At 36.7% G+C, this 144,179-nt stretch overlaps 2 protein-coding genes and 1 non-coding gene across 10 annotated transcripts in view; all 3 read right to left on the bottom strand.

The window, feature by feature from the left end:
• The window catches only part of LOC142338681 (synaptic vesicular amine transporter-like), a 69,542-nt gene extending 32,538 nt beyond the window's left edge, over positions 1 to 37,004 (bottom strand). For 2 of the 8 annotated variants that reach the window (XM_075388571.1, XM_075388577.1), the window contains exons 1-3: positions 36,490 to 36,998; positions 4,283 to 4,958; positions 292 to 517 (exon numbers count right to left, since the gene is read on the bottom strand). In XM_075388571.1, the coding sequence (XP_075244686.1) occupies positions 292 to 517; positions 4,283 to 4,784 (728 nt within the window). In that variant the 5' untranslated portion in view covers positions 4,785 to 4,958; positions 36,490 to 36,998. Of the gene's footprint in view, positions 1 to 291; positions 518 to 694; positions 894 to 4,282; positions 4,959 to 8,014; positions 8,181 to 23,202; positions 23,932 to 36,115; positions 36,445 to 36,489 lie in introns of those variants that run through there. The other 6 variants (XM_075388600.1, XM_075388548.1, XM_075388584.1 and 3 more) reach the window with 6 other exon arrangements.
• An 18,731-nt stretch (positions 37,005 to 55,735) lies between these two features.
• Positions 55,736 to 117,885, bottom strand: LOC142338673 (uncharacterized). Its single transcript, XM_075388541.1, has 17 exons — positions 117,782 to 117,885; positions 112,937 to 113,006; positions 112,769 to 112,864; positions 112,403 to 112,420; positions 111,531 to 111,707; positions 94,462 to 94,646; positions 93,803 to 93,963; positions 91,346 to 91,449; positions 90,888 to 90,987; positions 90,477 to 90,630; positions 89,088 to 89,151; positions 88,199 to 88,352; positions 75,751 to 75,898; positions 75,335 to 75,556; positions 56,903 to 57,174; positions 56,367 to 56,500; positions 55,736 to 56,055 (listed from the first exon to the last, which is right to left on the bottom strand). The coding sequence occupies exons 1-17, from the start codon at positions 117,797 to 117,799 to the stop codon at positions 55,859 to 55,861; spliced, it is 2,274 nt and encodes a 757-aa protein (XP_075244656.1). The 5' UTR covers positions 117,800 to 117,885; the 3' UTR covers positions 55,736 to 55,858.
• On the bottom strand, positions 87,808 to 87,879 carry Trnac-gca (transfer RNA cysteine (anticodon GCA)). Its single transcript has one exon. It is a non-coding gene; the product is annotated as a tRNA-Cys (tRNA).
• Positions 117,886 to 144,179: the final 26,294 nt, after the last annotated feature.

Genomic DNA, 144,179 nt, shown 5'->3' with positions numbered 1-144,179 from the left:
ATGTAATATGAGCAGAATACTACTGTAACTTAATCTCTGAGAGGAAGTTAAGTTCTTTCGACAAACTTGAGGTATATCAGAAAATTCTCTGCAATCTTTTGAGATCTGATCAAATTATAACACCTTATGTAACCTTTTATAGGGTAAAACCTGATTAGACAAAAATAATTGGTGCAAGATATGACAATCCTATAAGAAGATCCACGCCTTTACATACTTTTGCCAATAATTTTATCCAAAATTTGTCAGAGCTTATTCAATACTTTGGGAGTCAATGGGAAATGAACGAACTGTGGATATTCGTAAGCATTTGTGTCGTTGTCACTGCTGAACTCTGCTAATATTTCGGATGGTGGTGGCATGGTGCGACCCGAAGACCCCTGATCACTCTGCTGTCTGCTATTGGTGTTGTCTGATGACGTCATGGAAGAAGCGTAGGAGGAGGAGGAGGAGGACGAGGACACCGTGTCCCCATTGGGATGCTCCAATTTGTACAGGTAATCAGGGATAATTGGCACTGAAACAATGCAACACGAAATAATGGGTTTTATTTACTCAACAGTTTAAATTTCAGCCACGTGAAACGAAGCTTGCATTTTGATAAGAAACTTGTCTTAGCGAGATGGTCTGCTAAGAAGGTCTGCTAATTACTGAAAGAAAATTTGATAAGCGTAAAAATTAAAGTAAAACTTACAAGTCTGGAAAGTATTTTTAAATACCAATATTACAATGGCCCCCGTACTGAAATTTTCTATTTGGTTAGAAAGGACTAAATGATTAGCAGATGGCCAGAACAGATGTACATCTGAGAAATGTAATTTTCTACTTTCTACTATACGACTATATATTAATCTAAGCAAACAACCAAACAGGCTCATGCAAATCAGTCTCAAAACTGAACGGCGTAGTCACAGTTGACTCTTACTAGAATGTTACAAAAGAAAAACATCCTACCGCCTCCAGTCCATTCAGTGCTTTTTCCCCAGCCCATTTTTCATTCAGAGACAAAAGAAATTCTTCATGTAATTAAAACAAAATCCGGGAGCTGTTTCTCTTTCCTAGTGCACAACTGTTCAATATGTTCACTATATTTTTAAAATGTTTTTTTTTAAATTTTTGTACTTAAGCGACTTATGTTTTTCCAAACATTCAAATTTATCTGGCAGTTGCGAACTTTATACAACATTGGCATTCTTTGTCAATATCGACCGTTTAATTCTTTTGCAAAGATACATAAAATGGCACCATTGAAAAGCAGCTCATGAAAAACTGAATCGATAGTTGAAATGAAATTTTAAAACTCATTAAAATTTTAAATAATGAGGCTTAAAGAACTCAATATTTTCAAATTTCATTCTTTTTCGCTTAGCCTACGCTTATTTGCGTATATAACCCCGCGACACAGCGACTGAGAGATACTCCATTAACAAGCAGATTCAAAAGAAAGATCTAGATTGGCAGTTAGGCTCAACAATAAAAGTGTTTGAGTCAAAGAATTTAAAAAAAAATTTTTTCCACATAATTTTTTATTTCAGATAGAGCGTTTGTAATCCAGCAAAAAGTTGTTCGTGGTTACAATAGGTTCTGATTACATCCAAATTGAACAGAGATCCGGTATATCTACGTCAGTTATGGCAACGCCTCTAAGTAACTGTTTTAACTGAAAAAAAAAACCTATTTTTTTGAAAAATTCAACTAACTTTTATTCTATACGAGCACGCAGTTTATACTTCTCCCAATTGAAATCAAAAATTTAGATTAAAAGTATTCGTCTAAAAATGGCAAAATTGAAAACAATTGTTTTGACTTTGAATATTTTTTCAAAATGATGTTTTAAGTATTGGCTTTAATTAACGTTCTTTCTTTGTGCAGGCTCATTATTCATCAAATTTATCAATTTCCAGTGAGGCGTTTGTCAAAGATTTTAAAAAATTAAGTTGACAGCTAGGCTCTCTATGACTTTAGCACCATTTCTGTTCGTAACGTGTTTTTGTAAAATTCTGAGTTTTGCCCGCGGTTGTTGCTTTATTCAAGTTTTATATCTGTGCTTTTGCTATCTTGTGCTTGGGTTAAAAATGAAGGTTCTGTGGCGGTCATGATTGATATTGAGAGAAATCCTTTTAAGCGTTTCCGTTGATACCTAAAGATCTATTTCGGCTTTGTTTATATTTGTTTTCATAAATTGTTAATCAAGTTTCCAATTTTAATATTAGATGTGGTTCTTTTTCTTGTTTTTTACAAAGTATCTTTTAAAAAAACCATATTTCACATTGCAACATAATTGATAAATCTAGAGGTTATCATTTTTTATTTGATGCATTCTGTCACATCAAAACTATTAGACTAAGGTTATATTAGACTTAGCCTGAAAATGACAGACCTCATTTGATGTGACAATTTGACTAGGCATGATTAAAGATCTTAATAGTAGAATTTTGCGTTTCTTATTTTAAGGTATTTTTACGAGAAGTTGTTTTCAGAATAACTAGCGACTATTTAGTTTTTTGCCATTTTGTGCTGCTTCTTCCCGATCTTCCATTGAATATCAGCAGTGATGGGCCCCATTATGCCCTTTGTTTCTAATGATAAAATCTTTTTTGCGCGACTTTGTTGGTGCCTGTTTTAATGAATTTGAGACCACTAATTTTCAAAGACAAAATCAGATTCTACTTTTGTCTTTTATTCGTTTTCCCCAATTTTAAGTTCATTGATATCCTTCAGAATCTCTGCTTTCCTATGTCAAACGTCCTTTCAACTATTGTAATCGCACTTTCTAGTTTTGACGCAACAACGTCATCTAAAGGGTGAGCAAATAAGGAAAAAAAACTTTTTCGCTTTGTTCATTTTGGATTATATACTGATATACGTTTCCTGAAGTTGGCCATCAAGAGCAACTCCAATCATATGATAAAACGCTAGGTCCTGTTACAACTCTTTTCTATGGAATATTATTCCGAATTTGTCATCCTATGTTTTTTACCTTGTCGGAAAAAACTACTTTTCATTTTTTTCAACTATTATGCCTAAAATCTTCTCTAAGTAATTTTCAGTCAACAGTCAACCTACTCAGTTTGAATTCATAGAGCACTTACTCAGCAAAACAACCTGAAACGGACGAAGTCAAGAATGAAAAAATAAGTCAAAGATCAAACGGGATATGCCCATAGAGCCAAATTTTGAATCTTTGATACATAAACTTTCGGATCTTTTCGTTTTATGCCTCCCAGTACGTTATGCCCCCTAATTATAGAGGACGTACCATTACATAGTAAATTTTTATGTAAAAATATGGAAAGTGCGTCAGGGGGCGCAATTAATATGCACCCACGAAGCGGGGGGCACACACGGAAAAGATCCAATTTTTGTTTTATTTAGTTTAGTATCTTCGTCTAAATACCAATTGGTATTCGTAGTAGTTTTTTATCTTTTCATATGTAAATAGCAGTAAAGCAACTAACAACACATTCTTTGGGATTATTGTATAAGAAAATTATTAATTTAGTATCATTCATTTTTTCTTACTTCATTAATCAATAGCGGCTATTTTTTTTTTAAAAAAAAAGAGAGCAATTTTTGTCGATTTGAACTCATTTTTTCAAAATCGCTTTTTAAGTGGAAATAAAAAGGCATTTTTTTAAAATTAGTTTTTGTCGGATGTTGAGTTTTGAAGGAGAAATTAGCTGAGAGAAACCTCTCTAAAATTGATAGACTGGTTGTTGCTGTTTTGATCGTTTAAAAACTTTTTCAGATTTTTTAGAATTCAAACTTACGAATCCATTCATTTTGGATGCTCGAGCAAAGCTAGCAAAAAAAAACATTTTTCCAATGGTTGTCGTGACCGTATATGATTTAAACTTTTGTCAAATCTACTATCATTTATCAAATTAATACTCATACTTACCCCTCATCTCGGAAAACAGCTATTTGGTAGGTTGGAATACTTCCTGTGCAAAGCAGAGAGGTTTTCCATCTTGCATTACTATCAAAAAAATTTTTGCATTGAGAAATTTGACACATTTGGAATCGGGCATCATGGCAATGTATATTTAAGTTTTGGGTCATAATTTTCTGACACGTAAATACTTAACCTCATAATACTGAAAACAAAACCAAGTTCAAAAGATATCTACAAAGGAGAGAAAACAGTTCCCGGTTTCTACAAGTTCAACTCTTTTTAAACAGGGCATGCACTGGGGGAGGGGGGCAGGGATAGCGGCGAGGTGAGTCGTAAATCGTGATTCGGACAATGTTTACGAGAATGAAGCACGTATGAGGCACTCACCAATACTTGTCAGTAGCATATTGTCCAAAAGGAGCGCAATAAAGACAATAAATATGAGAAGCTTCCGCGAGTTTCGCATCTTTTCTAGTACTGGGGCCATTTTTGATGGCAACTCGTAGCTGTTTGCAGATGAAAAATATACACCAGGTGTTGTCTGATGTTGATACGAGAAGGCTTCCGATTTCTTCTCACCACCCGGTTCGTAATTGTTATTGAAAAGCAGTTCTTTAGGCGAATTCAAAGAGTCGGCAATGCTCGCGTTGGGATAAGATGTCGTGTATGAATTTGGGTGCAAGTTTGCCGAGTGGGAGCGACTTGGGTTCGAGGAGTTACTGGTTGTGAGAGGGTTGGACGATGATAATGATGACGAGATTGTGGATCGAATTGGCTGGTGTTCGACGCGTATAATTCCCGATTCGGGTGCAGTTGGCGAATGCCGAGACAGATACGAGGTCGATGCCGACTCACCTTGCCTCCCCGGACCCGCCCCCGATTGATACATGTTGAAAGTTGCTGTAGTGGCAGCAGAGGGAATGTTGTTTGGTTTGTTCACGTGCAGCAGAGGTGGAGTGACAACAATGACAACAACAACTACAAGGAGAGAGCACTGATTGGGGGCACTGCGGGTGTTGAGCCCAGAAGGGAGGAGGAGGGTGTGAGACTAGATTAGTTAGCACTAAACAGAAACAAAAAGTAACAGTAACAAACTAGTTAGAATAATTGCTACATTTCTATTTCACCGCTGCAAGCACGTTTATAATGCTCTATTCGTTCATTTCAGGCCAAACCAGCGCCCAAATATCGCTTGATTATCTCCGGCGCAATTTCAACTCAAATTTTAAACAAGTTTTTAAACTTGGCTTTCTGCGAGAAACTGAAAAACTCAGATTCTTCAAATCTGCTTTTGTAATTTAATGACTGCTATAATACATTCTTTGATGACAAGACCGATCAAAAACGGCCAATTTTGCGTGAAATGATTGGTTGGATTTGTCTTTTGAGGAAATTATCGTTTTTTTAAACTGTTTTTGATCATCTTTTTAGGTTCCAAAAACACGCTCAAGTTAATTTTTTTATGCCGTAGTAAATCTAAGTTTTGAACAAAAAATGGATCGAGGTCGAAACATCTCTAAATAAAACTAAATGAGGTTTTATTTAGAGAAATACAGAGGAAAAAAATTGCCTCTTAATCAATCTAGGACAAGCAAATCACACTGAGGCCCATAACTCCTATTGTCCTCAAACTGCAAATGTAAAACGAGAATACATTTCTATCAAAACTGAGAATATATCCGAATTTAATTACTCGAATGAATTTATATTCATTCCAATTGATATAACAACAAGTGGCCAGGATTTTCTTTATATAATACAAGCGAGCAAAATTGCAAATTTCCCTATATCAGAGGCCAAAATGATAAATCATTATCGCAATCCCATTCAAAAGGTTTTCGTCCATGTAAAACTATTGCAAAACGGAATACGCATCGTATATTCACACGCCTCTTAAATGTGCCAATACAACCCTCGTAACGTATCATTATGTCATAAAAATGCCGTCTAAGAAGGATCCTCGTTTAGGTTCACAAGAGTGCCAAAACAATGAGCCCTGCGAAAAGTGGTTGAAACAGTTTCATTTATGCGTTTGGCAAATGGTTAGTCAAAAATTCAAAACGGTTGAAATTTTGCGGAAAAAATGTCTCCAAAACTGTCAGTTTTTTGAAAAAATCTCAAGCGAGACATTTAAGCACAATGAGAAAGCATTGGACGGCTCCTAAATAAAAACAGTCTCCCTCAAATTTTAATCAACACGTAAAAATTCAAATCTAGGGTATCAAAAACATCACAGCGATAAACTCAGTGCAAGATAGGCTTACTTATGCCTATGGGTTTTTCTCTTGAAGTTGATACAGGGCAAAAAATCAGGTGCAACCAATAAAATTGATAGTTTTCATGTCTTACACAAATTAGCAAACTTTGTTGAGGAAAGCGCGGTGGAGGTTTTTCTATAAAACATTAAAAAAGCTGAAGCGCTTTGATACAACAGACTGACCAAGATCACAAATTCAAAAAAATTAAAGGAAGCTAAAGAGACAAAGGTTGGGCACAATAAGAAATGACCACACTCATCAGATTCATCGAAGTTAAATTGGAGTGCCTAATAATAAAAATCGCTGGGAAAAAAAGAAGCATTTGAATCAGCAGTGAACTTCACTAAACGGCAATTAACTTAAAAGTTTTCGCAATTAACTATTGTATACCAGTTAGGAAGAGATTATTGAGAAAATTTTAAAGAAAACAGAATAAACTCAGTAGTTTTACTTGTTTCTGAAAAGTTTTTTTAACCCTGGTAATGTCACGTTGTACATAAAAATTACCGTCAAAAACGTTTATAACACTCACTATTTTTTCCACACTCTCAAATAATCAGCAATAAGAAAAGTGGCCAAAAAAGCCATTTGCTATGTTTTGAATGGGTAATACCGTCAAGAATTCATAACCTTAGACATTTTTCTCCTAAAATTATAAATTTTGTCCCTAATATAAAATTGTATGTTGTTTTTTAAGAGAAAATTATAATTACTGCACTCAAAGACCAGGGAATAGCATTAAAAAGTACCCAAAAAATGCTGAAAATTTTGACTCTGCAGACAAATCAAATCTCAAATCTGGAGCTATATGGCGTGGTAAATATCACGAGAATGTGTTCAATGAAAGAAAAACTTCATTATAGTATTTTTAAAGCACGTTTTGAAGAAAGCAAACGAAACAAAAAGGCAGGCAAAATTATTAAATTTGATTTTTTGTCTCTCGAAGATTAGCAAGCTTGTGCGTTGAATGTCTTCTATAAAAAAAGTTCTTAGAGTAACATCAAACAGTTTAAACAAATTCAGGTTTTTTGTTGCATGTTTTGTAATGATGCAAAATCCAAAAAATCAAAAATCATTAAGCAACTCTATAAAGCTGATGAGGCAAATGTTAGGCAGAATAACAATTGCCCAGATTCGTCAAAGCCATTGAGCTTAAAATGGAGATCCTGTTAGTTGAAATAACTTGGAAAAAGAAGCATTCCTATACATAGTTTGGGGAGAAACGCATCTCAATAAAGAGTTCAAATGAGATCAAATAGTTTTTAAAAATTTTTAAAAGCGGCAAAAGAATTTTTGTGCAAGCAAATTGAGAGTTTTCTTTCTAAATAATAGACCAGATTATATGAGCTTGCTGCCCAAGCTGCAATTGTGGCAAAAATTCATACAAACGTTTGGACCCAATAAAATATAGCCCAATATATATCGAGACGTACAGTTTATTGACCACAAAAATTAGGGCATTTTAAAACTCGCAAAGTGTGTGTTTTCGTAAAGGTTACATGAACTTACCCAAGTCACATCGAATTTCGGGCTTTACGTTGCAATGTTCCTCGTGGATATCGGTAAACGCCAGAAGTTCTCGATGACTATATGTATATTATATAATGTATATCATATTTTAAATTTGGATATAGTAGAAAATATTTGTTAGCTCCTGTGATTTTTTTGGCGAAACAAATTCATCGTACAAATTCATCGTACTTTATTTTGAGTGAGCTTCTCAATCTGGGTTACGCGCTTTGAACATCAAATGAACGTTTCTAAAATCTCTTTAAAACCTCCATAACTATGCATGCAAGCAGTCGTAGTAATCGCGTGCACCTAGTTGTAGAAAAGAAAGGGGGCGTTGAGTGGTACCCACCGATACATGTCAAAAGCATGTTGTCAAGGAGGAGAGCTATTAACACCATAAACACTAGGATGCGTTTGTTGCCCCTGAGACCTTCGAGGGAGGCCAAGAAGGCCACGCACTGGGGCAGGTTACCCCTTGGGGCTGAATAGGAGGCCCTGCTCTCGATACTCAAGGCCTGAAAACGATATAGATACTATCAACTTTTTTATTGTTTCTCAAAATGTGTTGCACGCTGTCATTCCGAACCCCATTTTTGTAATTTGATCTTATTTCGGACACAGCATGATTATGTACGAAAAGGTCACAAAAGGGCATGGTTTCTTTTTTGCGATTATGACCTCCCGGTTTTGTAAGTGAACTCCGCTCGTCATGTTCAGTAAAAGTACTGCAAGAATTAAACTCAATGCGTGCATGAACGAGTACCGAATTTGTACAATTTATTTTTTGTTGTATTTTGGTGGAATTTCGGACCAAGTAGACCGAAATATGCGTATCGTAATTTGGTTGATTGCACTCCAGAGTAGAAAACTTCAATCGCTTACATCATTTTTTCTATAGGTCCCATCAACATGTGTATGTCTTGTAGCTGATCTTCAGGACTTCGTTGACTTCTTCGCACCCCTCCGAATAAATGATTTTTTAACCAGAGTCTAACGCTTAGAATTCGCTCTTAAATACGCGCGCAATCAGCATTTTAGCAGAGCTACTATAAACTCAGTAAAACTGAAGTTCGGACAATTTTGATTCAAATTTTCGACATATAGCAACGTATAGTAAAGCAACAACGTATTATTGTAACGTACAAGCATTAGCGATGATCATAGCAACAAGTGAAAGCTTAGACGGCAAGGTTTTTTCGATGCTCTTTTACTGGTTTTTTGTCTGATGTTATTGACGTCAAATCAGTTCGTATTCAATCAGCAATTGTCTAGAAAACCTAAAAATATTAAGCCGAAAACCAGCTTAATCGATACATATCATGGTTATATTTACTTAAAATTAGGTTAAATGAACTTTTTCGGAACTTTCTATGTATATTAGAACGTTTTACACGCATTTAAATTCAAATCTAAATACTCAATTCTGATTGGTTAATATTCCTTCATTTACTACGTAACATCCTCCGGCCCGGAAGAAGATGTTGGGAAAACTGGTACAAGTTTTACAAGCAGACGGACGAGTGAACCGGTCGACGTACGTAAAACGGCAGAGCGCGCGACGCTATCGGAGCCGTAACGGAGTTCCACAATCCGAGCGGTTGGGTAGTAACCCCTAGGGTTGGTTTCCTCAACTATCCAAACCAAGTCACCGGTCTTAATGTGTTGCTCGGCAGGCGTCTGCCACTTAGAGCGTCGGTTCAGCGTCGGTACGTACTCTCTGATCCAACGGGACCAGATCGCATTAGCGTACGACTGCGCACGGGCGTAGCGTTTACGATGGTCAAGCTCATTATTGCCGACAACAGACGGAATACCGAAAGAGTATTCTCCTAAAAGAAAGTGGTTGGGCGTTAAAGCGTTCAAATCGCAGGGATCGGCGCTTACGGGTGTTAAAGGACGCGAATTGAGAGCATTCTCCACGAGACAAAAGGTAGTATGCAGCACCTCATCCGTGAGGCGACGCGTGCCAAGAATAGTATACAACACGCGCTTGAAGCTGCGTACCAACCTCTCCCAGATTCCACCTTGATGTGGTGCGCTGGGTGGATTGAACCTCCACTTTATACCTTTGTGAGCGAGCTCAGCTGCAATGTTGACAACGTTCCACTTTTCAATACTTTCTCGGAGTTCTTTCTCCGCTCCAATAAAGTTAGTGCCATTGTCCGACCAAATCATGGCAGGTGTACCCCTGCGTGACACAAACCGCTCAACTCCCATAACACAAGAACTGGTGTCCATGGATGTAACTATCTCGACATGGACAGCGCGAGTAGTGAGACAGGTGAAGAGGAAGCCCCACCTTTTCTCGGTAGTACGGCGGACAGTAACACAGAATGGCCCAAAGTAGTCAACGCCAGTGTTCGTGAAGGGGGGAGACTGGTAAGCAAGTCTCTCCTTAGGTAAGTCAGACATGATTGGTTGCATAGTTACAGCTTGGAATTCTCGGCATCTCAGGCAGTGTGCTTTGATGGAACGCAAGGATGATCTTAGTTTCAGTACTGTGTAGTGTTCCTGCACAATTGATCTTAGGTATTCAACGCCCTCATGATAATGCTTTACGTGCGTGTGTTCAAGGAACAGTTTTACAAATGGATGACGTGCATCTAAGATGATTGGGTACTTTACGTTAAACCCAACTTCAATTAACCGCTTGATGCGGCCCGAGGAACGGATTAGCCCATTTGGACTAATAAACGGTGAATGTGGAGCAATTCGGCTACTCCGTTTAACGAATTTAATGTCAAGAAGATCTTTTCTTTCGGCTTCAAAAGACTCTCCTTGCACCAAGTACTGTAGATGACGCTCGGCTTCGTCAAGCTCAGTAGGGTCGGTAATGCTACCATCGGGGTTACGGTAGCCGGCATGTTTCGGCAAAAGCCGGAGAACGTATGCGGCAATGCGCAAGTACTTTTGATAAGAACTAAACTTATCAAATGGAAATAACGACGGAACGGGGGTTGTCTGTTTTTTAACAGATGTAGCGAGAGAAAAATTGTCTTCTATGATGACTGCTTGGTTGACGCCAAGTTTGATGTTATTAATGACGTGTTTGTTCGGTACGGAAGGGAAACTTGAGTTAATTAAAAAATGTGGACCATTGACCCAACTGCTTAGTTGCAAAACCTCAGCGGACATTCCACGCGTGCCAGCGTCAGCTGGATTATCCTTAGTTGCGACGTGGTTCCATTGGTCTACGCTGGTAAACTCCAAAATTTCACAAACGCGGTTTGCAACAAAGATTGGTTGCTTTTCATTAGAGTTTATCCACTGAAGAACGGTCGTGCTGTCTGTCCACATGAATACTTGGTTAACAGTTACAGTAAGTGCCTGAATAATTTCGTTCTTCAGCCGAGCGGCAAGTAGAGCTGCTTGCAATTCCAGTTTAGGGACAGTCATTACTTTCATTGGCGCCACGCGCGCTTTCCCCAAAACAAACGCAAGCTCTGTTTTTATCTTGCCCGTAGGGGTTGTTACTCGGGCTCGAAGAAATGCGACGGCGCTAAAAATATCCTGGGAACTGTCACCGAACGTAGGCAACTCTGTATTATCAAAGGGTCCACTAAAGTAACTTCGAGGAATTTTGATGTTTTCAAGCTTTGGTAAGTCCGCACTCCAGACCAAAAATCTTTGAACCATGTCCTGTGGGAGCTCGTCATCCCATTGCTGTCCTGTGACACGCCAGATGTCTTTTAAGAGCAATCGCGCACCGACGGTAAACGGTGCGACAAGACCAATGGGGTCAAAGACTTTCGAGACAAGACTTAGGACCAAGCGTTGCGTGAGGGACTTGGTGATAGCGCAGCTTGTACCCCTACTCACAACTAAAGTGTCATTAGTGTGATCCCACTTTAACCCTAGCACATGCGATGAATCCTCCTGACATGAAACAATAACCTTGGGCTCAGTAGATTGAGGCGAACCATCAATTCGATCAGCCAGATTTTGCACATTGCTTACAAACTTTGTAAGCTTGAACCCACCGAGATGGAGAAGATGTACCAATTCCTTCGATCTATTGATGGCTTTCTCAGGATACTCCACTGAGTCAAGATAATCGTCCATGTAGAAGTTTTCAAGGACGGCTTTTGCAGCTTCGGGGTAAAGCTTGGCATTGTCTCTCGCAGTGCGTTGTAATGCATAGTTGGCGCATGTGGGCGAGTCTTTAGCCCCGAATATATGGCGCGTATATTGATACACTAGAACGTTAGTTGTGGGGTCCTCCCGCCACAGAAAGCGAAGGGATGGTTGATCTGATGGTAACACGCCAACCTGTAGAAACATTCCCTCGATGTCGGCGGAGACGGCATATGGATGTTGTCGGAAGCGAAGAAGTACGTAAATAAGATTTTGGAGCAGATCAGGGCCAGTGAGCAAAGATTTATTCAGTGAGGCGCCATGAAATTTTGCTGCTCCATTGAGCACCCTACGCACCTTACCTGGTTTGTTCGGGTTTATAACCGGATGGTGGGGTAGGTACCACTCTTTATCAGACCGGCTCTCAACCTTGTGAGCATCCGGAACCTCAATTACATACCCCTTATTTAGGTCTTCCTTGATGGTACTAGTATACTTCTCTCTGAGGTCTTCATCCTTGGCCAAACGTTTTTCGAGCGATTTTAGTTGCACAAGGGAGGAGAAGTAAATATTTGGGAGCTGAATGTTGTCTGCTGCCCACAGCATTCCGACATCGTATCTCAGGCCATTGTGTATGGTGGTACTCTCAAGGATCTCGTGAGCCCTTGCGTCTGCTGCAGATCTGGAGTCGACCTGCTTGTTTGCTCCGAATGATTAAATGTCGTACCATGACTTTACTTGACTTGCTAACTCATTGTCATGTTCGATATTCACTTTAAAGCACGTTGAGGTTGAACAAGAACTTGATGGTAACGGACCGCTTAAGACCCAACCTATGGGTAAGCGTACGGCAACGGGTGAACGCTTCTCATCGGCAGAGAAGTATTCTAACGGGCGGATGGCATGATAGACATCTTGGCCGAGTATCATCTCAATGTCTTTATAGGAATATGTCACGGGATCAAGGACTGCTAAGTGTGGGTAAGTCTCTTGCAGGGCCTTTACATTAATTATATCTGAGCCGACGTTCAGACTCTCCTTAACGAAAAGGTTGACAGTGAATGGTTCGAAATCTTGTTGTTCTCTTGGTTTCACAGTGACTTCAACAACCCTAGTATCAACTACTTCTTCGGTATTAATACCCTTGACAGTTAGCTTTAGTGCTTTACCGTGCAAACCGAGTCTATCTGCGAGACTACCGGCCACCCAAGAGTTACTGCAGGCGGTATCACACAAAACTAAAGCCTTGGTATCTAAACCGGACGAATTGACCAACTGCAATTCAGTCACCTGAAGGAGCCCCTTAACATCAGTAACAGATGACATTGTTGTGGTCTTATTAGGCTGGAGTTGACTAGAAGTTGCTTTACTTTGACCTGTGTTGCCAGAAGACTGTATAGTATTGGGATTTGTTGACTGTTTCGTTGGGAAAACCCTATCTGCTCCATGCAATAGTGAGTTATGCGAACTATTACACCCTTCTGCTCGGCACTTTTTTGGTTGAGGACACTGGCGGAATGTGTGCTTATCACGTAAGCACGAAAAGCAAAGTTTATCATCGGCCACCAACTTAGCTCTCTGGGTTAGAGTCTTTTCCTTGAAAACTCGACACTCCCATAGCCGGTGGTTACCTTTGCATACAATGCACCGAGAGTAAGTGTATGTGGAAGAAAATGGCATTTGCTTCTTTGTTTCCCTTTGTTGTGAGTTTGATGCAAACACTTTTGAGGCTGTTTTGGTCTTTGTTACTGAAGTGATGTTCTCTTCAGGTTTGGCCTTGGTTGCGCTTTGTTTCATAAGATCATGGGCCTCAGCCTTTTCTTTAAGGCAATCGTTAAAATCAAGGAGGGTAGGCTTAACCCAGTGCTTCTTAACCGTAAAGAGTGACCATGACTCTTTCATGTTTGGTGGTAACTTCTGTACCGCTTGATTAAGTAGGGAAGCGCTCTTCAAATTAGCATCATATGATAGTGACTTGAAAACCCCAACGAGGCTGGATATGGCTGCAGAACAGTTAATAATGTTATCACTATTGTGCATTTTAAGAGGCGGAAAGTTGCTTAGTTTATCCAAGTGTGCACTTACGACTGCCTGTGGCTGGCCAAATTTACGTTCCAAAGTCCTTAGTGCATCCTTGTACATTAAACCACAGTAAGCAAACTCGGCGATTGCAATCTTTGCTTTACCGGTGACGAGGGTTTTGAGGTATGTCAATTTAACGTCATCAGTTAGCGATTGCGAGTCAATCGCGCTTTTGAATTGACCATACCACTCGTGCCATTGTAATGGATCGCCATTATACTGAGCAAGTTTCCATTCTGGCAAGGGTTCATTTTTCTTGCTGGTTATTGCATCAGCTAATTCCCTAATCAATGACGCATTGTCCGGTATCGGAGGGGCAGGTGCAGACACCTGCGGACCACTCCAACTCAACGGAGTGGGCCCAACATAATGGTATGTTGGCTGAAAGACCGGAGTGGCCAGACCAGGTACAATATTACTTGTAGTTGCAATCGGGTTTTCCTGATGTGTGCCGGATGGTGATTGCATATCAATCAAAATGGGCGAATTCGAATTTATTTGGTGTGGAAAATTCGTAACTGATGGTGCGATGTGTGCCTGTACATTTGGAGCAACATTATTTACGGTGGTAGCGTCTTGGTTGACTAATGACGGATTGTGCTGTGGAAAACGCCAATGAATCATATTTGGCACAAAACTTTGGCCGAGAGGGATATTGGGCATATTTGGGACAGTAGCAGCAACGGAACGTACAGCTTTGTGTACTGGGTTATTATTATTCTGAAAAGTGTTGTTGACAAGAGGAGGATTAATCAAAGGGGCGCGTGGGATGGGAGCAGTGAGGTTAGGTGCGAAGACTGGGTTCGGAATGGGAAGGACGTTAGGATGAGTGGGTTCGGAGTTGTGCTGTTGAATGTTCGGACTTGGTGGGGCGCTTGGGTGCAGGGGAACGTTTATTGCGGGGGCTGGATGATTTGTTGTCGGAAAAGGAGGAAGAGTGGCGTTTGGCGCTCGGGGGACAAAATTAATTTGTTGTCGGGAGCATATTTGCTGGGCCGAATTATTCTTGGGCAGACTTGATGTTTCAGGTCCCCTGGATTGTGGAATTAGAAGTTGTGCGTTTGGAAATAACTCTGTTGCATTATTCTGATTTTCTTGCGGTGCGAACGGCTGTGGTGGAATGGGCTGTTGAATGGGTGGTGAAGAAGCCCCTGGGGCGTGTACAGAAGGCGGCTGACTATCCGCGGTTCCTTGATTAGTTATGCTTGGATGCGCCATGCCTTGCTGTCCTGTTTGATCCATTTGCGCTCTTAGGTGCGCCTGGTACAACGCCTGTGTGTTAGCAGCAGCCAAAAAATTTTCAGGTGGAGTATCATAGGGGTCGAGTTGCTGCAAGGTCTCATTGCCTAAAATGTAATTGCCTCGACATTTTTTTGGAATAGAATGCCTTGAAATTTCAGTGTTCTGATCTTCCACTGTTTTGCCGTTGTTGTGAATAGGACATTCTGGAGGGTCAATTGTAACCTCTGGTTCACTAGTTTTCTCCTCATTGTGAAAACTTAAAGCAAGTGAGGTGTTGATCCAGTCTCGGACAGCCTTTTCACTTCTCATTGAGCTCCTAGCACTTGCAGTTGTTTCAGATTGGCTACCTTTAGAAACGGCGGCCAGCAATTCAAATTCTTGCAGAGTTGCCTCTGCCAACCGTTCCCTGTTGTTTTCCTCCAGTTCATCTAATTCCATTTGCTTTTTCTGTTTAGCAAGGCGAATGGCTGCCTCATTCTGTTTTTCAATTTCTTCACGCTTCATCTTAGCAATTACATAATCATGTTTACGCTGACTGGATGTTTTTGACGATGTCATAATTGAGGGAAGTCTAGAACGAATGGAAGCCCTTGGTTCCTGGAACTCACTCACTTTATCATCAGCAGAGTTGATGTAGTTTCGTGCTGAAGCTAGGATCTTGTCGTTCTTAGTTGTCATTGCCTCCAAGTAAGACTCTAATGAAGGAACAAGTGCACTTGGATCCTCCGTTTTTCCAGCAAATGCAATCAGGTCCTCATTTTTGTCTACAACAGTCATAAATGCTTCGTTGCACTTTGTTACTAGGCGTTCAACTTTCACTCGCCTACTCTGAATATTTATACAATGAAGGATATCTTCATGTATAGCAAGCAAATCAGCTTCACGTTTTGACCTGGCAGCGTTCAACTTTCTGACTTTTTGATCAAGACTATTAGACATCACGATGTTTTTATTTCCAAAGACCAGCAAACCTACCACTGCACACGGTTAATTATTATATGCACACTCCAAATAAATCGAACCCACGCAAACCAAACCAAACGAAAAAGACACCAAACACAGCACACTGTAGACAGTCTGTAAAACAAACCGCCCTGAGAGCAACGAAGGTCGTCGAGCACACTGTGCCCGACGAATCAGAAGTGGAGCGCTGAACGCTATGCGCTCAACGCGGAGGGAGGCAAAGGACACACGGGAAGTCGAGCAGGCAACGCGCGACGAAACGGAGACGTTACGGACGGGAAGTCGAGCGAGCAACGCGCGACGCGACGGAAACGAGACAGACGAGAAGTCGAGCGAGCAGTGCGCGACGGAACGGAAACGGGACGTGCGGGAAAGCGGGTGGAAAACGCGCTACGCAACGAAACGGGACGTTGGGAGAGAACGGGCGGGAAATGAGGTTGGATAGAACTATGTTAGCAGACCACAGCAAAAACTCAAGCAAACAACCTAGCCGTAACTCCAGAACAAACTTAAGTCACACCCCAGGAAGAAGGAGAGAAACTACTGCAAGACAATCAAACATAGTTCATAATGGGTTTATAACGACAAAATTAACGACAAACTAATTTATGGCAATGCAGTAGTACACTAAAAGGATGCAAAGGTCAAGAAATTTACTAGCCGTAACTCCAGAATAAACTTAAGTCACATCCCAGCAATACCCAAACCAAAACAACCGATCAACATACTAACGGTATTAATCAAACTACAGCAAAATTGAATAAACTACAATAGTGTGTTTGTAGACTAAGATAGTTGGAAAAGTCAAGAAACACTCCAGCCGTAACTCGAGAATAAACTTAAGTCGCACCCTAGAAGGCAACAAGACCAAACCAACTAGCAATCATACAGTTACACACAAACATACAGCAGCAAAATCAATATACTACTGCAGGAAGGCTAGTAATTTAGTAAAGTTGAAAAGTCAAAGGACAATCTAGCCGTAACTCGAGAATAATCTTAAGTCACACCCTAGAAAGCTATAAGACCTAAACAACAAACCAGCATACTAGCATACTCAACATACTACAGCAAAACAACAACATACTTCATCACATATGACATACTACATCGAAAATCGGAAAAGTAGCGAAGAAAACGAAAAGCGAAGTTTTGGGAGAGCGACGTTATTGAGAAAAAAACGGAACACGGAGAATTGGAAAGTTAAATGGCGAAAAGGACGCGGACGAAACGGCACATAAACGAGCGACGAGAAAAATTTATAGGGTTTCGATTTTCTCTGTTTCAATTTTTTTTGTTGTTGGCCGGAGGTTGTGAAAATTTTCACAACTTTTTAAGTTTATTGAGTTTCACTCAATTTACGAACATTCTTTTTCGAAAAATTGATTTTTTTCTGACTACTTTGTAAAAGTTTTATGCTTTTGTCCAATTTTTCTGCATTTTTGGTCAATTTTTTGCAATTTCTTGAATAAGGAACTGTAATCCACTAAACTAGATATTTCTATGCTCAGAAAAACGGTTTATCAATATTCGGTAATAATTTTCTATGTTTTCTGAATTGGATCAAAATTGACCAAAAATTTGCAAAATCGAACAATTTAGCGTATTAATCTATCAATTTTCTCTATATCAGAAGTTATATTTTGCTATACGAACCGACTGTATCCATTTTTTTCGAATTTCTGATAAATCTACCAAAAATTTTCGAAATCGGTGTTTTTTCGTCTCAAGAGTTAGATTTGCGGGGGGCCCTTACCTTTTTTTTACAAAGAATAGTTAAATTTTATCACCCGCAATATCCAAAAGTAGTTCAGGGGTGGGTTTCTTGCCGTCTAAATTTAGTGATAGAATTATGAATTTAATGCGAAATATAAAAGTACTTTTTTCCGTCTTACAGTTTTTTGAAACCTTCTTCCTGCAGCCGGGTAACGCACATCTCCATCTGATTATGTTTATAATAATGTGAAGTCGAAGTCGCTGTTCTCTATCGCTCCAATTATCTCACTCATCTCCAATGTTAGCGCCTGTATTCTATGGAAGGAGGCTAAGAGTGAGATGGGAAGGTATCCTTTAGGATCCATCTTGCGCCTGAGGAAAAGTCACGCTGCAAGTTCTCCACGCCGTAGAGGGGATCTAACAGGGGAGCTCCCACGCCTTCGCCCATGTAAGTACCACCGGTCTCACCAAGCGCTGCTTCGTCGTCGAAGTCACTGTAGAAGCCCCGCTTTTGTCCCTCAATGACATTTGGGGCCCCTGCAGATGTTCTTAGCGCTTCTTCTTTTGTTCTTTTTAGCCTTGCTACTGATGGGTTGAGGTCCGTTGGATGTAGCTGTTGCTGTTGATGCACTTTTTGCAGTTGCGAGAGCATTAGTAGATGCTCGCGGAAGATCTATCGGCACCTTTGTTAGCGGAGGTAGTCGATGGTTCTGCACTCATATCCGATATCTTCTTAATAAATTTATCATAACAATTAGGGGCTAAAAGCCGGTCTCAGCACCAATTATAAATGGTTCGATAACGGAGCGACACCAATATAAACTCAGTAAAACTGAAGTTCGGACAATTTTATTCAAATTTTCGACATATAGCAACGTATAGTAAAGCAACAACGTATTATTGTAACGTACAAGCATTAGCGATGATCATAGCAACAAGTGAAAGCTTAGACGGCAAGGTTTTTTCGATGCTCTTTTACTGGTTTTTTGTCTGATGTTATTGACGTCAAATCAGTTCGTATTCAATCGGCAATTGTCTAGAAAACCTAAAAATATTAAGCCAAAAACCAGCTTAATCGATACATATTATGGTTATAATTACTTAAAATTAGGTTAAATGAACTTTTTCGGAACTTTCTATGTATATTAGAACGTTTTACACGCATTTAAATTCAAAGCTAAATACTCAATTCTGATTGGTTAAAATTCTTTCATTTACTACGTAACAGCTACAAATGGTGGCTGCAGAAATTCATTGCGCTAGACTGATAAAAAACAATAGCGAGTCGCGTGCTGGATTGATAACTTTTGCTTGCTGTCCACTATCAAAAGAATGCGTTGTGCCGCCACGCCTTCTCTTAAAATAGATCAAAGAAAAACTAAAATCTAAAAAGCTTTACAATTTTTAGCTAAAACATATGTTTTAAATTTTAATCACTGATTCGCATTAGGATATATAAAGAAAGAAACAAAAAAATTTATCACTATATTCAATATGAGAGGAATTCACTTTTTCTTTTAATCCAAGTTTTTATGCACTATTTTTGTTTCAAATTGCATAACTGAGTTCTTTCTGTCAACCAGAGTTTATGTGTTTGAAGATTTGTTTAGACATATTTTAATAGCTTGTGCAGTTTTTGCTCTAAATATTAAACCATTTCAAATTTTTTATCTGCTATGATAAAGTTTGTGCTATGATTATCTTAGGTGTTAGTAAAACATTTCTCAACATTAGCATGTAAAGGTTGTTCCAGCTTTCAACATTTCTCATATATTAGATTCGTATAAGACGAATATCTGACATCCTAAATGGACATGTTAAACTGGCAAAAAAGGGGAAGACGTCATTTTTTCAGATGTCATATCAGATCAAAATCTATAAATTGATATTTTTGTTAGGATTGTTTTCGTTAGGACTGCTTGAATGCTATATCTGACTGAGACTGAGACTAAAACACTATCAGAAAAACGGTAACAGAATTAATTTAAAACTCAAAGGCCAGCCTTATTGACAAGCCCTAAAATTTCTTTTCACTCCTAGTCAATCAATCCTCTCTGTTTCAACATAACGTTTTTTCACCCTATATCATTTCAACCTGAAAATTTTTTTACATCCGAAATCCTTTCCCCAAATACTACAGTTCTTTTATTTCGAGTTAAATTTCTTACCTAAATCATAAATTTGTGTTCTGAATATAAAATACAACAATTATAAAAGGAGCAAAAATTTAGCTGAAGTGATAGAAGGGCGAAAATGAAGTTAATTTATAGGAATAACATTAATAAGACTTAAAAGAGGAACACTACAGAGAAAAGTTTATTCAAGAATTTTTTAACAAAAACTAAAAAGTTTAGAAAAGTTTTTCTAAAGTTTTGAAAAAAAACAATTTTTAGAGCCTAATTTCTTTTTTGACTTTTTCCTGTCTTCAAGTTTGAAGAACTATATATTATTGGTGAGGTCACACGCAAACAAAATAATTAGACATGAAAATCCACTTCGTTTCAAGTAGTTTTAAAGGAGAAGTCTTAAATTTGCAGAAAGATTCCAAATACAGCTGCTGCATGCATTCAAACCCAAATAAAAGGAAAAGAACAATTCAGTAAAACTAAAACGTAAACAGAGAAAAAAGAAGATATGGGAAGCAATACTAACTCATGGTCAATGGCCTTGTTTGGACAAAAATTTTCATTTTAGTTACAACAGAGAAAAATTTTCTTTTCAAATTTTTTCTCAGATTCAAGCAATACAAATTCTATTTGTTTTCATCCAAAATTGAAAAAACAAAGAATAGTAACTTAAAAAGTAAATGGAGGATTAGAGGACATAAAAACTACATACCTTTTGATCATCAGCGTTTTTGAGTATTTGTTTCTTCCTTAAGTCAAAAATCTTGAGCCGAAAATCAAGCACAACTGATTATTAATAATTGTGACACCAAACTTCATTCCAATCAGTTTCGGAAAATTGCGAAAAAGACCAATAGTGTTTGTTAACTATGATCTGAAACTTTGGTTGAAGAGCAATAGAAGTTGGCTTTGAATTATAATGACATGCGTGTGATTGCTCGTTACTTTTTCTAACCACTTATTCTTTGAAAATTGAGAGTCATCAAAAAAGAAAAAAGCAAAACATTTTTATGCTTTTTGGTTTTGATGCAAGATAGCTGCTTCGAATTTTTTTCCTGCAGTCCATAACTGGTTTCGTATTTTTAATGAAAACTTTATAATAGAGTTATTTCCCTATGACTTTCCGTAAGGTTGAGACATGCGTGGAAACGTTTCGTTCAGAAAAAATATCTACCAAAATTGTCTTCACATGTGTTAAATCCAAGCTTAATGAGCTTCATAAACTTTTTGCAACAATGATCATGTCATGTGGAATAAGGAAACTTGTTTTTCAATTAAAAAATTTTTCGAATATAAATTGAAAAAAGCATTTTTGAGCTGAGTATGCAGAGTCTGAAAAGGAGTTTGAAAAGCCGACTGAACTTTGAGAGAAAATATTTCTTTGAGAAACAAAACTAAAAGAATCTGTTCTGATTAAATATTTGGGATTTTCATGAGACTTTGAACAGCGCCGTTTTCTCATAGATATGAAATTTTTAGTTCCTGGCATTTATTCCTGCCAAAAATCCTTTTTAGTCACAAAATGTCTGGATTTCTGAATCAACCTAAAAAACTAAGAATTTTGCAAAGAAGCACTGAAATGAGTTGGCCAATTGAAAAATTGTTCAGATTTTAGTGGTATGAAGGGGCTGAAAAGGTAACAAAGTAAAAAAAAATCAGCAAAAACCAGAAATTTGCCTTTTAATATTTTCCGGGGATCAATTCAATTTTAATTTTAAGATGCCTCTCTGTCTCTTGCATAGATAGCGATCAACCTCATTCGACGCAATAAACGGCTAGGTTCACTTGGATATCGTATCCCCTATTTCTCAGCCTATAAAAGAAGCTTTTTGAATGAGGTAAATTCTTAACTCATAAACCTAAGAAATGCGCAAATTATATCCATCATATTCTGAGCAACACTCTTTTGAAACTTTTCTGTCTGAGCAAATTTTTTATATCAATTTCACTGCTCAAAATTTGACGTGATACTTAATAATCAACCAATATGTTTTATTCGATATGGACTCTACTTTAAACCTATTTTAATAAAAACGTACAATTTTTTAAAGCAAATTAACTGTATTTAATGTAAGTAATTTAACCATCTTTACTTTAAAAAGCACATTGGAAACTAAAAATACGAGAATTTAGTTTTTGTTGAGAACACTGAACCTCAAAGTATCTTCGAGAAATCATTTATATGGACCACTTAGTTGTTAAAGATGTCAAAAATTACCCTCCGCGGCCGAACTGAGTTGTGGAATAAGTTCTAGAGGTCAATAACAACGGTGTCCTAATGTCTTTAATCAACTCTCGCTGCGATAAATACAGTCGCACTGCATTCCGATGACGAAGAAATGACTTGTTAGCGCCCCCGATGAATACTACAAAAATCTGAAGCAGTGACAAAATTCTGTTTTGCGACCAGACTATCTTGTTCCTGCCAATTTTTTCAAGCCAATGTTGCTGTTTGAAGTAGTGCGAAAAGGGTGGCGAAAAGATAAGATAGTCTAGTCCTCTGCAGGTTAGTGTTCAACTGCTGCAATTGCAACAAGAGTGTGTGTTAATGAATAATGCCACACGGTTGTTATCGCCTTTTCCGTTTCTAAACAACACGGCTTTGCCTTGGAATTTGATAAATTCTCGATGGCGATAACAACTGTGCGGTAACATTCATTGAACAACTCATGTTGCGATCACAGCAGTTGTATGAGTTAGGCCACACTGCACCTGACTAGAATACCTTTTTCCGCCATTCTATGCTTGCCACTCTTCATGTAGCGACAGTGGTGAAAAAGGGTGGCGGGAAAATAAAGTCTATTCTCAAAGCAGAGTTTTGTCTCTGTTCTAAACTTTTTTTTGTATTCATTGTGTGCTAACCAGTTATTTCATCTCTGAGTTATGCAACGAGAATTTTATTACAGAAATTGAAACGGTCTCTTAAACGATACATTTAGTTTCTCAAAGGTTTGCGAATTATGTCATTTTTTTAAATCTCTCAACTAAAGATATAGATGGGCCAAAATTGAGGTTCCGAATATTTCATCCACCCGAATTAACTTCCTTGATGAATTTCCTAAATCTGCCGGAAGCAAAAAATTTCATCATTAGAGTTTTGACTGATAAGCAATAAGAGAATGCTTTGAAAAAAAACTGTTGGCATGATGATTGACAAAAAATGTCACCTTCAATCCTTGCATCGTAACAACCTGAATTAGCTTCTGCTCTTTTATTTTGAAGGCAAAATTGTCAGCTAAAAGACGAATCGCTATCCATAGGAAAATGAATGACTCATTTGTTTGGTTTGAAACCTTTCGTAAATAATACGGCTGAAAAGCAGAAAGGCACTTACTTTTACTAGCTTGGGTCCAGACATTTCTATAAGGAAAAATATGCCAACAACAGATGATGAGGTGCAGCTATTTCGACACAGTAAACCAAAAATTAAGGATAACATCAACCAGCTCCTTTAAGATCAGGAATTTAACATAAATATGAGTCTGGGAAAATTTATATCAATATCTGTTACACGTAATTTGATAATTTACCCTGTTGAATTAAATTTGATAAATTTTCAGGAGAAAAAGTGGGCTAGAATTGTGGTGATGAGAACAAAAAGAAAGAGCGAGGAGAGAGAAGAGAAAGGGAAGCGAGGGAAGGGAAATAATGTGGAAGATGTGATCAGAAGATGAAGAGTAATTTGAAATGGTGGTTGAAAGCTATTAAATATTTATGAATTGAGATAAGGCCCTATTAGCATGATTAAAAACAACTTCACACACTCTCACCAACTATTACTAACTACAGCCAGTAGAGTTGTTGCTATAACCTACTCTTTACTACTATTACGGGGTGGGGGGGGTCTGGTGTGAACAAACGAGCAGGGACCAGGGAAGTGTGAACAAACAAGCAATCAGTGGATCGGTTTATGAGCGGATGGACAAAAAAACAAGCTACCTGTAATGGTTTTTCAATAACTCATATCAATTTATGAAAAGTTTTGTTTTAATTATGTGAAATTCGGAAGCGCTAAAGATATTCGTCCCATACAAACTTTATTAATCAAGCTAAGATGGTACCATATTCTTTGGAGCAAAGCGAAGTATTATAAGAGTTTGTACCATGACCGACCATATATCCTCTAAAACCAAGTAAGCGCTGATGCCAATTGTGCTCATGAAGTTGATGTACATGTCTTATCGGTCACTTTTTTACTCTCTTGAACGGCTACAAAGAAACAAAGAATAAAGTCAAGAAAGCGACCGACAGCAATTAAAGGTGTTGACAATGAGCTTTTTAGTCCAGGCCTGTAAGTTGGGCCAGAAAAATTGTAAATTCTGAATTTGAATCACTTAGTGGAGTAAAACCATAACTCTTCTCAAAAAGTTTGTCCGACAATTTTATCAGAACAGTCTTGTTCATTTATTTTTAAAGGCTTGGAATGGTATATAAATACTGGAGAGATCTATTGAGTAGAGATGACCTATACTGTTTTAAGTATTAACAAAAAGTTAAAGTAAATTTTGTTCTTGTCAGTTTGTTCCCAGTCAAAAACAAAACACATCCTAACGAGTGGAAACAAATCGGAACCATTAATGAGTTTTACCATACGGTTGTTATCGCCATCGAGAACTTTTCAAACGGCGAGTCGAAGCCGATTTGCTGAATAACTTTGAAAAACATTAACAATCGTGTGGTAATGATTTTCATCAACTCCAGTCGCAAATATAGCCGTGGCTATTCTCTTGCACTGGCGCGAAAAGTGGCGGCAAACCATCGTTTAATCCCAAAGCAGAGTTTCGCAACGCCATTGTTTCATATTTTTATTATAATCATCCAGCACTAACACGTTAGGCCATCGGTAGCTTCTACAAGTTTTGCTATCGCAACGAGCATTTTTCGAGTTATGTTCTAATGGGTAATGGGACTTCAGAATTGAATGGATTTCTTGTTCTCATTCTTTTTTTCCTAAAAAATGAGAAACAAAATTGTAGCTATGCATAATTTTCTTGATCCCAAAGAGCAAAGATCGCAAAACTAATACAAACATCCTTGGGCACAAATAACCTGATTAACAGTTTTGTTTCCGAAAAAATATATCTAAAAGCATTCGTTAGCCTTAGCCTTGTGTTGCCGAATTAGCCTTGTTTCTAAATTTAGCTAAAGAGCGCTCTCAATTTTTTCATCGTCAATCAGCTGGGATTGCACCAAGGCGACTTGTCAACTCAGTAACTCTTATCTGGTCACGTCATTAATTTTCTCATCAGTTGTATCAAGTAATTAGAATATTCTCTGGCGAGAAAAATAAACTACTTGTCCGCTCTCGTTGCGATAACTTTTAAAAAGGATCAATAATCGAAGTCTTTATAAAAAAAACTAATAAAAATCAAGACTTAATTTCTTGAGATCAGCAATGTATCGGTACAAAGCAAGCAAAATCCTTTTTCGGTACAGGAAATCCAAATTTTTGTATTTCACAACGTATAAGATTCAACGTATAAGACTCAACACCTATAAGACTGATAAGACTGATAAGACTCAACGTAAGAGAAAAACGTATGTAAGATTTACTGCATCAGACAACTAGCAAGGTTGTCAGCCAAACGTAATTGATGCTCTTTTCAAGGTCGGAATAGGTCAAAAATGCTTTTAATTTGACCTCTGGATTACATCTATATCAAAAAAAAAGAGATTTGGTCCCACCGGGATTCGAACCGCAACCTCTAGATTAAGGGCCCTAGGTCCTAACCATTAGGCTATTTCCCAGTTGGAACAATCTGTGCGAACGCACAAGTAATATGCTCTTTCATTTACGCTTACACGCAATTGCGTCAGCAACATCTTCAGGCCCCAAAACTGATGATTCGAAAACTGGTATCAAATTAACAATAGGGCGAATCAATGAGCCGGATTTTGTTTGAACTTGAGCGGACCGTGCGATGCCGTCGTTACCATAACGTAGACTCAAAATGCGGGCCAGTGGATAATAGCCTCTTGGGCTGTCGCTATCGATAATCCAAACTAGGTCACCGGTTTTCAAGATTTCATCGGAAGGAGTCTTCCATTTACAACGACGATTCAATGGGGGGAGATATTCTTTTAACCATCTTTTCCAAATGGCATTAGCGTACGCTTGCGCTCTGGCGTATCGCTTTCGGTGATTGAAGTCATCGACAGGGGTGAGTGAAGGAAGGCAAGTACTGCGATTCCCCAAAAGAAAGTGGTTTGGCGTTAATGCATCTAAATCGTTGGCATCGGAACTTACGGAAGTCAACGGGCGGTTGTTTAGTGACTGTTCCACCAGACAGAAAGTAGTTAGGAGTATTTCGTCCGTAAGCCGACGATTGCCAAGGATTGCGTAAAGTGTTCGCTTGAAACTCCGCACTAGCCTTTCCCAAACACCTCCGTGGTGCGGTGCAGCAGGTGGATTAAACTTCCACTCGGCTCCCTTTTGTGCCAGCTCCGAAGCAATTTTCTGTTTGTCCAAGTTTAGAAAACATAGCAACAGTTCTTTCTCTGTACCAACAAAGTTAGTGCCGTTGTCGGAACAAATGACCAACGGCATTCCACGACGAGCAATGAAGCGTTCAATACCCATAACACACGAATTTGTATCCATCGAATGTGCAATCTCAACATGAACGGCTCTGGTCGTGAGACAGGTGAGCAGGAAACCCCACCTTTTCTCAGAGGAGCGACGGATCGTGACGTGAAACGGACCAAAGTAGTCAAGACCGACATTCGTAAAGGGCGGACACTGGAAGGCAAGACGTTCGGACGGAAGATCAGCCATAATAGGTTGAACAGGCTTAGTGCTTCGTTTTCTGCAAAGGACACAATTAAAACGAATCGAACGGAGGATAGAACGAAGCTTCAGAACAGCATACTGCTGTTGGACAAGTGCGCGAAGGTAATCGTTACCTTCATGATGATTTTTGAGGTGCATATGGCGTAAGAAAACGTACACCAGTGGATGTCGACCGTCAAGGATTATGGGGTGCTTCAAATTGAACTCAAGTTCAGTGAAGCGCTTAATTCGGCCACTAGAACGGAGCAGGCCACCAGGCCCGACAAACGGCGAATAAGCAGCAATAGGGCTTCTTTTACTGATTTTCTTTGAACTGTGGAGTTGCATAAGCTCAATGGGGAAAGACTCTGCTTGTGTAAGAAGCTGCAGTTTCTTTTCTGCTGCGGTAATTTCCTCGGGTTCTACTATTTTTCTATCTACAGATCGGTAGGTGGCGTGCCGTGGAAGAATACGTAGGACATACGCAACGATTCGAAGAAGTTTTGGATACGAACTGTATTTGCGCAGATGAATGCTGAAATCAGAATTTAAAGAGTTGGACTGTAGGGCTGAGCAGTTGTCCAAAAGGTTGGGATCAGCTGCTTGACGCTTCAATTTGATGTTTGACACCACTTCGGTGCCCGGGCGAAATGGAAAGTCAGATGTACGAAGAAAATCAGGACCACGTAACCAAGCGCTGTTCTGCAACGCCTCCGAGGACAATCCCCTCGTGCCGGCATCGGCCGGGTTGTTCTGCGTTGCCACGTGATGCCATTGATCGACCGTTGTTCCCTCTAGAATTTCGGAGACACGATTCGCGACAAATATGGGCTGTTTCTCTAGGGAATTCAACCACTGAAGGACTGTGGTACTATCTGTCCACATGAACGTGCGTTGAATCTGAATGGTGAGCGCCTCGCAAATTTCTAATCTGAGGCGGGATGCCAGCAAAGCCGCTTGGAGTTCGAGTTTAGGAACGGTGAGCACTTTCATCGGAGCTACTCGTGCCTTTCCAATAACGAAGGCTAGTTCTGTTCTTTTTCCGTTGTCTGAGGAATTCACGAGAGCACGCAAAAACGCAACTGCGCTGAACACCTCCTGTGAACTGTCACCAAAGACATGTAATTCCAAGTGCTCGAACGAACCGCAGAACTAGCTTCTAGGTATTTTCATTAGCCCAAGTTTTGGTAATTCTGCGCTCCAGGACTCGAAGCGCTCAATCATTTCCTTTAGGAGTACATCATCCCAGCTCTGACCGTGAAGTCGCCAAACATCTTTGAGGAGGAGCCGCGCTTTCACAGTAAAAGGGGAAACAAGACCAATTGGGTCAAATATTTTTGATACAAGACCCAATACCAGCCTTTGTGTAACAGCTTTCGAGGCATCACATATTGTTCCGCGGCTTACAACTAGTGTGTCATTTACATGATCCCACTTCAAACCTAGAACGTGGGATGATGACTCCTCTTTGGATGCGCCTATTTCTTTTGGAGCCTGTTCAACTGATTTGTCCTCCAGCTCTTCGAGGAGGCCAGGGACATTGCTGATGAACTTAGTCAGCTTGAAACCTCCCCTGTTCAGTAATTCGATCAAATCGCGCGATATTCTTTGTACTATGATGGGTGGCTCCATTGAGTCAAGGTAATCATCCATATAAAATTTCTGGCTAATGGCTTGCGCCGCCTCGGGAAAATCTGAATTATTATCTCTCGCGGTACGCAGTAACGCATAATTAGCGCAAGTTGGTGAATCTTTTGCGCCGAATATGTGTCTTGTGTAATGGTATACCTCAATGTTCCTTGAGGGATCTTCCCGCCAAAGGAAACGCAAAACCGACTGCTCCGCTGGCAAAACACCTACTTGTAAGAACATACCCTCAATATCAGCGGAAACAGCGAATTGATGCTGACGAAAGCGCATCAGAGTGTGGATTAGTCTCTGCAACAGATCTGGACCGGTGAGTAACACACTGTTCAAAAATATACCCCGAAACATTGAAGCACCGTTCAACACCCTACGAACTTTTTCTGGCTTGTTAGGGTTTACAACCGGGTGATGAGGTAGGTACCATTCTCTTTCAGCGCAGTGCTTGTCGTCTCGGCTTTCCACTTTGATAACATATCCTTTATCGAGATCGTCTTGATAGTCTGTGCATAACGCTTGTATAAAACGGGATCTTTACCTAATCTCTTTTCCAATGATTTGAACTGCACCATTGCTGAAAAAAAATTGTTGGGGAGTTTTACTTCGTCTGAAGACCAAAGCATGCCTACATGATATCGGCCCTCATTGTGTACGGTGGATTGTTCGAGGATCGCAGTTGCTCGATGGTCAGATGCTGAACGGGGATCGACCTGCTTGACAGCCCCATATGACTCCATGTCATACCAGGATTTTATTTGGGATGCTAACTCGGAATCTTGTTTAGCTACTGCCTTGAAACAAGTAGAAATCAGACCAGATGAAGATGGCAACGGACCGCTTAATACCCATCCCAACGGTAAGCGAACGGCAACGGGTGAGGATTTTGATTCGGTTTCAAAATACTCGATCGGGCGGATGGCGTGGTAAGCGTCTTGGCCTAGTATCATCTCGACGTTTGCGTAGTCATACGTCTTGTTCGGTAACACGCTTAAGTGAGGATACTTTTCTTGAATGGCAGTATTATCAATAATGTCGGAACCTAATCGTAAATTTGTTTTTACATAAGGGAGTAGATCAAACGGAGAGCAAGTGTCTTCACCTATTGGTTGGACAGTAACCTGTACAGATTCCGTTGTTATAGTTTCTTGAGTATTTATGCCATTCACGGTAAGCTTTAATGGGGTACCTTTCAATTGAAGACGACTAGCGAGCTCACTGGATATCCAAGAGTGACTACAAGCTGTGTCACAGAGAACAAGTGCTCTAGTGCGCACATCTGAGGGACTTAAAAGATCGACTTCAAGAACCTGAAGAAGCCCTTTTACATCAGTTATTGAAGTGAGTCCCGAGGAACTAGCCGTTCCCATAGACTTTGCGTTTTCAACTGTATTTGATGACGTTTTTGTGGAGTTTACTTTAGTCAGCGTGGCAACGTTGCTTTTCTTCTCAGTGCTTACGGGAAAAACGCGTTCTGCCCCGTGAAGTAATGTGTTATGAGTGCTTCGACAGCCCTCAATAGTGCATTTTCGTTGACGTGGACAAGTTCGAAATGAGTGCTTGCCGTTCAAGCACGAGAAACAAAGTTGGTTTTCTGCAGCAATCGTAGCACGCTGCGTAGGGGTCTTTTCCTTGAAAGATTGGCATCGCCAAATGGGATGTTGACATTTGCAAAGGGCGCAGGGCAATTGATCATTTTTTGCACTCTGGGAAGCTTTACTGGAGATATGTTGTTTTGCATTTGCATTAGCAGTAAAGACTTTTGAGGAGACTTTTGTTTTTGTTACACTTATGTTACCATTATCCTCGTGTTTTCCCTTGAAAGAGATTGCTTTCATGCGCTCATGAGCTTCTGCTTTCTCTTTCAGCCAATCGTTAAAATCTAACATGGTTGGCCTCAACCACTCTTTCTTCACGGTGTGCATTGACCAAGATTCTTTTAAATTTGGTGGAAGCTTTTGAACTGCCTGGTTTAAGAGGGACGAGCTACGAAGATCTGTGTCATATAACAATGACCTGAATACGCCAACGAGACTTGAGACTACAGTAGCAAAGCTGATTATACTGTCTGAGTTGTGCATTTTTACCGGTGGATAGCTTGACAATTTATCAAGATGCGCAGTTACCACTGCCTGTGGCTGTCCGAACTTACGCTCAAGCGTTTTCAATGCATCTCTGTACATTGAACCACAATAAGCAAATTCCGCAATTGCAGCCTTTGCTTTCCCTGTTACCAATGTTTTTAAGTACGTTAGCTTAACGTCATCACTCAATGTCTGCGAATCAATCGCACTACTAAATTGGCCGTACCATTCGTGCCATTGAAGGGGGTCGCCGTTGTATTGGGAAAGTTTCCACTCGGGTAGGGGATCTCTCTTGCTGAAGCTAAGTAACTCGGCAAGATCTTTTACTGTTACTTGTTGAGATTTTGAAGAGTGCGGCAAACATGGATGTTGCATGGGTAGTGGATTTCGAGAGTAAGGCAGCGAGGATGAAACGGGTGGATATCCCGGTAGGAGTGGTGCTGTTTGCAACGCCTGGTTATCTGCGATTGCACTGGAAATTGGATTATGGTAGTACGTTGTACCACCTACGGTGCCTACTGAAACAGGTACGTTTGCCGTGACATTAACATTGGACCTCTGCGGATCGATCGGGAAAGCATTTGCTTTGGTGTTTAATGGATTATTAGCGAGGGTCCATGTATTCAAGTTAGGCCTGTAGTGACTGTGTGGTATTGATAATGCCTGGTGGTGGAGTGGGCTTGCCGATGCTGCAGGCAAATTTGCTTCTAATTGCGCTGCCAAGTGGTTGAGTTGAGCGTCGGCCGGGAAAGCATTATCTTGATTTTGTTAAGGGGTGTATGCTGCTGTCGAAAAATCATGAGCTGGAGGTGAAGTTTGTAAATTTCCGGTGTTTTGTTGCTGGTTCGCGTATGCATTGCTTTTCAGAGACAAGCTAGGTTGATTTGTTTGAAAAAACAAACCACGGTAGTAAGCAGATTCTTGATCAGCAAGAGACTGCCAGAACTGCAGTGTATTGTTCGGCAGGCCTTCGTTTTGATTGTTTACTTCGGAGATCGGATTATTGAGTTCAGGCTCTTCGCTGTCTTGATTGATTTGCTGGATAAGATCATCATTTCCAATCAGATCTGACGGTTGAGAAATCAATTGTGGTAAATGCTGTTGGTTTTGATCGTTCATTTCTGATCGATGGTTCTCAAAAATATGATTCTGGACAGTATTACCCTGTTCTTGGACAACAGAGTTACTATTTTGTGCATCTGCTGCCGCGGAAGAAATAGCTTGAGCGAAACAAGCCCTGGATTTTTTCTGTTTGCTTGTCAAGATGGCTGTTTTTTGGCTACCAACTGACTCAGCCCAATCTTTGACGCGATTTTCGCTCTTTGTTGAGTAGATACTGCCATGTTTTGAGGAACTATTAGTGGCGGTCTCTAAAAGCAAAAATTCATCGTCCATTAAGTTGATTTCCTGCATTTTAGCTTCAACGAGACGTTTTCAATTTTCCTCGTGCATTTTCTCGAGGTCTATTTGACGTTTCTTGGAAAACAATTCTATCTCATGTCTTCTCTCAGCCATTTCACGTTCTCTCTCTGCCATCTCAATTTCATACTCTCTTTCAGCTATTCAAGCAGCCGCTTTGTTTTCTTCCTCCACTTCTTCTCGTCTAATTTTTGCTAATATAAGATCTTTCCTGCGAGCCGTTGAAGCCTTCGAAGAGGTACTAGCAGACAAGGATTTGTGGGACCCTTGAGAGCTCTTTTTTGAATTTTCGTTGCCCTGAGTGGAGTCTATATAGTCTCGGGCATTTTCCATATACTCATCGTGTCTTTTATTCACAACTGCCAGCCATTCTTCTAATTCTGACTGCAGTTTCTCTGCTTGTTCAGTCTTAGCTGCAAGGCCTATCAGGTTATCATTTTTTGCTATACAAGTTTCGAGTAGGTCTTTGCATTTGGTAACCAAAGTTTCTACTCTCACTCGCCTCGCTTTTTCGTGGATAGCGTCGTCAATGCTTTCGTAAAGTTTGCACAACTCTTTCTCAATCTTGGCCCTTGCATCATACACCTTAGAAACTTTGCTTGTAAAGGGATTTGACATAATGGGAGGAAGAATACAACAATAGATTAACTTACAGATTTGGTGTACAAACAGAAAGGAAAGATGAAACAATGTTTAACTTGGTCTGCGAAATTGGGATTTTAGGACAACAATTTAGGAGGTAGAACAAATTGGGAGATAGAACAAATTAGATAGAACAAAGTGATCAATAATTGGACAATTCTCGTGACAGGGGAAATAGAAGGTGGAGCGTAACTCGAGGAAAGGGAGATTGGGAGGGGAGAATGACCGAGTCTCAATTACTATAGTTTCTATAACCCCTGTAGTTTAAACTGGGGACACAGAACACATAATCTTTTGAGACTCAGAGAGCAAAATCCCAAAGCGTAATAGGAATATAATATTCGCGCGCAAGAGGAGGAGCGGAAACGGTCGCGCAGCGAGCGAGCGACGAAACGGGAAAAACTGTGGAGCGGCGGATGCAATAATTGAAAACCTTGACAAAGTGAGTGGTGCCAATCGAACGACACTACAATAGCAACGCAACGAAAGCAGGACACGACGGAGCGACTGAGTCCCACAACTAACAAGCTCTATAACCCCTGTAGTTAAACTGAGGTCACCGAGCCGGAAAGAAATAGGACTCAGAGGAGACTCGAAGTTACCACCGCTTCAGTGGCGAGTTTCTTATTCTTTTTGGCTCTACGGCGTCGTTTATTGTGTTTGCTATGACGAGTTTTCTTAAGCAAACGGCGAAGTGATTCCTGATGCGTTAAAATTAATGTTAACGATTTAAGTTCCAACTGAACTTTCTGGTGCAATTGATAGTACTCTTTTACTAATTTTGGATCTTTCTGTTTCCGCTTTGACACTAGGTCAATCAGTACATGGATAGTCAAAACGTCTGTTTGCTTAAGAAAACCAAAGATATTTGGTGCTCCGTTTCGTGGGCAATAAACTATAGCTTTCAAACGAGTTTGGTAACTTTCTAGCACTATAGAAAGTTCGGAAAACGCTAGTGCTCGAAAATTATTCGTTCGGTGAGAGGTCAGCGAAATGTTTATAGCGTCGTGCCAGATTATGACATCAGTTTTGTGCCGGAAGACGTTATCCAACTGATATTGTACCGTTTTTCTTTCGTTAACAGCAAAAGGACTGAAGCTTAATCCCGGAAGTGAAAATACAGTGCTTTTATACCGTTTTTGGGTGCCTTTGGGTAGACTATTGATGGCGTGGAACAGCGAACTAGCACCCAAAATGAATACCATAAGCTCGCATCAACGTGTATTTACCGTATCGGGACAAAAAACTACGAACCTTTCTTGTTTTTTGATGTTTTTTGAGATTTTTTTCTCAAAAATCGGTAAAATCGACAATTTTCAAAAATTTGGTCAAAATTCAAATTTTTTGTTGATTACCTGTATTATACTGTTACCCCAACTACACTGAACAATAATTTACCAGTTTATCAAAAATTTGACCAAATTTTTGATTTTTCAAATTTTCGACCTAAAAATAGCAAAAAAAATTCGATAAATTTATCGAATTTTTTTTGAAAGCTGGTTTTTCAAGTTCCTACACCTTCATTACGTTCGACCAATATCAATTTATCAGTTACGAGTGAGTTTAATTTTTTCGAATATAACCAGTTTTTTTTTAAGTTTTTACGAGTTTTTTCGTCAATTTTCGGTCACATTCGCCTTTTCTGGTGAAATCCGTCTTTTTCTAACCCAAATTGTCTCGGTCTTACAGTTTTTGTGATACTCGGTTGCACTGCCCTGAAGACCACGTCAGGATGTTCCAGTCATCCAATTTGCATGTAAAAATGATGACTCAAACCGCCTCTCTCACTTTTTGGGCTGGGAAGCCGGCTCTTCACAAGTGTTCACAAGTCCAGTTGTTGTTGTGCTCCCTGATTTTTTCTCTCGGTGGACCAAAATGTCCGCTCTTGTTGCGATAACTTTCAAAAAGGATCAATAATCGAAGTCTTTATAAAAAAAACTAATAAAGTTCAAGACTTAATTTCTTGAGATCAGCAATGTATCGGTACAAAGCAAGCAAAATCCTTTTTCGGTACAGGAAATCCAAATTTTTGTTTTTCACAACGTATAAGATTCAACGTATAAGACTCAACACCTATAAGACTGATAAGACTGATAAGACTCAACGTAAGAGAAAAACGTACGTAAGATTTACTGCATCAGACAACTAGCAAGGTTGTCAGCCAAACGTAATTGATGCTCTTTTCAAGGTCGGAATAGGTCAAAAATGCTTTTAATTTGACCTCTGGATTACATCTATATCAAAAAAAAGAGATTTGGTCCCACCGGGATTCGAACCGCAACCTCTAGATTAAGGGCCCTAGGTCCTAACCATTAGGCTATTTCCCACTTGGAACAATCTGTGCCAACGCACAAGTAATATGCTCTTTCATTTACGCTTACACGCAATTGTGTCAGCAACACTACTCAAGGAATAGAATTTTTGGTCAAATGATAGTATCAAAGTTGCATGGTTTTGTTTAGAGCCTAAAGTTTCCCCAAATATGACGAAAGATTTCAGGTGGCAACTTTTTCTTTACTTTTCCTCCCCAATCCGAAAATCGGATTAGAACAAATAAGGCTGGATTCAAGAACAATGCCACGTTCGTTCCGTCGCCCGATAAAACTTTATCTGATAAGGTCGGTCATACAACAGATCGACCTCAGTTTTTTTTCGAAAAAGAGAAAGCACAATGGCTGAAAAAGGTAGATAATCAATTTGTTTCCGTATTTTCCTCATAGCTGAAGTCCCAAATTTCGCAAAATGGAAAAAAATTTCTCTCAGAAAGTAAAGGAATCGTTGCTCTTCCTTCATTTGACGACCAGGCACCCATGTCTGCAATTATTAGAATATTTTAACGCTAAGCAACCGCTGATCAAACAATTTTGCAACGCTTGAGCGTTTCTTCACCAGACTTCGGTAATTTAAAAGCAGTTCTGATCAGCGCGTTTGCGCAGCTCTGGCGCCAATGATTTACATGCAATTAAAATCTGATCTGTGCACCGAATTCTTCAATAATACTACATTGGTTCAACTAACAATGCGGCAACTGTAAAACTTTAATAAACCATTCATCCATTTAAGAAAGAAATAATGAATTTTCTCAGCGTCTAGAAATGGTGCCATCTGGTCCAGGGTTAAAAACTTTTTGTTTTCAACCCATTCCAGACCAACATGACCTCTTATTACACGATCCCAGACTGAAATCTCTGGTCCAAATTTTTTGCCACCAATATTGTCCAGATCCAGACAACTTTCGTGCGTTTCTGCGTCCGACCAGACATTGGTAATTGGTAATGAGGGGGGATTTCTTATTGTGCACCCGAGGATGGTTTGATCTGAGGTTATATTGACCTGGGACACCCATCTTGTGTTGTACAACAGCAAAAAATAATTTAGCAAAAGACTTTACTTGCTTTTGGTCAGTTGGCAGAAATTCACGTCTCTATAAATTTTATAACTGAGTGATAAACTAGTATTTCAATTGAGTTGGCAGAGAGAAAATTTCAGCTGCTGACAAAGTTATCATCCGTCAATACGTTAATACATGTGTAGTTTGAATACGGACCGCTATAAACACTCGCGTTTCATCCAAAAAACCTATTGATTAAGAAACTGAAGTCGCTTATCGAATTTAATCATTTTGCAAATTTGAATTTAATCAGTATTAAACTAATAGATGAAATTGTAAAACCCACTTCGTGTGAACTAACCTTAAATCGTTGTGTACAATCTTCCTCCTCGACAATAAGATTCAATATCAAAACTCTATACAACAAATTAATACCACAATTGTACATTATTGTTGAGACTTAAATAAATCTGGTTTCGAATTCATGGAAAGCTAATTCTTTTTCAAGGAAACAGTATATTTCTATCATTTTAAACAAACAGCGCATAAAATCGCGTGTATCACTTCTCATATTCAAAAGGTAAAATACGCAATCACTTTTATTACTATGACGGAGTTTAAAAACGTGAAATGTTTGCATATTTTTCATTGCAAAGCGTAATGAATTGAACAATAGCTTATGAGACAGTTTTCATTACGGTTCTAATTTTAAAACAAAACACTAGTTTGACTTACTCTGTGACGCTCCATTTTTAGTTGTTGTGGGACGTAATTGAATTTTTATTGCGATTACTTATAAGGGGGAGGTTTAAACTTACCAAACCATACAATACATTCAAATCTCAAATATTGGAAAGGGTGCTCTGTTAAATTTGGCACATTATTGTTGTTTTAGGAATGAACAAAAGCTTTATGATTGCTTAATATTATTTTCTAACTACTTAATCGATGCCAAAAATTGACGCATTGTGAACAAAATATCCGCAAACAAGGAAAACCCGGGAAGTAAAGAATGATTGAATTTAGAACCTGGTAGGAATAAGCTGCAACGTTACGTCATGGTACAAAAAGTCGAAGGGGGAAGTTGGATTGAGTTTTTGCATTGTTGACAAATAACATACGAAGCAGGTGGGGGGATTAAACGGGAGGAAATATTTGAAAGTAATTTTAGATTTGGTAGGTTTTTGTTTGTGTTATTATTTGTTGAGTATAATACGTTTTGTTAACTAGTACTAGTATGTATAGCGGTGCATGTGTTGTGTTGTTTGTTGCAGAATAGCTACACTAAGAACACCGGGCCAGCTCTAGACGGATTAAAGTTTGGATAATTTGCGACCTGATCCGATTCCTTAGCCTTCTTACTCTGGATTCCAACTACAATAGGAACAGAAACAACGCGTACTACACAATAGTCATTCACTTTTACCAATCCAGTAAAATTAACTAGGTTAATATATAGTTTATAACTTGAAAGGCCATAAAAAGTTTATGCCTCATCATAATATAAAATCCAATAAATATTGACCTGAATAAACTAAACAGAAGAACGTTATTATGAGTTGCTCAAGATGAAAACCGCCAAAGGTTGGCACACAAAACAACTCTAAACAATTTTATAACTTGAATGATACTTTTTGGAGAATTAAACAATCAAGCCCAATCCTTAATAGTCAACAAATTGATTTTGAAGAGATCAGAAAGACGAAACAATACATTTCCTTTTCAAAGACAAACTCAATTTAATTTTCTTTTATAATAAACTTTATTAAGAAACAATGAGGCCCAGGAATGTGCGTTCGCTCTTAATGCTCCGACCCCACTCATTTACATTTCTGACCTAACTGTCTTCCAAAAGAGGAAAAGATAGAAGAAAACTTTAAAAAAGTTAAATTTATCTCAAAATAATTGGTGCATAAATAAAAAATTTGCTTTAAACTGAAACCAATAAACTGATAAAACAATGCCCTTTTAGAGTGCCGATGAGATAGGACATTAGCGGGACTACGAGACAATACAAAGATAACATCAAACAACAAAATCAAACATTAATTACGACCAAAAATCAATTTTAATTATTTAAAAAGGAAGTTAACAAAGTCAAATTAACACCAAATAAAACTTAAGTCAGCCAAAATAAATTACAATTCACTCAATAGAAAGCAGGAATTGCCCTTAATGCGACTAGGTAACAATTAGCCAGTATACAATAAAAACGGGAAAAGATTAAAAAAAAACATTATATTTTTTTAAGAGAAAAAGTTTTTAGAATCATGGAAACCAATAGCTATCAACAGAAATATGTTTTTGAAACCACAAAAGAAGACAGTGAGACCCCAATTTTTACAGATTTTGACTTTTTTGACTTATGTCTATTGAAGAACAACAAATACTGAAAACGATGAAAAACTCAGTAAAAAATTGCTAAAAATCAGTGTATAAGCCAGTAAAATCCTGAGCTAATAACTAAACTAAAAATACATATATACATATATATATATATATATATATATATATATATATATATATATAGTTGAGCCCGGATTAAACGCAATTAAAAGTTGAACTTCGTTTGCTAATGTTACAAGATACCAAATTTAAACTCAAAATTTAGCAAAAATTCCTATATCAAAAACTTTAATGAATGCTTGTAGAATCAGAGCCAGTGAACCATTATTTTAGGCCAGCAACTGCTATTTAAAAACTTTATTTTTTAGTTTATCAAAAAATGGTGCAAACTGACATGAACCAAAATAATCAGAAAACTAGCAGCAATAAGAAAAAATCTATTAAAAAAGCCAGAAACGTTCAAAAAACAAAAACAATGAAACTTTCTAAATCAAATAAATTCAAAATCATGAAAATCATAAGCTTTGCATTTGAACCCTTTTATAGGTTGTAATTCTACTTCATAGGTGGCCAGAGACTTGTAATTATCCCGAATCAAAAGACCATAAAAGAACGACAAAAACAGGCAAAAGATTAAATTCCGTTCAATCTATGCGAGAAAACGGTTTCGAAGCAATTAAAACCCTAATTTGTTCACTAAAAACGCTAACTATTTTAATTTTAATCTTTTCTTCAACGTGTTTGTTATGATATGTTTTCTGCCATCGCGTAAAGATGTGAAAAAAAAACAAACAATTATACTTGAATAGAAAAGAAGCAAGGCACAAAAAAAATTTTAAAAAATCGTAGTCTCTGAGCAACAAAACCATTTTTGAAAACATAAAGCTTGGTGACAGGACTTTAGAAAAACCTTTAACTTCTTTGCTTGAACTACTGTACGCGTTGACAGAAAAACAAAATAAGGAAAAACCGGAAAAAATTTATATGATACTTTTTTATAACAAATAAATTGAAATTCATGAAAACCGATAATCTTGGACTTAAACATCTAAAGAGGTTCATTTGTACTTCTATTTGCTTCTTTTTCAACGCCATTCTTGTAATATTCGTTCTGTCGTTAACGTATAAATCTGACACTAAAGATGAATATACAAACATGAAAAAAAACGGAGCTATGTACAAAAAAGATATGAAAAATCTTAGTCTCACAGCCAAAAAAAGCTTTTCTGAAAACATAAACTACAATGAAGGCTAATTTTGAAATCAATAAAAACATGATGTAGCCTCTCCGCTAAAAATGAGCTGTAACATGGCAAAGAAATAATCAAAAACTCAGAAAAACCACTATTCTTTTAAAACAACTACTTTTGAAAGTCATAAAAACGATAGGCTCTCAACTAATAAAAAGTAATAGATGAGTTTTTGGCTGATTAGGACGCCAATGGGAAAAAACGGTAAGCGAGACTAATTCATAAGACTACAAAATAACAACAAATAATAAAAACCCAAATTTGAGAAAAAAATCAATTTTACGCAAACAAAGTGATTATGAAGCCCTAAAAACATTGAGCTTCTCTCTAGATATATGATGTATTTTGGTTGGCTCCATCAGTCAGTGCAAAAACATTTATCGCTATTTCGGCAAAAAATTAAGTCATTGCGTTGTTATAGCATTACCGTAATCCACTTAGGAGAAGTGAAAAAGGAAAAAATATAAAAAAAACAGTAACCTAAAAAATCGAAAACTCACGAATAGCCCAGAATTAACCTGATATTGTTGTCGGTTTTTGGAAACAGGTATTTTTTCCAATGTTTAGCATAATCATAGTTTGACGATAAAAATTGATATATCAAAAACAGACGGAGAATTTTTGGTAATTATCAGAGTTACCTTGGAAAAAAAGACGGCAAATATTTAATTGCGGAACACTCTCAAAGCAAGCGAAAGTGAAACTAGATACTTTTGCTGTTCGGGAAGATTTTGTTGTCATTTTTTAGGTTTGTACGTCCGGCTAATTAGATCATTTTTTCTATAGAACTGCATTTTTGATTTATTAATGACTGAATTTTGAAAAATTAGCTTAATTGTTAGCAAAAATTTTGGATTCCAACTTTTGTAAAGAATTGTAGCATTTTTAAAAGCAAAATTCAAAAACAACATTGGGTAAAAATGCAGAAAATGTGAAAAAAACAAATCAGTCAAATAGTCACGAAACTTGATACAGACTTTACACCTGTAGCACAATAAAAAAAACAAAAACGAAGAATCCTTCCTTGTTTACGAATGATTCACAAAACTGAAAGCCAAAAGGAAATTGAAAAAGAAGTTGTTCTTTCCAGGAAACTGGAAAAAAGCTTAGCTTAAAAATTAAATCATTAAAAAATGGCTTCAAAAAACATGGAAAAAACCCCTACTCAACTTTAGGTAGGAAATAAACCCACCACGGAAATACACCAACTTGACTTTTAACAAGCTGCACATTTAGCGCGTTTTTTAATAAATTCAAAAACAGTACCGTTAACACGAAAACAGTACCGTAATTTGCTCAACAAATAAATTTGTCAGCAGTTCCAGAAAACAATTCATCTGAAACTGTCCTAAATCTAATTCACGAAAAAAGTCTCAAAGTTGAGATTTTTGTATCGACGGAAAACCAAAGACTTTGTTATACTCTAGCTTATTGAATAGTTTAGGATTCGCGTTGCGAATACTTGTCTCAAGAATGTGTTAGGAATTGCTAGGCGAATACACAACTAATTGTGTATTACGAATTCTGATTATTGGAAACGCGGCGCGAATCCGCTGCTAAGTTTAACTTAGGATTATGAAGAGCGTTTGCAGAGTAACTTGAATTCAGATTGATTAAATGAAATTATGATTACTTATAATAAACTAGTATGAACAAAATATGAAATAATTTAGTAGACTAACGGGAATATTAATATAGGTGAATAAATAGAAGTCATAACTTTTAGTTATAAAAACACATGATATAATTATAGGTATAGAGGATAAATAATTTAGTACACATAAAGGTTTCGATATATATTAGGTATCCATACGGATCACATTTCCCTCGTGACAAAAAAAGTTCTAATGTATTTACAATTTTTTAGAATCAACACAAAACATGCAAACGAGTGGGATGAACATTATTTAACTCAAAGTTGTAGAGGTACTACGAATGTGAAATTTAAGGATAATCAACGATTAAAATTTTAGCATATGCGAGGCTTATAAGTCTGAGGACTTTCAATTGCACATGGGTTGTTTATGCTAATGAATGTAAATTATTACCACTTGACAGACAATTACAGCACATAAAATTCTCATTGTTCAATAATTTTGGAATCGTAAAGCGAATACGCTTCAAAATTCTCAACATGGAAACTGGGTACATTACACTGAATAATTTTAGCGCACACACAGTAATAAATGGATTCGCAGGGCGAATACTTGAAAAAATTTAAGACTGACAATAGGAGAGCAAATGTAATAAATTAAAAGCAAGGTTAATATTAAATTTAGATTAAAGAAGCGGAAACAAGACTAAATAAGTGATTGAAGTTAATGACAGTTTTGTTGAGTTTTTAGCTTAAATTTCATTTTCTGCATCCCAAACAGTTAGTTCTCTCTCTTGTTCATATTCGTGATATCTAACTCTTGAATCTGGTGGCGAAACTTGGCCAATTTGAATTTCCGGTCTTGGGGTAGATGGGATTCTTGAATGTTCCACACTTTGAATCATGGCTACCACTGTATTCGCGTTTGCTGCATCTTGCTTCTCTTTTTTCGATTTGCGTTTTCTCTGTTTGCCGGAACTGGTAGAGGTCAGAGAACTGGTAGGTGAAATATCCGCCTCTGTGAAGCCGTAAAATTGGGGCCGATTTCGTTTTCGGGTTGCTTGTTGTTTTTGCAGGTCGGGATGTGTGTCTTGGGTCTGCTGGTTTTGAGAAGAAGACATTTGCGGAGCGGGTACTATTGATATCAGTTGTTGTTCCTGAACGGTCGCGTTTTCATTGTTGTTGATTGGAGCTGCATTTCGACGGCGTTTGGGCTGTGGTTTTGTAGGTTTACGTACAGTGAGGGCTCGAGAAACGTTTGAGTTGACAGAGGAAACAACTGAAGTAGTGTCTCGATGTCGGTGTCGAATTTTGATTTCCCCTCGCTTTTGCTTTTTAATGTCATTGCTGTGTTTGGCAATCTTTATTTCGGTTGTTTGCTCATAAGGCGCAGGACGCTTTTGTGCGTACGCCCAGAGATTAGTGGATCTTTCAGCCTTGGTGCCAAACTTTGCCAGGCCACTATCTCTGACTTTGACTGGCGTTCGCCCCGGTTCGTTAATTATGGTTGTCGTGGGGGAGGATTTAGTGACGAATGAGCCGGGTTTTAAAACTTCGTAAAGCCCAGCAAGCTGTCGTTTTGCCCTCTTTTTGTTTGGCAGATTTCGTGCTAGCTTCACACTTAATGACTTTTCCGTTCTCGGAATGGGGTTCGTGAGTTTGGGTTGGATTATGAACCGCGATTCCTTATTGTCTGAGTCTCGGTATCGGAGGCCTGCATCTTGATGTGCTTTATTCATCGCTGTCTCAATTTCCAGATCGCTTCTCTCCGGATTGACCCATCCAGCATCATCGAGGTATTTGTCTACAGGAACTGTATCAGCATCTAAATAGTGATTAATAATTTTTTCATATGTTAAATTTAAACTTGATGGACATGTGCTAATATTGCGCAAAGGAGTATTCACCAGACGACCAAAATGAGCTTCAAACGGAGTTATCTGTGTTGTTTTCTGTCTTGTTATTCGTAAGTCAGAAATTATCTGTTTAATTGCTTTAGATGTTGAAAATGAATCTTTTTTTCACTTTTCAAACAGGATAACCGCCGTTTAATTGTCTGTATCATTCGCTCCACTAATCCAATTGCTCTATGATCTCCGACTGGCGCGTCGAGAATGTTAATATTATTTTCATTACAGTAGTTTGTAACTTGTTTACCTACTAAACAAGTGGCTTGATCTAAACGGATTGTTCGGGGGATTCCATGAGTATAAGCGTAATCGCGGAGAATATTTACCACATTTGTCCCATTTGCATGTTCAAAAATTCGAGCTGTCGGATACTTTGAATAACTATCAATACATGCCAAAAAGTAAATATCTTTATCTTTATCATTTGTTATCGGACCCCCAAAGTCAATTTGAAATTCCTCATTTGGTTCTTGACAAGCCTTGTGAGGATACCATTTAGATTTTGGTATAATAGGTTTTAAATTCTTACCAATATCTGTACATGGACCGCAATCTGATGCTTTGGCTAGAATCTCTCTATGCATATATGGCCACCATGCATACTGAGATAGTGAGATCATGCCCCAACTACCAGGGTGGGTCATGTGGATGGATTCCAGTACCGCTTCCTTTATCGAATTGGGTATAGCGACGCGCTCATCCACACACAGGCAACCGGACCTCACGTGAAGGTCCTTCCAAAACGAGTATATATAGGGGCTAACTTCCTTACAGCGGTTCTCGTCGTCTTGGAGGACACAATCTCTTATTTCCTTTAATACTGCGTCCTTACTTGTTAAGACGGCTAGGAATGATTTTGTAAAGAGTTGGTTTAAATTACTTTCAAAGATTTCCTCTTTGGACAATTCGATGTCTTGGATTTCGGGTGATGATGAAATTGGGGTGTGAATGTTAGGGCTCGTACTAGTTGTCGCTATTGGGGTTGATTGAGTGCGGAAAGTTACTTTGGGAGCAGTAGTAGGAGTTGGGGGGTTAGATTGAGGCACTTCTTTTGCGGACATTATTATGTGGTTCACTTTATTTTCTGCTTTTGCGGCTAAATTACAATTAAAATTATTTGACTGGATTTGCGATGCGGATGCAGTAGTGTTTTGAATCAATTGATTTGCAAGGCAATTAAAGTTAGAAATGAATTCGGAATTGTAATTGTTTACTTGTGCTCGAGGAATGAGTGGATTAATTGAGGCATTTGAATTATTCGTGCTAATTTTAGCAGGTTTGCAACCGTGGACGCGCGTCTTGTTTATTTGTTGGTTATAATTACTGGTTATGTGCCGCTTTTGGAAAGGAATTTTTTTCGCGTGACTAAATAAAGATGTAATTGCGTCGCGAATACGGGAAATTGTTGCTACCATGAATTCCTCGTCGTATTGATTGACACTTTTAGCGTTTTGATTTGGTTGACGCGAAATATAATCAACTAAGCCCATTCTAGTACCAGGAATATGTTCGATGTTAAAATCAAATGCTAACAAACGGTCAATCCATCGTGTTAATCTACTGCTGTAGGATTTATTAGAACGGTGTGATTTCAGGACTGAAAGAAGTGCTCTGTGACTGTTAAAACTGTGAAAGTCTTCCCAAATAGATAATATTTAAAATATTCAATGGCCTAAACCACCCCAAGTAATTCGAGTTCATTTATACTATAGCGTTCTTCATTGCTATTAAGAAAACGAGATGCAAAAGCCACTGTTTTCCACCATTCACAATCTAATTGTTCAAGTGCAGCGCCTAAGCCTTGGCGGGATGCGTCGCATTTGATTCGCGTTTCCAGTGTTGGATTAAAATGAGTGTTTTCTGTAGCGTTTGCAATAACAGTTTTGATGTGTTCAAAATGTAATTGGTGATTTTCATTCCAAATAAAATTTTCGTTTTTCTTTAATAAGGGCCGAAGAGGATGGCATATTTTGGCAAGATTGGGTATAAATTTGCTTAAGTGATGAACACTACCTAAGAATGACCGTAATTGTTTCAAGGTTTTTGGAGCTTTGATTTCCGCAATTGCCGCTGTTTTAGATTCTATAGGTGTAACACCACTTTGTGAGAATGTGAAGCCAAGCCAATTTATTTGATGTTTTGCGAAATGACATTTGCTTAAATTAATTCTAAGGTTATCTGCTTCGAGTTTTTGGAGGCATTTGTACACGTATTTGAGGTGCGATTCCTTGGTGCCTTTGCTAACTACAATTATGTCATCCAGAAAACAGTATGTGTTAGTCAGCCCAACCAATGTGTAATCCATTGCCTTTTGAAACCCGGCCGGCATATCCGTGAGGCCATAAAATCCCGTTTTAAAACGATATGTACCTGTTGCTTCGCCGCAAATGATATTAAAATTACAATGACGTGCGGTATCCGGATGCAGTTTTAATTGACTATAGGCATATTTGGATCGATCGTTGAAAAGTATACATTATCTCCCAGATTTGAATTATTAATATGTTGTGAGATTGAGTCGATAAGACTATCTATATTTGGCATTTGATACTTGTTTTTGTGGATCGCTTTATTTAATATTTTCGAATCAAGAGCTAACTTTACAGATTTGTCCTTTTTGACCGTAATTACAATGGGAGAAATGTAGTTTTTATCCGAACATTCTTGTAGTTTTTCGATGTGTCCTTGTTCAGAAAGTTTCTTTAGCTCAGCAGATACTTTGTCTAATAAGTTTATAGGAACACGGCGGCCTTTTTGGTGTGATGGGGTATAATGTTTGTGGAATTTTGAACGGACTGTATGTACTTTGGACTTACCAATTCTGGAGATTAGGTCGGGATAATCAATAGCAATCTGTTTTTTGATTGGGCAATATTCTTGATCTACCTGATTGATTGTTACATGATTACTTGATTGATGTAATGAGAGTCCAAGAGCTGGAAACAAATCTCTACCCAATAGAAAACGATGTCCATCCGCCACTACTTGAATTTCTATTGGATTTGCGTACCAATTGCTGCTTTGAATTGAAGTTTGGAGAATGCCCACCGTATGAATAGGCTCGTTTGAAAATGTTTTCAATTGTTTAGGATTCGCTTCGCGTATCCACTTCGATTTTGAGTCATGGGAAATGATAGAGTTCGTCAAGGATTCGTTAATTATTGTGCATACGCTGCCCGAATCCACCAAAACATTTGCTGATGTATTACCGAGAATTACAGGAAGATTGATTGCGTCCACTGAAGTTGTGGAATCTGTTGAAGATACTACTGCTACACAATTATCTTCATCTGAAGAATAGCTTGACTCCAAATCAGGATCAAAATTGGCCGAAATTTGATTGACATCTTCATTTTGATCATCTTTTTCTACGTTATTGACCCGCGGTTTAGGTTTTGGGCACGAATTGTGATCTTTAGGTTTGCGGCAAACTTTTGCGAAGTGGTTTTCAATACCACAGTTATTGCATCTTTTTCCCCGAGCGGGACATTTATTACGGTGGTCAGAGGTCCAACTAGATCCACAGAAATGACAGGTTGTAGGCTTTTTCCGTGCTGTTGTATTCATATTGGAGAAAGGGGTAGCATTCGCGATGCGCATCCGTTGCACTTGGTTAACAGTTGAATGTGACTCGGTTTTACTTGCATTCATTTTTAGTTGGTTGAGCGTACCCATCTCGATATTAATTGCTATTGCCAATGCTTTTTCCGGGTCTACTGTTTCTTTAAGAAGCTCCTTTTGAATGTCTTCATTTTGCATGTTCGCGATAAAGACATCCCGGATGATAGTGTCTCCTTTATCTCCTAGGTCACAGTTTTCCGAAAGTTCTTTGAGATGTCCATAGAACTTCTCAATAGGTTCTCCCTTTTGCTGTTTTCGGGTGAGGAAGAGGTATCTATCGAAGGTTATATTATGGATCCGAATGAAAGTTGTATTTAGAACATCCCAAAGATCCTTCGCTGAGATTGTTTCAAGATTGACGGTCGAATTCTTTGAGTTGAATACGCGCCGACCTTCCATGCCTAAGCTCAAGTACATCAAAGAAGATGCTTTCTGATCACATAACTTCCACGGTTTATCACCGCAAAGTATGCCAACTGCTGTAACACGTTGACATTGATTCTTCCACGCTGTTTTTGCTTGCTCATTACGGGTACGTCGGTCTCGCTCTGATTGTGCCATCGGGTTGTCAACTGCGTCTTCGTATGCTGGTTCAGGAGGTAAGAGAACATGTTCTGGAGGGTCCACCAAGAGGAGGTCCACTTCAATTCTTTCTCGGGCGAGATTTGCGAGTTTCAATTGTATTCTCCAAAACTCCCAGCGAATTGGGGGTTCTAGTGTCGCCTTTTCACTAGTGTCGCCAAAAGGGTTGAATTCCAAGTGGGGATTTGCCGCTGTCCTCTGTCGCTGACTGCGCCATGTTATACTCTAGCTTATTGAATAGTTTAGGATTCGCGTTGCGAATACTTGTCTCAAGAATGTGTTAGGAATTGCTAGGCGAATACACAACTAATTGTGTATTACGAATTCTGATTATTGGAAACGCGGTGCGAATCCGCTGCTAAGTTTAACTTAGGATTATGAAGAGCGTTTGCAGAGTAACTTGAATTCAGATTGATTAAATGAAATTATGATTACTTATAATAAACTAGTATGAACAAAATATGAAATAATTTAGTAGACTAACGGGAATATTAATATAGGTGAATAAACAGAAGTCATAACTTTTAGTTATAAAAACACATGATATAATTATAGGTATAGAGGATAAATAATTTAGTACACATAAAGGTTTCGATATATATTAGGTATCCATACGTATCACAGACTTGTACCGACGGGTTATGGAGTCCAAATAGAAGTTCAAGTGCAAAACGGACTTGCTGCGCAATTTTTTTATTAACGACAACAAACATTGGAAGCCAAATTGAGGCCTGTTCATTCCTGATTTTCATATTTTACAGGCTCTGAATGAATTTGATGGTGTTGATTTCTAGACTAAAAGTGGCATATCTTAATGCCAGTGCTTCTTAATTTTTAAAGTAAAAAATAAAACGAAAATCATTTGCTATAGAATTAAAGACCAAAAGCTGTCCCGATTTCTTCTTCAAACGTTTTAAAATTTTGTTTTAGTGCAAGATTTTGAACTTCTGGCCAAAATCAGGATATAGTTTACAAAAGGAACACCTCCAAGTCAATAAATTTTCAATTTTGAACTCAAATCAGTACTCAACACAATCATCACACCACAGATAGCTCACAGAGCCCAACTTTATGGAAAATTTTGAATGATTTTATTTTTCAAATACCACCGCAATTTATAATAGTTTATCCATTTTTGTGTTTACAAGGGTCATATATGATTTCATTCTGTCCGTAGTTGATTAATACGACCCTAGGATGAAACCATGAAAGCATATTTGATCCTTCTGTGATTACCACGAATCATACAACTCTTTTTCCTCAATTTCCTATTGTCATTGTTAGCCATAAGGCATTACTTTTCTGATTTCCGTGAAACACTTTTTGATACGCTAAAATACCCTACATTGCAATACCAAATGCAAACTCTGATGCTAGATGAACGAACAAGTCTATCTATATGATCACAGTTTTCATATTTCTGAAGCCAGTTTAGACCTATAAATGTTCATTCATTTGGAAAGATGCTAGAAGTTTTTGACATATAAGTATTCAAACATCCTCTAAATACGTATTTTTTTCCCAGAATTTTTGTTTTAGCTCACCCAAATAGTCAATTGCGGACTTCATGTACAACATAATAAATTTAAATGCCCTCTGATTACATTATACGGGATTTTTTAACATCAGTTAATGTTTTTTGTACCGTATATGACCTTGTATGATTTCAAAAGATTCTTTTCCAAACTTTTACCCCACAGAAGAATATGCTCCTAGAAATAATATATGATCCTTGTATGACTACGAAGAAATCGCACAAATCATATATAACCTCGTATGATTAATACGAATCATATATGACTTACTACTACGATTACTAAGAATCATATATGAACTCAAGTATTAAGCTATGAATCGTATATGAAATCAAAAAATGACCTTGTATGATTTCAAAGGATTCTTTTCCAAATTTTTACCCCAAATAAGAATATGCTCCCAGAAATAATATATGATCCTTGTATGACTACGAAGAAACCGCACAAATCATATATAACCTCGTATGATTAATACGAATCATATATAACTTACTACTACGATTACTAAGAATCATATATGAAATCAAGTATTAAACTATGAATCATGTATGAAATCAAAAAATGACCTTGTATGATTTCAAAGGATTCTTTTCCAAATTTTTACCCCAAATAAGAATATGCTCCTAGAAATAATATATGATCCTTGTATGACTACGAAGAAACCGCACAAATCATATATAACCTCGTATGATTAATACGAATCATATATGACTTACTACTACGATCACTAAGAATCACATATGAACTCAATTATTAAACTATGAATCATGTATGAAATCAAAAAAAAATTTATGATCGTTGACCCGGGTAACTATTATTCCTTCTTAAGTGGTAATTATCAGACTTAATTAAGTTTTTTTTTCTTTTCGCTTTAACTGGGAGGTTGCTAACTAATGGAATCTAGATAATGCGGGCAAAGGAACCAGTAGTGGTGCTAACAACAGAGACAAGAACTTGACACTCTTGTTTACGCTGGCTCATTAACTGTTATTGCAAACGAGTGTAACGTATATTCAGAAACGGATCAGTAATATTTTCGCTTCATTACGACGCAGAGGTATCTCCAAGTCGTCATGGGCAGATATGCCCGATGCGTGTATCTCGTGTTGGTTTTTACTATGTGAATACATTGAAAGTAGAACAATATTGCGGAAATTAGCTAGTTTAGCAGAAACCGGCAAAATGGAAGGGAAATTAGAATCCCGTGTTCGCAAAATTGTCCTAATCCTAACCGTGAAATACAAGTACAAATTTTATAACCTATTTTTCGCACGGCTTGTATCACTCATCTGCTCCATCTATGTATAGATTTTTTGCACGCAATGTAGCTCGATTTCCCATATAATCCGCAATTAAGCCTAACTTAATTACTACTTATTTGATTAAGCCTAACTTATTACTGCTAGTAGTATTTTATTACTACTTTATTACTACTTATAGTACTTTATTACTACTTATTACTACTGATTAGTACTATTTAATAATACTTTTTGAAATCGGCCAGTCCCACATTGATATACAAAGCCTTTGATGTGCAAAAGATTTTTCGGAAAAAAAATCAGTTTTTGTGGTTGCATATATTTAAAGCACTTTAAAGCTTTGAAAGCTTCAATTAAATCTTTATTAAAGTGCTTATTGCATGCTCAAAATGCGCGCAAATAATAGATACCTAAATTGAGCGGAAACGTGCAACAAGATTTGTAACCTAGTTTTCGCAGCGCATGTTCTTTTAATTCGCAAAATTGGCGGAACCCTTTTGCAAAAAGTAAGATAAAAAAGATGTCTCCTAAGTTCGTTTTTTGTATGTGTCTAATTTTCGAGCCAATTTTACTAAGGCGGAAATTTTGGGGTATACCTCTGCGTCGTAATGCTTTAAAAAAATGTCAAACTGTGTAAACAGATTTTACCAAAGAAGAGAACGTCCCAATGTAATTCAAATTATCTGAGTTTTAAAAAAGCAGCCATTGAATTTAAGAGTCATATAAGAGTCTTTTGCAGCAAAAGGGGTCTTTCCTATCGTAGCCCTCCATGAAAATGTAGCCCCGATTTTTGTATAGTTACCATGATTGGAGGTATGCGTTACATACTGCCACTAAGCTGTGGGAGAGGGGGGCTATAATGAGATAGATCCGAAAAGAGAATTGCTGAATTTTAAAAACATCAAAAGGAGCGCAATATAGCGACCTAAAACATGAGTAAGCGTTTGTATTAAGAATATATTTTGCAGGCACGTTCCGTTCGACAGATTGATGATCAGTTTAAATAATATGGAACAATCACAAATGAAATTTGCTGTAACTTGTACGAAACAAGAGGTTAGCCTATATTCCCATGATTTCTTGAGAATGAAAGATGCTTGTGAGGTGCTAAAAACATTTTCAAGTAATTAAAACTAGCGTCTAAATCGGCTAAGAAAAACTACCCAGAATGAAAAGATACTTAAAGTCCCTAGGCTGTTGTTTTAAATGAAAATTGGCAGCACAAATTTATATAAATATTGTTTGAGTTGCACGAAAATTGAAGAACAAAAAAGCGAGATTATACTCAATTCGAAATCAACAAGGCCTCTAAGTGTAAAAGTTCTTTGAAAGATCTTCCGTATGGCCTAGAGAATCTTCCGTATAACTGTTATAAGTGATAAGAATTCAGTTGAGCGAGTTACATAAAATTTATCAAGCAAGTTGTTGCTAGAAAAAACGTAACGGCGCGGCTAAACTTATTAGCTGAAAAATTGTCCTCCATCACAGCGACCAAGGACAATTCCTGCCTAATGTGAATAGAGGAGGATTCATTGCGTTTTTAGTGGCTGAAAAGGTCTTGTTGAACACTTTAATTACGGGTATTATCTATCACTCGATTGTGTGAATAATCATTTAGTTTTCTTGATTGCTTTTTGCGTTTCTTGATTGTTATAAATTTCTGCGTTGAGGGGCTCAATCATAGCCAATCAATTTGTACTCACTTTCCAGGAAAAGGATATTTATATTTTTAAAAAACCTCATTCAGTGAAACTCAGAAACTGCCAATTTATTAAAAAAGAAATACAAAAACATAAACCGACTATCGTCGGGTGAATTACTCTCGATCGACAGGCGGGGTGATTTAGAAATAGGGGCAATGGGGGGGGGTAGCTTAGAAATGACTTATGGGTGCAAAACGTGAACTCAAGCGTGAAAAAGTCACTCAAGAAAACACGGACAAAAAAAGGCCCACAAGCTTACAGTAAATGCTTCAAGTTTCGTTCGAGGGCAATTAACAATTATAAAATTTATTGCTGCGTCTATAAAAAGTTCTTCAAAAACAGTTCAATAAAAACCAATTTCAACTAATTTAATTATGAGAAAATCGTGCAACAATAATCTGAAAGCGGTAAATTTGCTAAATTTTGAGTAGCACAAGTGTTGCTTATTTTTACAGAATTGTCATGAACATTTTTATAGATGATTCAATTGCAAGGCTTGAAAATGGAAAAAAATATATGACATAAATTAAAAGTACTTTGAAAGGACCACAAAAAATTGCCATAATTTTTTGAATTTAGAAAGTAATCCAGCGTATCAAAAAGGTGTCCGTATTTTTAACGAAGTATACTTTACATAAGTGACCGGAGTGAATTTGTGTCTCGTGTCAACACTGCAAAGCTAGCTTTGTGATGATTCTTTTTGAAGGATGTCAGATTTTTTCTGACAAATTACAGATTAGCACCCCTAACAAACAGAAACTCAACTAGATTAACACAAACTCTACAAAATGGCGTATTTTGCGAGTATGGTGAGTAATTTTATTTTGTCATCATATCCCTCATGTTTTGTTTTGTGGAGAACAAGAGTTAAATGTATGGAAAATGATGACAAAAATTGCAATAACATTCCAGAATTAAGCATGTGAGCAGTTTTTGGTAAATAAAATTTATCTATATGGCGTTCAATTTGCTATAGCGGCACTACTCCATTGTCAAGAGTAGACGTGACTTCCACCTAAACCCGACCATTGAATTTCAAAAATGAAATTTTTTTATATAATAGCAGTGGGAGTTTTCAAAAAAAATCAACTCAATCAAATCATTTTAAACATACTTCATAATGAAAATAATCTATTCAACCCCCATCCCACAAAAATACTTTAAAAAAGCCTTGATGTAAATTCCATTACGACGCAGAGGTATACCCCAAGATTTCCGCCTCAGTAAAATTGGCCCTAAAATTAGATACATACAATGAACGAAATTAGAAGACATCCTTTGTATCTTACTTTTCGCAAAAGAGGTGCCGCCAATTTTGCGAAATAAAAGAACATTCGGAACGAAAAGTAGGTTAGAAGTCTTGTAGCACGTTTCCGCTCAATTTAGGTATCCATTATTCGCGCGCATTTTGAGCATGCAATAAGCACTTTAATAAAGATTTAATTAAAGCTTTCAGAGCTTTAAAGTGCTTTAAATACATGCAAATACAAAAACTGATCTTTTTCCCAAAAATCCCTCGCACATCAAAGGCTTTGTATATCAATGTAGGACTGGCCGATTTTAATAAGTAATAATAAATACTAGTAATAAGTAGTAATGAGTAGTAATAAAGTAATATAAGTGGTAATAAAGTAGTAATAAAGTACTACTAGTAGTAATAAGTTAGGCTTAATTACTTAAAAGTTAATTAAGTAAGGCTTAATTGCGGATTATATGGGAAATCGAGCTACATTGCGTGCGAAAAATCGATACATAAATGGAGCAGATGCGTGATACAAGCCGTGCGAAAAATAGGTCTTAATGTTTGTACTTGTTTTTCGCGGCTAGGATTAGGGCACTTTTGCGAACACGGGTTGCTAAGTTCCCTTACATTTTGCCGGTTTCTGCTAAAGTAGCTATTTTCCGCAATATTGTTCCATTTTCAATGAATTAACATAGTAAAAACAAACACGAGATACAGGCATCGGGCATATGTGCCCGTAAAGATTTGGGTATATCTCTGCGTCGTAATGTCGTTCAGTTCAATGGTTATTTTCTTCATGCACTTGCAAAATTTTGGTCAAAACTTCCAAAAAATACACAATTATAGAGCTATCAAAATAAAAGAACTCTTTCGTCTTATGTGCATGATATCTATGAGTTATGTACGAAACAGAAGTAACTAAGTCGATTTTTAAAGGGATTTTTAAGAAAAAAATGACGTTGAACTAATTTTGGCTAAGATTTAGTGTTACGTTGATATGAGTGTCACTTTTTATTCAGAGAGATTTTTCTCAAAACATTTATCACTGATACCTTTTCCTACCGAGGGATTAATAAAGCAACTAATCATTCTTCACCAAATGAAAGCCCAAAAAAGTGTAGCCTATACTTATTTATTTTGACATCTTTACAAGTAGGTCTCTTGGAGTTGGTTAAAAAATTATTTTGTTATACTATTTTTATCTAACTATTATAAAAGAACATTTATATATTTTATTACTTATATAAAAACAATGCTATTTTTTTAAACTTTTGCTTATATTGTTTACATGTGGTTGTTCTCTTTAATAAATAATTATTATACAATCAAAAATATAATACACAAAAATGTAATCCATAATGTGTCTTGCACAACTATGCATTATGTAGTTTAAATATTCAGGCACTGTCGGCTCACTCTATTATTATCAAAGCCTGTTTGAATTGTTTAAATTCGACATATTAGCTAATTAAAGGAACATTAACTTTTGCTTATTTCTGGATTCTACGGGAAGTAGCGCGTGGAAAATGAATTCCACAAAAAGTGTATTATCGTTGTTTCAATGAGTGGAATTTGGTTACGAAAGTTTAACCCATTTCCAGGCAAATCTTCAGCAACCATATTTTACATTTCAGGCCAATTCTATAAGTTTTAAGATACATTTTTTTAAAACGATGGGTCCCTCTCAATTTGGTATGAGCGCACGTCTGTAACACTTGAGTGTTTGTTATGATTAATTCTGACACAGACAGAAATACAGAAGCCTTACTTTACAGCAACCGCACGCTTTCAGGACCCAACAAATTCGCTCATACGATTAGTTGTGGCATAATAGCCGAGAAGTAAGATGTGTGCTTGACACGCCGTTGACCGATAGTTCGATCAGATGCTTCCATGAGGCTGTCTGTGCGAGGATGAGCTCTTATTTAATCATAGCTCCGGGTTGACCATAGCCTGACCACTTCTGCACTCTTGGCTGCGATAATGATACCACGCGAAAGTTTGGGTGAATAATAGATAAAGGACAGCTCAGCTGAGAACAGGTTACTGTTAATGCACTGCAGACTAAAAGCCTAATGCTGCTCCGGTGCGTTTTCGCAAACAAATTAAATAAAATTACTGTTCTTTTTCGGAAAAATGTGAGTCCAAAGATCCTAAAATTGTATTTCACACGCTATGAAATTATGGCTTTTCAGCCAATTTGGTGGAACCACGCACTTAGTGACCAGTTTCTGCGCAATGTCAAACGGTTGAGACGAAAAACAATCACACGAAAAATGACCAGATAAAAAATGGCATAAATAAACAACCGACTGAAAATCAATTCTATGCGAGTTGTGAAAAGACCAACAGGCGGGCTTAGGAGTACTGTCTTAGAGAGCAGTCAAAAACATACTTACCTTTTCTGTTGCAATTGATGAGGCGTAAACGCATAGTAAAGAATTTGCAGATTTTGAGGTCAATGATCAGTTTATCTAACACACCAAGACAGACTGCATAAAATTCTACAGAGCAAATTGGGGGCAAAAAACATACCAAGAAATATGGTTCAAAATAAGAAGCAGATGAACAAACTGAGACGTGTTGCGTAAATTAACCCAGTTAGCCCCCCGCTAAATTGGGTTCATTGCTTTCGATCTTCAGAAAGAATTCCAGTATTGTAAAAATGCATGTGGAAGAAATATTGAATGCGACTTTAAAGAAGTTTCCTGACATTATAGCCAACTTTATGTAAATTATACAGCCACCAATTACGGAATAATCATTTCTACTGTACTATTTGTCTAAACAGAATTGGAACTAAGAGTTTCAAAATTCAGGAAGAAACTTAGAAATTTCCTCTGATGATTATTGCAAAGAAGTCTCTGATTATTGCAAAGAAGACTTTCTACAAAGCAACAAAAAAGTAACAAAAAATACGACTAAAATGAAAGAATCATTTCTTAAAATAATTTTATTAAAAGTTTAACTTAACATATTTCACTTGTGCATGATAAAGATATGTAATTTCGCAATCGTAGAGCTAACTATTTACAAATATCACACATTTAGAATTTAGGTACTAGAAACCAAAAAAGTTTTCGTCATCACTAAGTTGGTTCCGCTTGGCGGGTCGGGGTGTCGTGACGTCTGTGTCCGAGTTATCATTGGCCATTTTACTATTTCCTTTTTTGGGAGTTTCGTTAACATCACTCTCAGAGCTTAGCTCCTTCTTCACTTTTGTTCTGGGCTTTGCTTTCGGTGACCCAATTGGTGAATCTAAAATTTTTGAAGAAAAACTTTAAAAGACCCCCTAATTGTTATCTAATACATTATTTTTAAATTTGATTTAGGTAATTATTATGTAGTAACTGAATGAATAAATATATAAATGAAAATAACCATGTAATAATGCATAATACGTTCGCATATTGGTAAATTAATGCTACAATTTTGCATTAATTTTCCAATATTTGTAGAACTTTTACATTGATTTGACAATAATTTTAAAATTTGCTCCAGCTTAATTATAAATTGTTTCTCCTTCTTTTCTTGAATAATTTCACTTGGGATAGCTGTATTATGCATACCAATATCATTGCCGAATTTGGGCTTTGCTGGACTTGTTTTGCGTGAGAGGGAAGCGGGTGAATGTACGTCACCCCAGCCACTAGCGGAGGATGAGGCTCCACCCTCGTCAGAGCGATCCGAGATAGGGTCCAATCTATAAAGAGAGTATTGAAAATAAATGAACACAATCTGATATTAGACACTAAGATCTATAATGGTATGCTGGTTTAACAATGCAAAGATTTCTAAGACAAAAGTTTCCATTGCGAATTAAAAGAAATATGAAAAATATGATAAATAACTCCTGCCTCATAACTGACGCTATTTGATATCGTCTACACTTCAAATGAAAAAACTTAATTATTTAAGATGGCCTTGAATGAAGGTACCATAATAGTCCAGCTCAATTTGTACAGAAAATTCACTTTGCACAATAACATGCTTTACATAATACTTTGTATCTAAAAATAATTGCAAAGCTATTCAGACATAAATGGACTTAAAATTACGTTAAACATCAAAAATTGAAAACGCTCCATGAGAAACTTTAACTAGCCTTCCCGACCGAGCCGTCATTGTCCTAGCTGTACTCTCATTATCAGACTCGGGGTTTGTCTTCCGGTCAGATGTCCCTCTACCTGGCGACCCACCTCTTCCCAGACTACTAGACGGCCTGCTTTGAACTACTGAACCCCCTCCACCCGTTGATCTGGCCCTCGAAGTTCCACCGGCTGTTGATACTGGTTTGGACTGACATCTTGACATGTGAGCTCTGAGAATGCTTTGAAGTTGTACAGTTGACTCAAACTTCTCGGATTTCCTATCAGCCTATATAAAGCAGATTATACATTTAACTATCTCAGCACAAAACAGAAAAACATGCTTGACATCTCAAAATAGAAAACTAAAATAAAGATAAAATCTACTTTTCTTTATAGTCCAACTAATGTCGACAAAAAGCACACAAACCAAAGATTGATCATTGTTCGTCAATCTAATCCCGAAATATACAACTCATCTTTTTAAAAAATGACAAAAAATGGATTTATCCAGTACAGACCACAGGAAGTGTCGGCTGTAACGAATAAATAAATAACTATACAATAATGCAATTTTAAAGGAACTAAAACTTTACTAATTTGTTTATCAACCATTTGATCTCTTTTTAGAGCAAAAAATATAACATGATGGATGGTTACTTGCATTCTCGCATAAAGTTCCAATCAGTCATTTGCTAAAAAACTTATTATTAGATATTAGAAATTATTAGAAATTTAAATTAGATGCATATGTGAGAATGTTCATTTGAACATAGTTTCAGTCCTATTACAGGGGTGTATTGAATAATCACTGCATAACTATTTCAGAGTCGAATTACTGTCCCATGGTTTGTTGCGTTTTTCGTTAGAAAATTTATGTTCTGAACACGAAACAATTTTTTTGCCATCGTGACGGATTATTTAAACGCTTCCGCAATTTTAAAACTTACGTTCATATTTTCATCCCAGACAAATGTTGAGATTAATTTCATAGAGTCTATTCTGACAGAAAATGGGTAAATCTTTATGGTTCTTTCCTATTACAGCCCGCACCACGAAATTATAGTCCCTATTATGGTATAATTTCCATGATTGGGGGCTATATGCTAAAAAGGGAAAGACCCAATTTAATCATAAATAATTATCAAACCTTATGAAATGAAAAAAATATCTTACGTCCTGTAAATACTAACATAACCGGCAGATTGCCGGAAAATAGCCGCGATAGACGCTTGTGGCCTTCCTTAAAATCAGATATACAGATCGACCACCAGTCCTTTAATAGACTTTTTGGGTTACATTCGAACTGTCAATTTTGTGACATATACAGTCCACAAGGAAAAAGCTCTAAAAGAGCCTTTCAAAATTGATATTTGAAATCATAAACCCAAGACTAATACTCAAGAATTAGGGCATATAATTTGGCACAACTTACATGCACACCATTGATCTTTAAATAGAAAATGCTCATAAAATTTCGGACTGTCATTTTTATAAGACACATTTGCTCTACAAGAAAAAAACCCTAATGGAGCTTTTTCAAAATTAATATTCGACATTAAAACCCAAGACTCTATTACTCAGGAATTAGAGCATGTAAGTTGGGCACTACTTAGATGCAAACTATTGACATATAATTAGTAAATGTTCATGAAATTTAAAGTTCCATAAGTGAGTTCAGGGGGTCATTTTTTTGAGTGAGGTAAGTCGCGCAATTGACCTAAAAACAGAAAAGACGTCACGCACACAAATTTTACCTGCAAAGCAGTAGAGGTCACTGAAGTCATTGAAAAAGTCAATTCCAAGAAGTCAGGTCGTAAGAATCATTGATGGATTCGGCGAATTTAAAAAAAACATAGCAGGACAAGTCCTGACGTACAATTCAAAGAATTTTCAATGACTAAATAAACAACTGGACCTAGAACGGACTATTAGTGAATTGGGAAAACATTTCTTTAAAAAATCAGATAGAAAAACAAAATCAATGTCAAAATGCCGCATGTGAACAAAAAACCACCAGCGAGATATCGAAATTTGGTTCAAACAAAAAACTAGGCATAGAATGAACAATGAATGGATTTAGAAAACCATTTAGAAAAAAATCCGATCCAGAAAATCGAAAAAACAGTAAAAATCAAATTGAAAATGCCGCATGTGAACAAAAAAACCACTAACGAGGAAGCGAATTTTTGTTGAAACACCGTTTTCTCACTCTACTTTAAAATTAGAGCGAATAAATTTCACGCCGCAAAACCACTCGCTTTTTCGCTCCACTTCCTGTTTCGGCGTGACCAAAATCACTACTCCAATTTGACTTCAAAAATCATGAAAATGTGATAACAGATCTTAAAAAAAGACAGCGCCCCAATACAATTCAAATTCTTTGAATTGTAAAAAACCCCGATGTCCCCAATAATAGCCGCTATCACTTCTCGGCTATTAAAAATAGCTTCAAAATTGTTTTTGAAGAATGAGTAGGCAGTGTTTACCAATGAGGCAGAACATACGCTTTCTAAAACGCAATTTCAGAAGACTCTGTTAAAGATGAGCAATTGAAATTCAGACATCTAACAGATTCGAAGAACTTACTACCCACATTAAATTAAGGTCGCTGTTTCTAACCAAAAGATAAAGTTCGAATGAAAAAAACTTAACCAGAAAACATTTAAAAAAGGATCTTTGTTACCGAAATTCAGAAAAGTTTTAATTGACATCAGCTTTGATTACCTGTAATTTCGTTTTTCAATAATAATAAAAGGTAAAATAACAATTGAACTGTTAATATCTCATTCAACGGGTCACTTTCATCTAGTTAAGATTGACCACCGCATCAATTTCACTTTAGTTTAAAGGATAATTCATTATTCACAGCTACCATGGACAAAAACTGCTAGACATTGAATTTAGCTTAGGCTAAAATGTTTATACAACAGTCCCAGTTGATTAGCTCAGTTTTCGCCTCTCATGCTGTTACGAAATCTACCCAGAAGAAATGCAAAAAAAGAATTCAAAGTTATTAAAAAGTACCAAAGCTCAAGTTTGATTGATTTTCGACGGCTTATAATACCTTGTTTCAACTTCAACAGCACTTAATATCTCAGAAAAAGACGTTCTGATAATTACACTGTCATATGAAACTTGAGACAATTTGGCGCAAAAAATCAACAAAACAAATTTTAAAAATCTCAAACAAATTTACAATTTCTTTACTTACTTCAGACAATACTACTTGCAAATAACCTCAGAAAGCGAACAAATTTTTAGAAGAAAAAATGATTAAGACCAGCTGCACCAAAGTAAATGGTATTTACAACAGATGTGTGCGTTCTGAATATTGCCATGGGCAAAGTTTTCGCAGGTTTTTTTTACCTTGGTCTTGTTTTGGCTGCAATTTCGCAGTTTCTGAAAAAAAACAAAAGAGCTTCCTACAGGAATTTGAAAGTAGAGACCCGGAGTGTCATCTCAGAGCCTTTCAGCACTGGATCAGCAAAAATCAATTGTTCGCAGTCCTGAATCATTGTGCTTCAAGTGTAAATTAGACAATCCTTCTGTGTAGCAGAATGGCAGACTGACCAAACGCTGCGTATACTGATTTTCAGTGTGTCTGCTAAGAATGATTTAGTAACGTGTCGGTCTCTGCGAAGAATGATTTACTAACGTTTCGGTCTCTGCGAACATTCATCAACGATAGCGAATCGACAATTCGTACCCATAAGTCACCTATTTCAATCAGAGCAACTGGAAAAGTTCCGGCATGGACAACAGTATGAAAACATGATACAAGCATCAATTACAAAGCGTTGCTACCTGACGAGGAAAAATATTTAACGCTAAAAGAATGGAAAACCCCAAGCAACACTAGCTGTCTTGTCAACACTAACTGTCTTCATTTATGGAGATAAAGAGATCGAAGACTGGTGCCTCCATAGGGATCGGTGTTTGAGGGGAACAGTTCTCTTTCGAGGGAGGGATTATCCGAAGGGGGAGGATTCTTATAACTTATATTTTGATTGTTTTCATTAAAAAAAGAGGGTAAGTTGTTGAAGCGCCCATCAGTTGTTGTCGAACTGGTGCTGGTGGGCCTGAAACCGTCAAAGGAGATCGCACCAAGGGTGTATTCAAAATTGAAAATATAAATAGTTGAATAAAGATTACAATAAAAAACTCAGATAAGCTTGTTGGTGACTTTGAAGATTTTGAAGTAGAATTCGAAGATGTCCCAGAGAAGAGTTACTGATGTAAATTTGGAAAACCAATATTCGGGAAATACCTCGCAACTCATGTTATCACAGGGGCACAGCAACAAGAAGAAAGCGATCACGAGGAGGCCGTACGTGTTAGCTGTTGTAAGCTTTTTGGGAACAAAGATTAAATCTTGACGGCAATCGTAAATAATTACCACTACCTGCGCAAGTTTATCTACCTGCGCCGGTAGTTGCCACTAATCTGTTGGACCAACTTTTTGAAAATATACCAGAAAATTTTGTTCTTTTTATGAACGCGCTGTGGCCAATTCAATTTAAATTTTCCGGCAACATGAGAAGGGGCTATCTCAATCCAGAACTAGTGTCGAATAAAAAAATTTTTCTGTGTGAGAACTTGGGAGTTCATTACAAGAGTACCAAGCTTATTAATCGAGAAGACTTCCACCACACCCAAACTTTTCACTTAGACAGAAATGGTGAGGGCCATCGTCATTTGGCCCCAAAGGTCTTTTCTGTTCTCGAGAAATTTGTGCAAAAATGGTAGTCATGTCAGTTTCCCTAAAGCATGGCTTTCTTTTGAGCATTTAAAATTTTATGAATGTCAGAAACTAATTGCATCACATCACCTACATTTTCAGTCTTTAGAACCTCATCTGTCTGTATCTTCATTGGTATTTTGTTTGGAAAAATCATTCGGCGCCTTAGATTTGCTTCAGAGATGAATGAAATTGTTATTTATATGTTCAAATTTGAATACACCCTTGGTGCGATCTCGATTGACGGTTTCAGGGCCGCTAGCACCAGGCACCAGTTCGACGACAAGCGACGGGCGCTTCAACAACTTACCCTTTTCTACTAACGAACTCTCTCTCTCCCTTCAACACAAACATCATTTCGGGACGAAGGACCTCCATTTCAGTGACACAATTCAGAGACACACTTCAGTGACACAATTTCAGAATGACAAACTTTCAGAATGACAAACTTGAATGACAAACTTGACATATTGGAACTTATGGAACTGAAACTAGCAATTTATTGATTTTATTCTGGTTTATACATGTTTATACAGCATGTTTTTGCTGAATTCAGGTTTTTAAATTTTGAGTTTTATAAGTAGAGGTTAAAAGTTAATTTCGACGGGAAATGATTCAACATACGCTTCATGATTAAATAAGTGCATGTTTATAATTCAGTTTTCGCAGAGAAACGCTCGTTTTTGAATCAGTCTTCGCAGAGAAACGCTCGTTTATAAATCAGTCTTCGCAAAGAACCGCACGTTTATAAATCAGTCTTTGCAGAGATTGATTCGTTAATAAATCAATCTTCGCAGAGAAATGCAGGTTTGTAAATCAGTCTTTGCAGAGAATGACTCATTAATAAATCAGTCTTCGCAGAGAAAGGCACGTTTATAAATCAGTCTTCGCAGAGAATGACTCGTTAATAAATCAGTCATCGCAGAGAATGAATCGTTAATAAATCATACTAGCCAGTCAAATAGCAGCGAATTGTTCTGAATAAAAACATGATCATGGTAAAAAGTGCCCTGATAAAAATTCTTGGAATAGTAAATTACATAATGAAGTTTTAATAATTAATGGCTGAGTTATCCTGTTTTGGATCTCCGGGGAGTCGAAAGTTTTGAAGTAACTGTTTTCGCTCTGAAAAATTCAGGAGAGCTCCATACTTTAAAAGTATCGAAGCATCGAAAAAGGCAGAAAATTTAAAAAAAGACAGTTTAATCCCAAATGTTTTCTCGAGAGAGGAAAACTGTTTCTTCGACAATCTATTCAAATTTTCACGGGCTTATTGTGACCCAATTTGTATCTCTCCGCAATGGATATCAATTAGTCCAAATTAGGCTTAACAAAAAACCCGGCTGGCATAGAGTCCCTAACCTCCTTTCATGAACGGTTGGTGAAAAACAGAAACGTTTTAGTGCAGTAGACAAGATGAATTAAAAAACGACATTCCAAACAAAAATAACAGTTTTTCAACACACAAACTATTAAATAATCTCTTTGGAAAACCATACACAACACATTGTTGTTTTACTCTTTTGAGCAGACTCGTATCACTGTTGTCCAAAAAGTCGATCTTTAAATAAATTTCGAGAGCTAACAGCACAAAAGCAATATTATCATCACAATTTCTGTTATAGAATTCTGAGCGAAAATTTCAGATTTCTATAATAACAATTCTCAATGCTGCACTTCTTAAACCAATGTTGAGCTCCATGATTTTTTCAGCACGAAGCGTATTTGATCAAATGAAATGACCACATTAATATGAAAATATTTTTAAAAATGTCGCAATTAATATGAAATGATGTGTGGACAAAAACGCTGTTTTATACAACTCAGTTAAGAAGCCACTCAACTAAGAAACAACTTTGCCGAAGCAAAATTGAAAAAAATTATTACTCAATTCATTTAAAATTCACTGCTAATGCGTTTAACTGATGACGTCACGCACATAAAAACTAAGACAACTAAACACTACAAACTACAAGGCGGTGGTCACTTTTGATGTACAAATGTAAATTTAGTGTGCATCAGACTAAAATTTTTCCAATGCTTCGAGCATTTAAGAGACTGAAATGATCTGATCGGCCGAGTGAAACAACTATAAATGAGTGTCAAAAACCGGTAGTCTAATGCTCTTTATTTACAAGCATATGGGATCCCAGAGGGTTATTTCATTTCATTACTTGGATTTTATCTGCATTTTACTCAATTTTTTGCATTTGCAATTGATAAAGGGATTTACTGAACAGTTGAATCATGAAACCGCTATATTAGGCGAATTTACGCAGGGCATGCACAAAATTGAACGTTTAAATTTTGAGAAAGATTGACATAACAACATTGAAGACGTTAGATAATAATTTCACGTGTCTTTGTTGCATTGAGAGACAAATGACTCCATGTTTCTCGGTTACAGAGGTATTTGTGTTCGGCTATAACTATAAAACATATCGCAACACTAAAATCATACAATTTTTTTTCTGCAAACAAACAATATTACGAACAGCACAGGCATACTTTTAGGACAAATACTCCGCAATAAATACCAAAGCATTTTTTTTACCAAAGAACAAAAAACAAACTATTACAAAATTAAATTTTATCTCTCGGTCACAGATTTTCATCTTGTGCTGATAAAAGTTTTGTATGACAAGCATACAGCTTAACAAAACATGGCGCGCAAGACTTCATATGTCGGAAAGATAAATGGTTGAATTTGAGATTATCTTATAACATAGCCAGAGGCTCTAAAAGGCTTTTCAAAACGAACATGACCAACATGCAAAAATAGCTATTTTTTGAAATTCTCCATTTTTACTGTCAATTTTTGAATTCAACCGCAGAAACAACCCTTTTTATGCAAACAAGAGCAATTTTCATTCGCTCGCATTAAAACTGCTGCACTAAATTGTTCAAGTCAAATACAGAAGAATGCTTGGATGCCTTTCTGCGATTGAGCATCCTACTTGGTAACTAATAAACACCTTCTCAAACCAATATTTTAAGCTTGAATTTTGAATAATCAATAATCAAATTCTACGATTAGAAAAAACCATAATCGTGTCAGATCTGACTATTTCGCTGGCAAACCCAATAGGAAAATCGTTGCTTAAGATTTGTCCCTCAATAATTGGCAATTTTTTAAAGATCTTACACATCGAAAATTCGGATCTCACTGGTGTAGCCACGCAAAAGGCCGCTTCGTATTGCGTAACTTTCACTAAATAGCAAATGTTGAAACAATACGGCTCGTTCTGGGTGACACCGAATGTACGTCTGTGCCGAATGTACAAATATGTCAATAAATTTTTGTTGTCAGAGGGAAAACCCTATGGATTATCAAAGTTGTGCAGCTCAACTTCAGGCATATTTTCCACAGAGCACAGAGAGCTTGAGTATACCTCTTTTTATGGTAACAAATTCAACGTAAAAATCCAAACCTTCAAATACAAATTGATATAATGTTACCAAATCGATAAGTACGGCTATTCTCAAAAACTTGTTGTTCAAAAAGAGTTATTAATCGCAAATGATCTCCAGAAATTTACTTTATAGATACAGAGAAAACAGTTATCGAAACAGAAGCCTGAAATCGCTTTACGCGCTGTAACATGCAAACTAATGAAATGATTGGCCATGATCTGTATGATTAGAGTTAGAATTTGATAAATCAAGAGGAAAAACTCAAAAATTTTCCACTTTTCTCAACATTTTGCTCTTATTTCAAGTACGCCATTCCATAGCAGCTTTTACTAATCCGTTTAAATCAAGATCTAGTTCAAAGTCTTCAAAGAAAAATCTCTTATAGACTAAGGGGAACTCATCAAAAAATAAACTTGAAGGTTATGTCAATTTTTTCTTATTTTGGCAAGAAGTTTTGTTTCTAGTTGTTATTCTATATATCTTATATTCAAACAATTGAGAAGCAACTCAATCAAACCAAACATAAAACTTCTTCAGAGACTTTCTTTTCAATATTAAATTCATAAATGAAAGAAGACGTAGGAAGTTAAAGTTTTCTACATTTTTCCAACTGAAGTGCTCGTTCTGTATAAAAAGGAACTCCCATATTTAATTGGTACACTAGCTTTCAATAAAAAAAATGCTTAAATAACTAGAGGCATGGTTAAAATTTTGCCGAAAGTTAGGATAAATATTTTTTGGACTTCAATTAAAAAAAGACATTTATTATTTCAAGAGGAAGCTTATATAGGGCTTCCATAGTGCTTTCCTAAAACCAAACTGTTTTAAAAATCTAAAGCCAACTGGAGAGTGAAAGCAGTAAAGCAACGTAATCTAAGTTTAAGGAAAATCGATGCGCGATAAAGTTGAAAAAATACTTTTTCCTTTGCTCAAGTGCTTTGCTCAAGTGATTACGTGTTCTGTTTTCATCGATTCAAATATCCCCAGAGGGCTCAATTCTATAAAATGATGTTCAAATTATACCCAAATAACATAACATAGCTGGCAGATTACCTTAAAATAGCCGCGATAGCTTCGTCGATCTGCAGTCTCACAAAAAGTAAATAAAAAGACAGACCAAAAAGAAATTTATTCATCAATTTGAGATTAATCATTAATTTTTGAGAGTGAGGTAAGTCACGCTTGAGCAAAAACCTCAACATGCGAAGTAACGAAAAACTAAATCCAAAAACGTGAAAAATGACGTCACGCAAGCAATTTAGTTGAAATAGCATGAACGAATCAACAAAAAGCAGATTTGAAGTGATTTGACGTGTCATATGATCGTAACAAAAATCTTGACTGATCTTTAAAAAAAGATCTAAAAAAAAAATTCAAAAAATTTAATAAAAATTTGAGAACTACTGTTCCTGGCCAGCAGATCAATTGAACAATGGCAGGCAAAACAGAAAATCTCAAAACTAAAATAATCAAGCAAACTAAACAAAAATATAATTACAGCTAAAACTCTTGCAACTTTTAGCCTGAAGGTCCAAGTTAATCCATTTACATTTAAATAAATCCGTTAACCCATGCATAAGCCTTGAATGAGGTTTATTGGCCAATAAAGACAGAAAAAATCGAGAAATATGACAAGACCTTTTTGAATCTGAAAATTACAAAATTTGAAGACTCTTAGTTTCGCAATATTAAAACCATCAAATCCCCTTTTTGTCTCGGGAGTCTGTCCAGTAACCCATCTGCCAGACCTGGAAAAGTTATTGGCCCGTAAAGATCCATAAACTTAGAAAATGACGGAACATTTCAAAAAGTTCGAAAACAATCGCGAATTTTAATGAAATGTTACAATCATCTTAGTTAAAATTTTTTTCGGAACCATTTCATGGTCCGCAGACGACATCTAGTAACCGATTCTAAAGCATTAAAAACTTTCATTGGGAAAATATCAATAAAATAGGAACAAGACAATAATTTTCAGAAAATCAGAAAAAAAAATTCAAAAAGTTGCAACATTTCGAGATATTAAAACGTTGAAAACCATTCCATTGCACCAGTAACCATGCAGTAACATACTATAGGTGAGGTTACCTGGCTGCTGAGGCAAAAAAATTGAACGAAAGACAAATATTTTCAAAAATCTTGAAAAGAAAAGCAAATTTTATCAAAAAAAAGTGTGTAACAATAAAATGTTGAGAACCGTTCATTGCCATTTAAAACAAATGTACTAACCTGTTATAAAACCCTAGTGCGGTTTTATGGCTCCTTAGGCTGGGAAAACTAAAAAGGATCAAAAAACATGAAAAAATTGCAAAAATTTGAATCATTTGTCGTGTTCATAAGTCCAATACCAAAACATATAGCTCATGAAAAGCTCATAAAAAATTTGTTTATCTTGCGAAAGATTTTTATCCACTTTGACAAAGTCAATTGAAGACTAAGCAAACAAAAACCTCGAAAAATGACCAAAAAAAGTTGAAAATTGCACCATTTCGGGATCAAAAACTCCTAAAAATGACAATTTAATCTTGAATTAATCTCCCAGAAGCTGCATTACTTTAGGCAATTGAAGGAATATTACCGATAGCTTTGGGCCTCTACCGAAAGTTAGTGCCCACTGGGCCTTACTTGGTTATCCCGTTTTCAAAGACCAGTCATTAAAAAATGTGTGAAAACATCTTAGAATAAAAAGACAGAGCCTCAATACAATCCAATTCTTCAATTGTAAAAAAAAACAAGAGAGGGCCGATAATAGCCTCAACTATCGCTCCGCGGCTATTAAATAAAAACATTGGTTCAATGTTAAACTTTCTCAGAAACTTAAAAGAATTTTTTATATACTTTTAATAGTTTTTCTCATTTATCTGTTTTTATCCTTTATTGTTCCGACCCCACTTTTAGTGGGGGGAGGAACTATATACTTAACTGGGTTTTTTTGTTCAGTCCATTTTGGCCGATCGATATATTCATCGTAGAGAGTTGTGAGTGGTATTAGAAAGCCCCTCCAGCGTAGAATATGGAATTAAAAAGATTTTTTTTGGTTTTCGTTTTTTACAAGGAGTTATCGAAGGTTAAAATTAGAGAAAAGTAGAGTGAATTCTCTTGTTTTTTGTTCACATTTTTCGTAACATTGGACCAAATTTTTGATAATTTTGCAAAAAATAACTTGAAATTGTTAACGGTAGTGTTATTGATCTTATCTTAAAAGATAGAGGGGAGTTGCTGAATTGTTCGATCTGAGCTCTTTGGCTAAAATTTATGCAAAATTTTTCAAAAATCAGTCTTTTTTCGTCAAAAATGGGACCAAATAAGCATTTTTGGCCCGCTTTCACTCAATTTACTGAAAGTAGACAACATAAAACTGCAGCCATATTCATTGCAAGCTTGAGGAGAGAGCTAGTTGCACTCCCGCTGGTTTCAAGAGACTTCAGAAATCATAATTTTGCCTGATTTTTGCAAATTTAATCATGATAATTAAACGAAATGCAACATTTATTTTTGAAATACTAAAAAAATTCGTTTAAAAATTGATCTACTTTGCGACCATTTGAACAATTGAATGTCTTCTTAGTCGCGCAGCAATATCAGGGCTCATATTGATCTCACCATGGATCCATACGGTAAAAATTTTAGATTTTAATGGGGCGTGGCCTTTTTTTTGAAAAAAATTTCGCATATAGTTTTTTATGCATATTGCTGACAAGAATTTCAAATGCAGATACTCGTTTATCGACAGATACTATATACAAAAAGTGAATATTAACGACCATATTTTACGGTCTCAGAGTAATGCTCGTGTTATTTATGGCTCTGACCAATTGCTTTTGTAAATTTTTGTGGATTTCTTATGCTTCGCATTCATTTTTTTTGAACTTTAGTAGTCCAATGGCTTAGTCATCCCAATCAGTGATCGGAATGGCTTATTAGGAGGTATATTTGAAGCAGACCATTTTTTCAGTTGTTACCTAATGTCTCTTATAACTTTGAATTCATTTGTTTTAAGAAAACGTAGGCGAATTTTTGAGTTTTGCCACCAATTTCTCTTATTTCTCTCAGTTTCGGCGTAGTCTCAATAAAAACAAGCAAAAACCCTTTTCCTGTTAGTCCAAAAATTAATGTCTGTAACGGTTTTATATTTAACTAATGGATTCTTGGTTTTGACACTACGAGTTTCAATTTTTTTAGTACAATTGCAGATTTTTTGAGTTCATTTTGATTCGTTGTCGAATTATTACCTTATTGACAGATCCAAATGAAGATAAGTATAGTTGAGAAAATGAACGGGGTTAAAAAAGGCGTATCCGAATAGGTTAATTGCTTTTAGTGAATAGTTTGCGCTTTTGGGCTGAATCACAGTTCTCCTGCAAAATTTACTGATCTTTTTTCCGTAAACTTGTATTTCTTTTGGTTGTTATAAGACATATACCTGATAATGATTGCTCTCAATTGCTTCCCCAGGATATATAACAACCTATTTTAACCTTTCAGTATAACGCTATTTCTTTTAGTAACTTTCAAGCTAACTTTTTTAAAACAAAGAGTTTTTCAACTGTTTTCTTTCTGCTTGATGAAACATTTTTTTCGCGGTTGGTTATATGTTTTGACTGATTGCTTGGGCCATTCATTTTTGTGAGAAATTTTCGAGATTTCTCTACTGTTCGTTTTTTTGGTTTTTGTCTATTCTATGTAGTTCTTTTAAAGGGAAAACCCCATTGATTTTCAGATGAGAACCAAGTGATGTTTTACAGCTCTTGTAGATAACATCTTATAAATGTAGTACCTTAAACATTGTGGTTTAAAATTATTTCTGAAGTTTTGGCTTCTGCCTGTTTTCGATATTTTGTCGTCTCGTGACTTTGTCTTATTAATGACAGGCCCAATTGGCTTTTTGAGGTGTGGCATCTAAATTGACCTCTTTTTGTTGAAATCTTAGGTCTGTTATGACATTTGAAAAAAAATTGTTTTTCAAAAACTTGAAAGTGTTTGCATTTTTGAGCTTCGGCATTTTTAAATTGTTTTTTTGGTCGAGTTGTAGCTTAGCCTCTAGTAAAGACAGGTCACAACCCATTTCTAGTGAACTATAATTTAAAAAAATAATGGTTTTAGTTCCAACTAATTGTTCCTCGGCTTTGTTACTACTGTTACTACACAATTTTAAAACATAATTGAGAATTTTATGTATTTGTACATTTTAAAGGACTTTTGTTTTCTTTTAAAATTATTACGCTAATGGTAGGTCCCATTGGCTTTGAAATTTTGCGAAATTGAACATTTTCATTGCTCTTAGTAACAAGTTTATGGTTTCAACCTTTGAACGGTTTCACTGCCATTTCGTGCAAAGCTTAGTTTTGCCGGTATTTGTACTTATTTTTGTAGTCGTATGACGTACACTGGATAATGACAGGTCTCAATTGCTTCCTATGCAGATACAAATGAAATTTTAATGATTTCACTTATTACCTAAAGATAATAATCCTTTTTGAAATCGGTTGTTTTCAAAAATAGAAACGTATTTCTGAAGTTCGCACCTTTTTGCTCTGTTTGTCGACCTGTTACCCAGTCGCATTGAGAACAGGTCTCATATCTTTTCTATTAAAATAAAGGTTATTTTGTTTTGTTTAGCGAATTTTAATGAAATGTTACAAATATCTTAGATAAAATTTTTTTCGGAACCATTTCATGGTCCGCAGAGGACATCTAGTAACCGATTCTAAAGCATTAAAAACTTTCATTGGGAAAAAATCAATAAAATAGGAACAAGACAATAATTTTCAGAAAATCAGAAAAAAAAATTCAAAAAGTTGCAACATTTCGAGATATTAAAACGTTGAAAACCATTCCATTGCACCAGTAACCATGCAGTAACATACTATAGGTGAGGTTACCTGGCTGCTGAGGCAGAAAAAATTGAACGAAAGACAAATAATTTCAAAAATCTTGAAAAGAAAAGCAAACTTTATCAAAAAAAAGTGTGTAACAATAAAATGTTGAGAACCGTTCATTGCCATTTAAAACAAATGTACTAACCTGTTATAAAACCCTAGTGCGGTTTTATGGCTCCTTAGGCTGGGAAAACTAAAAAAAAAGATCAAAAAACATGAAAAAATTGCAAAAATTTGAATCATTTGTCGTGTTCATAAGTCCAATACCAAAACATATAGCTCATGAAAAGCTCATAAAAAATTTGTTTATCTTGCGAAAGATTTTTATCCACTTTGACAAACGTCAATTGAAGACTAAGCAAACAAAAACCTCGAAAAATGACCAAAAAAAGTTGAAAATTGCACCATTTCGGGATCAAAAACTCCTAAAAATGACAATTTAATCTTGAATTAATCTCCCAGAAGCTGCATTACTTTAGGCAATTGAAGGAATATTACCGATAGCTTTGGGCCTCTACCGAAAGTTAGTGCCCACTGGGCCTTACTTGGTTATCCCGTTTTCAAAGACCAGTCATTAAAAAATGTGTGAAAACATCTTAGAATAAAAAGACAGAGCCCCAATACAATCCAATTCTTCAATTGTAAAAAAAACAAGAGAGGGCCGATAATAGCCTCAACTATCGCTCCGCGGCTATTAAATAAAAACATTGGTTCTATGTTAAACTTTCTCAGAAACTTAAAAGAATTTTTTATATACTTTTAATAGTTTTTCTCATTTATCTGTTTTTATCCTTTATTGTTCCGACCCCACTTTTAGTGGGGGGAGGAACTATATACTTAACTGGGTTTTTTTGTTCAGTCCATTTTGGCCGATCGATATATTCATCGTAGAGAGTTGTGAGTGGTATTAGAAAGCCCCTCCAGCGTAGAATATGGAATTAAAAAGATTTTTTTGATTTTCGTTTTTTACAAGGAGTTATCGAAGGTTAAAGTTTGAGAAAAGTAGAGTGAATTCTCTTGTTTTTTGTTCACATTTTTCGTAACTTTGGACCAAATTTTTGATAATTTTGCAAAAAATATCTTGAAATTGGTAACGGTAGTGTTATTGATCTTATCTTAAAAGATAGAGGGGAGTTGCTGAATTGTTCGATCTGAGCTCTTTGGCTAAAATTTATGCAAAATTTTTCAAAAATCAGTCTTTTTTCGTCAAAAATGGGACCAAATAAGCATTTTTGGCCCGCTTTCACTCAATTTACTGAAAGTAGACAATTTAAAACTGCAGCCATATTCATTGCAAGCTTGAAGAGAGAGCTAGTTGCACTCCCGCTGGTTTCAAGAGACTTCAGAAATCATAATTTTGCCTGATTTTTGCAAAATTAATCATGATAATTAAACGAAATGCAACATTTATTTTTGAAATACTAAAAAAATTCGTTTAAAAATTGATCTACTTTCCGACCATTTGAACAATTGAATGTCTTCTTAGTCGCGCAGCAATATCAGGGCTCATATTGATCTCACCATGGATCCATACGGTAAAAATTTTAGATTTTAATGGGGCGTGGCCTTTTTTTTGAAAAAAATTTCGCATATAGTTTTTTATGCATATTGCTGACAAGAATTTCAAATGCAGATACTCGTTTATCGACAGATACTATATACAAAAAGTGAATATTAACGACCATATTTTACGGTCTCAGAGTAATGCTCGTGTTATTTATGGCTCTGACCCATTGCTTTCGTAAATTTTTGTGGATTTCTTATGCTTTGCATTCATTTTTTTTGAACTTTAGTAGTCCAATGGCTTAGTCATCCCAATCAGTGATCGGAATGGCTTATTAGGAGGTATATTTGAAAGAGACCATTTTTTCAGTTGTTACCTAATGTCTCTTATAACTTTGAATTCATTTGTTTTAAGAAAACGTAGGCGAATTTTTGAGTTTTGCCACCATTTTCTCTTATTTCTCTCAGTTTCGGCGTAGTCTCAATAAAAACAAGCAAAAACCCTTTTCCTGTTAGTCCAAAAATTAATGTCTGTAACGGTTTTATATTTAACTAATGGATTCTTGGTTTTGACACTACGAGTTTCAATTTTTTTAGTACAATTGCAGATTTTTTGAGTTCATTTTGATTCGTTGTCGAATTATTACCTTATTGACAGATCCAAATGAAGATAAGTATAGTTGGGAAAATGAACGGGGTTAAAAAAGGCGTATCCGAATAGGTTAATTGCTTTTAGTGAATAGTTTGCGCTTTTGGGCTGAATCACAGTTCTCCTGCAAAATTTACTGATCTTTTTGCGTAAACTTGTATTTCTTTTGGTTGTTATACGACATATACCTGATAATGATTGCTCTCAATTGCTTCCCCAGGATATATAACAACCTATTTTAACCTTTCAGTATAACGCTATTTCTTTTAGTAACTTTCAAGCTAACTTTTTTAAAACAAAGAGTTTTTCAACTGTTTTCTTTCTGCTTGATGAAACATTTTTTTCGCGGTTGGTTATATGTTTTGACTGATTGCTTGGGCCATTCATTTTTGTGAGAAATTTTCGAGATTTCTCTACTGTTCGTTTTTTGGTTTTTGTCTATTCTATGTAGTTCTTTTAAAGGGAAAACCCCATTGATTTTCAGATGAGAACCAAGTGATGTTTTACAGCTCTTGTAGATAACATCTTATAAATGTAGTACCTTAAACATTGTGGTTTAAAATTATTTCTGAAGTTTTGGCTTCTGCCTGTTTTTGATATTTTGTCGTCTCGTGACTTTGTCTTATTAATGACAGGCCCAATTGGCTTTTTGAGGTGTGGCATCTAAATTGACCTCTTTTTGTTGAAATCTTAGGTCTGTTATGACATTTGAAAAAAATTGTTTTTCAAAAACTTGAAAGTGTTTGCATTTTTGAGCTTCGGCATTTTTAAATTGTTTTTTTGGTCGAGTTGTAGCTTAGCCTCTAGTAAAGACAGGTCACAACCCATTTCTAGTGAACTATAATTTAAAAAAATAATGGTTTTAGTTCCAACTAATTGTTCCTCGGCTTTGTTACTACTGTTACTACACAATTTTAAAACATAATTGAGAATTTTTTGTATTTGTACATTTTAAAGGACTTTTGTTTTCTTTTAAAATTATTACGCTAATGGTAGGTCCCATTGGCTTTGAAATTTTGCGAAATTGAACATTTTCATTGCTCTTAGTAACAAGTTTATGGTTTCAACCTTTGAACGGTTTCACTGCCATTTCGTGGAAAGCTTAGTTTTGCCGGTATTTGTCCTTATTTTTGTAGTCGTATGACGTACACTGGATAATGACAGGTCTCAATTGCTTCCTATGCAGATACAAATGAAATTTTAATGATTTCACTTATTACCTAAAGATAATAATCCTTTTTGAAATCGGTTGTTTTCAAAAATAGAAACGTATTTCTGAAGTTCGCACCTTTTTGCTCTGTTTGTCGACCTGTTACCTAGTCGCATTGAGAACAGGTCTCATATCTTTTCTATTAAAAAAAAGGTTATTTTGTTTTGTTTAGGTTTCATCTGATGCAAGGTTGATTTTGTTATAATTTTTTAAAAATATAGACATGGAGTTTTGGTCGTAATTAAAGTTTGTTATTTAATTTTTATTATAGTCTTTTCCAGTAACAACAAGTTTTATCGGCCCTCTAGCGTGGCCTTATTGTATTCCATAATGGTTTATTGAGCGATATGTATGTTTTTTAAATTTTTCTATCGGTTCATCATTTGGTAGCCAATTAAGTCAAGAATGTGGATGAGCGGGGTCGGAACATTATGTGCGTACGCACATTACCGAGCCTCCTTGTCATTTATATTTATCATTTATCGACCGACGCTGTCTTCTACTAACAGTAGGCATATTTAGTAGAAGATGTCTTCTACTAAAATTGCGGTCACTGACACCGTTCATCAACTGGAGGCAAATGAATGGCCAAACTTGAAAGTCACATGAAGAATCGGGACAATCAAAAAAGAGTTCAGAAATTAACCGGATCTTTTATAGTATTTTTCTGAAAAATTCCTTTTTTGGTCTAATTGAAGTATCTAGTTAGATTTAGATATAGTTATGTTATTATTTTAATTTCCTATTAAATTTTTTAATACCACAAAATAAGATACTATTCCTTTTTTCTTTAAACTTTTTCAAACTTTCCATTGTTCCTTCAGACTTGCTCTCCTTTCTTTCCAGAATGCTCTCCTTTCTCAAACCGTACTAGAATTTGTAATTTTAAAATAAAAATCAAAAGTAGCCTCTTACTGCTACAAAAAGTTGTTTTCTTTTTCTCTACAATGTGTAAACAAAAAGTGAAAGTTTGACTGAAGAAATTAAAACCGGCCTCGAATATATATTCTCTCATTTTGGAAAAATATGGGAACGCGAAGTCATTGCAAGTACCGCTGAATCAATCTGGTCGCTGCCCTTTGTTGAGACTGAGATGTCAGGAGATGAGGCATTGGATCCCTTCCTTCCCCTCCCTCTAGTCGATTCCCTCTCCCTCTCCCTGTTTGTAGTGTTAGTGGAAGTGGCCATGGCCTGTAGACCCCTCCTCCTCCACTCCTCGTCATCCTCCCTCTGCTGTCTGCGCCTCCTCTCTTCTGCCAGAGATGATGACTCACCCTAACACAAACTAGTACAATGAGGAACTGAAATGGATATAAAGTAATTATCAAATATTTTCCACAATTTATAAAATGTTTTTTTCTTAAATAATCAAATTAGGCACTGCATTTGACTTTAGTTTAAACAATCCAAAAATCTAGTTCTTCTGCACGAACTTGAAATCCAAATTGTGTAATGAAATCCAAAAGTACCTGAAGATCTTCACTGCCAATAGCAGACATATTGGGGTCATTAGTTGACCTCTGTGCTGCTTTCGATGGGAAATCAATGCTGTTCATAGTGGATGTCTTTCTCATTGCTTCTTGATGTTGAGCTTCCTTCAGTTTCTCACATTCCTTCCTGCAAACAATGGAACTTGTTGATAGAGAACTTGAACGATCAAATAACAAGAGAGAGCAAAAAGCGAACGGCAAAAACTTAATATAACTAATGCAATGAGACCAGCCCATAATAAAAATTGAAGACGAAAAGGTGCGTCAAGTCTCAAGCAAACAAGGATCGCACAAAAACAAAAGTTTGCTTTCTTTGAAGTTTGCTTTCTTTCTTTTTGACCTTGATGATTCTACGTCTATAAAACGAAACTACGCAGGCCGTTTTACGCATTAGCTTATCGAAACTGAATCTTTCTAGTCTTTTATTGATCAAAACAATTAAATTGAACTTCTATTTTCTTTACTATTATTGACTGGACTATGGAATCAACCAACGCAGAGGATGTGGCCAATGGTATCGTAAGTAAAAACAACACACAAACATCACAAATACAAGAGTTACAAAAGGAAGTATCTAAGCTTCGTAGAACTATTGTTGAACAAGACCAAAAAATTGAAATGCTAACAAAAAACCAGAAAAACATGAACGATCGGCTCAGAGCACAGGAACGATACTCAAGGAAAGATAGCGTTCTAATCGTTAACCCCCCATTTGATAGTCGAAGTGTACAGGACGTTAGCCTCGAAACATTGAAATTTTTTGATAAATTTCTTGGAGTGTACCTGGAGAGACCCAGCATCAACGCCTGTCATATTGTACCGGGTCAACTGAAGTACAACAATATGCCTACTGTTATATGCAAGTTCATCTACTTTGCTGACCAAAAAGAAATTTTTAAGAAAAGACGAGCCTTACGAAACAAGAAAAACGCAATCAATGGAAACAACATTTACATAAACGCGCCACTCCCTGAATGTGATGCTCAAATCAAAGCAGAGGCTACGAAACGCAACTTAATTAAAACAACACACAATTGCGTTGTTTCCGTGCTCGTTGAAAACAATGCACAGAAACCACAATTCGTTCGGGTGAACGAAATAGGAGAATTAGACAAGCTTACAACCATTAAAAAGCGAAATGTTAAGGACGATGATGTAGACATCAGGTCTCCCGCTGCCAAACGACAAAAATAGCAAAACAAGATGAGAACTAAAAACGAAATCTGAATCAAAATAATTGTTCTGGATTTATGTTGAAATGTGCTTTCTGTTTCTGTAACTCAAAAACTCCCATCATGTTCAACCGGAAGAGCAATTTTATCTTTTTATTAGGATTCTAAAAATTAGTATTATTATTGCACCTGACACTACAGAAAACCACCAGCTGGTTAAATCCTTTGGTTAGCAGAGTTCTCTGTCCTTAACTCTGCTAGTGATTTCCGCAAGTAGTCTTTTCGGACTGTGATATACGCGGTCTTTTTGAAAAGACAGGGGTTAAGGAAGAGTAACTTTGTAATCATTGCTCTCTACTTCCTGTGATTTTCGCGGGAACTGATTCCATTTGATACTACTAATCTGTGGAAAGTTTTTTTTCCTTCTTGCTTTTGTTTTGCGTTTTTTTTTCATTTAATTTTTAAAATCATTTACACTTTTTACATTAGGCTGTGTCTGGCGGCCTGCGTAGCTAGTTAGTTCATTAATTAAGTTAAAACTTCAAGTCTTATCGAAAAACATGTCAAATTGTTTCCAAATCATGCTTCAAAACATTCGTTCACTAACCAAAAACCTTGATGATCTACAAGTGTTACTAGAAAGTCTAAGTGAGAAACCGTCGGCAATCTGTCTGACGGAAACTTGGCTCAAGGAATATCATCACACAAAATCAATGTTTCTAGAGGGTTATAGACCTTTCGTTAATATCAAAAGAAAAAAAAGAGGTGTTGCAATTTTTATTAAAAAATCTCTACAAGCAAAAGTTGTTAACTCGTGTAATTTAAACGGACTTCAGGCAACCACTGTGAGAGTTACCGGAACCGTCGAGACCGCCATCCATGTAACTTGCATGTATATGCCTCCAAATTCAGTTAACATGGAAACCCTTTCAAAAATTGAAAGTTATATTGACAGTTTGATAATAGAACCACAATCTTATAATATCGTCTGTTGTGACTTTAATATCAATTTTTTAAAGAACAATCAGAAACGAGAGACGTTGAAGGAAATTATGAAAGGATGTTGTATGGAAATAATTGATGAAAATTCAATTACGCGAGAAACCGCATGCTCAAAATCAAACTTAGACATCTTTTTTTGCAATTTTACAGCAGAGTAAAAAGTTAAAAAAAAACATGTATATCTGATCATAATTCTGTATTTCTTGGTTTTCAGACAGGAACACAGATGGAAAACAAACTTGAATACATCACTTCAAGAAACTGGCAAAAACTTAAAGATATCTCCCTAATTGAAAAAATAAATTTTGTTTTGAGTCATGAAACATCAAAACTTGAAAATTGTGAGAAATACAAGACAATTGATAACAAGTTTGAAGAGCTTCAAATTTTACTGAAATCAATTTTGGACAGATATCTTCCCAAGCAGGTTGTAAAAAATAAAAACCATCACAGCTGGGTTGATAACCAATTGAAAAGAGAAACTGCAAAAAAGAATAGGATGTTCAGAGAAAGTATGAAATCAAAAACAACAGAGGCCAAAGAAAAGTACCAAGAACAACGTAAAAAAATTAAACATATGGTGAAAGTAAAAATGAAACAATTATATCATAAAGTAATAGAAAAGCATGCAGCAAAATCAAACAGAAAATTTTTTCAATTAATAAGAAATCTTAGCGGAAATGAGCGAGAAAAAGTACAAAATCTCAACCAAAAGGAAGTAAACGATTTCAATCACTTCTTTGCAACAATGGGTGAAAAATTGAACAAAAAGTTTAGACAAAGTGAGTGTTCATTAAAAAATCAACAGGTTCAATCTATGTTTTTGTTACCAACGAGCAAAAAAGAAGTGCTTAAAGTTATCCAGGATTCTAAGTCAAAATACAGCGAAGACTATATGGATCTTAACTATATCTTTATAAAATCTGTACCAGTTTCAATCGCGCGCTACGTATCCAAACTGATTAACACATGTTTTCAGGAAGGCATTTTTCCGGACTCATTGAAAATAGCATCAGTAATACCTCTACATAAAGAAGGTGAAAAAAATGAGCCCAATAATTTTCGCCCAATATCCCTCTTACCAACTCTTGGTAAAATTTTTGAAAAAATTATTCTAAATCGTGTTTCCAACTATTTTAAAGACTTTGAAATTTTAAACAGCAGGATTTAGGGAAAAAAGAGGAACTGTTGACGCAGTTAGCAGTTTGGTTGAGTTGATACGATCATCAAAACATTCTTATACGGAGCACACTTATTGCACATTTTTAGATTTACGTAAAGCTTTCGACACTATTGACAGAAAAATTCTGCTTCAAAAGTGTAAAATGGATGGATTAAGGGGTCCTGTATATAGTATTTTGGAATCTTATTTGAAAAACAGGAAACAATTTGTACAGTCTGGACAAAGGAAGTCGCAAATGACAGAAGTTAAATACGGGGTACCACAAAGGTCTATATTAGGCCCACTTCTTTTAATTGTTTACATAAATGATTTGAAAACCAACAGACAAAATCAAATAAAGCAAATGCTTGTCGGGAACATCAGCAGATCTTATCTCAAACAGAAAACTGGCTTAAAATGAACAAACTTACACTGAACACGGATAAAAGTAAAACCATAACCTTTAAGACTAAGCATGACAGAAGTGATGTCTTTACAATGAACGGCAAGCGCCTTGAAAATATAAATTCTTTAAGTTACTTGGGCATAACAATTGACAAAAAATTATGTTTTAGAGAACACTCGAATCGCGTAGAAAATAAATTGGTACAATTTTGCGGACTTTTCTATAAATTGAGAAAAATTTGAAAACGCAGCCAATTGATCAAGATTTTCAGCACTTATGTTAAACCAGTGGTTCAATACGGGATTCTAGTCTATGGTACTGTCAGTAGAGCTACGATGCAGAAAATCGATGCGAAAATTAATAGAATACTGAGAGTAATCTTTTCTGTTCAAAAGTTTGACTCAGTTTCTCTCATCAGAGAGAAATACAAAGTTTTTTCGGCCCAGGAGCTTCATCTGTACGAAGTTTTTAAACTGATGACAAAATGCATAAGACGTGAAAGTTGCATCATGGACATAAATCCCTTCATTACACAAAATGAACTGTCAAAACTGTGCTCATGCGAAAAACGAGTTAAAGCTGTCCCCCTTAATTCATCTTTTTCCGAAAACAGTCTGTCAAATAAAATCTGAAAACTCTTAAACATTTTTCTCAAACTGGATTCTAATTTTGTAACAAAAGTGAAAAATTTGAGCGGCGCACAGTTAAATAATTTTGCTCACGAAAAGCTAGAAAACTATTTTTTACTGAATGAACAACTCACTAGGTTGATTTATGGCTTAAATTAGAAAATTTATTCATCAAAAAGTATGACCAAATTGAAATCATTTTAACACTAACCTTCCTTGTTTTTTTTATCGCTATCACTTTAATTTTGATTTCCACTGAATAACTTTGAAATAAATAACATGAAATTTCTCTTCCGACTATGAGACGCCTGAAAACGGACCTTATGGTCTAATGGCGATCTTTCTGGTGCTCTTTTTTTGTATTGATCAACTGTGTAAGTGCTCTATTTATTCTGCTGTAAAGACACCAGTAAACAATTTGTTATTATTATTAAAAATTCGACTAATCTTTGACTAAGTAAGTGGTCTCAACGACGAGTTAAGGTAACCAGAACCCGACAGCATAGGTACCAGTTCATCAAATCAGCTCAAAATCGTATATCAAAATTTTAAGTAACAAAACTGATAACAGATTATTTGTAGTCATTCGATATGTGGGAAAAAAAGAGCACATAATTACGATGAGAACTTTTAAAACATCTTTATACCTCAAAGCGCTCTTTATACCTTAAATTTACTTTCCGTACGTCTGTCTGCATAGAAGCCGGCTTCCTCTAAGAGAGATATGTTAGCTTCATTAATGCAATTTTCACATGTTCGAATTGCATTACGGGCAAATGATTTTTCGGTCAAAAATCAAATTTAGTCAGAAAATCGACTTTTGCTGAAATTTGTACTGGAGTAATTTTTCGTTCTTATTTATTTATAAAAACCAACATAAACATTGTTTTATTTTGACCAAGAGACCAATCTCAATCGCTGCCTTTTCACTGTTTTTTAACCAAAAATTGTGTCATTATAACAAATTAATTAACCAAAACAATCTGTTGATCAGTACTTTGTCAAATAAAAGTTGACTGCAGTTACTACCACAAGAACACAAAAAATTTTAAAAATAATAAAACGTTAGCAAACTTGGGGTTACGCTGTACTCTTGTCTAGAAGTTGGCAGGAAATAGATAGCCTTATCGAGAGGTTGAACTATAAAACTAGCCAAGCAATATTTCTGGAAAAAATGTAGAAGTTACAAAACGGACAAAAAATCTAAACCAAAAATTGGCCAAATTCCCTTTTAATTGTCAAACGTTAAAAAAATAATACTTTATTTCATGAATTGTAAAACAGGACATCTGTAAGTCATAAAATATTTTGTGACTGGACCCTTAATCCCAGCTAACAACAGAGTCGAATAACTTCACGTGGAGCTAACTAAGACTGTACGTTAGCAAAACAGCCTCTATTCAACTCATGAAAAAAAGTGCGTTAATGTCGTGGTCTCGAGCACGAGTAAAAGAACTTTAATGTTATAATAACTCAATTTAGAATGGACTGAGTGTACAAAAATAAACAGATATTTATAGTCCGTATCAATACAAAAAACTACAGATCCGTCCAGATACAGATTAGCTGATATGTGTTATTTTACACCTTAAGTACTAACAAGTTTTCCCTTGCCGTATATGGCAAGTAATAGTGCAGTTATTTGCACATAACAGATTGTTCTACTAAACTGACAACGTGTAATAGATATCTACAGGGAGAATTGGCGAGTTGATTTATGACCATGATTGATGGTGGGAAGGTCGAATTTATTGCCCAAATTTATGGCTTATGTACACTGATAAAATCGTGGTTCGCACAAATTTGAAGAAGCGATCTTGTTCCAATCAGAAGCTATTACTCAATATTATAATTTGATCAACATCAGGTAAGAAAGTTTTCTTTATATATCGAAGCTTCAATTTATACTCCCAAGTTCACTACTTCGCGATCTATCACAGTTAAGGCATAAATTACAAGACTATCGCGAGGAATATTATTCTGACAGTTGACCTTGGAAAACTGGAAAACGAACACCAGGAAAATTTGACACAATTTTGTACGGCGCCGTCCCAAAGTTTCACAAGTTTTCTGTCGCCCCTAATGGTCTTGGTAAGTTTCCAAAGGTTTGCCCCAGGTTGGCAACCTGAGTAGATAAAATAAAAATATAATAGGGATAACTCTCAGAAGTAATATAAAAAAGCGTGAAAATATAGAAATGGCATGCCAGTTTTTAAAAACATTATGAGAATGTTTAGAGAGCATAACGTTCACTATGCAAAAAATATATAAAATATCTGTGTCGTACTCTAGATAAAGTAACTAATAAAGAAAATTGGAACTCAAAGAATCAACGAACAATTGCATAACTACCTACGGGTTTTCAATAAAATATCTGGCAACCTCATTTGCATAATGGAAAAGAGTTCAAGCTTATCAAAAAAGCACCGTAGGTAGTGTCGAAAACGATGCGGGAGTTTTACATCCAAAATATTTCACTTCATGCAAAAACAGTGCACAATATTTTTAAATCGGTTAGGCGAAGCAAAAAAACTGTCACCAGAAGTATTATAATAATTGTTAGCTTAATTCAAATTTTGGTCAAATTATTGGTCCTTTCAATTTATTTGGTGGATAAAACTGTCGAAATAACCACTTAAATATGAACGAAATTTTCGCCTTGCGGTACATAGCAAGTACTAGTGCATTTTTTGCACTAGCAAGCTCAAAAACTAGTTGCGATAAAACTTGGGGTCTTGGAAGTGTTCCGATTTGTCATCTATGATCGCTGTAGGAAAGCAATAAGGGACACATTTAGACTGGACACCAGGCTTGAATAGCCCGTTTTATTATTTCAACCGCCCGCTCAGCAAGTTCATTTGCTCTTGGATGGCAGATGGGTGACTCCATCTTCTTAATCCTCAGTGATTTACAACACTTATTCAGATCAGGGCATACATACGGGACCATTATCTGATACTAACGTTTTTGGTATCCTCAATCTTGAAAATACACTTTCACTCTTTGTGAAGTTCTATTTCCCACAGGGCAAGTCAAAATCCAACCTCATCCCGCGTCTATTATAACTGAAATATAATCTTGTTTTTCGACATAACACCAGTCTATATGGAGTCTTTCCAAAACTTTTGCTTCTGACCAAGTAGACATTTATTTCCGCAGGCTATGCCCGTATTCCTGGCAATCAGGCCATTATACAGACTGCTGTTTCTGTTGCATTTTTTCCGGGGTGGGTCTCATGAGCTTCAACCATCACCACAGGTATTAGTTTGGGTGGTATGTAAAGTACAACACCACGAAAGATGATTGCGTTGTGGATGGTCAAAGCATCTTTCTGTTGTTTGAATTCATTCTCTGTTTCAGTGAATTTTTGCAGTTCTTTTATTCTTTTGATGAAATCTTGGAAGAGCCGATTCAATTCCAGCTCAGTTCTGATGACTGATTAGGTTACAAGAACGGATTTCACAAAATAACTATTGTTCAAGGTAATTCTGACTGGATCAATGTCATCGTCGTCGTCAAAGCCTAGTGTGTTCAAAGCATCAGCATGGGGAATCTAATCTCCGGATGTGTATTACAATTCGAAGTTGCATCCCATCAGTGCTACTGCTCATCTTGTGCTTCTGGCTGGTGTTGTTTTTGCTATTTCCTCCTCTGGCTCAAAGAGATATTTGAGGGTTTTGTGGTCAGTCTGTAGGTTGAACCTCCTTCCGATAGAGAACCTCCTTCCGAGCTACAAAGAGAATTGCTAACGCCTCTCGCTCTATATTGGAACAGTTCGGTTCGGCTTAGGATGATTACCTGGAGACGCAAATCACAGGATATCATTCGTGTGAGCAGAACCGCCTATTGCTTTCTCTGAGGCGTCTGTTGTAAAAGTTTCTTCTTTTGTCAAGCTGTAAAGCTCAGCAAGTGGTTTAGCAAAAAAAATTGTTTCTGATGTTTCAAAAGCTTTTTGCACTTTCCAATCTAAAGTCGTCTTTTCGAATTCCGCTCAAAAGTAACATCTTTGTAGCAAAAAGACTCAGCTTGTTTTATGTTTGATGGTGGTTTCGCCATTTTGACTTTCTCGACATGCTTAGAACCGGGTGCTACTCCTTCCTAGAAACAGAGTAAGCAATAAAGTTAACGCTTATAAATGGTTTTTCTGGTTTTCGATTTCTTTTTGTTGATGGCGAATTTTTTTCAAGTAGTCGAGGTTTGACTGCAAGCAATTGCTTCTCGTACTGCTCCATCGTTGTTACATATAGCAGTGCAACGTCTTAAAAGATGACCACACCCTTGATTACTTTGAGAGTTGACTCGGTGCAACTCTGGAAGATTAATGAAGAGTTTTTCAAGCTCTGAGGGAGCCTGCACATCTTGAACAATCCTTGAGATGTGTCCATTTGGCATATCTCATTTGAATCCTGGTCAAGTTAAAATTGATAGTTTTCGTCTGATAGATCGATTTTTCCAAAGAATGAGACACCATGGAGATTATGGAAGACGGTCTCCATGCCTGGGATTGGATCAGCCTCCTTCATAACCTTGCCATAAATGTGAATTTTCAGGTTCACGCACAGTCTTAGAAATCTATTTCTTTACCACTGCCACACTACTGTTGATGTATTAGTTAAACCAACAGGTTGAAAAGTCTCCAGGATTCCCTTTCTTATCATGGTCTCAAGTTTCTCCTTGACTGTCTTGTAAAGGTAGAGGCATCTTTCTGGCCTTGAAGAACATTGGCTGTAATGCCTCCCTGAGTTTGACATGAACTTTGTATCCTTTTACTGCCCGTAGTATCTCACCACACCCTTTATTGATGCTTTCTTGAGGTAGTATATCTCTCCCAAGTAGTCCAAAATCTTTGTCGAACTGTACAACTGCTAGTTCTTATTGCTTAGACTTACTTCAATTCCGCTCAACATTACATGTTAATGATCTCAGAAGCGTCAGTTGATGACCATCATAGGCACTCAAGAATGCTTTTTTATTTTATGTTCGCTTACTGTAAACTACTCCGATTTCACTGACATGTTAAAAACGTTTTGCCATGTATAGTAAACACGCATCTCTGTTCCAGTAGATGTTCAACCCACTAGCTTACATTCTTCGTCGCAAAAGTTGTCGTGTTGGTCAAACTCACCTGACTTAGGCTGGGTTTGACTTTTGCGAATTTTAGCAAAGTGACCCACCTTATCACAGGTACTACATTTCTTGAAATGTCAAGGACATAGACTGCCGCTGTGTGGCTTACCACCACATCTATTGCACAAATTACCACTGCCGTTAATACCAGTGAACTTATCACTTGGTTTTCTATAGATCTTCAAGTTATATCCCACTTCTTCTTTTAGTTGCGGTTTGCTACATGATGAACTTGAGAAAATCATTCCTTGACTTCTGAACTGACTTCATTCTGTCATTTCAGAAAAAAACAACGTTGGTTTATATTTTATGCAATCTAGTAGTCTTAGCTTTGCCTCAGGTTTTCTCAAACCTGAGAAAGTTTTCATTTTATCAAATCCTCATGCGGGTGGCTTGCTGTTTTAAGTGTTTCGAACTCGCACTAGAGTACTAATTCTCTAGTACGCGTCAGGAAATCGTCATCAGAGTCTCCTACTTCATGGAAAACGGAGAGAAATTAGGCAATTTCTGCCGTTATTACTCTCTTTAGGAGATAAGGCTCTTAAGTTTCAGAATTTCCTCTTAGCCGCAAATACGAAAGAAAATTGTTACATGTAGGTCCACGCTGGTACCGTTTATGTTGATGTTGTGCTGTTGCTTCTCTGCGCAACATTTTGCCACAGTTGACATGCTCCAAGCAGTACAGAATTCAACATTTTGCAGATCCGAAATTTTTCGATCGGTCGGTGGTCTGAACCACATTGTCGTGTTCTCGAGCACTAGTAACAAGAATTTTTATATTATAATAATGGAAACTAAAATGGCCTAAATGTACAACTTACAGGTAATGACAGTCTGTAACAGTATGCAAATCTACAGATCTGTCGAGATATAGATTAGCTGATGTGGGTTAATTTAAACCTTAAGTACGAACAAGATTTCCCTTGCCGTAAATGGCAAGTACTAGCGCAGTTATTTGCACCTAACAGATTGTTCTACTAAACTGACAACGTGTAATTGATATCTACAGGGAGGGTTGGCAAGTTATTTTACAATCATCATTAATGGTGGAAAGGGCTAATTTATTGACCAAATTTATGGCTTTTGTACACTGATAAATTTTTTTTTGAAATTTGAAGCAACGACTCGGTTCCAATCGGAAGCAATTATTCAAGAGTATAACTCCACCATTATCAATTAAGAAAGTTCTCTTTACATATCGAAGTTTCAACTTAAACTTCTTAGTTCTCTACTTCGATATATCACTTCGATTTATCACAGTTAACATTGAAAACTCATTTTAAATCTGCAACTTCAAAAATTTGGTTTTCAAGGATACTAGTTGCGAAGTGTTGCATTGATAAAAGGGGCACAAAAAATTGCATTTTGCCTGGTCTTTATTGACATCTAATTTTAAATCAGCAACGTAGGATTAGATTTTTTTCCACTGAAGGTAAAATTGCACCAATTGTCTGGCATAAATTAAAAAACTATCGTGAGCAAAATTATTCTGACAGTTCACCTTGGCAAACTTGAAAACGAACACCTGGAAAACTTGACACGGTCTTGGACAGCGCCGTTCTAAAGTATCACAAGTTTTCTTTCGCCCTTATATGTCTTACTAAGTTTTCAAAGTTTTGCCTCAGGCTGGCAGACTGAGTAGATATAAAAATAAAAATATAATAGAGATATCTCACAAACAAAAATTGAAAACCCGTGGAAATATAGAAATTGCATGCGAATTTTATAAAAAATTATGGGAATGTCTCCAGAGCTTAGCATTCATTATGCAAAAAAATATATAAAATATGTTTCGTACTCTCAATAAAGTATCTAATAAAGCAAATTGGAACGCAAATATTCAGCGAGCATATGCAAAAAACTACCCATGGGTTTTCAATAAATATAAGGCAATTTCGTTTGCATTCTGGAAAATAGTTCAAGCTGATCAAAAAGGCATAGTAGGCAGTGTCGAAAACGATGCGACAGTATTACATTCAAGATATTTGAGTTCACGCAAAAACAGTGAACAAATTTTAGATTAGGCGAAGCAAAAAAAGCTGTCACCAGAAGTGTTATAATAATTTTTAGCATAATTCCAATTTTGGTTAAAAAAATGGTCCGTTCACTTTATTTGGTCGATAAAACTGTCAAAATAACTGCAAAAGTTGTCTAAGAACCTGAAAGCAAAATTCCAGATATCATTTCTTCTAGTAAAAGCTAAATGTTTAAAATCGGTATTGAGAATGGAATTTTAGGCGTCAAAAATACTTGTGCAAACTAGATAAAAAATTGTCTTGTGTGAACCCAAAAAAGAACTGGCGCAACCAAAAAAAAACACGAAAACCTGTAAAGCTCCATTAAAGTTAACCAATTAGATATTGAGAGCCAAAAGTGTTGTGAACTTTACTTCTGTTTAATACATGATAAAACATCTAAGCCGATTTTGCCAATAATGCCCTTCATTGAAAATAATTTATAAAGCAACAATGACGTTGCAACAGATCCTGACGCAATAGTCTGATGCAACACCATTCATCTATCAAAAGTAAAAGAATTAGGGGACACTCGGAATCGAACCGAGGATCTCTCGCTCTGCAGGCGAATGCTTTACCACTCAGCTATGTCCCCGTTGAGCATGCTCACTTCAGGTAGAGCAAAGTGAACATGCGATGAGAAATGTCGCCAAACATAATCAATCAATTGCTAAACAAATTAAATACATTGTGCGTGGCACTATTTTGAACTCCAAAGAAAAGCTTGAAACTCGTACCACATTGCATATTAAACACAGTGAAATTGAAGCAACTGCGTTATCAAATCGTACAGTTTAATAAGACATTTTCGCGCTCTCATTCAGTTCATGAAAAGACAGTCAAATCTTTAATAAAAAAAATAGTTCTCTTAACAACAAAGCATACAGTAGATGGTACAACAAAGTAGATCATACTTGACGTCCTCGTATTTAGTCCTCCAGTCGTCTCCCTCGTCACGTAGCCTGGACAGACTGGACTTGTTCTTCTCCACCTCCTGCAGCAACTCACTCTCCCTCCTGTCCAGGGCAGCGAATCTCTCTGCAAAGGAACCCTCCAGCTTCATCTTACCTAAAATAATCAATAGTAGTGGTATAAAACTTCAATTACCTTTGTTTTAAAAGGATATAGTAATTCTAAAGCAAAAAATGGCACAGTATACAAAAGTTGTAACATTTTGCAAACAAAACAGAAAATTAAGCCACACAGCTGCTGCATCTGGTAGCATAAGCTCAACTGGTAGCACAGCTGTTAAAATTGGGACCGAGACAGAGATTAATTTGCAGCACCACATCACCATTTAAGTCCTTGGTAATTGAAAATTTCACATAAAATTTGAGTGATGAAGATAAGTCAAATCCGAATACCAAGCAGGACAGCCGTACAAGAGTATCAATAAAACGCATGCATTAAATAAATTGAATTTATCGATATTTTTAACTTTAAAGCGAACTTACAACTTCCGCCTCCATTTTTCTTGCATTTTCCATGCAGCGCTTTTTATTTTTTCAGTTCATTTCAATCAACTATTTTCGGCAGAAGTCGCCCAAATTCACCCAAACAAATACAATTGCTAAATTTTTCCCCATTTTTTTCATAAATTGTAAAATAGGGGCGTAACTTTTATCTTAAATATCACTTTACATATCTAACAATAATAGCAGTATAAATACAGTAACATAATACTTGAATTTGTCTTGGAACGCAAGGCTGTAGCCAAAAAGCATAAACAGAACGTTACAAATGAGGTATCTAGAAAACTATAATTTGACTTTTAACCTTATAAGGAAAGTTTCAGGTGCATACCTGGAAGTTTCGGCTTTTCCTCATCGAGTTGATCAGCCATGACCTCGTCATAGCGGTCCAATTTCTGAAGAGTAATTCAAAGTAAGTGTCTAATTTTACTGTACCGTTTACCAGCTGTAGGATAATAATAATAATAATAATAATTAATAATTATACTTGAAAACTTTGAGAAACCAATATTTTTGAGACAAAATTGTGTCCACAGCTTAGGTGAAAAGTCTCGGGTTCTATCTTTGTTACTTACAACAACTGATAATGGATAAGGCAAAATACAGCCATATTTTGAAGCCAAAATAGATTCCATATGCTAAAAGTAACTATGAATAATTTGTATAATAGCAAAAAAGGAAGCTCGGTATTGTGCGTTTACAGATAAAACTCCAACCCCGCTCATCTACATTTTGACTAAATTATCTACCAAAAGAAGATAGGAAACTTTCAAAAATTCACATACAGTTCGAAAATGATAGGTGTATGAGAAAAAACTGTTACAACCTCAAACCATTAAATGAATGTAAAAATGCTGCGTTAAAGAACTGTCATTAATGAGACTACAAGACAAGACAAACAACAAAATAAGATAATAATAAAAAAAACGTTAATTATGGTCGAAACTCAATACCAATTTTTATTTCTAAAAAAGGTTTAGTCACAAAGTCCTTAAAATAGAAGGCAGCCAACAAGTAGAAAGCTGATGCGGCCTGTCCTTGATGAGACTAGTTAACAAGTCAACAATACGAAGAAAAAAAGGGACAATTCAAAAATCCATTGAGTCGAAAACAATTATTTTCCAGGCTTACGCCAACCATTAGCCCGTAACTAAAAAATACTCAATATATTCAATTGTATCTCCTTAGGAAACCAACGGGACCTGTCACTATTGAGACTAAGTAATAAGACTACAAAAAGAACAATAAATACAGGCAAAACTCGTGGATTCGTTAAAAGCTACGAACACAGTCGAAGCCATAAAACGTTTTCTAAAATTGACGTTAAATTTGATTTTAAAAATTGTGAAAAGATTTGTAAAATGAGACATTGCTCCAACACAGTCCGAATCGTTTTCACTGTAAAAATCCACGATGAGACCAAAACTAGACTTGCTATCACTGAGCATCTATTAAAAACACGTAATTGTTCCAAATCTTGGCGTGATACATAATTTGGCAACATTGATTCTAGAAGTGAACAAAATCTTGTCAAGTGTCAAATGTTCACAAAAGCTTTAAACCTCGATAACTCCCAATATTCTACGCTTGAGGGGCAGTTTTATTGATACCACCATCTCTACGATTAAAATATGGACAGCCGAAAATTGACTGAACAAAAAAACAGTTGAGCATATAGTCCCCCTCACAATAAGGTGGGGTCGGGTTTGACAGTTTGTACCTGTTGAAGCTTGTAAGCAGTATCAAGGAGCTGTTCCCTGGTCATGTCTTCCATGTCACCGCTCTCGGGTCTGTCAAGACTGTCTTTGACACTGTCCAGTTCTCTCTTCAGTCTCTCATTCTCACTCTCCAAGTCTTTATTCAACTCCGATAGTCTAAAAGATCAAAATTATACATTAGTCAGAATTGGTTCCGGAAATTTGTATGAAGGCAGAAACAATCAAGTTCTTGTGCCGATAGTTGTTACATCTCCTGTCAATATTATAGTAGCCATACATTTCACTTGCAACGCTCTAAAATTTTACGCTGGATCCATTGAAGTTATAAGTTTTGCTGGCGTGTAGTTAACTGGAAACTGTACTGTATCAATTGTAATAGGATCAATTAAGATGTTATAGGCACAAACAATTACCTTAATACGTTGGCATTTAGAGTCTTCATTTTACGATTAGATGCAAAGTCATCTCCTCTATCTTGCTTGGACGAGTCAGTTCCCAATGTTGTTTTCTTACCTAAAAAGGAAGTAAAAGCCACATTATATACAAATACTATACAATGAAACAGTGTCAAGGGAGATATGCCGATATCAAGTTTTCTCTGCTCATTGGATTGATACTAGAGTGACACATACGGTTTGAGAGATTCATTTCTCGAAAGTTATTTTGAAGTTATCGTCAAACTCTAGCCCTTTTTGATTTTAGCTCATTTATGGTTAAAATAGATAGTTATTTCACGGCAATTACTAGATCAAAAATCAGTTATTTAAAAAACAATATTATCAGGTACATTTTTAAAACAGTAGTACAGAGTAGTGGACGAAGTGACGCAACATCTGTACTATGTTACGCCACTGTCAACAATGTTGCCTACCCGTGTGCACAGCTGCCCTTAGCCGAATGATCTCTTGATAGAATGCCTCCATACAGATCTTCATCTCCTCAGCTCGTGTGGTCTTCACGTCTTCTTTCAGCTTCCTAAAAATAAGTCCTTTCCTTAGGCTTTTCCTTACGCTTTGATTTTACCGTTTTTGAGTAATTATTAGCATGCAACGAGGCTCGCTAATATGCACTGGCAAATAATTTTTCACATTTATATGAAATCGCTCTAATGCAAACTCTTACAGGAATTAAAAATTGTCACTTTAGAGTGAAGATGAGAACTGCCATTAATGAGACTACGAGACACGAGACAACAGAAACAAAATCAAAATACAACAATTAACATTATGACCAATAGTCAATATCAATTTTTCTAAAAAAAACACAATAACAAAGTCAATATAGCATCAGATCAAAACCAAAACTAAAGAAATTAACTTGTATTTCACTAGAAACATACAAAAACAGAAGCACACAAAAACACAACAAAAAGAGTAAAACTTTTGCGATATCAGTTGAAATCAATAAAAGATTTATGCATAACTCCATAGGAAGCCATTGAGAGCTGTCATTATCAAGAATAAGTCACCTTACTAAAAATCGAACGACAAAAACGAAAATAAAAAATCAAAAAAATTTTGTCGAACCCGTTAAAACCATATACTATTCACTGAAAAATGTAGACATTTTCAGCTTTGCCTTCTTTCAACGCCTTTTCGTTGATATGTGAACTGTCTTAATGGCACAATGCAATACAAAAGAACCTCAAAAATGTCCAGAACTCAAAATTTTTTATGAAAACTCGCAATTTCAGAACCGAAGAAATTTTATTTAAAACATAAAACGGCAAAAAAGATCAAATTTTAATTAATCAAAAAATGTGACGTGTCGTGTATCGGTATAGAACTCGCTACAAGTTGACAGAAATAAGATAAATAGTGGCAAAGCTCCAAAATTCTTTGTTCTTTATTAAAAAAAAGTATTTCTCAAAGTCTAAACAGCCATAAGCCCTCAACAAAAAAAAATAGGTAGATTAACACTTTAGGAAGCCAATTGGACCTGTCATTAGTGACACCGAGTCATCGGAGTACAAAAACATAGCTCGCAGATTGCCAGAAATAGCCACAATAGCTTTGTAGATCTGCAACCTCCAAAAGATAAAAAAAAACAGGCAAAAAAAATTCTTTTTTATTAAATGCTTAGAGGTTATATTTTATTTGAGAATGCTTAGGTTATTGAAGTTTCTATGAGCTGCTGTAAAATAAACTTCTACAAGAGTGATACGCACTCACTTGACCATATCTCTTTGAAGTAAAGCAAAGTGAGTTTCAGAGTCAGGAAGTCAATTTTGTGAGCGAGGTAAGCCACGCGAGACCAAAAACTCAATCAGCGAAAGAACAACAACTCACTCCAATAAAAGTGAAAAATAACGTTACACACGCACCTCAATTTATATTGCATGAACGAATGAACGAAAGCAGATTTCTGATTGTGACGTCAAATAGTGGTAACAAAAAATCTTGACGTCTAAATAGAAAAACCAACAGAAGGCCAGCAAAACCCCCCACTTATCGTTGTGCGGCAACCAATACAAGCAGAACTCAACATTTCACAAAAAAACTTTTTGCAAAACACTGTGTTTAAGCCACAAAAAAACTTTTTGCAAAACACTGCTTGAGCCACAAAAAAATTTTGCAAAACACTGTGTTTAAGCCACAAAAACTATGGCACTCTCATTTTCGATAATTATGGAGTTGAATTAGCTAAAAACAGGCAACTCTTAATTCCAGAACACTCTCATAGGAAGAGAAAGTATAACTAGCCCCCTTTGGAGTTTAAAAAGCAGATTGTGTAAGCGGTTTTTAGTCCTGTACGTCCGGTAAAATTTAAAAAAAGTGAGTTGAAGAAGTGTATTTGGTACTTTTGGTCAAAATTTTAGACAAAAAGCAGGCATGATGAAGCAGTTCAGCAACACTCCTCTATCTTTAAAGGTAAAACCAATAACACTATCAATAACAATTTTAACAAATCTGAAGCAAAATTGACGGAAACTTGAGCAAAAATACGGAATATGATAACAACAAAAACAAAGGGAAATCAGTCAAATGCTCTCGAAACTTTAAACCCCGATAAATCTGGGAAAACATGATACTAAAAAATCTTTTTAATTGTATATTGGACGCTAAAAAGGGCTTTCCAATGATATCACACACAACTCTCTGCAATGATTATATCGATCGGCCAAAATCGACTGAACAAAGAACACAGTTGAGCATATAGTTCCTCCTTTACTAAGGTGAGTAGCAAAAGAAATGATAGTATTCCTCAAATGTATTATGAAAAAAATTCGGGCGATATGGAGATTAAGGCAATTAGAAAGGTTATTAAAAGACATTTTGTTAAGAAAAATCAGCTTTCCTTAAAAAGGCCGTAATATGAAATAGGTTACCTTAGTTCATTTTCCTTTTCTTTGAGAGTTAGTTCCAATTTGATATTTCTGTTTTTAAGACTGTTCACCACTGAGGAGCTCTCGCCACCTCCCCTTTCGGCCAGAGATCTGCGAGTATCGTCAGAGCCACCCGGGTTCAACAATTGCTCTATCTGTTTATCCTGAAGAGGCACAAATCTCTTTCAATGACAACGTCAACAATTCGTTAAAAGAATTTCATTGTCTCAGTGGCTGCCGTCTATGTAGAATTAAGTGGTACTAACGGACCAGGCATGTTTCGACTGAAATCTGAATCTTCAAAGATCTCTAAAAAGGAAAAGCGTCAGAAAAAATGCGTCCGCAGCAAATTTAAGGAAGTAGTGATCAAACGGAAACTATCGCAATGGATAAATGAGCGCAACTCAAAAATAAAATACAATTCTGCAGGATACGATACAGCCGGTTCGCTCTTACTTCGTCTGATGACAAGTTTGAGAGACAATTTTGGTCTCAACGATTTTTACAGCAACACAACCAATACAAACTAAAATAAATTGCAACTGATTGGTTTAGCATTTCAATGTTTACATGGGTATATTGTACCAAAAATCGTGCTAGCACGCTGCTATGAAAGAGTAGCTGCAGAAGGGCCTTAAAGAAGTTGTTGAATTAAATTAAACCTTTCTGGAGTTTTCTTCTTCAAGTCGTCGCATTCTGCCCTTTGATTGGTTGATTGTAGACTCAACGAGAGCTAGTTTCCTCTTCAGTTCCACAATCTCATCAGCCATGTCTGCCGGGTCCTTACTACTCGGTCCGTAGGCAGAGGATGCCTTGGAGGCTGTCACTTTTGCCGCACCCCCTCCACCTGACGACAAAAAGTCATTTATCAATATAATACAGCGTTGGCTACGTTGCTATAAATTTTCAGCATCTTTCAAAAAAAAACTTTGAACTGAACCTTCACTAAGTAGAAGTGAAGTCAAAGTCCAAGTTTCATTTATGTACTCTATCTTATTGAGTTTAACACTCGTTGTTATGAAGAGCTGCTTAAAAAATGCCATTATACCACGCAAAGTTATTGTAGGATGAAAGATGAGGCATCACATTACAATCAATTGCCTCAAAAATTTATTATGAATTTGAAATTAACCTGAGCGTCAGCGGTCAGTTTAACGCTTATTGCAGTTTTTGATATACTTAGAGTAGTGAGAAATGGGGTGGTCTACCGCACAGAAAAAGGATCCCTCCACTTATTAGTCTCGAACCCAATCTTTTAGTGCTTTCATATGTTTCTCATAGTTTTTTAGCCTAAACCACCGTACTACAGGAGCATCATTTTGAAACGTTTTTGGCAATCATATACCGAACTTCATCAAGGTTAGTTCATACAAAGTTCGTTTTATGGCCCATTATTTACTGCTTTATCTTTGTGTTTGACATATCGCAAATTGACTAATTTGCTTTTGGTCCTTTTTGCTTCTGTCTTGTGTGCTGAATTTACCAAACCGCTTCTGGGTAAATTTGATTTTGAATCAAAAACTGTTGTTTTAGATAAAAGCTAAAACTCATTTATTGCTGCACGTTTTGGTATCTCTATCTTTGCCGCCTTTTATCTAGTGTAGACTCAAAGACTAAGAAACGCTACAATTTAAATGCGAAAATCTTAACCGTTCTCTTTCGCGCATACAATAGTACAGCTTTCAAACAAGATTTCTAATTAAGAACAATTTGTAGCAAGAAGACAGCTATGATTATTAAATACAAGGAACAATACAACAATGCTTTTAATAATCAAATTTAATGTTATTGTTTTGCGAATGATAATTTCAAAATTATTCTCTTGAGTCTCTAAAGTTTATCAGAGGCATATCATCCTCTGAGGCTAAATCAACAACCTCGGGGGGTTATTTTCGCTTTCAGTCTCCCGCATTCTTTTCATTGGTTTGACTTCGGCAATCGGGATCAAACGCTTATTGATTTTCTCTCGCTTAGCCCTCATATAGTTTCTATGGTGAAGCATCAGGGCTGTAAATTCACGTAGATGAATGGCTGTGTATTGCAATGCCCACATATCACCTTTGAGGCTGAACTTCTTAAGGTAGAAGAACACACTCAGTATGATGTCCTGCGGGTCGAAGTATTTGACCGCAAATCTGTAGTACGTGTTGTCTGTATCTAAATAGAAACAAAATTGTCTAGACATTTATGTATCAGAACCTCTCTACCCATCCGCATACAGTTTTAATACGCACATTGATATTCTAGAATAAACCCTAATTAGTTGGAACATATATGAAATATTACCCTAAATAGAAACAAAATATCTAGACATTCATATCAGAACACCTCTACCAATCCGCACAGTTTTAATAAGCAGATTGCTATTCTACAATAAACCCTAATTAGTTGGAACATATATAAAATATTACCCTTTATGTCTCGTATCACTTCGCAGTTTTTGCTGTCCATCCTCATGCGTTCGCAGACATTGAAATTTATCACGATTCGGCCTTCTGTGTTGAATTTACCCTCGGAGATTAGTCTCAGTATATCAGACTCGAGAGTACAAGAGTCCATTATTTCTGAGAAGTGGTGTTCAGGTATCACTACTGACTGGTTCAGATATCGTTTGTCGTTTGCGAACTTAAACAGCGTTATCTCAATATTGCTCCCGTTCTCCGATTCATCTCTCGCAACTCGAAGAAGGCGGGTTGATGTTTTATACTCAAAGAAGTATCCACCAGAGACACTTTCCATCATCGACTGGGACTGAAGTTCGGTTTGATTTTTTTGAAATTCGGTTTGATTAAAATTTGAGTTTGTTGAGATGAATCGGTACCTGCGTGAGCCCTTTTTATACTACTAATCTTTTATTGATAACGGTAATGGTCGCGTAAATCAGAAATATCTTGGCGTTTTTATAGCTTTTTGTCTAGGTCCGTGCATATGGAAAACCTGTGTTACCACCTAATTTGGTGCGACTTAAGCCTGCATAAGTCGAATTTATCTTTTCGGCGTGAACAAGTTTTCACTAGATACATTCAATACCAACAACCATCTTCTTCATGAACAAACATAGTATCAATTTATCAGCAGGTGATACCAATATCAAATATATGAGCCAAATAACGGAGACTTCTTTCATTCGGTCCTAATTCCTAAACTTGTGCCTCTGCTGAGCAGTCAAGAAAAATTTACTCCGTTCTCTAACTTTCTGTCGAAATTGAAATAATTCTGAAATACAATCAGAATCGAATTTATGATATTTTCCAAAATCGGTAGCACTAATAATCCAAAGTTGTGAGGTGAGAATCGTTCACGTTATTGTTAGAACTAATATCAAGAAAATGGGGTATGGGTTGGTCAATATAGTGAACTGATGAAATGGGATATGCGGGTATGAGGGAAAGAAAGAGGGTTTTAGGAACTTTATGCTTGGTGCTCTTGAAGAGCGAAGCTCTTTTTTTTACCGAAAGAGCTGAGCTCTTATTTTTGAGTTTAAAGTTTCCGATCGCTGAATATGAACTTCACTGGGTTGTTCATTTTTTTCAGAAAAAATTTCGCATTGGTTTGTCAGCCCACACGCATCAACAATTTTTGGTGCTTTTTTTCAGTGAAATTTTAACTCCTTTTCGATTCATACCTTGAATTGAAAATTTACTTTTGGTTAATCTATCGGACTGGCTGACAAAATGAACTTTATGCTAAGCTAGTTAAATACGAAGAGTTGTGCTCTTCCTGCTTTTTTTCTCAAAAAAGATTTGAGTTTAATTACCGATATCCGTCAAGTTACTGAAATTTTTATGCATATTGACCAAAAGTCTGAAACTTTGAGTCCCGTTTGATTTTAATTGCTAATCAAAAACAGATCGGCATGCTATTTTGAGATGTGCTCTCAAAATTAATAGTTCGTGGTCTTGATAGTACTGCTAAAAGCATTCAAAAATTACAACAGAAAAAGCAAAAATTAGGAATCGTAATTTTTGTGATGTGAGGGAGCTGCAAGTAACAAAGGAAACAGAGTTGAGGTTTTGAGCTTCAGAGTGATGTTCAAAATGTTCGACTTTGTTTTTTTTTCTTATATGCAGCTTTCTTATACCTCGCTAAGATTACTGAAATCAGTATGCTTTTTGATGTGAGAAAGCTGCAAGTTACAAAGAGAACAGAGTTGATGTTTTGAGCGTCAGAGTGATGTTCAAAATTTTTGACTCTGTTCTTTTTGTTTCTTGTAGTTTTCTTATACATCACTAAGGATACTGAATTCTCCTTCTGGCTTCCGTCAGTCTTGGCTACCTCTCGTCGAAGGGACCAAGCAGAAGTCGGGTGGGGGATAGTTGGGAAATAGATTTCGAAAAACTTATGTTTTTCGAAGTCTGTTTTCCGACTATCCTCCATTACAGGAATTAAACAAAAAAAAAGATGCTTGGACTCCCGGTTTTGAATAAACTGGACCCTTGCATCTTTTCTGGCTTGTTCAATTGAACAACGCCAGAGACTTCCTTGTAGCCACTTCCTACAAGGAATAAATAATAAAAATTGATTTAATTAGTTTGTTTAGGCGTTATGGTGAAATGCAATTTGTGTAATCAAGACATTGCGAAACGACAAGATTTTCTATTGCATAGGCATCAAAAACATTCCGAGCTGCCTGATCAGAGTTTTCGATGTGGCCATTGCCAAACTGTTTTTACGCTTGCCAAAAACTTAGTCCGTCACCTAAAGAATGTGCACAAGTTTGATCGTTCAGTAAGATGCAACACATGTCAGACCTTTTTCGGTCAACAGGACGCATGGCAGAAACACTGCACGGATGAACATTCAGTGACTGCTCCTGCCGCCAGAACAAATCCTGCTCATCTTTGTCAAAACGATAATTTTTTATTAGAGCGTGAAAGAAAAGCTATTCGGGAGCACTTCCAGTCCTTTCGGCTGAAATTATCAGGAGACTCCAGTTTTGACCCTTTTGAGTTTCTTGTTAATAAGGAAAGTGATATCATTGACTTCATCAACAGCAAACTGGAAGATCTGATATTGATCAAATTTGGAATGTGTATTGAAGTGAAATTTGTGAATCCGTTGACCGATGATAGCACTGTTTGCTTTTTTCACAGTCCAATGGAAAGCCTCTCGACGACTTTAACAGCCGACGAATATTTTTCACACGTCGATAAACTGTTGACTAAAATCAACGTTTTCTGCACAGCTGGAAGTGGATGGGTTATTGAAAAATTGCATTTAGTTGAGCTGAAGGTTACAAAGTTTGCGCCTCTCCGAGCCGGATCATATATAGCTACACCGCCGGAACTCGAAAATCAACGAAAATCGGTTCTGAACATCAAGAATCTAAAGGATAATTTTTGTTTTCTCTACTCTGTGTTGGCTGCGCTTTTCCCTATAAAGCAAAATCAAGAAAGACCTCAAAGTTACCGTCAAAATTTTAGCGCACTACAATCCGAAAAAAATGCCAGTTGCTCTAACTGACATACCGGCTTTTGAGAAAAATAATCACCTTAAAATCAACGTCTTCGCTTATGAACAGACAAAATTTTATCCTGTTTATTTGAGCAAGTACAGAGGCAAAACCAAAAGAATAAATTTGTTACTTTTATCAGAAGAAAACAATTGGCATTATTGCCTGATAAAAAATTTGGATCGTGTTATGAAAGTTTTGCTGCGTTCGCCTGCCACCGCCAACTCAAAGAACAATATACGAAAATTTTGCGAGCGTTGTCTACAGAGCATTGCGCGAGAAAAGTTTAAGCTGCATAAATCTCTCTGCGAGCATCATCAACCTCAAGTTACTCAGATGCCTGAAGAAGGGTCAACGGTGAAATTCAAAAATTGGCAAAAAACTTTCAAATGCCCTTTCGTGGTTTATGCGGATCTAGAGGCTCTCGACGTTCGAACTGAGGCTTTTAAATCAGTTGAGGAACTTGTCAGAAATGGCTTAAATGAAAGCTCTGCTTCGAGTTTTGTCGTTGAAAAACAGTACCCTTGTAGTTTCGGTGCTGTATTAGTTGACAGCAGGAATTACAACGTGCAACTAAAGAAGTTTTATAGAGTAGAAGACTGCATTTCAGTTCTGATGAGTACTTTGCGAAGTTGGGTTAAATGGGCGGACTCCGAGCGACAACGTTATCGCTTTCTAAAAATGTCAAATTCTGCGAAACAAGACTTTGTTGAGAACTGGACAGCGCCGTGTTGCATTTGTGAAAAAAATTTTCTAATCACTGAGGAGAAAGTAGTCCATCACTGTCATTTAACTGGAACTGTGCTTGGAGTGGCGCACTCAGCTTGCAATTTAGCTGTTACAGTTGGATCGTTTTTACCGGTTCTCTTTCATAATTTGTCGCGATACGATGCTCATCACATAGTGAAGTACCTTGTGTTGGAGGAAAACGAAATTCTCTCTGCAATATCAAGAACTGAGGAGACGTTTATTTCTTTTTCGGTTCAAGTTCCTGTTAAGACCTACATCAATAAATGTGGTGTTGAGAAAATTGTTCGAAACGAAATACGTTTTCTCGATAGTTTCAATTTTATGGCTTCAGGTCTTGATTCTTTGGCTCAGAAGTTACAAGATGGTGATCTTAAGTTGCTTCGTAGCCATTTTGCTCAATACTCAGATGCTGATTTCAAAAGAATTAGAAGCAAAGGAATTTTTCCCTACTCCTATCTGGACTGTTTTGAAAAGTTTAAGCATGGTCTTCCCGTTTACGGTGAAGAGTGGAAAAACACATTAACAGGAAAGATAGATATCACAGAGGAAATGCATCAGAAAGCTGTTGAAATGTATCAGTTGTTCAAATGTGACAACTTTGGAGATTACCACGATGCTTATTTGGAAACTGATGTCTTTTTGCTGGCCGATGTATTTGAACTGTTCCGTTCAGTGTGCATTAATGTTTACCGTCTAGATCCAGCATACTTCTACAGTGCACCGAATCTCAGCTGGGACGCAATGTTGATAACAACGGACGTTGAACTTGGATTGCTTTCGGATGTTGATATGCTCCTCTTTTGCGAAAAAGCAATCAGAGGTGGTCTCAACGGAGTAGGAGCCCTTCGCCACTTTCGAGCAAACAACAAGGATCTGAATGGTTACAACAAGGATCAAAAGTCAGTTTATGGGGCGTTTTTAGACGTAACCTCGCTTTATGGTGGGATAATGATGAAAAAACTGCCAAAAGACGGATACCAGTGGGCTGAGTTTGCTGATATTGATTCTCTCATTGAGACTTATAAAAACAAAGATAGTGTCGGTTACTTTGTTGAAGTTGATCTCAATTATCCCGCCTCGATTCACAACGATCATTCTGATTTTCCACTGGCTCCTGAGAAACTTTTTATTAGCGACGACTGGTTGTCACCCTATAGTAAGCAGTTAGCTCAAAACCGGGCATCTGTTCCGAAGCTTGTGGAAACTTTATTTGATAAGAAGAATTATATCTGTCATATTGAAAATTTGTTGTTTTATCTGGAACAGGGACTGAAAGTGGTTGCTCTTCATCGCGTGCTCCAGTTTAATCAGTCAGACTGGTTGCGTCCTTATATTGAAAAGAACACTTCTATGCGAAAAATGGCATCAACTACCTTCGAAAAAAATTTCTACAAACTTATGTCCAACGCCTGTTTCGGGAAAACCATGGAGAATAAACGAAACAGAAAAAACATTCAGTTTGTTTCGGATCAGGTTAAAGCTTCGAAACTGACATCAAAACCGAATTTCAAATCGTTCCAAATTATCAGTGACAACTTATGTTCCCTTTACTTCTCCGTGCCAACTGTTAAATGGGATAAACCAACGCCTGTGGGAGCGGCCATCCTTGATCTTTCTAAACTCGCACTATACAATTTTCATTACAACGAGATGAGACCAAGATACGGTTCGCGAATTTGCGTCACGTATAAGGACACTGACTCACTTTTGTATCGCATAGAGACTGATGATCTGTATAAGGACATGGAGGAGTTCAAACATTTGCTGGATTTGAGCGACTATCCAACATCTCATCCGCTTTTCGACCCGACAAACAAAAAAGTTCCTTTGACAATGACAGATGAATTAAATGGATCAGTTTTGGAGGAAAGTGTAATCTTGCGATCGAAAATGTATAGTATCAAATTTGTCAGCGGTGTTAAACAGAGTGCAAAGGGCGTTCAGAAGGTACTTAAGAAAACGCTTCATCACGACAAATACCTCCAGTGTCTTCAAACAGGTGTTAGCAGCAGGGCGCCAATGACCAGAATACATTCCGCTAATCACCAGATACAAGTTACCACTACAAATAAAACAGCTCCGAGCTGTTTCGACGACAAGCGGTTTATTCTTGATAATGGCATTGACACCTTACCGTACGGTCATTATAGTCTTGGCCAGGAGCCACCAAAATCTTGCACAACTAGTACTGACTTTTCAAGCGATACCGACGACGACGATCGAGCTTCACTGTCAGCTGACGAAGAGAAGAACTTAATTGAGTTCAAAGAGCTCACTCCACATGACGCAGATTCTGTCTCCACGGCATCAACTTCATCTTTCGGTTGTTAAATGTTTTTTTTTAATAAAGCAATTAGAACAAATTTTATAGTGACTATGTTTTAGCTCCACCTGATCCCGGGTTCTTTCCGCGAGAGTTCGATCAAAATGAACCTACTTTGAATTGGAGTGATCTGAGTGACAATGAGCAAGAGGATGATAGCGAGAAAGAGTGTGGGACTGGGAACCCTTTCATTTATGATGAGGCGATAGAAGACGAATTGATTGGCGAGAGCGATGATGAAAATTGTTCAATTGAAGTATTGCCTGCAAAGCGATCGAGGCTAATTGTTCCTTACTCTGACTCAGACTAGAGAAATTAGAAATGTCAAATACAAATTTTTATTACATAATTTTGAACGTATGTTTTGACTGCAGTCGGCTATTAAAAAATCGTATTAAATTTACTTCATTAATCAAACCAATATTTTTAACTGCGCTCTCAACAAGGTGTCGAAATTGCTTCATCGCACTTATGCAGTCTTTTGAGTCATTGTAGTAGGCATGTCCAGTTTTTTCAAAAATTTTCAATGCGGTGTAAAGACAGTACATGCCACACAAATTGGAAGATTGGGATTGTGGATGAGGTGATGAGGCAATTTCATGAATAGTATATTTGTCACAATTTGAATAAATAATATGCACCCTTTCGTAGAAATCGACCTAGAAACTTAGTGGAATTGGCAAGCTATTCCAAATTACTATATTAGTTATTGACTTCTTTGCTGGCTTAACATGACTCTCTCTACCACGCCGCCTCTTATTTGAGTTTGTAGTAGTTCCAGAAAAGGTTGAATGAATAGCAACAATCAGTATCCAATGTGTTCCCCTCATATAAGAAGGGGAAGTGTTTATTATTTGGAAACGAGCGCTGCGTTGTGCTATTTTTGGAAAATTGTTGGCCGACCATACGCCTCCAAAAGTAAACTTTAGGAGACAAAACTTTTTAGCTACTTTCTTAATAGACACGTTATCCATTGAAAATAGTTTGGTTTTTGGAGATGTTTCTTTTTGCGTCAATAAAGACCTGACTGAACCTTTCTCCAATCAAAAAAAGTTCAACTGCCTCTGGGAGAAGTTCAGAGAAAAATAATTTGAGGGTTATTGGTGCTCCTGTCAATTCGGGGAATAATGTGAGGTTTTTAGACGCCTCCTGTGATGATGTCAGGTCAAAGGTTACAATGAATTTGTTTGCAAAATCCTTCAGAGAAATTTTGTTTCCACCGTTTTTAAATCCCAGAGCCGTTAAACTGTTGTGATATATGCGGACATTGTTCTCTGTGTCGACGGGAGTGCCTGCTATTGGTAAGCCGTTACCGCGTATTATTTCGATTCGTTTCATGTCGTACTTGTGATCCAAGAACGGGTTTGTGTCCTTCGAACCTCTAAACTTGTCGTTCGCGACCATGCACAACGTTAAGCGTCTGATTGGCTCAGTTCCAAATATGGACTCTTTAACAAAAGAGTTTTGTCCAGATTGCATGATGAAGCTTTTGCACAAGGATTCTATATAAGGATACCTTGCAGGAGCTTTTAGCAGTGCCCTTTCAATTGAAAGCCGAACGGACTCGGTCACAGTAATTTTGCGAACGAACAGCGAGGCTTTTTCAATAACTGCTGTAAACATTTTGTCTGAGTCGTCACCTAAGCTAATCAGACTGAACTCATTACTGGCTCGGTAGAGTTTTATTCGAATGTCAACTTCCGGGAGCATTAGTTTTTCGCAACTGAAAAAATCCACATAGAGAGAGCCATAGAAATTGAACGTGTAGTCGCCGGTCAATGTGTCCTTTAAGCGGTATTGCAGCCATTCTGATTTATTGGCATCTGATGAGGGTTCTGGATCGTAAGTGTATCCCTGACAAGCTGCCCAAGTCTCCTTACTATCACTGTTTGTTGTCAACTCGGTCTCCAAAACAGCGCGATGATGGTACGTGTTGTTGCTGTCCGAAATCAGAATTCCATTAGCGTATACTTCAACTTGTGAAAACAGACTGTGTAGCGCGTTATTTGCAAAAACAACCTTGCTTGCGTCGCTAGCCTTGATACGATCTTTTCCATCGGGCGTGTAAATAGCCACTTGAAGTCCTAATTGTAAAAAATTGAGGTCGATGCAATTGCGTTGATCTCCACAAATCAGAAAATCCAAGGTTGGACCTCGAGAACCAACTTGTGGGTAGATTTCCTGGTCGAATCCGCTTTCATAATTAACAAGAACATTGGGTTTTTCGAAAAAATCTAGCGCTGTATGTGTTACAGGGTTGGCAATATCTGCTGCTAAGGTCGTAAACTCGGTCATTTAGTACTTTATGTTTGACAAAATATCAGTTCGACTGCGTTTGGCTTTTGAATTTTTAAAAGTGCTGCCGTTGATCGTTTTTGCAGTCCGCTTGCGAGAGGTTGTCTTTCTTATCTCTCGTGTATTTGCTGATAAGGATTCCCTGGGGGGGGGGCTCCCGCCCGCCACCGGGCGTACGGACGGCGCGGCGACGCGGGCCCGGGCGCCCGATGCGTGCGTGGAGCGCGGTCCTTTCGGCGCCGCACGCGAGCGGGACGGCTTCACGGAGTCCGAGATTGTTTTTGAAACTGATTTTTTGATCGAATCTTTCGCAACAGCTTTTAGCTTCTTTTTTCCGGCTATCATCTGACCAATTTCTGGAATTGCTGCACTGACTAGATTCCGTCCAACCTTCTTGGCAATCGGCAATGCGTATTTTTTCAAAAGAGGTAATGTGCAACGGCCAATACGCACAGCTAGAGCACCAAGACCAGCGGCACCTGAACCAAATTGTCTGGCAGGGCCTACATGGGTAACAAAATTGTCTTGATTTCTTGAAATTTGAGCGTCGTAATGTGCGTCCATGAGCGACTGGTTTTTGTGTTCGTAATGGGATAAATGATTTTTATTGGGGCAAAAGTTGGAATTTCAGAGTCAGCCAGCTGCGACCTATTGATAGAAAAGGCATAAGTTGGCCTGTTTCATCGCGAATAGTTATGGTTATTGATTGAAATGATGACTTGACTACATCTTTCCACTGCAGGTTTGAGAAGGATTGGTGACAAATAGTTGCTACCTCGTCTAGTTTCCTATTTGATGTACTGTTGATCGCAATTGATCTAAGAAGTGATGTGAAAGTGTTGCCCAGTATTTCATCCTGTATGAGGTCACAATAGACAAACATTGTATGGCGCCCACCTGAAATGTCAACTGGAAATTTTGGGTTGACGCCAACTTTAAGAATGTCTGTACCAAGAATATTTTGAAGGTCACTGGAAATGAGTTCTATACTAAATGGTGTTTCAAAGGGTTTTGTTCCGTTCCATGTCTGTTGGCCTTCATCTTCACTTGAGCTGGCGGCTGTCAGAAAACCGTCCTCCTCGTTTTCTGTAGACTGGAAATCATCTTTTTGGTGTCCTCGTGGCAATATTTTTAGCTTTTGACTGTGACTTGATATACACCAATTGTAAGGCCAATCAGTTGCGTGTCTTGATCGAAAACTCTTAACAAAAATTTTGCTCATCAAATGATCAATCGATGGGTAGTAGCCAGTGTCAATTGTGCATCTCGAGTTGGAAATTTTTGCAGGACTGTCCGTCGCACCTGTAGGTCGACGCCGACGACGGCCTATGTCAACGTAGAGCTCGTCAGCACTTGTTGGCTCTATTACCTTATCGCCATCATCGTCATGATCATCGTTATCATCTTCAGAGGACTCTGATTCCCCATGATTAGTTTCTAGTAATCCTTGTGTAACGTTTTGAAATTTAGCGGGCCATGAAATTTCGAGCAATGCCACTTGCCAGCGGCCAAATTTTTTGTTGAGATCAATTGTTTTTGGCAACAAGTTGGTAAAAGATGCCATTGTGTTGCCGGGGTAAGTGTTTGTGGACGAGTTTGAAATTAAATTTATTGTGAAACTTCTAAGGCTGTCTAATGATGTCATATTAAATTTCGGAATATTTTGTTAGTTCAGCTTCGTAAAATCTGCCGTCTATCGCTTCACTTGTTTCATGGGAAACTACACGGTATGTTGGAGGGTTGAGTGTGAGGACCTTATCTATTCGAAATATCTCGTGACTGAATTGTATCTGATAACCACGATGAAACGTTTTAATATTTCTCTTTATCCGAACCGTTTCACCAACTGAAAATTTTGGTTTTTGGATCTTCTCGTTCAATGTGAGGGATACCAAGAAGCTTGTATGTTGCTTGGTCACTTTTTTCGGAGCGAGACCAGTCACTCTGTTTACACGCGAGTTGATTACATTGACAACGTTTTGTAAGTTATCTATGTAGCTGCTTGTATGGTTTTCATTCAAGTACTTGTAAATCAGAGACTTGATTGATCGGATGTTTCGTTCTGCAAAAGCGCTTTTCTTTTCGTTTCTTGTTTGGTAGAGAATTATTTTTTTCTGTTCGCAAAACTGTTTGAAAGAGCCTAAAAATTCCTTCCCATCGTCAGTCCACACTTTCTCTGGTCTGATTTTTGTTGTCATTGTTGCAAAAGCTCTCCTAGTTGTGGTGGCGTATTTGTTTTTCATTGGTTGAACACGCAGGAAACGACTTAATGTGTCCACAGCGACTAGTAAATATCTGGTGTTTCGGTTGTCGGCAGATAGTGATTGCATATCTGCGAGATCAAGGGACCAAATTTCATTCAAGCGGTATGATTGCACCTTCAGTCGGGGAAAACGGTGCCTAGTTTGTTTGAACTTGGTGTATGTTGAGTTTGTTTTCAGATAGGTCTCTACAGTTTTCCGCTTTAGTCCGGTTTCTTTCATCAATCTATTGACACTGCCGTAGGCTGAGGGGTAGTTTGAGTTGGTATAGAATTTTTGTGCAATTTGTAGGCCACGACTATGGGTGATTGCTGATGAGATTACCCTTTCATTTCTGCATTTTGTGCAAGTAAAAGTTCTGCTGTTGTAGTCATTTACATTTTGTAAGCCAGAGCACTGGTAATGCACCCAACCGCATATTGTGCAGTAGAAAAGCGGTCGTTTTTTGTACTTTTCCCCAAAAGTTTCTTGCAGCTTCCACATTTGAGTTTCCTGACTGGTCCCGGGTTTCTCTCCACTCCGGCAAGTATTAGGAGCAATTCAATAAGAAGGTGTAGTGTTGAGATGTTCAGTATCTGGGAGAAAACATGGAAAGCCATGTGGTGTTCGAATCTCTCGTAAGTTTAGGGCTGACTGCCTTGGCGTTTGTATTTGCAAATAAGTGTTGAGCAATTTTCAATGCTCTAATCAATTCAAGGTCTGCAGGTGAAAATTTTTTTGTGGGATGCTGAATGTTCATCAAAAGTTGAAATAAATTGCTGTCTGATGGAGGTCCTCCGGATTTGTTTTGTAATTTTCCTGTTTGCTTGTCAATTGCTATTGTTTCTGATTTCTGCAACAATTTGATTATTGCTTTTGATTTTTCAATTTTCCCACTTGACAGTCCAGTTGATAATAGTTGTTCTACTATTTCGTTTGCTTCGTCCGAACTCAAATTATTTTGCTGATGTTCCCTAGCTACCATTTCATCTGTTTCTTGGTTTGACCCACCAGGCTTAGGTACTTGATTGAGGGTGGCTGCAACACTCAATTGAGCTGCAACGTCTGTTTGGTTGTTTTTGTTGCTGTGAGAAAGTAAGTATTCTTTAGTGGTGGAGGTTGAGGTCTGGCTATCTTGTACTGTTTTGTTTCCGTTCAACAGCTCGTTATAGGTTTGTAATGAAATAAGTAAAAACTTTTTTGCTTCTACTTTAGTTTGCTTGCTCATCTTTAAAATGATTTTGAACGGGCTCATAAATTATTTTAATTAGCTGCAATCCCTGCTTGGTTGCGAGAAGTTTTTGTTTCTGACTGAACTTCACTTTCTTATTACAAACAAATGTTAAAATGTTTTTAAATTTTTTTAATTTGCTCTCATTTAAAGTAGTTTGAGCTAATGAGACATTCCCATGAACAATGTTATAAATACAGTCCAGTAGAAACTTTATAAACTCATTATGAAGATGGAGAATTGCGAAACGCTTCAGTACAGGTTTGAAGCCCATAAGCAGTTTGAAAGTAGTCAGATGATGTGAATGATTCATCGAGTTGAATTTTATTATCTAAAGTTTGTGAACTGTAAAATATTGTAAAATTGTCCGTCAAGTTTGAACATAACCGTAGCTGCTCACAGCATCGAGGATCCAGGTCAATCAACAAATGTCCAAATGGTTCCTTAGTTGCAGTTTTATACGCTGACAATAAAAGATTACGGCTGCCCAATTGGCGGCCAAGAACGTCAATTTGTATAATATCTCTGGGGTTTTTCAGCAAAAGCATATGCGTAACATTAAGATCGATTGTTTTTGAGTTTTTACTTTTTTGATACAAATTATGCTTCAATAAAATTGCGTGTCTGTTTTGATGGCGACCAGAAATAACTAGGTTTAAAAATTCTTCTTGTTCGCTGGCTTCATTGTACACATCGTCGAAAACCACTAGTTGACGATTTTTCTCATAAGTAGAGTTGATTTTGTTCCAATCAAGTCCATGAATGAAACCTATTTTTGTGTCAAGAATATTGGCAAGCTCTGTATAAACTTTTTGCCAATGCTGATATACATATGTCACTTTGTCAAAGCTGGGAGAAAATAAACGTTCTTGTTTGATGAGGATATCTGCAACCAGGCGTGTTTTTCCTGATCCACTGGGTCCGACGACCACCATCATCAAATGAGGTTCCGTTACAATAACTTTATTCATTTGGGTGTGGGAATAAAACAGCCAATACTAAATGCTAAAAGCGACCAAATTTCTGGTCTTTCGGTTGAGAACTTATTGATGAACAGAAAGCAAAGGCTCGTTGCAATCGCTCCAATCAAAAGAAAGATGTGAATACTATAAAATACCAAAGATCTTTCAATGTTTCCACACAGTTTCCACGGTGGGCGCTCCTCATTGTTATCATCAAAAATAATCTTACTGGCAAAATCCAACTGACAATCCGGTGAGTCGGCCATGACTATTGTGTACTCCTAGGCGGTGGCTCAGGTGTTGGCGTCTTATTCGATTGCTGTGATATAGCGACAAAGTATTCCAACAGTTTAGCTGCCTCAATTAGCAGTTCAATTTCATCTCGAGTAAGATCAATTTCGGTTTGAACGGGAACACATCTCTGACCCACCTTTTTCCAACACAGTTTCCGCAAAATAATTTCTTCATTCTGATTTTTGTTTAAAAATTGCAAAGCTGCGAGCTTTGAAATATGCAGTGTAAAGTTATCTAAGTTATTGCTAGTCATCTAAAATGGCAACGCATCAAAATAGGACCGAAAAACTAGTTTGAATATTGTCCAAAAAAGAACACCGGTAACGTGCCCGAAAAGAAAATGGCTAGGAATGTTTGAAACAATGTATACATAGCCGGGCCCTGTTGCGTATTGTTCTTTCATGAACCCAAAGGCATCATGAAATGCAGCATGCGTTCTCAAAATTTTAAAATGCTTGAGATATTTATGAAGTCTGCTATCACCAGGTCCTATCAATCCACCATGTGGGGCCAGTTTGTTGATGACCTGGAGATCAGAATTTGGTTCAATGAACATACAAACTGCCAAAAAGGCATTCTTTGTTGTTTCGTTCCTAGGAAAATGCTTGGAAACAATTTCAAAGTTGTTCAATACTTTATTAATATCAGGAATGTTTATCATTCAAATGCCCCAACCAACTGATTTACAGAGTGTATATAAAGAAAATGGTGTTTATAGTTACAGTTTTTTTTATCAGTTTTTCTTTGTTTGTTTAGATGATTCATCGGAATTTTCCACCTCTTCTTTGCGCGCCTTGTTCTCCCAGTCCTCCTCTAAAGGAGCGTCCCAACATTCCCAGCAAGTACACTGCGCATTATTCATTCCACATTGAACTTCCAAGTAGACCGAGTGATCCGATCTGTAAATTGATCCCCAGCCAGTCGCCAATATATCAATGTAGTCTTCTAAAGTGTTCTTGAACGGAGAATCGGTACTCTCAAGGCTTTCAATTTTCGTCAGAATTCTTCTCTGATATTCCGTCATGCCTGCTGGCTCTAATCGCCGATTCGGGCAAGATCGTTCAATTTCCCACACTGTCTCCATTGCGCTACATCTTTTGGGTGAAATGTCCCTTACGGTATCAGCGTTTCTTGTGAATTGCTCGAAGATGTCTCCCCGTCTTGTAATGTCTGATATGTTGAGACGCAAGAATTGCTGATTGAACGTCTGAAACGCGCTTGATGGTGCAAAAATTCTTGCCTTGATCTCAAAGAGGATTTTGCTTTCATGGCGAATATAGGATTTGATAATCTTCTCCATATGTTTTGGATTATCGTTTGTATAGACCAGAATGTGTTGGTGCTCAAATGAGATGTCGTCGCACCATCTGAAATGCTGTTGAGTCTTTTCTGGCTCATGGTTAACAACAGCAAATTGCCATTCTGTGAACTGATCAATCCAGTGTGCAAGGCCTTTTGGCTGAACTTGGGTTGTCTGACTGGCCTCTCGTTGGTCGGTCTTGCGTCTCTTGCTGTTTGAATCGAATGGAAACTGAGAGGGAATGAGGACTTGAGCACTGTAGACTATGAATCGAAAGTTATCTGAATTTTCTGGACAGCTATTCATGGTAACTGCTGAAATTGAGTGATTGTAAGTTTTGGAGCTTAGTATTTATAGGGTGGCTTATTTATTCGAACTCAGATAAAATTCCAAAATTGTGATAGCATTGTTTGTTCAATCATGATAAAAAGTAATTTTGGTTACAAGAAGGCAACTTAGCCCCGTTGGTCATAATGACGTACCATCTGGGCCAAGTTGCCTTAGAATTTGCGGTATTTTGAATTGTTTTAAAGAATTGTGTTACAAAATCCAATAACCGTAAATAGTGATACAATGTTAGCAGTATTTGGGTTTTGTAGCTCAAGGGAGTAGGCAGCTTTCTAGGTGTTAGATAGAGTGATTTTGGCGTAGGTTCGAGACTGGGTAGGGAGGGATCCTATATCTGTGCGGTAGACCACCCCATTTTTCACTACTACTTAGTTAGCTAGTTAGATGTCAAAAACTGAGTTTCTGGGAACATAAAACAGCTGTAATTTTTTTTAAAAATACACTTCAAAATTTTGCTTTGAAAGTACGACCTCAAGGTTAATTTTCTGATCACTAAACCTTCCGTTCTGTTTTTCATTAATAACTTGAGAACTCACCGATGTGATTTTCCAGCAGTTTCTTCTGTAGGTATTTTGATGTGCTAAGAAACGCTGCATCGTCTGCGTCTGTGTTGACTGTGACCTTGACTGACCTGGCTGAACCGACTGCACTTGTAGTACTCTTGCCTGACCTTGAAGTTGACGCCCCTCCCGTTCCTGTCGTCCCAGTAATTGCTGAAATAGATTTAAACATTAAAAAATATGCTAAGTATTTATCGGCTTGACAACCATTGCTATTCTGTCGCCTATGATATCAAAAAGAAAAGTGGCACCATTTTTCTAGGAACTGTGAACAACTGATTATTCGAGCTGATTATCCGGAATGAACTTTTTTATACAAGTAACAATCGTCGAATTACGGTGAAATTGAACACTTCAGTGTAATTAAATTCAAATTTGAACATGGACCCCGAGACCTATTCAAATATTTCGCGCACTCACTGGGGCGGTATTTTAGAACATTAGCAAACAATGGGTTTTAAATTATTGGGCCACATCGTACTATAGTTATTTATTCCATACCTCATGCTAGAAACCTGCATGTACTAATAATAAATAACAATTCTGTAAACAAAGAGACGTCTATCAAAAAGTACGCTATTGGTATGATTAATATTTGTTGTCAAAAATCTCTCAAATAACAATGAGGCCGTACCATAGTGTTTACTGAAAAACATTGGCAGTAGCAGAAAATTCAACGGCAAAGATCTACTAACGTAGCCAAAATCAACTTGACGCGTGAAGTGTGCTTGCTTGGCAGGTATGCATTGAAAAGCTCGTTCAACAAGCGCCAAACAGAGATAAAATCAAGTAGCATAAATATGTCCATTGAGTTAATTAGAAAAGTTAATGAGACCACACTGACTTACCTCGACCAGACATCGTCCCTGAAACGGACAAGAAAGGAGTTAAAAAACAAAACAAAATATAGGGAACTTTGAGTTCTTTAGTATTATATTGTACCAGGTGTACAAAAACATCAACCGATCTAACTTTAAAGCTATAAAAAAAGTCATCGGGGGAGCGGATATTTTGGAAAATTTGTATAAAAATATTATCGGTAAAAAATGAAGAGCACTTTTTTAAATAACTTTTATTTCCCGTCAAATTTTCAATTATGAATTTTACAAACTGCATGTAACTGTACTTTAATCATACAATGTAATCATGAAACTTTAAATGAAATCCAGTTTTACAAGAAAACCTGCTTCAGGTTTTTGGTTTTAAACACTTACTCCCATTTCCGCTTCTCAGGTCTTTCAGCCATTGCTCTCGCCGCTTGTCCGGATCAAATTGCTTGGGCAGACCAGACTTTGTTTTGTATGGAGAGTCTAAACAATCATGGAAATATAATCAATTAATACAAGATGCAGTTAGCACCAATAAAACGACTGAAAACATACTAAATTTTTTCTTCTTTTGACGGGGTTTGGTCGTGCTCACCGTACTCTCACTTCCATCCATGAAAGTGGTCTAAAAGGCACAAAATTATATCATGCTCTTGGATAATGCCTGGTAAGCGTTCGAAACCCATTTTAAGATATTACATTAGCCCAATAAAAACTCAAAATCATCCACATTCACGTGAAAAACATATCATCAGCATCTAACATAGCATCAAACGCATCCTCAAAAATGAAAAAGGAAAATGATTTCCAAAACAGCCGCCAAACCGTACGAAAATTGATAATCTGAGTAGCAGTATAAAAAGGCAACCGTACGAAAATTGATAATCTGAGTAGCAGTAGAAAAAGGCAACAATAGAAAAAGGCAACAGCAAGAAAAAGGCAACAGATCTTTCTGCTAGCTTTTTAAAGCTAGCAGAAAGATCTTGATATTCTTGTATAAAAATCGCTAACGTGAAATTATAAACTGCTCGAACAGAACAGAACTAACAAATTTATTAATGCTCTGAAATTAATTCGACATGATATGACTCACAATGCGAGATTGGTTATCTAAGCAATTGCATACAACGGTTATCTATTGCCAAACATAGGGTAATCAGACTTGGGTCGGACCGATCAAAACCTAATGCACGAAACAGCGTGTACATAGAGTCGCCAGCAATTAGTTTTTGAGGCTCTCTTACTGGGAAAACAAGGACGCCTCAATAAAAATTAAATCGCTGTACATGGAACGGCACAATTACCAAGCAATCTCGCCAATGCAAAGTATGAGTTAGCTTTTCATAGTCTTGTCACATATAGCTCAACCAAAACACCATCAGAAAATGAAAACAAGATCACAACGAGACAGTATGAATGAGACCAGTTGGTACTGCAAAAAAAACAAAACTTCGAAAAGCAGACCTGGATTTCTATCGATCTAGCGAACTAAGGAATGTGCTGGTAAAATGTACAAACGCACCTTTATCAAAATCAGTCCAGTCGAAAATGTACTAGAATCAATTGATGAAGTTCTACGCCAAGTCTCAGCTGTTCACGTGAACGACATTATGCAGGTGCGGCAGCTGGAATCCTCTCAAAAACTGACGCAAATGAAATATGATATCTAAGGGTGACAAAACGCTGGAGCTATCCCGGAAGACTACACTATTACTACAAGTATATTGCCCGTCCCATTGGTATTTGGTCTTTTTGTATTTTCACTTTGTTCTTTTTCAATAGGTAAGCTCTAAAATTTATTTTAAAGGCGTTCTATCGAACAAACATTAATACATCATGTGCAGTATCAAAAACTAACTGAAAAAAAGAGCAAAAAAAAGATAAAACTAAGCAGAACACATTTAAGTTCGAAGGATCAAATAATAAAATGTTTCTGGCAGCTAGTGTAGCATATCACCCAGCATAATCAGAAACCCCATATTTTTAACTCTAGGTGTTGCGGTGCAACTCGAAAATTGACATGTGCTCAAATATTCCGAACAAAATTGATGTGGAGCCTCCTGAAAAGATAAATTTCATGTTGAATCATAGTAATGCGATATCAAAAGTCAGAAATCCACAAGTCATACTTGTAAGTGATAGTTAAACAAAGAATTTGTGATAAAAACTAGACACTTTGACTAATCAGTTTTGAATGGTAGAATCGAAATGTGATAACGGTGTCCAAATTGTTACATCAAACTATGGCGGACTATCAAACTTAAAAACAACTAGATTAAGAAATGGCCCTCCCCAAACTGCGTGAATAATGGCTGGTTCTCGTCCCTCCCAGCACTTCATCATCATATAGCATTTCGTATTTTTCAAATCTATCAATAAAAAGAAAAAATAACAAACACACATCAGTTGAGGAAAAAGTAAAAACAAAAGAAAGACAACCATTGAAAACCAAGAACTGAAGGCGAGAGTAGATGAGTCAAACTAACAGCCTCCCTTCTCCAACAGCAGCTCCCGTAGAAGTATCAACAATCCCACAACAAGCGCTTTAGAAGCGGATGGGACAGCTCCACCAGTGCACGCAGAGACAAGAAGGCAAAACGTTGCATAAAAAACATCAATTATTCTTTGTTCATATTTGTTCTTTTTTAATAAATTGGTAATACTGGTAGGCTTTGGTACTGCTTTTGGGGACAACTTTTTGATAGCGGGTTGAAAATTAAACATCAATATATGTTTGGTTGAACCTGGATTGATGCCTAACGTCTGCTAGAATTAATTTCAAATCTTGCATCATTATCATTTGTCGTTGATTTAAAAGCAAATGTCTCCCCTTGCAACAGCTGAAAATCACAATCAATCTCAACATCACTTAACAGATTCGAAAAGAAATCGCGAATGTCATTATGTCTCATATGGGTGTATCCTCCTTTTGGACGATGGAGAGCATGTGCCACGGTGAAAATTTTATTACATGCAGATAAAGAAGGAATCTTTACTAGTTCACGATCATAGCAAAGGGCAATGCAATAACGAAACTCGCTTTTCGTTATGTCTACTTGATATCGATTCAATAGCATAGCGAACCACCTGATGCGGCTTCTTCACTAGCTAAGTCAAGTGAGCGAAACTCGTTCTTAATCAATTCGCTCTTAATTAATGTCTTCTTCCATTTGATATCAATTTCATCTGATAACGAATTGATATTTCATTCCGCATAAGATTTGCAGTTGCTTTAGTTCGGCTTCGGATAAGGATAAGGGATGTGAAAGTCGGACTGATCGTTCCTATCCCTTAAAACGGTCTGCACGTTTGAATATGTTTAGGCTAGCCTGCCTTGTCGGCAACGAAAATATATTCTGGTATTTTTGTTTGTGGGCTCGAATCAAAAAAAGCTCATTGTTGATTGATGTCTCCACATTCTTTTAACAAGTCTTCAAAATTGAGGGTTGTACGAACTAAAAATGTCAATTTATGCTGAACCGATGAAATGGACGATTGACATATATTTTGAGGTGAAAAATTTGCATAAGATTTTTAACAAAAACTTCTGCTGTCTTAGTGATCTCTCTAAAAATTTCTTTTTCCATTATCAGGACCTATAACACTATCCAATACACTACAACCGTCAAATACTTAAATACTTCCCCTTCCACATTAACAAAAATCTGCAGATGTTCATTAGTAATAAGATGGCAATAGGTAAGAAACCGTCAAAAAGTTCTTTCAGATTATTAAAAGACCCGCCGACAGCGTAGCGTTACCATTGTCCGCATAACACTTTTGAACTGTGAAAAAGTCATGAAGTTCAATTAAAGGGTTTAAGGGTTTATGTTAATCCCATATATCGACTTTGCAATGGGGTTCAGCCAGTGTTGTACCTTCCTGAGAGTATTGTTTGTTTGTTGATAAACTTTTTTGATTGTTCTCGATATGAATTACATATGAAATTTTAGAGGGAAGGGCATAATAGTTCTCGGTGTTTGTTGAGGTTAGGTCACATGAGCTCAGACGAAACTATAATTGATGGTACTTAATGTCCTGTGGGGGCGCAAACGGCAAAGATCCAAACAATTGTACTGCGTAAAATTAAAGCGCGCCAAATCAAAGCTTAACAGTGCACGCGAAGTACCAAAACTAATTCTCCCTCTAATTTTAGAACTCTTGTTCAAATCAGCAGAACGGGATGAACAAATCAATTCCCAAGCAAAATCTGAAGAAATTATTCGAAATATTTTTCCCGGCCAATCAATCTTTTGAATGTTAACACAACTTTGAGTCGAAATGCAGCTGTTATCTCTTGGCAAAAATTAAATTTAGAGTACAAAAAATCGGATCTATTCTATTCCCCCCCCCCCCCCCTAGTTTTTAGATTGCCATTGGACTGAACGTTATTCTAATTTCGTCCAGTTCTTGCAGTTTGAGCACTTGCAAATGATTCGCAAGGTGCGTATATTATCGTACTTGTAATTATTGGCGAATACGCTGCTTTTGTCTTGAATAGTCATGTTTTGTATTTAGGGGTAATAGAGAGGGCAGGCAGGGGTATTGGAAACTCATCTAGTTTTCGGAGTCACTATATTTGGCTCTTTTCTGTTATTGCCCCCCAGCCTTATATAGCCAGTCTATTTGCACCCCCAAATATGTTCTTTTTGGTCCTTAGAGATCCTTTATTTAAGTCATAATAAATTGCCGGTACCGGTAGGCGAATAGATGAGTTTTTGTTTCCGGTTGTCAAAAAAATTAGTACCATAGAGCTATTCCAGCAAAAGAAAAGCGAAAAAAATATTAAAAACACGATTATTCTTTGTCTGCTTACATTATAAGCAAAGTTTGATTACCGTATACGTCTTAATTTCAAAACTTGGCTGCACAATTAAATTGTAAATACCGTTTGTATATAATTGTATATGTTAGTGTATGAAATGAAACCAATATGCTATAATATGTATAAATGGGGGGGGGGGTGCAAACGGACATGGGGGGGCAATAACAGAAAAGAGCACTATATTGCATTTGCAGATGAACCGACAGCATTCGGATTGATGGTACTATCCTATCTGTCCTCATTCGCCCCTTTTCAACTGCAAATGAGATGGAGATTGTTTAACCAACTTCAATATAATTCTATTGCTGACACTAAATGGGATCTCAAATGTGCCTCGCAACTTTTGTGAAAAATGAGTTCAGCATTTGAAACAACTTATTCATCAATATGATGATAGTGTGCGCTTTCTTCTTTTTGAAAGCAGCATTAATGCATGACTTTTCTATCCCACGCTTATCCCATTGAGTTACAGCTTCAGACATGTGATGTAAAAGGGTTCAGGAGTGCATTTATACAAAGATTTTTTAAATGAAGAGGAAAAGCAGAAAATCTTCTGCAAAAAGATGTTCACTTACATCTGAATCGAGCACCATGATTGAGGATATCGTTACATTACTGATCTGAAAATTTTAAAGAAGACATTTACAATTTTTGGAAAATACTTAAACATCCGATTTCAATTAACGGTATCTCGTATGGGTTATATCAGCATAGTAATCTATAATGAAGATTGTTTACTGATACTTGTTGTGATAATTGAAGAAGGAACCGATGGATCGGTCAATTAACGCAATCAGCATAAGAAGGTTTGGCACGAAATTAACGGATCTCAATAAAGAAAAACTTAGCTAAGAAATTCGATAACTATTTCATTCTGTCCACCAAGTGAAAAAAAAAACAGGTCCTCCTGACACAAGAACATCCTTAAAAAACCAGTGATTTTCTAAACTCAAGGGCTATCAGGTTGGGCAATCTCCTCACGCAACCATATGAATAACTTGCCACATTGATCAACCGGTTCCTATCGGAAAGGCAGCCAACTAGTATTCCTGGTCGCTGCTGCCAGAAGTTCTGTGCTGTTACCCAGTATATTTCAGAAATAACTGATGCACTTGATCTTTTTGGTTCACTTTAAAATACTGTCATGTTATAGTCATTACTTTAAACTCAATCGAAAAATTATTTTTATAAGCTTGTAATTTCATAAGCAAGTACAACTGATGTTACTAAGCATGTACAACTATTAACAGAAACATTCAGTATAAATTCAGTTGAAATACCTGGTTTCACATGCTTCTGCACAAGGGCGATAAAAAGCGGGAAGGGGCGGCCGCAAAGCGGCTTAGCAATTGCACTGAGTAAACAATTAAGAATTACATGCAATGTTCTTCATCAAAACAATAAATTACTAGCTCTGCAGATGAAAGAATTCAGCCTAATTATAATTGTAGCATATTTTCCATCAAAAACCGATTTAGAGACAACATATCAGGCACTTGCCGAAGCATTTCAATGCTGTCAAGGCAGAGCACGTATGATCCTGGGCGGCAACTTCAATTGCAGACTCGACTCAACGGAAAGAGGCAACTTACTCTGCGAATTTTTAATTAATTGGAATATTCAGTGTTAACGACAATGAAGAAAAAACATACGAATTCCAGTGCGGTAAGTGTTATCGATTTATTTTTCGTAAGCAAGGAACTTTTAGAACATTTTAACGAGATAAAGATCAACAATTCATTCCTAACAAAGCACAAGACGGTTTCTTGCTGCTTTGATCTAAAACGCAGACATGATATAGCGGAAAACAGAAGGAAGCAAATGTAAACTCGATGTTGAACAATTGAACGAACGAATGAAAAGCGTTCAAAATCAGCAACGCATTAGACACATCGTATGACGAATTCGCCAAGGCCATTCATGAATCAGCAACCGTTCGGCCTGAAAGAAAATCACCGAATGGGTTCAAAAGAGAACTGTACCTATTGCATAAGCAGTTGAAAGCTGGATATAGACAGAGACATAAAGCAGACTCTGATTATTTTAAAAACAAAGGACCCTTAAGAAACTTTGCACAAAACACAAAGTGATGCATGACATAGATCGCAAAAGTTTCATAATCAGAAAAGCGGAATCAGAGGGGCGAGACTTTTGGAAAATTCTGAAGTCAAAGAAGGTTTTAGCAAAAGTATTCGGAATTACAGTTCCAACTTGGGAATCATATTTCGAAGGTCTATTTAAAGCTAAGGGCGAAATATCAGATGAGCTCTTAGACGAGCAAACCTTAGGAAACCACGATTATTGTTTTTCAAACTGGAAATGTACCGGACAATTGAATGATCCAATAACACGTGAAGAAATTACCGACAAAGCTTCAAAGTTAAAAGCTGGTAAAGCAGCGGGACCAGATGGAATAACCAACACTAGTATTAAATTAGATTTTCAGTCAATGCAAAGATATGTATTCCATTTACTTAACCTCTGTTTTGCGGAGCATAATGTACCACGAATTTTGAAATTATAATGTAATAAACCACTGTACAAAGTCAAAGGGAGCAAAACAAAACCAAGTCCCTACAGAGGCATTAGTCTGTTATCTTGCATGTACAAGTTGTTTACGGGTATCATTTACCACCTTTTGCGAATATGGGTCGAGCGAAATCAAATTCTGCCATCAAGTCAATATGGTTTCAGACGTAAACTGTCCACAATCGACGCAGTTTCGCACTTGAAAAAAGCAATCAAGCATGACATCAGCTGCAATGGCAAATACTATGCCTGCTTCATTGACTACGAAAAAGCATTTGACTTCGTAAATAGGAACCTCCTGCTTACAAAACTGATAAAAACGGGGCTCCACGGGAACATGCTACACAATACAATCAGTGCTAAATTGCAACTTCAGCAGATCCTTGATGGAGAATTCTTGTCAAATGAGATTGAACAGAAATCAGGAGTAGCACAAGGAGAGAAACTCTCACCACTTTTATTTAGTTTATTCATAGCTGAATTATATTTTGAGTTGAAATGCAAGGCACTAGATGTTATATTTTACGCTGATGACTTAGGACTTGGGAGCCATAGCCAATGCCAACTACAACAAAAATTGAATGATCTGAACACGTATTGTAGCAGGAATTATTTGAAAATTAATGTAAACAAGACAAAATGCATAAAATTTAGAAGAAGTGTCCGTTTAGCCGTCGACGAAAAATTCTATATATCGAAAAGAGAAGTTGAATTTACTAACACCTTTTGTTCTATAGGTGTACTTTTTTCAAGCACGTTATCTCCCAGTCATCATCTAAAGCATCTAATGAACAAAACATATCCGCCAGTAGCTTCAATAAACCAAAAACTAAATCTAAATCTAACTAAATTAAAGGTCAGCTTCAACTCAGCACAAAACCTCTTCAATTCAATTGTTTTTCCAGCTTCAACATACTGATTAGAGATGAACTTTTTGAATTCGAAATAAAACAACATTACCGGAAAGTAGAAGCCGTTTTTTGGAAAAGTTGGTGCGGAGTAAGCAAATACCTGAACCACAACGCTTTTAAACAAATTGATGTTTCATGATATACAAGGATTAAAAGACTGCCCGCCAAAACACAGGAGAGTGATAGCCAAATTCTATGCCAATGGACAGCACAATAATTTTTGTTGTATGTAAGGTTGTTACCAATGGGAGAGAAACCTATGTGTGCGCAGATTTTGCGAAAGAATTTTTTTATCAACCGACCATATTCTTTATTGTAGTCACTTTTCAAACTTGACACCTTTACAAAAGTTCTATAAAATTTTAAACAATTAAATTTAATGTTTATTTTCTCAATCTATAAATAATTTGGACAATTTGTCAGTGTGATCTGATGCTTAATTCAATCTTCTTCTTCTTCTTCTCCTGTACAACTGATGGAAGGATACTGTGATGGGCGCGCTCTGTGTTTCTATCCAGTAAGTTTGAAACAACAATTCGTTTCCGGAACCTGGAAAATCCGGGGTCATTTCAAAAAAAAAGAACAAGATTCTGGAAACGTTATCAGAGAAAAATATCGTTATCTACGCTTTCCAGGAAACACAAAAGACAAAAGCGAAAGTGAAAAACTTGGATATCCTTTTCTTCGATTGGTGCAGACAACACCACGGACAGGGCTTTACAATCAAGAACAACCAGAAACGGTCAAAGCGAAAATTGTCACCGACAGGATTCGCTCTATCACCATTAAGAAAAAGAGTAATGGAATACGAAACCAGGTAAGGAAAATCGAACGACCATCTACAAAATAGATATCAAGAGAAACCACATGGTGCTTATCAACAGCTACGCACCACACATAGGGTTAACAGTGAAAAATACCGAGAAACCAGATAAATTCTACCGAGACCTAGAGGAACTGTTGAAATCACTCAAAAGTAAAGAAAGACATCAAAACTCTGGGCGACTTCAATGACAAACGAGGATGTAAAAAAGATGGAACCGTAGGTTCGTTCGGAAGTTGAATGAGGAACGATAACGTAGAAATGTTAACCGAAATCCTAGACAAGATCAAGTTCATCGCGGCAAACACTACCTTCCAGCACAAAGCCAGCCACATTACGACATGGGAAGGAATAATCAACCAGAAAAGAGTCTACTTTCAAGATTTGAAAAAGGATTGTCAATTTAAAACTGTTACGAAAGTTTTCAAACTCTGAGTTGATCGTCAGGTTATAAACAATGCAAAATGCTAAATAAAAAGCCAGAACATAAAATTGAAATCACTAAATCACTCATTCAAGGAAATTCAAAACAAATTTTTACATATCTACAGTCGAATCTACAGAATTTCACATCTGAGTAAATATACATTTTCGATTTGATGTAGCCGATGCATATCGACATGTTTTTTATTAAAAATCTGCATATAGTGCTTTAAACTTTGGTTTTGTTCAATTGTAAAGTTGAAATTTTCGTTTCATAACGTGTCGTGTCCTTCTTTCATGTTGGATTTTCATCTGCAAACTGAGCTTTTAGTGTCAATTCTCGTTTTCGGTATTCGTAGCACGTGATGGCTGGTTTCAGTGTTCTTATATAGAACGCCTCAAGTGTCATTAAGTTGGATTGGTTGCTGCTTTGGTCTAATATCTTCCACTGGAAAGCTGTTTTATCACCGTTGCACTCGATTGCATGTACTCCAATCGGTGAGTCCGTCTTGGCATGCTCTCAAACCCTTGTGGTAATTTGTCGGCATTTCTGCCCTACATAGATGGATTTTCATCCATTACAAGTGAGTTCATAGACCACGTGGGATTTGAGATCCTTATCAAAGCTAGATCTAAGGCTAGCTAAGCAGCTCTTAAGTTTCCGAATGGTGAAAATCGTCCGTACGGGATAAATTTTGTTCAGCTTCCCTACAAATTCATCAGAGATGTTGCCTCTGTACTGAAATACAAATTGTTGTTTCTCAGTATTTTCCTGTTGTTTTACGGCTACAACCGAGTTATATCTATGTCCTTTTTTTTGTTCTTTCATTCGCGGCTGGTTAATTGTATCTTTGACAATATTCCCTCCCCAATTCCTAGGATATTGATTACGTTCCCAAAATTCCTCATTTTTGTCAATGCTTCACGGAACGCTTCCGAATTACTGGTGGCTCGGAACACGCGGTGTATTGTTCCCTGTATTATGCTTTTCGTATGTTTTAGGGGTTCACAGCTACGAAAGTTCTGAATTGTTCCAGTATTTGATGGTTTTTGATACAATGTGCAATAATTTGTCCTCTCCGGTTGTACGTTAATTGACATGTCCAGAAATGGCAAACTGTTTTTATCATCTGTTTTGGATGGAGGTTATTGACCGCATGTAACAGATCTTTTGTGTCACCTCTAACTGTTCTCACAATATCGTCGACATATCTTAGAAAAACTCTAGTTCGGACGAATGGTTAATGTCAGTCTGATCATTTTTACGGCAGAATGAGCACATCCAGAACTGGTTTTTCATGCTATCATATTCTGTGTTACTGATTTGCTGACATTTTGCGTGGGACCGTCTATTGCAAATTTCACACTCAACACCCCTGGAACGTGCTGTCACACGGTGTTCGCAATTGCAACAAGTGCTAGATTGTGTGTTGGTTTTACATTTAGGTGTCTGTAATTTCAGTTGCGGCTCCCACGATTTCATCCAAAGTTTTGCCAAAATCACTGCCAAGGACGCACCCATTGCAAACCCTTCTCTCTGACAGTACCAACTTTCATTGCATCTGAAATGGACGTTGGTGATGGCTAGTTTGAGCAGATGTTTCATCGTTGTTCTAGGTATGTCTGGTTCATCGTTCCTAGCATAAAATGATCACAGGGCAATGTTAATCGCTTCCTTTACGGGAAAGTTGGTGTATAAACTTTTTAGATCTAATGATAAGATTTGTTCTTCTTTTTCAAGTTTTTTTTTGCTCCAGTGTCTTCCATGCGTCATTGGTGTTAGTTTCTACGTTTGCTCCTTCAATTGTATGGAAAAAAAGTGTTAGAAACTTGTTAAGTTTATGGTAAAAATTTCCCGGGATAGAAAGAACAGGTCTCAGAGGGATTTCTTTTTTGTGTACTTTAGCTAATCAATACAAACTTGCCGGTTGTGCTCCAGTGGACCTTTGAGCTTCGTAAACCTTAACCGGTATCTTCCTTTTCTTCCTCATATTCAAAAGTTCTTCGTTTAATTTTTTTTCCTTTTTCTTTACGATATTATCACAACTCTTTTCAAGTTTTTTGAACTGTTCACAATCTAATACTTTTTCCTGTTTTTCTGCGTACGCGCTCCTTTTCATAACACAAAACCCTACACCATTATCAAAATAAACAGCAATCAGGGGGTTGTCACGCAGATATTTCTGCACTTTTGCTAATGCTCTATCTAAAGGTGTTTCTCTGATGTTTTTTGAGTACCATTTTGCAGCCGCTTCAATTTCAAACAATTTTTCACCGGGTACATCGTTTTCACGCAGATTTCTTATCAAACTGTTCATGTCCGCCAAGAAATGCAACTCTTTAAACTTGTCCCTTATTGGATGTTTTGGACCAAAAACGAGCAAGTCCCTGACGAATCCCGGCAAATTGATATTATCTAGAACCACTACACTCTTCTCATTAGATGATCTTAGCGGCTTGTCTTGCCTTTCTAAAAGTTTGGCAAGTTTTCCCTTTGTTCAGAACTAACTACATGGTTGCAAACTCGGTTGCGCAAAAAAAAATTAAGGAGGAAATTAGGTGGTAATCTAAAATCTTAAGGAGATCTTTTCGACTAGCAGCTCGCTTTTGGTCACATTTATGATGCGTGTCCGCTGCTGTGAAAATTTCCGACTTTTGCTATTTTATTTGAAGACAATGCACCACTTGATTTAAAAAAACATCTGTTTTATGAACACAAAATTTCAAAAAATCCTGTATTATATTTGTGCTAAGGCAACTTTTAAGAAAATTTATTCTGCATCTGCTACTTTCATAATTACAAACAATTTTTTCATAGTCCAAGTATGGTTTCCAACAGTCTCTTTATTGCAGAATTTCTGTCAATCAACATCCTGGCAGTTTAGGCATAGCTGAAGGTTTGTGAAAAACCTCCGGTGAGCGAACACTAAGAGATGCTATCACTTAACACTGAGTATTCGCTTTTTTTTTGCCTCCCGTTGATTTTTGCACAGTTTCCTTTTCCTCCTGTTCTTTTTCAGCAGTTTCCGTAGATTAGATTGATGTTTCAACACTAACCCCAGTGATTTAAGCTCAATTTTGGGGTCCTGATGTAATTGGAAGTATCTGCTGATGATGCTGATGTTCCTTTGCTTCCGTCTTGACACCAAATGCTTCGCTGACCAGATCACTAAAATTCCCGAATTTAACAGCTGTTTTAAAGTGTATTTTGCGCCATACCTTTGACAGTAAACTATATCCTTGATCTTCTCCGAATGACGTTGTAAAAAGGCAACAAAATCCTCTACATCACACGGCCTGTTGTCGTTTGTTCGTTTGTGAGTGGTGATGGATTTGTTCAAGGTGTCGTGCCAAATCACGAAATCACTGCGCTCGTTCAAATGACCCTTGTCCAAGACACAAGGCGTTTCTTATGTTCTTTTTGACGTTTCTGGAAATTGGGTTGAACGAAATACCCGGAATGGCCGTCACGGTCGGGAGTAACAGTTTTGTATCTTTGCTGTTTTTCGGCTTTAATGCATGTAAAAGCGAACTTGCCGCCAGAAAATGCACCATTCTTCAATCTGTAATTGTTTTATGTTAATCAAGCTAAAATGACATAGAATACCACTTGCCCCGTCCTGAGCTTCGGCTTGTTGAATTGACAGATTCAACCAAGATTTGAAAAAGGATTGTCAATTAAAAATTTTCTTACGAACGTTTCTTAGAGCCAAGTCTACATTCAGGTAGACTACATTGCAATTCTTTAATTCATGTAAAAGCGAACTTGCCGCCAGAATATGCACCATTCTTCAATATGTATTTGTTCCATGTTGTTCTAGCTAAAATGACATAGAAAACCACTTGCCCCGTCCTGAGCTTTGGCTTGTTGAATTGACAGATTCAATCAAGATTTAAAAAAGGATTGTCAACTAAAAATTTTCTTACGAACGTTTCTTAGAGCCAAGTCTACATTCAGATAGACTACATTGCAATTCTCAGCTGACGAAACTTAGTCATAAATGCGAAGAACTACAAAGTCAAAAAGGCTGAAAAGGATCACAGAATTGTAGAAGTTAAGATGCACAGCAAAATAGACTCGGAAAGGGGCAAGGCAAAGGAGACCATAAGAGCAATAGAAGATCCAGTGCTTATAGAGCTAAAGATAAAAGAAAAAATATCTTTAAAAAGAGGAGCCAATTCGAATTAGAAACTAACGGGCCTAAAACAACAGAGGAATAGAATCGCAAATGCTATTAAACTATGAAAGGCATTCCTCACAACAAAGGAAAAGATAACAGAGGCAGGAGAAATAAATAAATCAAAGAACAACGCATAAGGAGCCTTAGTCCTGAGGAAGATCATCAAAGGGAACGAACGAACGAAGAAACAGAAAATTGATTTAGATAAAACCACTCAACACTTCAAAAGCCATTTCACCGATCCAAAAACAGAAGAGATAGCAAAGGAGCTGACAAGTTTTTTTCCGCTTGTCGGCTCCGTAAAAATTGTCGACTCAGAAAAGTTTTCGGTGCCAACAAGCCAAAAGAGGTCACAGAATGAATCAGAAGCAATCAAGAATTTCTTAGACATTAACAACTCTGGACGCAACCAAGTGACTTCAGAAGACATGCAAAAGTCCGACACAATCGCTGTCACAAAGTTATAGGACAAAAATCTAAGAGAAAGAGATGAGAAGCTCACGAACGGCTACAAATTACCGATTCTGATACCAGACAAAGATAGCCAAACCAGATAGTTACAATCCAGTTAATCTACTCTCCGCCTACCGGAAGCTCATCTCAATAATAATTCTGAAAAGAAATAATCCGAAAAATGAGACATCGATGCTGCCCTCTCAATATGCCAACCGAGCGAGGAAATCAACAGGTCATATTTTGTTAGCGCACAAATATGTATTCGCAGGATCATCAACGAATAAGATCTAGAAGGTTTGTGCAGGAATAGAAATGTTCGAAGCATTCGATACTGTTGACAGAAGAAAGTTGATAGACATAATGAGAAAAAATGTATCGAGGACGAAAATGTCAGCATCATAAAACGTCTACTCAGTCAGATAACCCTGAGAGCAAAAAATGATAAAACGATAGCTGAACCGTTCAAAACCAACAGAGGGGTTCCACAAGGTGATCGTGAACTTGAGACAGAACCATCAAAATGAAAAGACCCCCAGATACACGATCATGACTACGCTAAAATAAACAGGGCAAGGATACCCAGGCAATCGGAATATACAAATGGTATAGATTTTATTTGTTACAGTCATGAAAAATCACAGGAAGCTGTTCAAATAGCCACAATACAAATTTCAAGTCAATCATCAAAGACCCAATACACTATCTATCACAAAGACACAGACCTAAGAAAAACAACGAAACTGGGAATAACACTAGATGAACGTGCAGCACAGCAGAGAAGCGAACATCTCGCAACAATAGCTCTGTTCAAATACAAAAAAATATGGAGGAATCGATATATTAGCGTGAAGACAAGATAACCATCTATAATCTACATATGAGACCAATTTTTCTATATAAAAGCTCGAAATGGGTTGCAACCAAGTCCATTAGTGCTATAACTGATTCATTCTATAGGAAACAACTCAGAACGTCTAGATATGCGATATCCAATGATAAAAAAGAACTGTAAAAACGATAACCTAACCAAACAAACGCCAATTTCATAGACAATCGCAAGAGGTCAAAAAGCCTAGCAGGGCCACATATTGAGACAACAGATATCAACATGAGATATCATTAAGTATATTCCAACCGCCCCAACCGGTAAGGAATCATCAAAACCCCCGAATATTATTAAAACGTACAACCAGGATCTCAGAACAAAGCAATTCAGTAACTGGTATACGAAGGCATTGGCAAGATTATTGTAACAATCAGACTAGCTTTGAATTGAACTGTGTAAACGCATCCAATTTATTTTAGTTGTTCTTTCAAGGGTCCTCGCTCGAGGAGACAAACTCACCTTTTTTTTAATCTTTATTTTATTGATCTATACTACAAGTTGAACATGATGAACTAGAGGTAACTTTCTCACTCGGAAACAGCAGTCATCCTTATTACAGCACAGTCTAAAAGACGTCAAATTACATATTTCTAGAAAATACTTGCATGTTAATTTTGCAAAGACAGAAGCCATCAATTTAAGAGGAAGAAATAGACTAGCAAAAGATGACAAATACCTCTCTGGTCAAGCGATCATGTAGACTAACAGTTTCTGTTATCAAAGAAAAACCTTTTTCAAGTTTTTTTTAATCACCACGGCACAATTAAGCCACTTAATTAGCAAAGCCCAACAAGCCGTTGCGAATCTTACTCAAAAACTCAACTTGCGGAAGACAAACTTTAACTCGGCGCGTTTCATTTTTAAAAGTTTTTCGAGCTGGAAAAAATGAAAGAAACAACTATACTCTCTGTAAATATTAGACATTGTAAATACCAATTGTATAGTTGTCAGTGGTATATGACGCTCAATCCAATATTCTTAGGCAATTCGAAAATTATTTCAGGCAGATTAAGCTTTCCGCACTTTTTATTTAAGTGTTAGTTCCCTACTCTTGTGCTCGACCCGCGTATTCAGTTGTGGCTTGCGTCTACTAATATGTAGAGACTCTACGGTTATGAGTTTTTTGGCATCCAGGCACTGATCCATTATCTTATCATTAAAGGCTTTTAGAGCCACACAGCATTCGATACTGTTGACAGAAGCAAGCTGATGGACATTCTGAGAAAAAATGTATCGAGGACGAAAATGTCAACATCATAACACGTCTACTCAGTCAGATAACCCTGAGAGCAAAAAATGATAAAACGATAGCTGAACCGTTCAAAACCAACAGACGGTTTCTACAAGGTGATCGCGAACTTGAGACAGAACCATCAAAATGAAAAGACCCCCAGATACACGATCATGACTACGCTAAAATAAACAAGGCAAGGATACCCAGACAATCGGAATATACAGACGATGTAGATTTTATCTGTTACAGTCTTGAAAAATCACAGGAAGCTGTTCAAATAGCCACAATACAAATTTCAAGTCAATCATCGAAGACCCAATACACTATTTATCACAAAGACACAGACCTAAGAAAAACAAAGAAACTAGGAATAACAATAGATGAACCTGCAGAACACCAAAGAAGTGAACATCTCGCAACAATGGCTCTGTTCAAAAACAGAAAAATATGGAGGAATCGATATTTTAGCGTGAAAACAAGATAACCATCTATAATGTACATATGATATCAATTTTTCTATATAATAGCTCGAAATGGGTTGCAACCAAATCCATTAGTGCTATAACTGATTCGTTCCATAGGAAACAACTCAGAACGTCTAGATATGCGATATCCAATGATAAAAAAGAACTGTAAAAACTATAACCTAACCAAACAAACACCAATTTCATAGAAAATCGCAAAAGGTCAAAAAGCCTAGCAAGGCCACATATTGAGACAACAGATATCAACATGAGATATCATTAAGTATATTCCAACCGCCCCAACCGGTAAGAAATCATCAAAACGCCCGAATAACATTAAAACGTACAACCAGGATCTCAGAACAAAGCAATTCAGTACTTGGTATACGAAGGCATTGGCAAGACTATTGTAACAATCAGAACTAGCTTTGAACTGAACTGTATAAATGCATCCAAATTAATTTAGTCGTTCTTTCAAGGGTCCTCGCTCTAGGAGACAAACTGTCACTTTTATTTTTAATCTTTTTATATTGATCTATACTACGAGTTGAAGATGATGAACTAGAGGTAACTTTCTATGCCGAAGATCTAGCACTCGGAAACAGCAGTCATCCTTATTACAGCACAGTCTAAAAGACGTCAAATTACATATTTCTAGAAAATACTTGCTTGTTAATTTTGAAAAGAAAAAACCATCAAAATAAGAGGAAAAAATAGACTATCAAAAGATGACAAATATCTCTCTGGTCAAGCGATCATGTAGACTAACAGGTTCTGTTATCGAAGAAAAAACTTTTTGAAGTTTTTTTCAATCACCAAGGCACAATTAAGCCACTTAATTAGCAAAGCCGAACAAGCCGTTGCGAATCTTACTCAAAAACTCAACTTGCGGAAGACAAATTTTAACTCTGCACGTCGTCTGTTCGATTCAATTGTTTTGCCGGCGGCAACATATGGCTTATTACACCGATATATTTGAAATAGAGATAAAGAAACAATACCGCAAATTTGAAGGAATTTATTGATGCGCAATGAGCAATTGCACATTGAAAAAAAGTTTTCTGGAAAAAACTGATGGTCTTTGACCAGCATGGCCTGAAGAACTGTCCCCCCAAACACAGAAAAATGGTCTCACTGTTTTATGCAACTGTCTGCACAACTATTTTTGCTGCATGGAAGGCTGTAAGAAGTGAGGGAAAACTTGTGCGTCTGTAGATTTGGCGAAAAAACTATCAGATGATTGTATATTTCATTGCGTTTCATTTTTAAAAGTTTTTTGAGCTGGAAAAAATGAAACAAACAACTATACTCTCTGTAAATATTAGACATTGTAAATACCAATTGTATAGTTGTCAGTGGTATGTGACGCTCAATTCAATATTCTTTGGCAATTCGAAAATTATTTCAGGCAGATTAAGCTTTCTGCACTTTTTATTTAAGTGTTAGTTCCCTACTCTTGTGCTCGTGCCGCGTATTCAGTTGTGGCTTGCGTCTACTAATATATAGAGACTCTAAGGTTATAAGTTCTTTGGCATCCAGGCACTGATCCATTATCTTACAATTAAAGGCTTTTAGAGCCCCACAGCATTCCACAACCAATTTCCCACCGGTAGATTGGTTTTTTCACGCTTCGAAATTCTCGTGTTCAGTTGTCAACCAGTTTATCCGACATAGGTAGAAAACCATCCAAAAAACTGAGATCGTAGACCACATCAGACTTCAGAGTGATGTCAAAATTAGATTCCAGGGACGGTAGTCATGTTCGTAAAGGAGAAAATATTTGTCATTTTGCACGTTTTTTCCCCATTTTCACTTCAAATGCAGGCTGATGTTACCTCGTTACAACAGGAAAAAAATGGTTTAGCATTTTTTTCTGGTATTTTTTGTTGTACCTCTTGATGTGTTGTACCTGCTCGCCACTATTTTTCAGTTGATGTGTTCTTGATTTTTTTTAAAGCATCCTTGATAATCCTAGGTGTCCAAAATTCAGGGTATTTGATTTCTCAGCCAAATAATTTAATTTTTATTCAGCGCTTTGTCATAATTTTGCCATGACGCTGTGAACTGTCTCCTCTAGGATATTTTTCTAATTGTTGGATTGGTGCAAAACTACGGGTTCAAGACAACTCCATATCGGTTGGCTTTTTGTACCACTCGCAATTATTTTCATTTTGGCTATTTATATTGATATTCATATCTAAAAAATGCTAAATTGCCGTTTTCCCCAGGCTTTTGCATTGTGAACTCCAATTTTCTATGAAGCGAGTTGTCTTTTGTGAACAAAATCTCCGGTTGAACATTTACCGTAAAGAATAAATCGTCAACATACCTTTCGAATAATTGTCTTTCAGTTTCCGGTTCACTATCTAGTTTGTTAACTTTCTGGCAATTAGAACAATATCACCCATGTCCTTCATTTTAGCATAAAGTTGACAATCAATTTTTTGGCATTCTGCATTGAACCAATACACAGATTTTTAATATTCTACTCTTTTTAATCTATAGGTGACCTTACGGTTGCATTCATAGCAGGCCTCAAGATTTTTTTTAGGAAATTATTGATACTCTCTAGTGTTGATTGGATCCGATTTTCGATTGATTTCATTCGAATGTTTCCTAGAGTTACTGCAAGTAATGCCCCATCACTAAGCCATCAACCTGATAAAACTATCTGTCATCGCATTTAAAACAGCGATCTGTCACTGCTAAAACTGAAATAGTAAGTGCAGACGGCATATAGTGCTTAAAAACATTTTTGAGCTGCCATGTGTGCAAGGTTATTTTTTCATCAAAACAGAAATATCTTATTCAAAACATATAAAGAGAAAGAATCATATCAACAGCTTTAAAGTTCTTTCATCATTTTAACCATTTGTAAGGTCGACACTTAATGAAAATAAATAGATAATCATGACACCTTACTGCATGCATGCAATTCTGTAAATATTTGGCTTAAAAAATTCTTAAATCCTGACAATGCAAGTTATCGCGAAAACGATTGAGTAAATTAATAATTTTGTATCGACTTTTTTAAACTCCTTTTATTTCAATATTCTCTTCTCTTTCTGTCCCTTCAAGAGTCCGCATGTGCTTGTTGTCTATATCCATATGGTAACCTGTTGAAATTGTCGGTAAAGGAATTGAATTGTACAACCAACGTTTATTTGGTATTGTAGTTTTGGCTAAATTTCTTTTTTGTCATTGCCAAGTTGATATTGCTTTCTTGTTTTTCGTTTTCATGAAATTCGAATATGATTTTTCGTTAAAGCACACACCAAGGTCTAGAAGGTTTTGTTGATTCGGCACAGGTTTGTACCAACAACTTCAATTCTTTTTTTTGCAATGACATCTGAGGATTTGCTTAACATAAGCGCGCAATTTGTGATAGATAATTTCCCTGTCAGCAGCTTCGTTAAATGAGTGATCGTTTTCATTGCTGATATTTTTCATATCATTAGAAAAACTTTAGTGCTTGACAGTTTTGATTACGCTCGGCAGATCATTGATAAAGTAGAGGAAAAGAACTGGTCCTGACTGATTGTATGTAAGAAAACAGTTACATATTTTTCGTCTGTGTCCCAATATATATTTCCGCTGCCAGTGCACTTCAGATACTTTCACAATGATTTACCATATAGTGTAACAAGCTCTGTAATTGATGGTACATAATATTCTGCAGTGGCTCAAAAGAAAAAACGAATAATTTTATGGGTAAAATTTAAGCAACCAAATCAAAGATTAGCAGCGCACGCGAATTATCAAATCCAATTCTCACTCTAATTTGAGACCTCTAACGCAAATTAACCGTACTGGATGACCTCTCAGTCCATCAAAATCATTTCCCCCTCAAAATTTGAGCAAAACATTCAAAAAATTTTTTTCGACGAATCAAGCTTGTAAAAATTAACACAATTGTGAGTCTAAATGCAGCTGAATAAATCTTTTCTATCCCTTTATCAAAATTAAAATCAAAGTAAAAAAAATTGGATCTATTTTGTTTCGCCCCCTGTTTTTATGACCCTCAATTACCAACTTTTTTTTCTTATAAAGCACATTACTATGTAAAAATAATGCACGCATGCCATGGGATCCTTAATCATATATTCCAAATAAGCTAGAGGGCCCAAACAGAATAGGTCAGAAAAAATTTGCCGTGTTAAAAGGGCATTAGGATCTATTCTTGTTAATAGACAAATAAGTTCACCCTGCTACAGAAACACAAAGCTTTTGTCTTGAGTAGTCACGTTTTGCCTTTGGGAGTAATAGAAAGGGCAAAGGTGTTGGAAACTCATCCAGTTTTGTCAGTCACTAAATTTCACATGTAGTAGCTTATTGCGACCAATAAATGTAAACTGAGAGCATTTGGAATGATGGGACTAGTCTATCTGTCCATCTTCATTTGCCCCTTTTTAGTTGAAAATTGTATGGAGATTGTTTAACCAACGGCTTCATAGTTCTGTTGTTGACACAATATGAGATCTTAAAAAAACCTAGCAATTTTTTTGAATATTGAGTATAGTAATTGAAACAACCTATTACACTGTATGAGGATCGCTCGTGCTTTCCTTTTTTTTAAAGCAGCATTAATGATTGGGCAACCTTTTGTGGCAATTATCTCAATTTATCAATAGCATTAACATCTGAGGGTTTGCATACCATCAGCCCGTAATTCGTTATAGATAATGTTCCTGTGATCAATTTTGCTAAATGGGTGATTGTTTCTATTGATGATTCGTTCAGATCATCTCAAACAAATTGGTGGTTTGCGCTTTTTGAATACATTTGAGAGATCGTTGATAAACTAGAGCATAAGAACCAGTCCTAACTGATTGTATGTAATAAAGCAACTGTATGTTCTCGTATGTGTCGCCCAATATATTTTTGCACTCCCAGCGCAGATCACATATTTTTGCAATGATTTACCATTTAATGCCAAAAGCGCTGTAATTGATGGTACATAATGTTCTGCAGGGGCACGAACAGAAAAGACTCAAATAATTGTTTTGTGTAAGATTAGAACCATCAAATCAAAGATTAACAACGCACGCGAATTATCAAAACTAATTCTCCTTCTAATTTAAGATTTCTTATGAAAATTAGCGTTACGAGTTGACATCTCAATTCATCAAAACCAATTGTTCAACAAAATCTGAATAAAACATTCAAATTATTTTTCTCGAGCAATCAGTCTTGTAAATAAAAACACAACTTGGCAACTTAATATATCCCTTGGCAAAAATTAAAATTAAAAAAATTAGATCCATTTTGTTTCGCCCCCTGTTTTTGTGAACCTCATTGACAAAATTTTTTTTTGTTTTAAAGCACGTTACTATGTAAAAAAATGCACGTATGCCACGGGGTCCTAAATCATATATTCCAAATAAGATAGAGGACCCAAACAGAATAGATCAGAAAAATTTTGCCCTGTTAAAAGGTCATTAAGATCTATTCCTGTTAATAGGCAAACAAATCACCCTGCTACAGAAATACAAAGTTTTGTCTTGAATTGTCACGTTTTGCATTTGGGAGTAATAGAGAGGGCAAAGGTATTGGAAACTCATCCAGTTTTGTCAGTCACTAGATTTCACATGTAGTAACTTATTGCGACCAATAAATGTAAACTGAGAGCATTTGGAATGATGGGACTAGTCTATCTGTCCATCTTCATTTGCCCCTTTTTAATTGAAAATTGTATGGAGATTGTTTAACCAACGGCTTCATAGTTCTGTTGTTGACACAATATGAGATCTTAAAAAAACCTAGCAATTTTTTTGAATATTGAGTAGAGTAATTGAAACAACCTATTACACTGTATGAGGATCGCTCGGGCTTTCCTTTTTTTAAAAGCAGCATTAATGATTAGGCAACCTTTTGTGGCAATTATCTCAATTTATCAATAGCATTAACATCTGAGGGTTTGCATACCATCAGCCCGTAATTCGTTATAGATAATGTTCCTGTGATCAATTTTGCTAAATGGGTGATTGTTTCTATTGATGATTCGTTCAGATCATCTCAAACAAATTGGTGGTTTGCGCTTTTTGAATACATTTGAGAGATCGTTGATAAACTAGAGCATAAGAACCAGTCCTAACTGATTGTATGTAATAAAGCAACTGTATGTTCTCGTATGTGTCGCCCAATATTTTTTTGCACTCCCAGCACATATTTTTGCAATGATTTACCATTTAATGCCAAAAGCGCTGTAATTGATGGTACATAATGTTCTGCGGGGGCACAAACAGAAAAGACTCAAATAATTGTTTTGAGTAAGATTAGAACCATCAAATCAAAGATTAACAACGCACGCGAATTATCAAAACTAATTTTCCTTCTAATTTAAGACTTCTTATGAAAATTAGCGTTACGAGTTGACATCTCAGTTCATCAAAACCAATTGTTCAACAAAATCTGAATAAAACATTCAAATTATTTTTCTCGAGCAATCAGTCTTGTAAATAATAACACAACTTGGCAACTTAATATATCCCTTGGCAAAAATTAAAATTAAAAAAATTAGATCCATTTTGTTTCGCCCCCTGTTTTTGTGAACCTCATTGACAAAATTTTTTTTTGTTTTAAAGCACGTTACTATGTAAAAAAATGCACGTATGCCACGGGGTCCTAAATCATATATTCCAAATAAGATAGAGGACCCAAACAGAATAGATCAGAAAAATTTTGCCCTGTTAAAAGGTCATTAAGATCTATTCCTGTTAATAGGCAAACAAATCACCCTGCTACAGAAATACAAAGTTTTGTCTTGAATTGTCACGTTTTGCTTTTGGGAGTAATAGAGAGGGCAAAGGTATTGAAAACTCATACAGTTTGGTGAGGCACTATATTGCACATGTGGTTGTTTATTGCGACTAATAAATGTGAACCGACAGCATTTGGAATGATGGTACTATTTTATCTGCTCATCGTCAATTGACCGTTTTTAATTGAAAATGGGATGGAGATTGCTTAAGCAACGGCTCCATGGTTCTATTGCTGTCACTAAATGGGATACCAAAACGCTTAGCATCTTTTCTGAAAATTGAGTTCAGAATAGAAACAATTCATTCATCAATATGATTATCGTGTGTAATTTCCTCTTTTTGAAAGCGGCATAAATGCATTACGTTTCTAAACCACAAGTAGTTTCAAATATGCAATATAAAAGGTTTGAAAATTGCAATCATAAAAACATTTTTTAGATGACTAGGAAAAGCTGGAAAACGTCTGCAAATATTAGATTTTCTCTTGAAATTGAACCAGGCACCATGATTGAGGAGGTTACATTACTGGTTTGACAATTCCAAAGAAAATATTCACAATTTTTTGGAAAATACTGAAACAACCGATTTCAATTAAGGGCAAATTGATTGAGTTTCATCATCATAGTATTCTATTATTAAGATTGTGTGCTGATACTTTTCATTCTGTCTGACAACAGAAAAAAAACAGGTCGAGCTATTACCAGAAAGTGTTTTAGAAAAACGGTGGCTTTCTGCATTCAAGCGTTGCCAGGATGGGCAGTGAAAAGGGCTGTCTGAATGGACAAAACTTTCTGTCTCAAAAACTTTGAGTCACAAAAAATTAAATCGATCTTCTTATTTCATTTTGTCCAACATCTGACAAAATTAGGTTCTCTTGATACAAGCACATCTCTGAAAAACAGTATTTTTCCTAAACTCAAGCGCTATAAGGATAGGCGATCTGTTTTAGAACGGTGGTACTAGTCTACATGTCCATCCTCAATTGCCCCTTTTATTTGAAAATGGGGTGGAGATGGTTTAACTAACGGCTTCATAGTTCTATTGTTGTCACTATATGGGATCCTTAAAAAACCTAGCATTTTTTGTGAATATTGAGTACAGTATTTGAAACAACCTATTCCCCTATATGAGGATCGCATGTGCTTTCCTTTTTTAAAAGCAGCATTAATGATTGGGCACCCTTTTGTTCCAATTATCTCAATTTTTCAATAGCATTGACATCTGAGTATTTGCATACCGACAGCCCGTAATTCGTGATGGATTACTTCCCTGTGATCAAGTTCGCTAAATGAGTGGTTGTTTTCATTAATGATTCGTTTCAGATAATCAAAAAAATTGAGGGTTTGTGCTTTTGAAAATATTTGAGAGATCGCTGATAAACTAGAGGAATAGAACCAGTCCTAACTGATTGCATGTAACAAAGAAATTGCATATTTTCGTATGTGTCGCCCAATATATATTTGCACTCCCAGTTTACGTCACATTCTTTTGCATTAATTTACCATTTAATGCCTCAAGCGCTATAATTGATGGTACATATTTTTATGTGGGGCACGAACCGAAATGTTTTAAATAATTGTTTTGAGTAAAATTAGAACTATCAAATCAAAGATTAACAATGCACGCGAATTTTCAAAACTAATTCTCCCTCTAATTTAAGACCTCTTATGCAAATTAGCGTTACGAGATGATATTTCAATTCATCAAAACCAATTGTTCAACAAAATCTGTCAAAAACATTCAAAATATTTTATTCGAGCAATCAATCTGGTAAATAATAACACAACTTTGAGTCAGTTGAATAAACCTTATGTATCCCTTGGCAAAAATTAAAATTTAAAGACAAAAAATTGAATCCATTTTGTTTCACCCCCTGTTTTTGTGAACCTCATTTACCATTTTTTTGTTATTAAGCACGTTACTATGTAAAAATAATGCACGTATGCCATGGGGTCCTAAATCATTTATTCAAAATAATCTAGAGGGCTCAAACAGATTAGATCAGAAAAATTTAGCCGTGTGAAAAGGGTATTAAGATCTTTTCTTGTTAATAGGCAACCAAGTTCACCCTGCTACAGAAATACCAAGCTTTTGTATTGTATAGTCACGTTTTGCATTTGGGAGTAATAGAGAGGGCAAAGGTATTGGAAACTCATTCAGTTTTGTGAGTCACTATATTGCACATGTAGTTGTTTATTGCGACTATTAAGTGTGAACCGACAGCATTTGGATTGATGGTACTAGTCTATCTGTCCATCCTCAATTTCCCCTTTTTAATTGAAAATGGGATGGAGATTCTTTAAATGGGTTCTCAAAAGATCTAGCAATTTTTCTGAATATTGAGTTCAGGTTTGAAACGATTCATTCATCAATATGATGATTGTGTGTTCTTTCTTCTTTTTGAAAGCGGCATTAATGCATGGCGTTTCTTACCCACAGTTAGTTTCAAATCTGTAATATTAAAAAGGTTGGAAATATGCAATCATAAAAACGTTTTTATTTGATTAGGGAAAACCGGAGAACCAAAAATAAGATTTTTTCTTGAATCTGAACCAGGCACCATGATTGAGGATGTTTTATTACTGGTTGGACTATTCCAAAAAAGATATTCACAATCTTTGGAAAATACTGAAACAACCGATTTCAATGAAGGGCAACTTGAATGAGTTTCATTAGCATAGTATTCTATAAAGAAGATTATGTGCTGATACATTTATGAGACAATTAAAGGTGGAACCCATGGACTGGTCAATTAACGCACTCAGTACCAGGCGGTTTGGCACGAACTTAACAGATTTCAATAATGGGTAAAAACAACTTAGCTAAAGAACTCAATAACTTTTTCATTCTGTCTGACAACAGAAAAAAAACAGGTCCAGCTGTTACCAGAAAGTGTTTTAAAATACGGTGGCTTTCTGTATTCAAGCGTTGCCATGATGGGCAATGAAATGGGCTGTCGGAATGAACAAAAATTTTGAATCACAAAAAATTGAATTGAGCTTACTATTTTAATCTGTCCAAAATCTGACAAAAACCGGTTCTATTGATACAAGAACATCCCTAAAAAACAATATTTTTTCCTAAACTCAGGCGCTATAAGGAAAGGTGATCTCTTTTTCACTCAACTTCAAAATAACTGATTTATTTGATCTTTTTTGTTCTTTTCAAAATGCCGTCATGTTCATTATTTGAAACCTAATAAAAAAATTATTTTTACGAGCATGTAATTTCATAAGCACGGATAAACAAGCATTCAAACTAATATAGTCGTTCCTTCAAGTTGCTCCATGTGTGCTCTTTGTCTATGTTGATGTAGTATATAAATTCTGAATATTTTAGGTAGCTATCCGGAACGTTGGTCTTCCAGCAGACTCTGATCTTTTTCCTGCTGACCTTTTATACAAAGGCATGGACTAAAGGCTGAAAACAATTCTTGTAGTAAATAAACTAGTTGTGCCCCTGGGCCAAGGAAATGTGCCAAAAGTATGTTAGATAGTCGGCAACTAGAGGTGACAAGTCGGAAAATCCGCATCAATTTTCTATATAACTTTTCACTGGATGCGTTGAGTAAACAGACATAATTTCAACGCATTCAACGCAAATTAAAAGAAAAATGCCGTGAGTTTTCCGAGTTGTTAACGCTAAATTCAACGCCAAATTAAGTAAGATCTACGCTAAAATCAATTTAACGCAAAAAATGTTTAGGATCTACGCTGGATTCAATGCAAAAATATGCAATATCTACACTATACTCAACACAAAACTATGTAAGGTCTACGATGGGAAACGCAAAATCATATAAAACTGACCGTGATTGTGTAAATTTTATGTAAGATCTACGGTAAATTCGACGCAAAATCGTGTAAGACCAACGCTAAGTCCAACATAAAATTATGTAGGATCTACGGTAAATTCAACGTGATATTATGTTATATCTAAGCTAAATTCAACGCAAAATCATGTAAGATCTACGCCAAATTCCGCGCAAAATTATGTAAGATTGGCGGTGAATGCATTGAATTTAAACAAGATCTAAGCCCAAGAGTACCTGGGTCAAGGTGTCACCGCTAAAAATTACTGAAATATGTAAGATTTGTAGTGAATTTGAGTAAAAGTGTAAGATTTGCGTTCAATCCGATGAATGCAGTGAAAAAAACTTTAAGCGTTGAATATTTTTTTTCACCGCTTAAGAAAATTTTTAACCGCTACCAGCAAAATGCGGTGAAAAAATTTTTCAGCGCTACTAGCAGAAGGCGGTGAAAAAAAATTCACCGCTGCCAGCAGAGTGCGGGAAAAAATTTTTTTTTCATCGCTAAATTTGCAAATCTTACAAATATGCACCGCGTTAATTTCAACGCTTATCTTAAATTCACTTGAAATTTCATTGAAGTTAGTGACAGATAGCGCAGAGGAATAAGAAGTTGTTAGCATGCAAGAGGTGAGAGATTCGATACCGTGTACGGCCGTTTCTGTCTTGTAAGAAATCCGGTGAATGCGGTGAAAAAAATTTCATCGCTAAAAACCCCAAAATTTACCGCATTCAACGCTAAAAGATGCGGGCGCTTTGCAGTGAAAAATATTTTTTTTTCACAAAATTTTTTCACTTACATTTTTTAACTAAAACTCGACCCGGGTAGAACTTACATAAGGTCAACGCATTCATCGCCAATTTTACATAATCTTGCGTTTCTTATAACTGTCATCTCTGCCCGATGGGTATAAAAATCATCAAGGGAAAAATTGAGCAACACATGAAAAAATGCAAAACACTACCGCTCAGTGCGGATTCTGAAGTTCACTGTCGTCAATGTATGTGGCCTCACACTTAAAATAAGCAATCATAAAGAACGTGACACATAGTGGGAAGTTGCACTAGTCTTTTATCGATTACGAAAAGGTGTTGGATTCTATCGAAGCTGTAGCTATCAAAACTAATGAGAATGGGACTACATGCGAACATTCTCAAGACACTGCAATCATTGCTAAGGTGCAATTTGGTGCAAGTTTTAGTTTGTATATTATTTGAACACCACAATTGCTCATGCTATACACATCGATTTACGATGTAATGTTACGTATTTTGTAACTGTGGGGTTGTAAAACGCACTAGTGGGGTGGGGGCGCAAACAGAAAATGGATTAATTCTGTTTCTGTCCCCAGTCCCTCCAGTACATTATGCACCCCCAGTTGTACTGTACATATCCTTAAATAATAAATCATTATGTAAAAATATGGCACCTGTTTAACACGCTCGTCGAGTGAATGGGAATGATAGGTTTTGTTAAAATTTGAGAAAGCAAAAAATATAATCTGGTGTTTAATTCAATTTTATTCGAACTATTAAAAATCAAGAGCCGCATGTACTGGAGGGAAATCACAAAAATAGTTTATTAAGGAAACATGTTTTTAACGAAGCAACTGAAAGCTCATTTCTAAAACAGGCAGCATGAAGGGTCTTGTTTTTTTGAACTGAAACATACTTACAGAAAACATAACTAAGTTCTCAGAGTACGATAACTTTGTTGTATTTTCTGTTTAAAATGTTCCCGGGAATAACTGACCGTCATTTGCTAAAAAATGCAAAAAATACCACGAAAACAAAGGTGGATTTTTTGTGGATTTTTGACAATTTGTGCAGTTACACTCCAATCTGTTCCAAAAGTGCGACGCAATGTTAGAAGTTCTATATGCATGTTTTTTTAGTTAAGGAAAAATGTTTGAGATCAGCATCAGTTTCTATCAGAACTAGTAATTTAGGACTACATGGAAACAGCCATAAAACACTGCAATCAATACTTAGATCCAATTTGCAAGGATTTGTTCTCAAGTGACATAAAGCGAACTAAAGTGTTGCTGAAGGAGACAAACTATAACGTCTGCTTTTAGCCTTTTCTGTGTTGATCTGGGTTAAGAGTTAAAATGTGATATAGTTTGGTAGATAGACAAAGAACTGATACTGAAAATTACCTGAAGGTTAACATCTCAAGGCAAAATGCGGTCAAATTTAGAAAAAAAGGTCATTCGCCAAAAAACAACACTTGCAATAGCAAATAAAAACTGAAAACCAGCACAAGTTGGAAAAACAAAAGGGACCAGTCAGCCAGGAATTTTCTGCAATAAAAAAAAGCAGAATCTAATAAAAAAAAACATTCTAATATCTCGAAAAATAATCTCTGGAGCAATTCAGTTTACAATTGAGGCCTGTGGGGTGAACTTTAGAGGACTACGCATGAGAAAAACAACAGCGACGCAAACGAAAATATCACAAGCTTAACTGTTGGGGAACTATTACTATTTCTTCATTTGGTAGTGTAATTCAACTGTTTTTTGTTTAAAGTACATCAAGCAAAAAGTACAAAACAACGAACTAAATAAACTCAAACATAATTAACTAACTAACCAAATGAATATTAAAAAGACACTCAACATAATTATGAAGAGCGTTAAAGCGGGAGGACGAGGAGTTTTGTCGGACAAGGGTGTTGAGAAAATTTTAGTCTAATTTAGAAACCTCTTTAAGTTATCCAAGCTTTTTCATTTCAAGTGGTTCTAAACTGAACATCTTGAAACTAACATGCATTCAAACTTCAAACCAGGAACTGAACTCTTGTAGGGTGATAATTTAATGCCTTCTTTGTACAAAATGGTCAAGAGAGAACTCTATCAATGTATAAAAAGTGGAAGGAAAATTGCAAAGTACTAACGCCAAACCAAAAACAGATTTTCTGTATAGAATCGACAAAACGCGCGGCATCAATTTGGACACAATTAATCCAAAAAGAACGTGGCATGATGTGAAAAAATTTTCTGCATGTTTTATCGATTGCGGAAAATTGTGGGTCTTTCCCATTATAGCCCCCCTCCCCCAGCTTAGTGGTCAGATACCCTAGAGCCCCCCCCCCCCCAACATGGTAATGATACCATAATGGGGGGCTATAATTTCATGGGGGGCTACAATGGGAAAGACCCAAAATTGTTGAATTAATAGATCGAAATCTGATCAACGAAAGGTGCTAATTCGGGAACAATTGTTCCGAGGGAACAAAAGGTCCTGAAAATTAGGGAACAATTGTTGCTCTAGAAGGTAAACTAACTAAATTTAGTATCACGTTTTTGGACTCTTCATTGCTGATACGAATAAAAAAATGAAACCTGATGATCTAGGTGCAATCTTCTATGCCGTGAAGCTGCTATTTGTTGGCAGCAGTCACTACTATTTGCAGCAAAATGCAACGCACCCAAATCTTAAGTACTACGTATAACTTGAAAATTAACGGCACACCCAAAAAGCCGTCAAAACCAAATTAAAACCAAAAAAGCCATCAAATTCAAGAGAGGAGGTCTTTTGGTACAAAATGACAAATTTCCCCATCAGCTATTTCATTTAAAGGCATTGAGTCATTCAGCTTTTTGCGAGCAATCTTTTCAAGTTGTTCAATCACCAAGATACCACTCCCGTCTTTTATTTAGTAAAGCTTGTCAAACTGTTGCAAATCTGAAGCAAACAACCATCCCGCCGGAAACAGATTTTAACTTTGCGCATCGTCTCTTTGAAAACTTTTTCCGGTGGCTGTACATAAATTTATCAACGTTTACACAGATTATCTATTTAAACAAGAGATAAAAATTATTGCGCGTAGAAGCTTGAAAAGGTGTTTTGGAATAAGTAAATACAAGTATACTAAACATATTTCAGTCAATGTGGGTGGTCGAAATATTTTAAAAAAAGGAAGAGTGATCGCGAAGTACTATGAAAACTGTCTGCACAAATATGTCCGCCGCGTAGAAAGCAGTCAGAATTGGAAGCTAAGTTTGTTCACCTACACAATTTAAGAAAAAAATGTCTGAAAATCTTTCAAAAAAACATTTGTTAATGCATTTTCTCAAACATATCACTGCTTGGAATATATAGCACACCCATCCGAACACGTAACAAGACCTTGATGACTACGGTATTTTAAATTGGAAATTTACGGGATACCTTAACGCTGCGATGACAAGCCGGAAAAATAATGGTAATAATCAAATTTCTTCAATAGAATTTAGCAGAAAATAAGAGTAGCGCACATAGACAAACCCTCAACACCGTTTTTTAGCCTGCTCATAGAAACAATTGCGTGTTGAGTCTAATTACCCAGTTTGAGGTTCCAGACGGAAATGACCTGGCCGTTAGACCAAAAAATATTTGATCAAACCTCACACTGAAAACTTCGTAAGCGCTCAAAAAGAGCTCAAAGCTATCTCTGATCAGACCTTCCCAGACGCAAGTAGCCGCTGATCAAAAAAATAAGACCACTGTTCAGTC

The sequence above is a fragment of the Convolutriloba macropyga genome, chromosome 1, assembly GCF_964194025.1.
Source record: "Convolutriloba macropyga chromosome 1, txConMacr16.3, whole genome shotgun sequence".
Lineage (NCBI taxonomy): Eukaryota > Metazoa > Xenacoelomorpha > Acoela > Convolutidae > Convolutriloba > Convolutriloba macropyga.
Note: the sequence above shows the minus strand (reverse complement) of the source record. Positions and strands in the feature narration are given on the sequence as shown.

Excerpts from the sequence above, each read along its gene's own strand:
- LOC142338673 (XM_075388541.1), bottom strand. Across the intron at positions 91,450-93,802 it reads GAAAAGGAAAATGAACTAAG|GAAGCTGAAAGAAGACGTGA; the intron begins GTAACCTATTTC and ends ACTTATTTTTAG. Across the intron at positions 75,557-75,750 it reads TTGGCAGTGAAGATCTTCAG|GGTGAGTCATCATCTCTGGC; the intron begins GTACTTTTGGAT and ends AGTTTGTGTTAG.